Below are 121896 nucleotides of genomic sequence, written 5' to 3'. Positions count from 1 at the left end.
ATCCGGCAGCGTCTAGGCCTGGCCCTACTGTGACGGGATGGGCTCACAGTCCAAGGTGGTATGACAGGAGGAAGAGATGCAGGAGTGCTCCACAACTGATTTACCGACTGTGTATTATAGAGCGAACAGCAGGGCCATCGTTCGAGTAGCAACTTGTCTTCCAATATTAATCCAATTATCGACCCCCGTAATGGGGAGAAGGTCTCTGACCCAAGCCCATGCAGGAAAAAGTGCAGGGCCAAAGGAGGCTGCTGGTCTCCGTGTAAAGAAATGGACCAAGCTTTTCTGAGTTCTAGGGGAGAGAAAAGTCTCATGTGCCGCTTATGCGAGGAATGCCCATTATTCCTCGGGAGAGGGGGAGGGCTCCTCTCTAGAGTCATTCCGAGCTTTGAAAGGGCCCAAGAGCATTGTCCTGAGCCCGCACCACTAGTAGGTGCTTGATAGAGAACTGAACAAAAAGAAATCCATAAATCCTGCGAGAGGAAGGATGGTCTTATAAGTAAGGCCCTCGTCTGGGACTCGGGATACCTGGGTTAAATTCTCTGCTCTGTTACAGTGTCCTTGTGTGACCTTGGACAAGTCACTTTCTCTGAGCTTCATTTCCCATCTGCAGCATGTTGTTAATACTTCCCTACCTCAGAGGGCTGAGGCGAGAGAGAATCGTTAACTCTGCAAAGTGCTCACACACTGGGCTGGTGGAAACCAGCCAGCCAGCCAGAGGTAGTTTCAGGTTGAAGGCCAGAGCCAGCAGATCCTTAAAGATTATGTCTTTGCTACGTGAACATTCACCAGGAAAAGAGACAGCCAGATTAAAGTCTTCACAGCTGCCCTTTATCTAGCAACTGAAAGTTCCCAGGTAGCTTGACAGAGACTGAGGCGGAAAGGGCGGAGCACACACGTCTTACCACTTGTGGCAACGCACCCCACTCTGGCCATAAAGGCTTCTCTACGTCTCACAGATCTGACTGGAGCAGCCCACCTGCCATGCAAGATTATCCAAACCCTAGAACACTCCAGACCAAGAGGCCTTGGTAAAAGACCCTGCCTTTCTTTAGGGATGATTCAAGTTCATTTTCTGTCATTTAACTTCTTCTTCTCCAAAACCCACGATCAATATCCCGGCAGAGAAAGGGCTGTCACGGGGTATCAGTGTCATTTTTAGGATTGTTTCATGTTTCCAGATCGTGATTTTAATGGCCAGAAATCAAACAGGAAAGACTCTTCCTCCCTCCCCCCAGTGCCTTTTCTGGTTTATTTACTGCTGCTCATGATAAGATTTCCTGCAACCAAGTTCTCTTGGAAAAATCCCTAGTGTAAGTGACTGTTTGCACGTCAGAAGCTTTGGTTCTCAATTCTGACAGTGTCTCTTTGTATTTAGTGTTGCCTTGGTCCCTGTACAAGGATGCCAAAAAACATTCCTCAGTTATGATCTGTACTCATCTCACCCCATTTAGAGATGCTAGCAAGCTGTTCGGGGAAGCCCAGTCGGAGATGCATCCAGACACTTGGTGAACTCGACTATTACTGTTCTGTGCACACCAGGGTCCCCCTCACAGCTTCTGCTGGGTTCCCTCCTGCAAGGAAATCAGAGAGGTTGGGTTGCTTTAATCTGAAGTCTTTCCAGGTGCCATTAGCTGGTCCTATTGCTCTGTGAGAGATGCTCTAACCCAGCACTTATCAGACTCCAAGGTTGGCGTGTTCCAAAATGTCAGCCACTTGCTTTCACATAGGAGTTGCACCCAGCCCGCTTTTGCACGCAGGACCTTATGGCTTCCATTGCCTAGACCCAGGCTCTGCATTGGCTCCCGTAGGAGCTGAGTCCGGCTAAGGATGGGTCTGTAGCACTGAATGCAAATGAGGCAGAAATTAAAAATTAACAGCAGGCTCCCCACAGCCGCCACAATGGGGCTGGGGAAGCAGCTACTCCTCCCCTGCCCCCAATGTAATACCTTCCTGTAGGCGTGGGGCACGACACCGGGAACACTGATCTCGTGTGATGTGCCATATTCTGAACTGAATCAAAGTGTCCAGGGAGGAATGGGGCGGGGAGGTCTCGTGCCTCGGAAGGGGCGGTTGATGTCAGCATGCAGGCAGGGCTCTACCGGTGGCCACGCGGAGCTGGACTCTGGGGCTAAGATCACCCCCCATCTCGCGTGCGCGGCACCTCAACCAGCAAACCCTTATCCACACTGCAAGCAGGTCACGTCACTGCCGTGGGGGAGCACAGAGCTGGAGGCCGGGATAGCACTGGAGAGAGGCAGGGACAATCTGTTCCAGCAGAGCCCTTGTTTCCCCTCCAGTCGTCAGCAGCCAGAAAAGAGGCGGATTCAGTTCAGAGCTCCCCCAGCCCCCCCCGAGAAGACTCCCACGGCCGAGAGACAGGCGGTGCAGCTTGGAGCCGAGTGACATGACGCACGAAGCACCATGCAGACTGCTTGCAGCAAGACAGACTCTGCCTGTTAGCCTAGACTGACCAGGCCGCCCCATCTCCGGGTCACACCGCTTGGGCCTGTGGGTGGCTAAGGTAAGGATGTGTTCCCCATAGCCCTCTACACTGGGAGATGGGATACATACCTGCCCCTGGCATGGGGGCCTTGGGGAATGCTCTGACCTGAGGCAATTAACCCTCTTATCCGTCTAGCGAGGGCCTCATTGCTGGCAAAGTGCTCTGAGATCCCTGCTCTGCAAATGCAGATTTATTCTCCCTGGGGCAGGAGGTGGCTCTTGGCCTTTGGAAGCCAGGTTGTGATAACTCCAGCCTTCCTTCCGCACGGGCACGCAGGGGCCCAAAGGGATCTTCCAAAGCAGGCCCCGGCTGGTGGGACAGGGCGGGCAGGCCGCATGTTCTAGTCCCCTGCCTCGAGTGCGATTTAACCAGCTCCAATGCGACAGAGCCCCACCCCCCAACTCCATGGCCAGAGCAGGCTGCAGGGCAGCTGGGTGGGCCATGCTGTGCAGCAGACGCGGCCAACCTCTCGCCCTGGAAGAGATTCCGAAGAACAAGGGCTACGGTGCTGGGGGGGTGGGGGAAAGGGCATCGCAGCAGCCGCGGGGGCCCCCCGTCTCCCTTCTGCTCGAGTGTAAGAAGTTCCCTCACCTCCCAAATCACCACAAAGTGTCTCATCAATCATGTTCCCTCTAATTAACTTCCAATTTACCTCTTTAGTCAAGTCTGTTTACAATCGGAGACAAGAAAACACGACCCAGAGCGAGGTGCAATAAATCGGTCTCTCTCCCCGCACGCTTCGCCGCCTCTGTATTATAAATCAGCTCCAAGCTGTGCTGAGCCACTCTGGCTGGGGGGTGGGATGCCCCCACCAGCTGGTCTTACCAGATCTCCGTGCTCCTCGGCCTGTTCTCAACCCTCCGACCCGCTGCACAGTCGAAGGAACGTGGAAAGGGCTGGGCTGGCCCCCGGGCACCAGCGAGCGCTGCATTCTGAACGCCAAGCACGCGGCAGCGGCCAGAGGCCCCGGATTGCGGAGCACGAATCCACGTGCCCCGGGCTAGCAGAGGCCCAGCTGCTTAGGACAGGAGCCCAGTGGATTTAAGGGACGCTGTCCACAGGAGTGTGGCGTGAAGGAAGGGGAGCCGTGCCAATGATGCTGCTCCTATCTGTGCCAGGATGAGCACGGCAACAGGTGCTTCTAGCCCGGGGCCCAGCACAGACGGCACAGAAAAGCGAGAGGAGTAATTTCCTCCCCTGGAGCCAGCACCGTTAGCCTGGCCTGGAAGGGTGCAATGCACAGGGCTATGCAGCCGCTCTACATCCCTCAGCCCACTCGGGTCCAGGCGTCTCCGGGCTCTGTTCCCAGCTCTGCTGTGACCTTGGCCAAGTCCCAGCCTCTCCATGCCTCAGCTTCCTCGTGTGCCGGGGGGGTTATTCCTACCCGCATGGCAGGAACGTGGCAGGAGGTCGCTCGTTACTGAGCTGCTTCGACAGCTGGGCTGCTACCCTCTGTCCTGCAAGCAAGGGACTGCCCCTCGCACACCCCTCCCAGAACCTGCCTCTGTCCAGGCAGGTTTCGGCCCAGACACATACCCGAGTGTCCCCTTCGCTCCAGCGTGGTGGGCTCAGGCTCAGCTGCTCTACAAGGCAGGGTGGCTTCCCACGGATTTCTCATCACGGAAATAAAGGGACCCTGTCCCCACCGCCGGGGCTGAGAATCCGAGGAAATGGTTCTGGCTGCTGGAATTGGACAGGAAGCCGGGGGGGTCAGGAGAAAGGAGGGAACTGCTCTGATCCCAGTATCGTTAGCCATGCTAGGGGCGGGGAATTCCCTCGTGCAGGTGAAAAGGGGAAAGCACAAGGACCAACCGAGCACACTACAGGTGGAAACCCCCACCCTACCCCTCTCCTGCAGTCCTCCGCCCCCAACAACTTGTGACCAAGAGCCCCAGAGCTTCCTGCTTCAGGGGCCTTGGGTTATAAACTGGGTGTGGAACTAGGTAACCAAAAACCAGCAGGTTTGCACCAGTGGGAAGAGCAGAGCTTGGCTCAGCTCCCTTTATTTTTATGCTCCATTAGCCGCCTCTGGCGCTGCCTGGGTGGTGATCTGAATTAATAACATGGGGCAGAGGAGCAGGCATCTCCCTCCTTGCCCTGTGGTAAGAGGCTGCATGCATGCCACTCCACCCCACGCACCGCGGCTTAGAGGGGGCTCTGGCATGTTGCTGGAGGAAATTCTCTTGGCTAGTCTATCACGGCCACTAGAAGTTGAAAGAAGCAAGTGCCCAGGTGCTGCATGGGCAAATCCCGCGGGTGGAGAAGCTCAGCTTGCAGCAGGTCCCAAACTCAGACCACAATTTATTGCAGCCATTCCTCTCCCACTGCAGCTCCCTCGCCTAATGAAAATTTAGTGCAGGTGGGAAGATGACTTCCCAGCCCCACAAGACTCTATTTATTCACGAAGATATTTATGTGCCGGGTGGTTCTGCAGACACAAATGCCAGCTAGCTGAAGAGAGCCCAGAAATTAACTCAGCGGATACACACTGTTCTTTTGCATATCTCGAGAAAGGAGCAAGGATCCTGTGACTTTATCTTCAAGAGGAATGGTACCAGATTTAGGAACCTCCTATGGCCTCACTGGAGTCCCCAACATTTCAGACACCCGGGGACATTTGTGCAAGATGGCTTCTCTCCGGTTTCCACCTTCCCAGGGTTTACGTGGGCTTCGCCGAGGCAATATAGCAACAGTCCTCAGCGGAGGAGCGTCTTGTTGCAATAGAATCACTCCACTGTTTTAAGAAAGCTTGTACCAAGATAACGAGCTCTGTGCTAATACCTCAGTGACATCTGGACCACTCTTCTCATCTATCACAAGGAAGAGACACTCCGATTGCTGTGCGTGCAGATAAGCACTGGCATTTTAACTTTTTATAATCCCCGCAGACATTTCTTTCACTGGGAAAAAGAGTGAAAAATCCGCAGAATTTACTCCTTTCTTGAAGTCCAGATTGGCCTGTTTGTGCCTCTATTGACTTCTAAATCAGGCTGCTTCTGAATCTCCCTCTAAGCACAAGTCCCTGTGATGGTTTTACAGGTCAGATGAGGGTGCTCCGTGACAGCCCGTTGTCTTGGCTAGCAGATCAGCAGACAATGCAGAAAGAGCGCATTACAGCTCTGGAGGATTTAGGCTGGAATAAGTGGTGTGATAAGGCTCCGACCTGCCCCTTGGTCTGCGCCCTGATTCGCTATTCCAGCCAAACTAGTGCAAGAACTAGGGGCTGGGGGTGGAGGAGGAGGAGGAGGAAGGTGGAATTACACCTCCCCAGTTCTGGAGTTGGTTTGGCTCTGATGTAAGTCAGAGCAGCCTCAAGGCTGGTCTAATTTACTTTCTGCTGCAACCGTTGTCAAGAGGCTGTTGCAGCAGCTTGGAATGGACAGAGCCCCATGTGCTCCAGCCCCAGCTCCACACTCTCCCGCCCATGCACCCTGAGTGCAGGGTTGTGGCTTGGGGAGTGGGGGGCAGACTGCACGCCCTTTTGCTGCCTCTGCAGCACCTGGAGGGGAACCCCCTCCCCCAACACTCCCCTTACGCCCTGCGTCTCTCAAGAGCCTGGTTCTGCCATCTTAACAGCCCAGAACCAGGGTCTTAATCTCTAGCTGCCCCCACTTCCAAAGTGCCAGGTGCGCATCTGTGCCGAACCCTAGAGCGGTGAGAGCAGCTTCTGTACCTCAGCCAGCCACCAGGAGGCACACGAGGCAAAGCCTGAGCACTGACCTGCCAAGTCAGCTCCTCGGCACTCCCGGCTCTTCCCACCAACATTCACTCGAATACAAAAATGAATTCCCTTTGCCCATCCCCCCCTTCATAACATTCAGGGAATGCACGCCTGACTGTGGAGACAGCCCTGGGAGCAAAGGGAGAACACGCACCAGCGGGGGCTGTGAAAGCTCAAACACGAGTACTTGCACCAGACACCTGTTCTACGGGTGCCTTTAATCTAGTCAGGGGACAGAACCCGTATCATGTGGCCAAGCCACAGCAAACCCAGCTGGCTGCAGGAATTTGATCTTGAGCCATCCGCAGACTGAAAGGTAGCTGGCAAATAGCTAATCAAGTCAAGAGAACGTTTCACAAAGAGAAAGGCTGTTTAATAAAATGGTCACTGCCCGTGTTCTCCAACTGCCACGAACAGCAGCACCTCTGCAAACACGGCAGCCAATAACTGGCAGAGCAGATAGCCCTTTGGTGTTATCTCCCAGTCCTGGGTCTCCACACTTGATGGCCCAGCTAAGGCCGTGGGTCTGGAAAGAGTTAAAGGAAACAAAATATTCGTTAGCTGTAAACTAAGGCCACTCCACAGCAGTGAGATTGGAAAGCTGCCCTCATTCCTGCCACAGACATGGTGGACGAATCTTGCCCCTCTGGTAGGCAGCAGAGTTGAGAGGTGCGACTGCACAGAATGCTACCTAGCTTGCACCCACAATTAGTGTGATTCCAGGCACAACTTGGGTCACTGTGCACAGAAACAGCCAGTTCTGGTCATTTGTGCACACAGCTCTCTCTTGTGTGAAGGCAGCTGCAGTAACTGAGTGCAAGTTATGTGCACAATTGTATATCTAAACTAACAAACTGGCCTCTACTCAATGCTTCACGTTACTCTTTTCTACTCAGCATATTCAAAACCATGTCTCTCTTTCTCTCTCTCTTTTTTTTTTTAAAAAACACGTAGCTCTTAGTTTTCAGACAGATTCCTTTCATTACTACTATCCCACGCCCCGCTACTCCACCCCGCTCTTTTCCCATCCCCTACCCCGTTGTTTCTCTGGTGCAAAATGCAGCTTAATGAAGGACCAACATGGTTTCCAGCAGGTCATCTTCCAGTATTAAATCCCAAAGCAGGAATTCGCCGCAGACAGGGAAGAATTCCAGGGCACAGCACTGTCAGGAATTGAAGCCACCTCTGAAAGGAGAAGGTTAAAGTTCCTCTTTTCTACGGGGGTCGAGGAGGAGGGAGGAAAACAGGCAGAACAGATCATTTCTGCACCACAAATATGTTTTTGCAGCTTTGTGCAGCTGCTGCCACCCCGACTCCCATGCTGATCCCTAAGTAATGGCATTCAATACAGCCAGGCCAGTGGTGCCGCCTGGAGTCATGATTGAAGGAACCCTTTAAGCTTCCCTGACAAGACATTTTTCTGAGATAAAAAATGAATGCTGCCAGCATGCAAATCTCTCTAAATTAGGCCCGGCCCAGCTTACTGGAGTTCGGCTGTTGTGTGATGACCGTCATTAACTCTAGAAGCACAGAAAAGCCAGAATGCTCTCAGCAGGCTCCTGTCCCAGCTGGGTGCCACTGCTCAGAGAAACACTTGGGTTTGGCTGGCTGACATCTGGAATTACACTGCTAGTGAAGAAGGGCGAGCGAGAAAAGGGCTTTGGTCAGCTTCTTTGTAATCAGCAATTCACAGGCAACCAACCTGCCGTGACTCCCTGGAAAGGAACAGAGACCTGCACAGTGCGGCTAGGACAATATGCATCTGGGGTTCTCCTTTCCACCAGCATTGCACTCACGGATGTGAAGTCCCAGATCGATAGCTCAGGGGCCCGAGTCCCGTTTATTTACAGAACAGGGGGGACAGTAGGTTGAAACAGGAGGGTGAGTTGTGGAGGGGCACCGTTTACCCAACGCAGAGCAAGTGCACTCTCCTCTGTTCCCCTTGGTTTAACCCCTGGTACAACCCAGGCAGGGCCCTCTAAGCCTCCCTAGGAGAGGAGAATTCTGTCTCCATGGCCCAGCGAGTCCGGCAACAAGAGCACCCAATCAGGGCCACTTATGGAAGCTTTCGTCCCACAGAACTTGTCTGAGACCATCCCACAAGCTGCTGAAATGTGGTAACATTCCTGACCAGTGTTGCCCTGGACTGGATTTGACTCTGCAACCTGGAGGTGAGCGTCTCACTACCATTACCCAGGGCTAACCAGGCTTCCCCTCCACTCTGCCGTCAACCCCCTCAGGCTGTGCTCATGGGATTGCTTTTCAACACTATGCAGGAGAGAGGCCACAGGATGAAGCTGCACTAGTGTCTGCGATGCTCTCACACCCCTCTCCGAGGTTTCTTGGCAGAAAACATCAAACAAGAAATAAAAAAAATTAACTTTTAATGTCTCAGAAATCTCCATTAGAATGGGTTTAACCAAGAAGTCATTTCTGCTGGGTATCTGATGGTGGAAAGGCTCAGTGTGCTGGCTGTGTCCTTGTTATAAGACACAGATTTCAAATCCAGAGTCCTCAGAAATTCTCCAACAGCTCCAGAATCCGCTTCTGCTCGCTCTCCCGGAATTCCTGGTTCTTCCCATCCCCGATGTTCTCCGCATACTCTGCAGAAAAACAAAAACAAACCCTGAGCAAGATGCTGACATCAGTACCTGACAGGAGAGTTAGCCAAGGGACAGCGATGGACTCATTTTCCTGGTGATTAAAACTTTACATGTTAAACATCTACTGACTCCTCATTAAAAGATTTTTTTTGAAAGGATGGGGCACTAGAATAGGTGCTCCTGCTCTTCTCCCTCATTCCTTAGCACGATGGACATCAGCAGGGAGACCAGAACTTTAGCCCAGAGTACATCCCCCCGCCTCATCATCTGGAGAGGAGACAGTTTAGGAATTGTCCCCAAGCCGCATTCAAAGCCCTCCCATTAGATCTGGGTCAGAGCCAGAGGCAGTTCACCCTGCATCTTTACAAATTATTACAAAACAAAAGGCAGATTTGGGGCTGAAGACATGAGCATCTCAGGGAATCAGAAGCTGTCTGCCTAGGAAGATGTTTTCCAGCCTCTGGCTCCTCTCATGCATCCCCTTCTTCCCAAACAAACAGAACAGCTTGTATTCAGTGTCTGAATGGCAACGCTGCAGAAGAAAGTTTGCTTTAATATTTATGTGTTCAGCATTGCTGCACATTTCTGAGCTCCATCAAAGCCCTCATTATAAGAGCACTGAAAAGGCTGAGGACAGGGAGAAGCTAGTTGGTGTGGGAGCCTTCTCTCATGCACACTCCCTGTCTCCACAAACAAAGCAGAGAGCTCTTTGCCAAAGCCCCTGGGATAAATCCATTTAATATTTATACACTACTATAGTCTGTGCAACGGGAGATACCCAGTGCCACCACGGTTTGCTGCTAGTGGGTCCATCGACTGGCATCCTGGAGACAAGGAGGTGGCGGGAGCACCCAATGACAGAGGGCTCTTCTGCACAAAGCAGAGAACAGCCCCCCCCCCCCCCCGGTGGTTAACAGCTCAGATCCTGTTCCAGCTGCCCTGAGCTTGCACACTGAGCCGCAAGGAGCCATTAGTGTAATGGCTGATAGAGTGAGGCTCCGGGCTCCGGCAGCCCATGCCCTCTCTCTGCTGCGAGGCTCTCAATCACATCCCGGCCTGGCTCAGCAGAGGGGTGCATCTTGAGCAGTGACAGCACAGCCCATTCTTAACACTCCTCTCCTGGAGGAGACCAAGGCCAGGTGCTGAGCTGCGGAAAGCGGGGGGTTGCTTTCTCCAGGAGACAGTATCAACGGATGGCAGCGTGTAGCTCAGTATTCCCAAGTGCATTCCGCATACCGGCCCCATCCCCTCAGGGAAATAAGGGGAGGTGCAGGTTCTGCCCTGAGCAGGCCATTTTGCTGGGCTTTGTGCCTCTGAGACAGACACAGCAAGTGGCCTGGCCTTTGTTCACTAGCAGCCGAAGGGGAACTCTGCACCCCGTCTGAGTGCCAGGAGGGACTCCTCCCCGAGCGTACTGCCCGGTGGGGGAGCTGGGGGACAACACCAGGCTACTCAGATCCTCTCCCTTCAAGCAGGACCCTGTGGCCATTTTCTGCGGAGCGGGAGGCACTAGCAGAGCTGGACCGTAGCTCAGTTAGATATTAAGGGTTGGTTCAAGGAAAAAGCATCTACAGCACTTGCCTCCTGCGATGCAATTGCCGCAGGGGTCGCTGACTGCCACTGCCACCACCCCCCCGCCCCAAGCCAGTGAAATCTCCCCTGTGGGAACAAGTCCGAGATTTTCTGGGTTTTGCCCAAAGCTCGGCACTTTTTTCTTTTTTTCTCCTAAGCATTTAGCACTGTAAGAGGAAGCCTCACGACGCGCTGGGAAATTGTTTATGAGGTCACTAACAGCTGATGACATTAAGTGAAAAAAAGCAGATAAAAGAACCAGATTCAAGCTTTTTTTCTTTAATTACCCAATGAGAGTGGGTTTTAATGTATTTATTTAAATGGCGTGTGTGAACTCCCGCCTCACCAGCGCTTACACAGAGCTGTACGCACTGCCATTGCTGCGCAAACGCAAAGTGCCTAAGATTGGCTTTTGCTTCATTAGACAAAAGAAAATACAATGGTTACAGAACGGCCAGAATCAAGAGGGAAATATTTCCAGGTTTATAAGAGGATACTGGAAACAGCAGAGAACATACACTGAGGGAACATGGGCCAAATTTTGTGCAGTTATAAAGCATTTGCTTTTCTCTTTGGTTAAGCTTTGGTTTAACTTTTAATACACATTCCTCCCTCCCAGCTATCTTACTAGTGGGCCCATCACTAGCATCTAGGTGCTTTTGATGTCTCACTCACCAATCAGGACATTATTCTGAAACCATGATAGGCCCACGGGGGGGGGGCTGGGGCAATGGCATGACAAGGGGGCAGAGGCAGGACAGAATGGCCCCTCTAGGGATCAGCAATCACCAGTCCATGTTCCTCCCTGTAAGGGCAAGTGTCCCTTTTTATACAATTGTTCTTCCAGGGGAGATCAGCTTAAATAACCATGATTTAATACAGCACTTTTCATCAGTATGTCTCAAAGTGCTTTACAAAGGGTCATGAATTCCACTTTACACATGGGAAAACTGGGGCATGGGCAGGGCAGTGACTCAGCAAGGTCACCCAGCAGGCCAGTGGCAGAGGCATAAACACAACCCAGGCGTCCTGCGTCCCAGGCCAGTGCTCTATCTACTAGGCAAAACTTTCATTCCAAAAACTGCTCCCTCTCAGTCCACGTACTCCTGAAGACCGGAGGAGAATATGAATGCTCCAGCTCTAAGTGCGGCTCAATCTTCAGGAGAACAGGTTAGGGGACTGCCTGATCAGTCTGCAGAGATTCACGTATCCCTTGCCCACCCCTCCCACACCGAAAAACCACCGGAGGAAAAGAGGCCTACTGCTTCACTTGCATCATAAGCAATTTGCAGCAATCCCCAGAGACCCATCAGATGTCAGAGAAACATGGAGAATATGTAGGCCATAAAACCAAACTAAAAAGCAGGCACCTAATTAGTATGCATAAATAGAAAATAAAAATGGAACAAGAGAAACCCACGGAGTGGAGAGCAAGACTATGCAGGAAAGGGATGATCCCAGACTTCGCCCATCCCGAGAGTGAGCCAGACAGTGGGGGGGAAAAGGAGGGGGAGAGGCGAGAGAGGCGGGTGGGGGGCTTCAGCAAGGACTCAATCCACAGGGATGGTGCTGGAGTTACGCCACTTTGCAGTGCAGGATTCCTGCTCCCGCTGTGCCAAGGGCTAGAAATCCTCCCCCTCTCTGTCACTAGCCTCTCAAGGGGGACACGCAGGGCTAGTGTGTTGGACCCCCCGCAGACTAAACCCAGTACTCCAACTGGCAGGCAGCTTTCCCCAAGTTCATTCCTGCGGTAACTCCTGTTAAGTCAGTTGAGTGACACCAAGGATGAATTTGGCCCAAACACCAGCACGGAGTGCAGATTAGCCTCTGCTATTCCTACATGTGCGGCTTCTGCACCACGGCTGACAGCACCCCAGCAGCTACACAGCATCCAGGGAGGAGTCCCTAATCGCCTCAATCTTTTCCCCATTGCACCAGTGCACTGCTCACTCCCTCGCCCTCCCCTCTGCACGGTAGGGAGGGGTGTGGGTGCAGAAACAGCTGCTCTCTCTCTTCCTGTCCGCACCGATACTGTCGGGTAGAAGGGACAGGCCAGCAGCTGTTCTTTGCTCTGGACTCAGAGCCAGGAGAGCCCAGACCAATGCACAACTCACAGCCCCACACCACGTTTGAGACACTCCCCCTCCCCTCAGAGGGAACAGACTTATCCCCCAGCACCCACAGATACCAACCCAGCTCCTCAGGACCAGCCAGCCATGGCCACGCTGTACAATAAGGAATTGCACCCTGGGCTGTCAGGGAATTTACAGCTGTTTTAGCCAACTCTTAACAGTCCAGCCACCTGGAGTGGCAAGTCAGAGGAGGAAATTTATTGCGGGGGATCATCTCTGCAGCCTGCTACGTGTCTCTGCCCTCCTACTCCTCAATTCAGTTGACTATTTATGTTGGAGAAGAGACGGGATGGCCTGGAGCTGACACGGTAGAGCCCAAATAAGCATTGCCTTAATTTAATGCAAGCATTATAAATTGCAAACACTCTATTAAAGCTAGGACTGCAAACCACAACAGCTACATCTTAAAACTGGAGAGTGATATTTTAACGCCCTAACCCATATTCATCTTTCGCTAAGAGCAAGACCAACACGCCATGGACATGGATATGCTACAGATGGTGTGGGGCGGGGCAATGGGGACAAAAGATGAGACTCCACAACACTTCCAGGGACGCTTCCCAGGAGCTCTCAGATCTCGCATGTCAGAGGGTGCTGTAGAGTCTCACCTTTGATCACCAGGGCGCAGCACTGCACGTAGATGCTTCTTCTTTCTCCCCTCCACGTTACAGCCACCACCAACAGACCTGGCTGGGACGCACTGCAGAGCGAGGCGTAGCTCTCACAAGAACAACTTTCTTCCTCCCCAGTTCACAGGGCTGCCACTCTGTAGCCCTCAGCTGCTGCCACCAAAGGATGCAAACAGCTCATGAACTCAACTAGAACTTTGCTAAGTCTGAACAAGCTCTGTCTAGTCCCTTGTTCTCAGGGAGGATGGCCCTGGGCAAAGGCACATGACTGGGGTACTACAAACCAATGAGCAAGAGAAACTCACCCTTTATGATGTGCCGAACAATCTTGATGGAGCTGCCTCTCATGTTCAGAATCTGATGGACTCTCTGACGAATCTGGTAGGGAGAGAAGAGAGGACAAACAGATGTCATTCCCAGCACAGAGACCATGAATGTCTTATTTTCTTGGCAGGAGTGCAGAAATCCTGAGTGTACTAAACTCCCATCTACCTTCAGAAGCCCACTTCTCACAGTGCACAGCCAGGCAAGTTTTCAAAGACTCACCCAATGGGTTTGCAAAACATGTGCCCACCCCAGCCCACAAAGCTCTATATTTGTGTGCACCAAGGACCATGGCATATCACACGGCTTGAGACCCCAAGCCAGAATCAGCTACGGTGGGAATTCACAGGAGACCTAGGTGGTGCCTACATGAGACTTTTGGGAAATTGCACTACCTCCAATGGTAAGACAGGGCACCAACATTTCTACCTCTGGGACTGCAGGCCCTACTCACAGCTGGTCTAGACCATGTGGTGTTAACAGTGCTGGTGTTCTTGGCCCACTAGAGCAACTGTGATGGGAGATTTCTTAAAAAAAAAAAAAAAACGTCTAGTGAAGAGAAGTTCCTGTAGGGTTGAGGAGCAGTGGAGGGGATTCAGAGCCCTGTGTGTGTCATGGCTGGAAGCCCAGGTGAGCACGCCATCTTTCACCTGAAGCAGGCGGTGTCTTTACCTGGGGGACACTGGCATTGCAGATCTCTGCCATGATGTAACAGATGAGCTGTAGAACGAAGAGACCAGCATCTAGGCGACGGAGGTAGAATTCATCCTCCATGTCATCGTCTATTATCTCCCCCCGGCGCACCATATCCTAAAGGATGGCAAAAGGAGGAGTTATCAGATGGATCAAGAGAGCGCCCTACCCCCATATTGCTATGGTCCATGTAACAAAAGACTCAAAGTACCTGGCGTTTTTGTAATCTCACTATAGAAGGTTTATCTGCTTTGCCGTATATTCATAGCTTTCCCCCACTAGGAAATGGAGTCTCTGACAGAGCTCCTAGGATCTGATCGCTCTGCTTTCCCACTCCCCAAACTCTTGAACTCAGCCGTTGTGTCCACCATCCTTCTCCAAGCCAAGACATTTCCCCATAAAACAGACTGTGCAAAACTAGGAAAAAGTGGGAGGTGGGTTCTTTAAACAAAAATCGTCCCAATTCCACTTCATAGGATTTTGCACTTGCAAAAATTTGCCGATACATAAAGTATATTCAATGAAAGAGTATCAAAAATTGCAAGTTCTCATTTACTTCTCTTACAAAATTATACTTCTCTGGAAAATTTATTTAATTTCACTCAATTCCTTTCACTTCTGAGCAAACTTTCACCCTTTGTCTCTAAAATGTGCTCACCTGCAAATGAGCACTTTTTTCTTTTTCAGTAACAAGTTTATAAGAATTTCAAAGTCAGGCTGATTTCTGATTCCACAACAAAATGGGGGAAAAATCAATTGCAACTGTTTCCAGTTTTGATGTGAAAAATGTGCATAGTTCTTTCACAAAGTCACTTTTTAGTGAAGGGCTGCTACTAATCCTCAGCAGATCTATTGGAGCTCCGCATCCCGGCCACATGAACAAGACAGAACCAAGCCTAGAGGTCCTACCCAGTATGCAGATTCACCACCACCAAACTGTTGGCTATTCCAGCTTCATTCACTGGGAACATTCAGGCAGCAGATCATCCGCTGGTATGAACAATCATAGCTCCACTGGCTTTCGTGACAGCTGCACCTGCTGAAGTTCTGCCAGATAGTCCTGGGACAGGACAATGACCACGGGGGGGAGGAGAGGGGGTCGATGCAGAACAGCACAGTAAGGAATGCTATCCAAAGCACTCATTTCAGCATGAACAGGTCCTGTTCAGGACAGGAAGAGCGCCTGGCATAAGAGAAGAGTGGGGTTGGTTTTTTTGAAGGGGCCGGAGGAGGATCCTTTGGGAACCTCTCTCATCCCCTTTTACTCCTCCTACTCTGAAAGGTTTTACAGCACAGTGATTTCCTGTCCTATATGGAGGACCAGATAGAGCTTCCTCTCAAAGCCAGTCAGTGCCCCCTTCAGTCAATGGGGGTTACAGAGAGCAACTTGAGCACTGCTTCTCCCTCTCTTCCCCAAGGCTAAGCATCTGGACCTGTAAGCAGACCTCTGTGGGCCCAGAGCGTGTGTGCTGTGCAGACAATAGATTGCCAGGCCCAGGCAATAGCAATGTGTAGGGGAAGCTGCCAAAGGAAGCTCTCACTTTTCCTACACACAGGGTACGGATGTTAAAAGGAGGCAGCTGCCAGCATCTCGCTCATCTCCATGGAAAGTCATCACAATGCGTATACAGAACATTTTCTCCACAGCGCTGCCAAAGGATAACCCAGCAATAAACTCACACAGTCCCTACCTGGGGAAGGCCCACCAAACCCACCCCCATATGTTGGTACCCTCCATTTTCAGAGAGGCCAGCTGTAACTCATGTCATGTGTGACCTTTCACAATCTTCACAGTAGAGGTTTTTTTAAGAAAATAAAGGAAGCAGCCTGTCAGGCCCTGCTAGCTCTCTGCAGCTCATTTGATTTATTATGCAGTGGTCTGGCAGGTGGGCACAAACCAGCAGAGCAATATTTCCTCATTAGAGCCGTCACCAGCGAGTACACTCTACCTGCAATGCTCAGCAAGGAGAACGTCCTGTGTGTGTGCCGCAGACAAAGATGCACACAAGGTCACAAGTGCCACAAGCTGATTTCGGCTACCAACTTTTTCTGGCTTTCTGAGCCTACCTCTGCAATGCAATTATAGGCAGAGTCCCCTAGTCACCAAGAGGAGAATTAACTCTTCCCACCTCTGCAACAGACTCTCACATTACAAACTCCTGAGCATAACGTCTGCTGGAAACGTGCTGAGATAGGACACAGACAGTGCTCAGGAGGTGTCCCTCAGCAGATGCCTCATGCATAGCCCCTCTCTAACACATCTATCGGGAAGCAGAGTGTGTGTCCTGGTGAGATATTTAACACCAGGCCAGCATCAGTGAATCAAGCTACCAAGACCCCACAGAATCCTGTTAATGGGGGGAAGGGGGGCGGGCGCTAAGCTATCCATCTCACTCCTCCCCACTGCCCAAAATACTAACGGGATCCTAAGGTGTCTGTCCACAGGTTAAGTCCCTACCCTGCACTTAAGAGTCTTCCTTCAGGACCACCTCTACCCTAGCTCCTTTGTTGTCTCTGGGCCCAAAGAGAGACTCCCTCCACCTTCAGTTTCCAGCTGGAGCTAACTGTGCCCACCTGTCAGACTGGCAGAGGCCTGGTGTGTACTAACCGATATTGCCAACATCTCTGTCAGTTAAGAGTGTGGTTTAAAAAATATCACACTCCTGACGGAGATCTTTGTGCTAGACACGGTTATGATGGCAGTAATCGCTTATTTTGTTCAGGGAACAGGTATAAGCTACACCAGCAACAGAGCTCTTGCCAGGATAAACTGTGTCTCTAGGAGCAGGGTTTTCCATCAGAGCTCTGCTGGCAGACCCTTGCTAGCATAGACAAGAGCTTAATATTTACCCTGCATCTTAACACAGGGTTTCAGCATCTTAGTCTAGTGTGACTCGAAACCCAGCTCTGCTTTCCTACGCAGGGCCCTACAGTCTATTACCCTCTTAGTCTTCCTCTTCCAATAATCAAGGGCTCTTCTCAGAGACTGCTCTACACGCCTTAGACACAGAACTAGGACAACTCAACTAATGCCTCCAAAACGGGGAAGGACGACAAATCTCCTGACTTGGCCATATGTGGAATGAAATAAGTTAGTCCTCTCCGAAGGACTCAGTGTGTGAGACTCAGAACAGGCTTTAACATCGACTGGGTTATCGGCAACATAGGGATGCCCAAGGGGCAGAAAACCATGGACTCTAGCAGCCCCAGGTAACTTTAATACCCTCCAGCTCCCTGAAGAACGGGCACGGACACGGCCGTGCAGAGTTCAAAAGCGGGACGTTGCTGCCTGTGGAAAGGCTTCTGAACATTATGCAAGCACCGAGTTCCCTCCCTCTCAAGTTCAGGAAGCTGGCACTAGGACAGGCTTCCTGGCATCTTGCAAACACCTTCTGGAGAACTCGACGGATGCCACCAGGCCTCGCAGGCCGAGAGCTCGTGATGCATGGCAGCACGGCGGAGCGGGGTGTTGAAGCTCTATCTGCTGCATGCAAGTCGTCACTCACTGGCAATCCCGCAAAGGAAAAACAACTATCCTCGAGCCCAACTAAAACAAGCCTGATCGGGAGACGGACAGCAAGACCGCCTCGTGCAGTGACACGCCCATGCGGTAAGAGGCGCTCTGCGGCAGCCCCAGCAGGGGACGGAGAACTTTCCAGATTTAACACTACGCTCCTATGGCAGCCTTTATTCTTGAGTTCAGGGGAGAATCCCCAAACTGTCCTGGGGCAAACTCTTCTTCCTGTTTCCCCTCTACACTTGCCCACCACCCCACCGGCACAAAGGGCCCCAACAGCAGAACCAAAGTGAGTGCTCCTGTTTGAGGAGGGGGGCGGGAGGAGTGGCAGTTATAGTGGGTTACAGACCGTGCTAGGGGCCTGGCCACCCCGAAATACAGCTCTTCAGGAACTCATTGTGCCACAGGACGTAGGGTCTTTGTGGGTGGGGAAAGCTTGTGGCTACACCACCGTGCAGCATGCCCAGACATTTCCCCCTGTATAGCAAGGGACGCTGCAGCTCCAGGTTTACTCCACGCCTGTGGCTGGAGAGCAACTGTTGCCATTCAAATGCTTGGGATCCTAGAATCATAGAATATCAGGGCTGGAACGGACCTCAGGAGGTTCTATCCAAACCCCTGCTCAAAGCAGGAGATGCTCAGGGGGGACTCCTGACAGCCCGCTCACAGCTCCTATGAAACGTCCCAGGACGCCAACTGGCCACCTGAAGCATACATAGTCTGTTAGGGACGTGCTGGCCCTTTAAATGCTCTCAAAGTTCGGTCCACAGCAGCTCCTCCACCACCCCTGACGCCTATCGCCCTTGACAGCACTTAATTCTCACACTGAGCACAAAGTAATGGATAGGATTTCAGATTGCCAGGGCTGCAGCCAGGCATGGATTTGCAGGGGTTCGACATCCCAGCCTCTACACGGTCTCTTTGGGAATACCCCACCATTCACTAGGACCTCGGTGCAGCTTTTTACAGGGGCAAGCCACAGGGCAACACCATGTGGGCGTTCGGACGACAGCGCCTGTTTCTCACATGACTCTCCACAGCGTCCAAAGGAGTTCAGATTCCTCACAGAGATCTGGTCCTTTTAGGGAGCAAGGCAACCAGTGTCTGCAAGGAGACAGAACAGCCTTTACAAAAAAAGGCAGCATTTATTAGCCAGCTGGACTACAGCATAGGAGGGTCCAGGTTAGAATGGCACAGTCAAGTGTAACTCAGAGTACACGATAACAGAATCATCTCCCGCGCTCTCACGGAGCCTCCTGGGTTTCATCAGTCACTCTCTGACCCTCAATGTGCAGCAGCAGCAGACTCTGTCTGGTCACTCCTGGACTCTGTGTCTCCAGTTGCAGCTACGCTCTGTTCACACGGTCAGCTTCCTTGGCTCCCAGTCATTGAAAGCCACTGTGCAGTCACTAGAACGTCTGTTGTCACTCCAGGACACACTATTCACCTGTGCTAATTCCAGTCAGTTCTTGACAAGGTAACTGGCTCCAGCCCAGCCAGGCGTACATGATATCCACCTGTTTACCTGCCCCATCCCGGAGAGAAATTAACCCCTAACATTCGGTGGGTAGGGATACAAAGTGAGCACGCAGTCCCACATTGTTCATGAAGGTATTTCAAAAATTCCCCTATTCTCCGCATAGAGGCAACCTCATTATTTCTCTTATGTACATCACTAACAGGAAGACTTGCTCTGGGGAGCAGCATTCAGCTCTTTGCTGGATTATGCAGGCAGCAGCAAAGAAGATGGCTTGTCCCTTCCTTAGATATCACAGGCTCTGCAGCACAGACAGGGAGGCAAAATTGCTGGGTACCAGTAAATTAAGCAGATACAACTCATGAGACACATCGTAAGGAGATATGTACAGAACTAAGGTGCCATTTTTTATAGTCTTTTTTAACCACAGCCACCTTTAAATGTTAATCTGTTTCGCAGTACAACACCAAATAGCCACCTTTCCACTTTGTCTTTCTCTGAGCCGTCGAGTTGCTACCCTCCAAATGAGACTCAGATGCCATTTCTAATCTGCCACCAGTATTCACTGAGATGCCCCTTGCTGATGGGAGAAGACAGCAAGAAGATGGGCTCCTGTGAAACTAGAATGAGCTCCTCTCACACTAATGAGGGAGAACTGACAGGCTTAGAGTGTCACGTGAAGACTCAAAATCTAAAGAGGATGACGGATCTGCCACTACAATGTAGAGAGATCACATTTCTCTGCACAGCATGGCAAAGTGGGCTTAAGAGATGCTCCACACCCTTCTCCTCACATGTGTGTCAGTTCATCTCTCTCATCCGAGGACAGCCAGAACTGACGGTGCAGAGCAGTGTGGGAGAGAACCAGTTCAAACTGTCAGGAATGCCATCACACCATTCTGAAGGTCTGTCTACACTTAAACCGCTACAGTGCCTCAGTGTAGACACTAACCACACCAACAGGAGGGGTTCTCCCATCAGCATAGCTAACTCACCCTCCCAAGAGGCGGTAGCTAGGACGATGGAAGAATTCTTCCACTGGCCTAGCACTGTCCACACCAGGGGGTGCGGTAGGTCAGGCTCAGTACAGGTACGTCTTTCAGGGCTGTTTATTTTTCACGCCCCTGAGAGATGTAACAATGCTGAGGTAAGTTCCCAGGGTAAACCAGACCTGAGTAAGCCCTGACCAGCCTAAGAAAAGTGTAGTGCTAAAAGCCAGAACATTATACATCACTTCACGCACGGAGATGAAAACTGCTGTTAGGCCTTGGATCCTGCACTCATGTAGGCAGCTCATCCCCTCGTTCCCTTCACCCTGCTGTGTTGGGCAGGTTCACATGGGGAGAGGCAAAAGGCAAAGAAGAAGGATGTCTGCCGCACTCCTGAGGTGATTTCATGACTGAGGTACTTGGTATGTCCTGTGAGTCAGGTATCCACCAGCAACTCACTCACCATTAAATGCCTGATCCAGCCTAGGACAAAGAGACAAGCCTGTGGGATGGAGAGCAGAGTACATGCGTGTAGGATTGGCAGGAGGAGCCAGCAGAGAACTGGGGTGTAAATCAGTCACCAGGAGGATCAGGAATGACCAGGACCAAGTGTAAAGATTTGCAATTTGCTCTCAAATCACAGCAGCCCAATTGCACAGTGAAGTGGAACAATGTCCAAAGCAAAAGGAGAGCGGGGAAGACAGAAAATACTACAAAACACCAAAGACCTGGCATTCCATCCCTACATCCCAGTAGGACCTAGCTATGCTGCTGTGACCCACATGTACTAGAGGAGTCCTATAAGCCCTCTCTAAACTGAGATTTAAAGGTGAAAGGTTAAGCTGATGCACACGTTCTAAAGCCAAGTGTAGTCAAAGCAGTGTGTTCTTTAACACATACTAAGGTGGCCAAGTGAAAGCCTAGACTTCCCCTATGGTGCCACATCCCCACTAGAGTTTGAGAATGTGTTAGCTAAACACATCTTTTATCTTGGTTTGGACGGAATGATGTGGTTTCAAAAGATTGCAAAGAAACAGTGTTAAGGGCCCTGGTAAATTCACTCAGAGTCCAAAAGGTGCTTGAGGCCCATACAGTGTTACCAAAGGAGAGTGACTTGTTCCATGCAGCCTGTGTTCTTGAACAATATGCCAAAGATGCATTGAGACTGTGTTTTATGCATCCTGTCATCTCAGTGAAAACAGGTTTCAGAGTAACAGCCATGTTAGTCTGTATTCGCAAAAAGAAAAGGAGTACTTGAGGCACCTTAGAGACTAACCAATTTATTTGAGCATAAGCTTTCGTGAGCTATAGCTCACTTCATCGGATGCATACTGTGGAAACTGCAGAAGACATTATATAAACAGAGACCATGAAAACTCATTGTAAGGAGAGTGATCACTTTAGATAAGCTATTACCAGCAGGAGAGTGGGGTGGGAGGAGGTATTGTTTCATGGTCTCTGTGTATATAATGTCTTCTGCAGTTTCCACAGTATGCATCCGATGAAGTGAGCTGTAGCTCACGAAAGCTCATGCTCAAATAAATTGGTTAGTCTCTAAGGTGCCACAAGTACTCCTTTTCTTTCAGTGAAAACAGACACTCTGATCTCCCAGCTGCTCACACACACTTATTTGCCATCATGTTCCTTGAAATGCAGGATTGGGACTGACTCCTGGATGGGGTCATAGCTCCTACTGCAGGAAAAAGAGAAGGTCTACATCTAGGTCATGTCAAGGTGACAGCTGAGTTCTCAAAACTGCATACAGAAAGCAACTGCACTGTCTTTTGTGAAGTTTTCATTTCTGCCTACATGCCAAGTCGTGCTTGTGCATCTGTAAACTGAGCGGTCAATTTGCAATAGCTGAAAAGCTCACTGTTTGCTACAATGCCTAGCACCTCCATGGAATCAGTAAACATAAGGCTGCAACTACAGTAAGCTTTGGGAGCTAGAAATGGGAAGTGTGATGGGGCATTCAACAGGACTTGACCCAGCAATCCCAGTAGGGGAGTTTATAAAGCTCACTTTAGCCTCCTGGCTTGCTCCTGAAGAAGCTCACAATACAGACAGCAAAAGACCAAACAACTGTGTAAATGTAGCCAGATTCTGCAATCTGCATGCCCTCCAGTGAACATAGTTACACTGCTTACACTTTACATTAACCCCCCTCATTATCTCTGGCCCTCAATTCAATTCCATGCAATTCAAACTGAACTCAAATGCCAGACTAATACAAATCCCCATTTAAGCTATCAAAATCTGTGGGCACTTCTTTAGCTCTAGTTCAGTCCATCCCGTCCTTACAAGGGTGGAATGACTTAACTGTAGCACAATTAGCATGTAATGTGTAAGTCATTATAGTGCAAAGTATCTGGAGAGAACATTTTATTGAATAAACCTGCTGAGCATAATTTTCTGTGGAACTAAAAAAAAAATTAAACCACCTCTTGCCTTTTTCTTCCCCTTTCAAAGCTCGCTGTGGTTACTGCTGCCTATAATTATATCTCCTTCTAGATTGAGCTAAGAGCCCAGGGGGTTCCGCACCTTTTCCTACATAAGGGATTAAAGCGCTGGAGAGAGAACAAGATACTTCCCCCACAAGCCAAGGCTTCGATATTTTCTAGGCTTTATTTGCTAGAGACTCAGCTGAAAAGCACTAAGACGAACTGGTGTTGGAAAAGGAAGTTTGCGTGGACTGTACTCCCTGGCTTCACGTGGGTGTTGGGTGAATGTTGCCAACTCATCCCTGATCACTTCCAACCCCGCAGAAAGTGCATAGCTCCGCCATACTGATATGAAGCCAAGTCTCACACTGGGCCAAATTCAGCTCCACTAAGTCAGCCTCTCAAGCTCCCTGCATAATGTGGCTTTCATCCATCTACGGAAGGAGTAGATCGAAGTCTCATTTACCCCAGCCCAGGCGGTAGTGAACCTGCTGGGGGACCTGGACCTGTAGATCCAGATTCCCTGGGGACAGGGTCCTTCACTGTAGGAGATTAATCAGGAGCATGAGTGAAGCCCTGCCTAGGAAGTTACCGAGAAGGCAAAGCCCAAGAGGGCTAAGCCTTTTTAAGTATGGAATCCTAGCAAAACCTTAGGCAGCTCCCCTCAGGCCGATCACCTCGGTGAAGGCCTCGGGCACTATGTTGACCCTGAGTGGCAGAGCAAGTACTGAAGGGCCAAGCATCAATGTCAGATGTGATGATTGAGGTACAATAGGTACGTGCAGGTACGTGTCTGTGGGAATCAGTGTTAGGGGAGACTCTGTTCTCTTTGCCTACTTCTACTACAGTAAACTCCCTGAGACACTTCAGAGCCAAATGGGGCTTACAAAACAAAGCAAGCAAACACCTCCAAGCCTTTCCCAGTTCCCACTTCTGCAGATTTTAGTGTCCAATGCTCTTGTTTTTTTCTAGGCATCCAGAGGGGAGACAACTTATTTCTGGGAACCAGAAGGAGAGCAGAAACTTATTCCATAACTCCTGTGAATAACCACTAATGCGCACTGTGCCTGGGGTGACGGACTCACCTGCCTCCCTGGAAAGTGGGAGGGACACAAGAGGGCCATGAATTCAGAAACTGTCTGATGGGGGCATTTGCTGGCAGAACCATCTTGAAATGACCAGCTGAAGGAAGATGCATCTCTAACCTCTATCTACTGTCCCTCAGCACCTGGTCCAGAAGGGGAGGCAACTTTACACATAACTGGAAGTTTCCCATAGAGGGGTGGAGTCATAGTGCCCTTCTTGGGTTACTGCACGGCATGCCATAGTTTTTGCCAAAATCTACAGCCACCTTGAGCTGTCTTGTGAAGAAAAATGCTGGACAGGACTTTCTGGGAGGGGCTGCTGGGCTTCTGCTACTCAGTTATGAGCTTGGCAGCACAGAGAATGCACAGATTTAATATTACAGTAGCATCTACAGGTCCCAGCCAGGATTGGGACCCACTGTGCTGGGACCTGTAGGACACTCTTATTAATGTAAGAGATTCCATACAGCGTAAGGCCAAAAGGGACCATTTGATCATTTAGTCTGCATAATACAGGCCAATCAGTTTCACCCCGACACCCCTATGCTGAGCCCAATGACTTCAGTTAGACTAACGCATTGCAGTCCTCAAGATACTAAACTTATGTCCACAGGTAGAGAACAGGAGGGACCGAGGTGCTACCAAGGTCTGAGGTCCCTACAATGGCACGGAAATTGTTTAGGTGAGATGCCCACAGGAACCTAACAGGCAAACCACATTCACTGCTGCCAAGGAACCCAGTGTCGCAGCCAGCATGACCAGGGCAGGAGGGGAGAAGATTCCTTTCCCACCTCAAATCTGGTGACCAGTTTGACCTCAAGCAGGTGAGCAAGACACACAAGCCAGGCATCAAATAAAGGATTCTCTGTATACCTCAGAGAACTGGTCCACGCTGGCCTAGGCCGCATCTCCAACTTTGGCCAATCTTTGATGCTTCAGAAGAAAGTGAAAAAACCCCAGAATGCATTAAGGCAATCATGCATATGAGGGTGGATTCCGTCCTGACCCCGCAGTATGAGATTTGGTTACAGTCATGGTCTTAATGTAGAGTTGCGAGGCTTATGAGCATGTTCGGGACAATGCAGGCAATCCTGTTCTCCCTGTGGCCCACGAAGGACAGGGATAAACAGGAGGATTCAGAGAGTCTCAGAATCCCAGGCTGAAGGGACCACCATGACCATCCAGCCTGACCCCCTGCACACATACGCCATAAACTTTTCCTAGAAGCTTACAGTATAAAATGTTGGAAAGATCTCTCATCTCAGGGACCTGGCCACTGCCCAGAGGAGCTTACAATACAGCTTTCAGACCAATTATTTTAGCATTGTGAGTGCTGCAATTAGGACACCTCATAAGCCTCCACATGCTTCCACTGGGACCTGTCTCTACAAAGGAAAAGAGGAAATCTGAGCTGCTGAGAGCATGCAGAGGGTGCTAAAAATCTGTTAGGTACTTAGACCATCAGAACGGTCAGACCAAAGGCCCATCTAGCCCAGTGTCCTGTCTGCCGACAGTGGCCAGTGCCAGGTGCCCCAGAGGGAATGAACACAACAGGGAATCACCAAGTGAACCATCCCCCTTCTACGGCCCCCATCACCACAGGATCTGAGCAAGTCACAATCTTTAATGGATTGAGCTTCACAGCGCCCCTGGGAGGCAAGACAGAGCTATTCTCCCCATTATACAGAGGAGAACAGAGGCCCAGAGAGACTGAACCACTTGCCTGAGGGGACACACGATGTGTGTGGCAGAGCAGAAATTGGACCCTGGTCTCCCTCAGCCCAGACTAGTGCGCTAACCACTGGACCATCCCTCACCTGGTCACCTTTTGGCTCTGCTGCTGCCGCCTGCCAGCCTTGAAGAGGTGCAAACTAGTGCCCCCTGGAGGCAGAACACATACCTATTGCACAGGGATGATCTGCAGCATAACTTAATACCCATAAACGGCTTTGCCATGCTCAGATGGAAGGTGCTGCAGAAGATCAAAGGCCATGGGGGACATTTCTGCTCTCTCCCAAACATCCCTAGAGCTAGGGGAGGCAGGGTAAGAAGGAACTATTTATTCTAGCCGTTCCAAACTATGGGGAGCTGGCATTGGGGAGTGGTGAGAACACTGCGGGGAGGGTACAGTCTTTTGCTAACGGAGGATCTGAGCTGTAAGGGAGACCCCTTTTCCCATACCCCTAACACAGGTAAGTCAAGCAGCAGAGAGAGTTGGACACAGCACAAATGGAACAGATCGGTCACAAATGTGCTGAGCTGGGTGAATGCACAGGACTTCCTAATGCCACTCATCTCTACGTAGGAGAGGCCCAGACCTGGAACAGCAGGGAGTGGTGCAAACCTCAAAGGTGAAATATTTGTATCTTTAACAGGGTCAGTTCAGCCCCTCATCGTTACCATGTAAACGAAGTGTGTCCCGTGCAGTTTAGCTACAGGTGCTGGCTGCTCTCCATGGATGCTGAGGAACCCTGGTACTTTCTGTAAGGGAAAGGCCCCCACCCAAGTATCCTGGGCCCCAAGTTCCCCTCTCCCTTCATACCATGTGCTGACTGGCTGCTGCCCTCCAACTAAGGGCGAAAGGGATTCTGCAGGTGTAATATTCATGAAATGCTTTGAGATCCTTTTGGATAAAAGAGGCTCTATAAATAGCTAACAGAGCCAGTGGGGGGAGGGAGGAGGAAGAGGACTAAGCAGCAGCTGCCCACACTCTGCTAGGCACCAGACAGTACCCTTAGCTCTGCTCTTTGAGCTCTGAAACCCACCCACCAACACTGAAATGTACAGAATCAATCATTTCTTGCTGCGTTTGAACAGGAGCAATGGGAAGGGCGGGGAAGGAAGGGAAAACACTGTTTTGCTGCAGGCCTCTGTTCATTTGTGAAGCTGCAGCTGTCCATATGGAGCCTGAATGCTGGCAGCGGATGTGATTCAATTAATCACTCACCCCTGTGCCTTTCTGAGCAGCCATGAAGCTGCTGAGCTCGAATGCCCTCAGAATGTTTGCCAGTGCCCAGTGAACTGGCCTCGGCATTGAGGAGACAGATGTTTGTCAGAGACTGGTGGGGGGTTTGCAGCCTGTGTCATGCAGAGCCAGCTCATGTGCTGGGGAGAGCCACAGCCGTGATTACTCTCCGTCAGTGCTAATCAATTTCACACCCTCTTCAGTGCTGATACCGATAATCTTGTGGGAAGCGGGCCAAACTCACTAACAGCTCTGCAAGCTGCTTCCTGACTCCAACAGCTCATCCTCTCTTTCAGAAAAGTCTGTTTCAGCTTCAATTCCAAGAAAATACTACATGATACCAAAGCTCATGTCATTCAGAACGATCCACTGTAGGTATTTAGAGCAAACACCAGTCTTTGGCTACAGCCCCATCTAATCTGGATAGAGGCTCCCTCGCAGCTGATCAAGACTCTAAAGAGGCGGGATGGAGGCCTTGAATATTACCATGTCATTGTCACACTGCATTTCACTTACTCCCCCCATCTGCCAGCCCCATTAATGTTTCAGACTAGTAAAAGTGAATGCAAAGAGAATCATAGCTACTGCAGTCCTAGGCCCAGGAATCGCTGTACAGTGAACGTGTGTGTACACACATATTTATGCACACATAAATAAATAAATAAATCCAAATATGTTAATTCAAAATCCTTTACACCTAGACCCTGCGCATGGTGGAAGCACAGCCAAGCTAGTTACACTTGTGTTGAAATGCAGCGCTTGCTACCAGGTCCTGCTATCACAGCTTCTCTCACCAGTGAGGACAAGAATTTTCAGCAGACAACTCTGCGAGACAGCTGTGCTGCAGAGTAGCCAATCCAGCCCAGCAGGCTGTAGCATAATTTTACAATATGGTTCTAACCTTGTTTCTCGGACAAAAATACCGCTGCCCCCCCCCACTCAAAGTACTCGTGCTGGGGCGTTGCTAGCAGTAGCTGTGTGAGCACCGTGAGGATGCCTATCTGGAGAAGGCTAATGAGGCAGGACAGAGAAATGCTGTGTTACAGAGCTGGAAGCAAATGAAAAGCAATGGTGGACCCATAGTTGAGCAGGGAAAGGTGGCTGCCATTTGAACGGTGTGGTGACAGGCAGACAGTTAGAAGCTACAGGGGAACAGAGAGGAAGGGAGGCCAGGCACATTTTAGAGACAGGGTTAATCTAAAGCAGATATGGAACTTTTAAAAATATGGTAGAAACAAAAGAAAGTGACTCCAGGGCAGAGCTTTTGGTAAATGAAGACCTCCTCCCAAACACAGCACGCTGTGGAGAGGAGGCAGAGGAAACCATGGTGAGAGCGGTCTCAAAGCATAAGTCTCAGCACAGAAACGAAGGCTCAGTGCACAGCATTGGCTTGGCTGAGCCAGGAATTCGTTGCTATGTTAGTCCCAGAAACAACATGCCTTCTCCCAGCAGGCAAAACGCGCTGAGCTCTCTTTCATTACCTGCACAGTACAAGCCCTTGGAATTACACAGCTAGAGTCTGTGTGAGTGACACAAAGTAGCCCACGAGGCACAAGCACAGGTGCCTGTCCTTTGAGTGGTGAATTGTGTTGCCAGAGCTCGGGGATTCACTGTGGTCTGGCTGGAATTCACCAATTTGGCTGCTGAGCATCTATGGACAGGAACATCTGCTGCTTACACAGAGATTCAGGTCTTCCTTGCCCAACAGCAGCGTGCCAGTCAACCCCTGTGTATAACCTTGTCCCAAAGGATACCCGCCCCACCAGAAGAAACTCCTCTGCAGGCAAGCAGGCATTCAACTGTTTGCAAGGGTGGGTAGAAGGCAGCCAAGACAAAAACGTGCCATGTGCAGGACATTAAAAAAATACCTTCACGGCTGAGGGCTCAGAGTGGGAGGAAGAGGAGAAGTTAGAGACATGGGCTAGCAGCACAAGGAAGAGATACATACATGCTTTTCCCCTTCTATCTTCTTGTCAGCCACCTGCATTGCATCCAAATATTTAAAATGCAGTTCCATCAGCCTATCAACCTGTGAAGACAGGAGAGACACAGACCTAAGTGAGAGAAAGGCCCACTCCACTCAGTATTCAGCCCTTCCTACTTCATTGTTCATCCTCCCAGAAATCTCCCAAAGCAGCTTGCAGCTCTGCCACTCCCAGGAGAGACACGGGAATGAGTGAGAACGGGAAGGGGCCAATGCTGGACAGGTGAGTGCTTTGGATTGAAATGCCAGTGATCTCTACACCTTATCACAACGTGATCCAATCAGCTCCCACTAGAAGGTGGGCAACCAGGCCATGAGCTCAGCCCACTCTTCTGATCTGTCGTCCTCCAATTTTCCCAGCTCCCTAAATTCAGCTGCATAGATGGCAGGTATAATAGGCCCAGGGAAGGCTAAGCTGCGGAGTGCCAGGTTGTGGGTTTTTACTTATAATTATGAGATATGGAGGTTCCAGGGCAGCTGAGGAGACGGTATCTGCTATTCAGCTTCCCAAGTCCATCAGTAATCTCCCTGGACTCGAGAGAGATTACTGATGAACCCTGGGAAGCTGAGTAGCAGATATCGGCTGCTCAGCCACCCTGGAACCTGCATGGTGCATATAAAAAGCTCAGCGTTCTTCTGCTGGACAGCTGGGAGGTCTCGGGAAGGGAGGCATGCCGCCTTTCCCATTCTCCGGGTGGCTCAGGCCAGCCCGGGGCTCAGGTGTGCTGGCTGGTGTGGCTGGAGCTGTTTGGGCCAGCACGGCTGGGGCTGGACCGGGGCTCCTCTAACGGTGGAGGGGAGTGGGAGGGCTTGGGGTTCTGGGCAGCCCGGGGCTTCTCTGGCCGCAGGAGGGTGGGGGTGGAGGGCCTCAAGCGGAAGGCTGGGAGCTAGCCTCCCGAAAGGGAGGGTGTCCAACCACCACCCATGTGTGGCTGTCTGTCCAGCCAGGCTGTGACCACTCAGACCGCTGTTACACATTAGACGCTAAGGCTGCCCTCTCTCCGTTGTACTGGATTAAGCAATTAGACAAGGCCTTTCAATATGAGAGACTTTCTGGAGTTGCGAGAATCAGTTATGGGGACAGCATGTTAACAGCATGTTGAGGATTTATGGCTCTGTTCTGCACAGAGGGACCAAGATAATCTGTAAGGGTGTGGTGGGCTGTGCGCTGAGGCAGTACTGGGAATTCCTAGATGCTTGGTGGGTGGCTCTTGCTCACATGCTCAGACTCAGACCGATCGCCATTTTCAGAGTCAGAAGGAATCTTCCCCCAGATTAGACTGACAAGGACCGTGGTTGTGTTGGGTGTGGGTCACTGGCTGGGATCAGCTGGGTATATCTTGCTGGGCCTTGGGCATTCGTGCACCTTCCTATTCTCCCCCTGGGGCACACATCAGTTTAGTCTCCTGAGGCCTGGCATGCTTTAGTCTAATCCAGGTTGCTGGGATCAATATAGGGGAACTGGGTGGGTTTTAGTGGCTGTGGAGTGCAGGAAGTCAGACCAGATGACCTGATGTTCCCTTATGGCTGTAAATTCTGACTGAATTTACAATTCCCATTGGAAGAACTGGTTTGCAAAAGCTGCTTCTTTGCAGATGGCTACCCTGGCTACCTATCAGCTGGTGGTACTTCGGGGACAATTTCATGACCAAATGCCACTCCTGCTAAGAAGGATGAAGCACTCTATGGAAGGGGGGAGGGATACAAATGCAGAACCTGAGAGCACTATCCTATGTACTGGCCACCCGCTAGCACAAGTAACTCTGCTACTGGTAGGGTTTTTTTTCCCCCACCCCCCGGAGATACAGCAACTTAGACCCATTTTTCAGGCTGGCCCAAGGCCACTGAAACGCTGGCACCATGCCAGTTCTAACCATCTTCCCCTGCCCTGTGCTCCAACAGCGGGAGCACCGTTGGACATCCAGAGCACTAACCTTCTCACTGTCGTTCTCCGTGAATTTATTCAGCAGCCGCGTTCTCTGCTGCCCTCTCAGATTCCGCAGCAGGGAGGCCAGAATGGAACAGACGTGCTCTGGTGGTGAAGAGAGAGAGTTGCACACAGGTCAGGAATATCAAGTCATTTCCTCTCTGGAACAAGGTGTAAAAGAGGCACACCTTCAGTTCCAGCTGCAGGGGTTTCCTGTCCATCACATGGGTGATCTGGGATGTGGTTATAAAAGATGGGGAAGCTGTTGCAAGAAAGGGTCCCTAGGTGTCTCGTCTCTTCTCCCAGCTAGCTGAAAGCTGGAAAGGCCTCTAGGCTTTTATCAAATTTTTGTGTTACTTTGAACCTATTTTGGAATCTTCTTGCTGTTTGTTAATTGCAGCTCTGAAAAAAAGGGATGTTATAAAATAAAGTCCAAACCCAGTTCAGTTTAACTCTCCTGGGTGAGGTATCTCTCAGTGGTTTTCACTCTCCTTTTGGCACTTCCTATCCTAGCTAAGGGGACGGCTTTGCTGCTTCTTTCACGGCTAACGGCCATACTGGACCCAAACCAGGCTCCATTCAGAAGCTGGCACTGTCAGCTGAGTGACCCTTACGTTACCAAGCAGGGAGCAGTTGTTAGAACAGCATAGCTCAGAAGAGAAGCACGCCAGAATACAGCTCCTGCAGAGATTTAATTGGCATTAGCTAGAGCAAAACCTTCAAACAAACCTCTTATTTACAGAAAATCCTGTGTATGGAATACAAATTCAGCACAACACACAAGGAAATAATGAACAAATAAATCTGCTCTACAGCCTTCTAGATTCTACTTAGGGGTCAAAATTTTCACAGCCCAACCCTGGAACAGAATAAAATATTAACTGGGCAAGAACACAAGAGGCAACCCAAGTTCATGTTCAACCCCACTAAATTTCAGAGTCTGAAGGGCAACTGAACTAAGTGCCTCAAATTTGTACTGATTCTTTTCTTGTGTGTGGCAGGTCACAGCTTCAAGGTGTTCTCTTTATGAATAGCCATGCAGATGTCTGAAAGATGCTATTCTCCAAAGCCACAGGAAGAATAGGGTTTTCAGTGATGGGGGAGAGCATGGCAATTATCACATAATTTCTTTCATTCTTTACAAAATTTCCTTCAGAAGCTCTTTCCTGTCAAATGTTACAAAAGAATCTCCTCTCCAGATCCTTGCTAACAAGACATGGCAGCAGTCTCACTGCCAGGGCCTGATTCTGCAAAGCACTGGGCACCTTCCATGGGAATTCAGGTCACTCAGCATCTCACAGGAAGGGAAAGCTCTGTTCTAGGCCTCTTTGCTTCTAGGCTGTGTTGTGGCTCCCTAATGCTGGTCTTCAAGGCTTCCCAGGAGCTAAATTAAGTAGAAAAGAAAGACTCCCTGCTGGCCCTGGTTCCCTTAGAAGGAACACACATACGCAGACCCAACCTTGCTTGAGGCAGAATCTGGTCTCACACAGAGCCTGGTTTTCAGCCTGACCTTAATTGGGCTTCCCTCTTTGTGCCTACAGTTTACTTCCTGTGGGTATTTAACTACTCAGTATGTACCTGCCTGAAAGACAGGTTGTGCTTGCATATGTGCAGAGGGCTGGACTAGATGATCTGACAAGATAACTGGCTCTGTGGATGAGGGGAAAGCAGTGGACGTGTTGTTCCTTGACTTTAGCAAAGCTTTTGACACCGTCTCCCACAGTATTCTTGCCAGTCAGTTAAAGAAGTATGGGCTGGATGAATGGACGATAAGGTGGATAGAAAGCTGTCTAGATTGTCAGGCTCAACAGGTAGTGATCAATGGCTCCATGTCTAGTTGGCAGCCAGTATCAAGTGGAGTGCCCCAGGGGTCGGTCCTGGGGCCGGTTTTGTTCAATGTCTTCATAAATGATCTGGAGGATGGTGTGGACTGCACCCTCAGCAAGTTTGCAGATGACACTAAACTGGGAGGAGAGGTAGATACGCTGGAGGGTAGGGATGGGATACAGAGGGCCCTAGACAAATTAGAGGATTGGGCCAAAAGAAATCTGATGAGATTCAACAAGGACAAATGCAGAGTCCTGCACTTAGGATGGAAGAATCCCATGCACCGCTACAGACTAGGGACCAAATGGCTAGGCAGCAGTTCTGAAGAAAAAGACCGAAGGGTTACAGTGGACGAGAAGCTGGATATGAGTCAACAGTGTGCCCTTGTTGCCAAGAAGGCCAATGGCATTTTGGGCTGTATAAGTAGGGGCATTGCCAGCAGATCGAAGGACATGATTGTTCCCCTCTATTCGACATTGGTGAGGCCTCATCTGGAGTACTGTGTCCAGTTTTGGGCCCCACACTACAAAAAGGATGTGGAAAAATTGGAAAACGTCCAGCGGAGGGAAACAAAAATGATTAGGCGACTGGAACACCTGACTTATGAGGAGAGGCTGAGGGAACTGGGATTGTTTAGTCTGCGGAAAAGAAGAATGAGGGGAGATTTGATAGCTGCTTTCAATTACCTGAAAGGGGGTTCCAAAGAGAATGGATCTAGACTGTTCTCAGTGGTGGCAGATGACAGAACGAGGAGTAATAGTCTCAAGTTGCAGTGGGGGAGGTTTAGGTTGGATATTAGGAAAAACTTTTTTACTAGGAGGGTGGTGAAGCACTGGAATGCGTTACCTAGGCAGGTGGTGGAATCTCCTTCCTTAGAAGTTTTTAAGGTCAGGCTTGACAAAGCCCTGGCTGGGATGATTTAGTTGGGGATTGGTCCTGCTTTGAGCAGCGGGTTGGACTAGATCACCTCCTGAGGTCCCTTCCAACCCTGATATTCTATGATTCTAATATCTCTAGAGGTCCCTTCCAGTCCTACAATTCTGTGGTAGAACCTGTGTTTTTAAATGTATTCCAAACTAAATGTGAATTAAACATCTCCATTCCTTTCTAGCCAAGTTCAATTGTAACACTTTCCTCGGCTCCTCTGTCTTGCCCATCCTTCATTTCGCCCATTAACACATTGACAACGGCAGACTGCTGTGCTGACAGAGCCTGGATTCACATATATTTTGGGGCATAGAGGTGGGTGGAAGAGGAGACAGAGATTCATGGGAGGCTGTGAAAACAATAACAGTGGGGTACACCCTGCATCGACTTACTTGCCCTGCATCACCCTGCTAAAGGCATTGTCATTGCAGAGGGTGCAAAAAACCCATTGCAGAGTTTGTGCCAATGTCAAATATGGGGCAGTGCACCAAAGGGCAACATTTAAATAAGGGCAGATGAAACCAAGCACAAAGCCACAGAGCAAATGACAGCCTTCACCTGCTCTCCCTCACTGAATCATTTGTTATCGCTTCCTGCCTTCCAGTATGCATTAAGTACAGACTTCAGGTTTCACACATTTCAATGTATTCTAAACTAGAACTTCTCAATGATGTCTTTGCCTTAATCCTGCTGATTAAGATTGATGAGAAATAGTGGCAGTAAAAAATCTCCTCCGTTGCCTCACTGACGGGAGAGGGGTGTCAAGGTTTGTTATTTTCACAGAAGAAAATGCAATATACAGAGAAGAGGGATCGTCTTCTCATTGCCATCAAACCAGATTAACATGCATTTCCACAATTCTGCCTAGCCTGCAGCCAAGAGAAGCCTCACACAATTGCGCTGGTGTACAAAGAACAAACGACAATTATCTGTTTGCATGGCACTTTCAAATAAACTGACAGCTCATCTTTTCATTAAAAGGCTGCAGTCACCTAAGCAATCAGTGTGCCATGCCCCAATCTGGGGCCTGCCCCTTTGTACCACAGGTTATCTGCGTGCCACATAAGGCAACAAAACAATCACAAAACACTAGATACACACAGTTTCATTTGCTACTAATAAATGTAGCTTCCTCAGGAACAGATTTCTGCCGGAGGTGGTGTCAGTTTTTCACGCACCAAGGAGATGTGGAGAGCTGCTGGCAGGAAGAGCAGAGGAGATAACAGGTTTATCTGGTGGCCGGCACCGTTCAGCTGCTCTGTCATTTCGACAGGATAAAATGGAGGTGAAGGATGGCCATGGATAAAGCAGTGCAGCCTGTGTGAATGCAGGCTCACTGCAGAGGGGCCTTCAGGACAGCAGGAGGCAACTACACCACACACACTGTATCAAATGAGTTGTTCATGTAAAAAAAGGATTACAAAAAACCCCAAATGCCATTAAGCCCATATGTCCTTAAAATGAGGAGGAAGACGACGTTCAAAAAAGTTGTCAATGTCCTAGCAGCTTGTTCTGCTGGCTTGGAAGAAGGCCAGCGTTCCTAGGGTGCCAGAGTTCACCTGCGGTGTGTCTGAGAGGGGAGGTTATGAGTGGGGTTGCCAGTGCAGTAAGAAGCTGCTCCACTCCCTGTTGTACTGGAGTTGCCTGATCTTTTCTAATATGAGGACCCCTCGCCCTCCACTCCTGCTCCCATGTACCAGTCTCACTCTCTCCTGTGCATCACCTCCCTCTTTAAGATCTGTAGTCAGTAACTGAACACCGAGCCAATTTCTTCAGGAATACAGACCAGTTGGATTTGTCACTGATACGCCCTAGGGTCTGTCTATCTAGCTTCACAGATGGATAGGCCAGAAGGGACTAGTATGATCCTTTGTCCAACCTCCTCCATAGCCCAGGCCATAGGACTTCACCCAGTGATTTCTGCATCTGGCCCATTATTTCTGGATGAGCTAGAGTACTTCTTTTAGAGACACATCCAGTCTGGATTTAAAGACTGTAAATGACAGACTCCACCACATCCCTTCATAGCTGGTCAATGGTTAGTTCCCCTCACTGTTAAAAATGTGATTTCCAGTTTGAATGTTTCTACCTTCAACTTCCAGTAGCTGGATCTTGTTGCTTTTGTCTGCTAGATTTAAGAGCCCTCTGTTATCAGCCCTCTCTAATGAAGGGTACTTACACACAAGAACCAGGTCATCTGTTACCCTTCTTGCTGATAACCTAAATAAGCTGATCTCTTCAAGTCATAAGGGAGGTTTTCCAGATTTCCCATCAATTCTTGCAGTTCTTCTCTGAGCTTTCCTTTTTTTTACAGTAGGGACACCGTATTCCAATAGTCGTGTAACCAACGTCATATGCAACTGAATGTCACCCCCCTTTTCCTCCTCAATATTCCTCCACTTAAAAATCTACATTTTAGCCACAGCACCTCCCTGCAAACTCACATTCAGTTGGTTATGTCTGACAACCCATCAGACCTTTTCAGTCACTGAATTTATGGAGAACCGCAAGGACACTGAGTCATCTTAAGAATGCTTCAGTGTTTATTCTTTGGCTACACCACCTATCCTGTCCACTTTCTATAGCTTACTCTACAGACACATGGATGTGAAGTCCTTTTTTACGATACAATGCATGAACAAAAACTATGAGCCCAACCATACAAACACTTACTAGTGGGTGTAGTGCTTACTACTGGGAGCAGTCTCATTGACATTAATGGGCCTATTTTTAGTAGTGAACACTATGCCAGCACTGGCAGGATCTGGCCTTCTCTATTTAATCTCTCTTCCCAAATGATGGTACAATTATTCTCCAAGTCTAAAATGTTTCTGAGCCAAAAGGAGGAGTCTTCACTTGCTTGGCCTATTTCCGATGAAAATGTTCTATTGCGCCCTACTGCCCAGTTAATACCAGTACCTATGGGCAGCACCAGAACACAGCTAATTGAATTGCCACAGACCGTTCCTGGCTTATTTTAACCCGAATTTGACATGAAGCTTGGCTGAATCCATTACTTAATTAAATCAAGATGCCTGCAGGAACAACGAGCAGTACTAGCCAAGCACATCTACATTTCTGGGCACCACAGGGTACATTCACAGCTTTCCAGGAACCTGCAGCACTATATGTCACACCCATTGACATGTGTCTGTGTGTGAGAGAATGTTCTCACACTTGGTTCTTCCTTAAGAGATGATTAGAAACTGCTGCTGCTTTGAGTCCATCAATAGAGGACCCTGCAGCTGATCAGCTTTGTCCGCATCCTACATCTACCAGGCCATACTTCATCACTCCCTTGGTCACATATGGACCTCAGACTACACCTAAGGCAGCTCAATCAACTCCATGTATAATGGTCCTGTTATCTGGAAGCTTTGCAAAGTCTGAATGGAAAATGTTGGTCCGGGGGAGGGAAACAAGAAGGTTAGAGGCCAAAGCTGCTACCTACCCTGATGCCACACCCAGAACAATCACCTTGCAAGACAGGCCTAGATGCTTCTCTTTTGAAAAAGTGTCAAACCCAGACCCACAAAAGCCTTGTCTGCACCAGGGAAAAAAGGTGTGCTCTTACCATTACTAGCCAACCCACAATAAACAACAGGAGGTAAAATCAGAATGAAGATAAGGCCTGTTAGAAGGTTGAGGTAAATAGTAGGCTCACTTCTACTGTTTCCTTTGACCTGCTAACACATCAAAACTACCCACCTTTTTTCCTAGTGTGGATGCAACCGATTCCCAAGAGTCTGCAAAGACATGCATGAATGCAAGGCAGAGCTGGTCACCAAAAGCTTCTGCTTTGGACTCTCAGCTATCCTAGCAGATAACGTTGACTTCTCCAGTGTACTGGGCAAGATGTGATTAAACAGTCAAAGTCCTAACCAATGCTCTGACTTGCCTTTGTTTCTGAGCAACACACAAGGCCCATTAGTCTTCCTTTGTTCCAGGTAGGTCACATATGGAACACGGTTCCCCACTGCACCAGAGATTCTTTTCGGTCCAATATCACTTTAGAACCTCACAGACCTCCCTACTCCTCCCTAGACAGATGGACATGGAAGATTTAGGATGCAAGCAGTTCTTAAAATACCTAATTAGATCGATCTTGGCTTTGGAAGTGGTGTGTTGGAATACAGATTAATCTAGTCCACGGCTGGCACTGGCATCTGCAGCAGCAGGAGGTCCTGTCAAACCAAGCCATAACATTACACTCTCTGCCTTTATTATTATTTCCCCCCCTTTTTAAATTTCATTAGAATGGACATCTGGCTAGCAGGGCAGGGAGCTGACAGACAGCCGTGCACAGACACAATCCAGTGGAATGCTGATGCAGATTAAACCAGCATCATACCAAAGACAGAGAGCTGTACATTTTGGGGGTATCAAAGCATTGACAGTACCCACTTGGTGGAAGGGCGAGAAGAAAGGAAGGGGCAAGAACCCTCTTGGCACTAATTCTGATGAACCAGTGGAACAGGTTTAAGAGAGTTTTAGATCATTTAAAATCAAAATTAGAAAGATCTACAGGATATGCTCTATTCAGTCACCGGTTATTGGACTCAGTGCAAGAATCACTGGGTGGAATTCTAGGGTATATGTTACGCAGTCACAAGGAGTAAGACTACATGACAATAATGGTCCCGTCTAGTCTTAACATTTATTCATTTATGTTAATACTTTGCACTTTTATAGAGCCCTCCAGCCACTATTCTGAAAACGGTACAAAGATGAATTACCCCTTGGAATCCCAGGGTGGAGGAGGGCATCACTGTGATTTTACTGATGGGTGAAGTGAGGCCCAGAGAGCCAGCTGTCCAGGGCACATGAGAGCCTGTAGCAAGACAGGATTAGATCACCACATTAGGCAAAGTTCCCGTCACACACTTAGCAATGTTATTTTCCAGAACAATCTCTTTATTACAAGAACCTTAAACTAAGTTTTATTTTAAAACCCTAATTTAAAACATTAAAACTAAGACTCATTCACATAAGAGGATCCTGTTGTATTCTGAAAAGTTGGTGGTAAAATAATAAATTGGTGCAATAAATTGGTTTAAACAGATTGATTTCTTTAGTAGGCATTTGCTTTGGCAGACCACCGTGTGAAAAATATTTTCTGCTATCTCACAGATGATGTTCAGTTAGAAGAACTACCGGTAATCCTTATCAAGTCAGTTTTCTATTTGTATTTTACCCTTTCCATGCCCTGGGAATTTAGTCACATAGCAGATACTCATTTTAAAGGGTGTTGCTACATTTCAGGGCATGTTACCATGGATCAAGAGAGCATTTTTAGTAAAAGAGCTATTCCTCTTAAGGAAAACTGAAAAGCTGCGTCACTCTAATTCACTTCTTTTTATTATGGGGCAGACTGGCAAAATGCCCAAACTGCAGATACTTGGTAAATAGGAAAGCGGGTGAACTTCTTCCAAAGTTAGAAAATAAATTATTCTTAAATAAAACTGACATTTGGGGAAAGTGAAGGCAGTTGAATTTGGATGACTTGGTATGAACTTCCTCCTAGCTCATTACAATCTCTTGGTGTGCAAGGAAGAGATTGTTCTCTCTCAGGTTGGGCACACTAGCCAACAAGTGGGTCAAAAGATTTGCTTCCCTACAGGCGACCTGATGATCCACAGAGAGGAAGCCCTTGCCTCTCATACCTGAATTTGTTTCCTCCACTTTAACCCACTGAGTGCGTTCAGGAATTTTAAACCAGTAGATTGCTCCAAAAGCAACAGCCCAATAGCACAGTTTGAAGATCAGCATACAGGCCTCTCATCCATCTCTAGGGCATGCTAAGGTGTCCCATCAGACTCCTGGCTTTTTTGCCAGATGAATACGCTACTTTATTCAGCTTTCTGAAATGTAGGAGTGTTGCTTTTTTTTTAAAAATGTTAATGTTCTGCACTCACATACCCACATTTCAAAATCCAGTCCGTCGTCAACCTTCTTCACAGAATTACCAAACTCTGCCACATTCCATTTTATTCCTCAGCTCCCTTATACTCTTCAGGTATCAGACGTCACTGCATCTTCCTCTCGGTCTGTACACAGTGGTGGGGCAGTCAGTCCTCCTGTCACGACCCACCATCTGGAACAGAATTCCTGACCTTCCTTCACAATTTAAGTCTCACTTTAGCATCTTCCTCTCCTTGGTTTATGATTCATAGCCATCTTTCTAACAAAACAATCAAACCCTAATCTGAAATTCAGTTTGCTTCTGATCAATCAATTCCCCTCAACCCTGTCTACAGATGCTAGCTGTAGGGAATGTCATACTTACACGTATTACTTGCATTTAGCTGAATAGATTAACAGCCTGAGAAAGGCCATTACCAACCCACACTGTGTTGTGAATCATGCATGGTATTCAGTTATCTACCGGGATGCTCATCTGGATTACATGTCTACAGGAATCGTAATCCTTAATCAAGAGGATTATGGCAAATAGCTAATCCTAAAGAACAAACCCGAAGTGTCTAGTGGAATTAAACTTCTTTTCCTATAGAGCCCATTTCTCCTCCCTTTCCCTTCCTTGTGTCCTCAGTAATCTCAGACAATATATAGAAGGGCTTGGTTAACTAGGTCCAAGAACATCAAGACCTTATCTACTATAGGGGAAACTCTCAAAAACATTGCTTTTTAGATAACAAGCAGTGTGTTTAAGAAGCTGACAAGCACCAAACCAATATATTTCTATTTTTTGTGGCACTACAGCGAGTAGAGAGGACACCTCAAATAAAAAATTCTCCACTTCCAGATGCGTTCCATCTCCCTTCATACCTCAGATACTCATCTGGATCTGGATGCAAAAATCAGATCACATTAATACAGAAGTAGACAGGATTGCAGTGGCTTGCTTGCAATAATAAAATTCTAAGTGTTCGCTATGATCAAATATAGTCAGCATCTCTCCTTCACAGACTGAAGATGACTACATATACAATTGTCTTCAGTTTTAGCAAGACAGAAGAAATTTGTTTTCATTAAAGGCAGTTTTGTTTGTATGCAAAAATATCAAAGACAATGCAAACAGCAAGACTCTTGATAATGTAACATCACCACACAACATATTAACAAAATATCAAAATAACAACAACATGTAAAAAAATAATCGAAAAGATAACAAAATACTTAAAAATTCATTGCATGAAGACTAAAAGTTTTGCCTCAGAAAAGCCTAAACTCAACACTATTCTGGTACCAAGACACACACACATGTAATATGGTTCATAGGAGTAAGTTTTAAAGCAACCACAGGCCTTCGCCAAAACACAACATTAATGGTAGGCCTGCTGGATGAGGCAATAGCCCCCAAAGATCAGTTGGATTACATTGCAGGTGTGTTACAGTCAAAATTACATATGATTATGTCCCAGAAACCTCAGTTGTAAGATCCACCATATAAATCAGGAAAGCATATCCCATACCAGAATTTACTCTGGCAGAAAACTGGAGATTAGAACAAGAGTAAATCCAGTATAGTCAATTACACAATGTGGGTCAATCTTTGAAGTTTAAGTGATCCATCAGGACTGAAGTACAAGGGGTCTCTCATCATTAGGACCTATTTTTTTCCTTTTATCCCTTGTTATATAATGTATAAAAACCACACCTAACCCAAACTATGAATGAGACCCCTTACAATACAAATCACCCATTAGGCACCATATAATTTTCATTGGTATCAATACTATAGAAAATTAGAGACAAAAACGTAGTTATCCCAATCACCAGAGTTGGCACCTTCATGCTAGTTTTTAAAGAGATAAATACATTATATGAAATTGTTCCTATAAAATTTAATTTGGACTATAAAATTTTCTGTAATGAATGAAAACTAGCCAAGCTGCATTGACAAAATAATAAATACTCTAGTAAAAATTCCATACCCAAAAGAGTTTTTAGAGATGAGGATCAACACTATTTTACACATGAACTCCTAAGTGAAAAGCATATTACTAGTGTACCCATAAAAGTAAAGTGAACCTTCAATGAACATTGCGAAATATCCAGATACAATTCATGCAGAGTCCTCAGCCTGTGTGTCTTTCACACATCATAGGCAAAGCTTGCAATGTTCATTAACTCTGTGCTCCAAAGCCTGCATCAGAGAACCCTGAAGCACGAGACCAAGCCTTGAGGCAACATGCCAGGGTGTCAAAGCATCAGGACAAGGACATTGAGATGCCAGTGCCACAATTGTTATTTGTGTTACCATACCACCAAGGAGTGCTAGTCATGGACCAGGACCCCACTGTGCTAGGTGCTGTACAAATACAGAACCAAGACAGTCCCTGCTCCAGAGAGCTGACAATCTTAGCACAAGACAAGACAAGAGATGACAGGTGGAGACAGACAGACAGGGGAGCACAAGGGAACAATGTGACGACACTAATCAGTATGATGGGCAGTGGTCTCAGCAAACTAGAGGCCTAGCCACCACAGAAAAGGAGCGTTTTAAGGAACCACAGAACTAAAGTTCCCGCAGAGTCCCTGGGAGGCGGGAGCCTGGGGCATTATTGGCGCTGCTAGAGCAAGTGGTCACCACAATAAAAACAAAGGAAAAGAGGACCCAGGCCTAACTGGAAGGCCAGGAGGGAGCAGAAAAGAGCCCAGGAAGATGTGCCAAGTGGGAAGGCGACGTACACCTACACAGGTGCTGATCTCAGTCAAGGAGCAACAGACTGAAAGGGTCCAATGGCAAGAAAGTTACGCTTCATGGTGGCATGTGGCCATGGGAGGGAAGATGGCTTGGGCTCCTACTCACTACCACTGTCTTTTGGGACCTTCAGCACTTGGACAGTCCCACTCATCTCACGCCACAGAGCCGAGATACATCAAGGAGAACTCTGCACCCTGGGGTTTCTACTGTCCCAGGCAAAGAGAGAGAGACAAAGCTGAGGGGACAGAGGACAGATGATAGATGGGTCTGAGAAAAGAAGTGGATTCAGAAACCACTCAGTAACAAGGTTTCCAAACAGCAAGAAAAGCATCAAACACACATTTTAATCCTTGTTTAACCAAGTGCTTGTTAGCGAACGGCTTAACCCGTTCTTTAAATTAAATACCATTTACTCCTCCCACTGCTCATTGGTTAAGCTTCCACAGCAAGGCAGAAAAATCCCTTTTACAATTTCAGGCTCAGGAAAAACAAAATGGAGAGCAAACACATTCTCTGTGTAACGTGTTTCACCAGGCGGTTTATTTTAGACCCTCAGATGTGTGCTAGATCCCTTGCAATACAGATACAACAGAATCCCAGCCCCAAGAAGTTTCCAAACCCGCTTGAGACAAGATGCAATGGAGATGAAGGGTTAGAAATGTAGTAAGGATTGGCTGGATGTTAAAGGACTCTGCAAAAGCCAGTGCACAACACAACAGAGCAAGGCATTTCTCTCTTAAATAAATGTTTTAATTTGCTAATTTCTTGAGGACATCACAAAGGAAGTGGGTTTTACGGAAGAGAGGACAGTGGCTTTTGGACCAGCTCAGAAAGGAAACCTCATGGATCGCTCGGAATAAAGCCCAGAGACCTTGCGGGAGAGGTAGACAAATGAGGTACCTAGACTGTCACTGTTTGCAGATGGATGTGATAAGTGACCAGGATGGTTAAGTAGGGAAGGACAAAGTAACGCAGGGCCTTGAAAGGGAGGAAAGGAAGCTGGGACTGGAGGTAGCGGGGAAAGAGGGACCAGAGTGATATGGCACAATGGTAGGCTACAAAGAAGCTCTTTGTACAAAAGCAGTTCTGTCCGGGATGGGGGGCCCAGAGCATGTAGAGAGGTTAGCATGAGGTTGTAGGACAATCAGGATGGAAAGAGAGGAATGCTGGACAGAAGGAAAAAGGTCAGAGCTCAGAAATGCCATGGAGAAACATGCACTGAGCCTCATAAGTGTTGAAGCAGATCCTGCATCTGTCCTCAGGGCCCTCCTCCAAAAACCAGGAACTCTGTGTACAGGAGGAGTCTAAAACAAACCTACATCCAGGAGAAAAATAAATTAAGAGCTGTTTTTTACTCCATTTTACCCCCACTTGCAACCACAGCAGAGCTTGAGCCAAAACCCAACTGTAACGCTTGCCGTCCCAAACTGGATGTGGTGACTGCAACGTTCCTGACAATGTGCAGCTTTCACCCCCACATCTTCAGGGACTCACAAAATTACTACTAGCACAAATCTACAAACCCACCTTTCCATTCTATTGTCAACTACACTGCTAGGGCTCTGCCATAAGCTCCTGGCTCTTTTCTAATGGAAGAGCAGCTCCTATTCCTACTCTCCTGTTTGATCAGCTCCCACAGCAGAAACTTTCACCCCTGATAAAAACTCCATGATTGACATGTGCCAGCAAGCAAAAAGCCCTCAGAAATCAATACTTCTCAAAGCTGCCACTCCACTCCACTCCCCTCCCAGGTGGCACAAAGATTATGAGAACACCACTGAGAAAAACATACTGCAGTGCCCTGAGCACGCCCCATAACTGTCCACTCCCAATTGGACAAGCAGGGGGCACACAATGAGGCGGCATGGCTCGGGGATAACAGAGCATAGTGAGAATCAGTCAGGACACTAGGAGTGAGCACACTTCCCCCTAAGACTAGTGTGCGTGTGTGACATTATATACCTTGGGGAAGCGTACTGTAACCCCCATATTCCTCATTTTCATATAATCGTGATCTCACATATAAAGCATGCCTTCTAAAGTATCAGGGGAAAGGGTATGATCTGCTGAAAGTCATTTCTCTGTCCATATATGCGTATCATTAACGCATATGAAGTTATGAGAATTGTGTTGTATGGTGGTCACTAAAATATGCTGTAAATTCGGGAATCAGCCAGATATTAGCTCCTCAGAGTTAACAGCAAGGAAAGTAGCCAACGCCCGGGCAAAAACAATGAGGAGTCCGGTGGCACCTTAAAGACTAACATTGATTTAGGCATAAGCTTTTGTGGGTAAAAAACCCAGTTCTTCAGATGCATGGAGTGAAAATTACAGATACAGGCATAAATATACTGGCACATGAAGAGAAGGGAGTTACCTTAAAAGTGGAGAATCAGTGTTGACAAGGGCAATTCAGCCAGGGTGGATGTGGTCCACTCCCAATAATTGATGAGGTGGTGTCAATACCAAAGGAGGGAAATTGCTTTTGTAGTGAGCCAGCCACTCCCATTTCAAGCCCAAATTAATGGTGTTAAGTTTGCAAATGCCTGGACGGGGTGTCAAACAACCCATCAATAGCCACTGTCCAGCAAGGGAGCTACAATGCAATGACTCACCTGCATGAGGCCACATCAGGGGAATTGCTCAGCCTTGCTTGGAGAGACTCAACAATGCCCCCGGACATGCCTGGACTTGTGCTCCCCAAGCACATGGACAGAGGGTATAAAACAGACAGAGTGGACACACACTAGGTCCTTCTCCTGCCCCCACCTAGGCTGCAAACAACCAAGACACTGAGAAGAAGACAAGACTCCAACGCAGGAGATTGTTCTTTAAACCTGGGCCAAACCTGTATATTAAGGACTGCGATATCCAGTGGAGTGAGAAAAACTGCTTAATCTAGTTGCTGCCCAGTCTAATAGGATTGAGAGTTTAGACTGCGTGCTTATATTTTATTTTATTTTGGTAACCACTCTGACTTTTTGCCTATCACTTAATAACACTTAAAATCTACCTTTTATAGTCAATAAATTTGTTTATCTTTACCAGTGAGTTTGACTGAAGTATGTGGTAAATCTGCTCAGGTTTGACAAAGGCTGGTGTATGTCCACTTTCCATTGCTGAAGTGGTGAACCAATTAATAAATTTGCACCGCCCATCCTGAGCAGTACAAGACGGTATATTCCTGGGGTACCATGCTGGGAGCTGGGGGGGATTTGGCTCTGGTGCCTTTCTCTGTGTGATGCATGAGTGGCTCTGGGAGCATTCATGAAGCCAGCTGGGTGTGGGGCTCCGCATGCGGTTGTGCCGAGTGATCACAGCGCCTGGAGGGGTTTGCTGCTGGTCACTAGCAAGGCATTGTGAGAGACAACCCAGGCTGGAGACAGTTAAGGGGGCACAGCGGTCCCGCGGTCCCACCGTCCCAGCTGCACCCCGGGGATCCAATCACAGCGTGGACACCACAAGGTATTTCAGTATTCCCGTTCTATCAGTGGCTCACAGTGTCTATCCTCAAGCCGTATTTCCCCAAAGCACAGAACCACTATTGGGTTGCATTGCTGCTGGCGAAACATTTGGCAAGGCACAGGCACATGTACACACCAGGACAATGGCCCTGACAGGATCCAGGGGAACCCTGTTACACATCTCAATGAACTTAAATTGCTATAAACCCAATACCTCACCTGCCCAATGATGCAAAACATAGAAAATTGGACTTATGGAAATAGGATTTTTTAAAAAAATCTCTATAAAAATCATCTCTGGACTCTCATCTCTCTCTGTCCCTCATTTCTGCTGACCAATAATGATCTAGAATTATGTGAACAAGGAGCCCAGTACATGCCACTCCCCTTCCCCCAGAAGACAGAACTCTGCTTCACTTTAAAATATAAATAATAATTAATAACCTAGCCCTTTTGCAGGATTTGCAATACACTGGCTAATCCTCACAATACACCCATGAGGTAGGTAGACAGGCATTGTCTACAGACTGAAGAGGAAGAAACTGAGATGAAGGTTAAGTGACTTTCCCAAACGCACGAATCAAATCAGTGGCACAGCCAGCAGACCCAGGTCTCCCTACTCCAAATCGCACAGCTTAGCATAGTGATTAAGGTTCCTCCATAAAGGGAATGAGGGAATTGTTATTTCCTCCTGGGAATAAGATTCCAAAACAGCATCAAATCGATCATCTGAATGTCTCACCAGATCCCTCTCTCCAGTTTTATTATGCAAATCCAAGTAACAATGTAAAAGAGCATCTCTTCCTCACCACCACCTATGAAAAACAAGGACCACGTACATAAATAGCTAATGGAACCTGAATTGGCCAGCCTTCATATAAATCATACCTAGCCCTGGCACTGCTACGTTGGCCTGCAAGTAAGCATCCTCCCCACATCAGAGACAAGCAGCTAGGAAAGCAGCAGCCACACCAGGCCTGCATTTCTTGCTTTGTTTTATCATCTCCCTCTCCCAGTCCTGTTGTATTCAAGATGCAGAGCTCATCACAGCAGCTATTACAGCCCAAACATGCCTTCCAGGAGCTGTCTTGCCAAGCCATTGCCTTCATTAATATAATGTTATCAAATTTCTAATGTTGGTGCTCTAAAGCAAATGTACTGTTACAGCTCACTCCTGGCACATTTTTCAGGAGGAAAACAGCTGCTCGTTGAATCTGTCGCTTTTATTCCCTGCCATCCAGACTCCCTCTCGAACACAAACAAGTACAGACTCCCCCCTACCTGGCTGCTTTTCAGCATTGCTATTCTGACCATAGCAAAAACTCTACCCTGACTAGAGATGGCTGAAGTTAGTTCAGTGTGGGGTCTGAGCCAGAGGCAGGTAATGTAACACAGTCTTGGAGGTGTCATGGTATTCTCCAAATCAAATTGAAAGAATGTGAAGAGCAATTAGACAAAGACAAAAAAAACAACAGCAAAAAATTTGTAAATACATCAGAAACAGGAAACCTGCAAAACAACCAGTGGGGCCACTGGCTAATCGAAAGGCTGAAGGAGCACTCAAGGAAGACAAGCCCATTGTGGAGAAGCTAAATGAATTCTTTGCATTGGTCTTCACTGCAGAGGTTGTAAGGGAGATCCCCACCCCCGAGTGATTCTTTTTAGGTGACAAATCTCAGGAACTGTCCAAGCCTGAAGTGTCAGTAGAGGTGGTTTTGGAACAAATTGACAAATTAAACAGTAATAAGTCACAGGATCAGCTGGAATTCACTCAAGAGTTCTGAAGGAAATCAAATATGAAACTGCAGAACTATTAACTATGGTATGTAACTTATCACTGAAGGCCCCCAACCTGAAGCAAATACTCACCAGCAACCACACACCACACAACAGAAACACTAACCCAGGAACCTATCCTTGCAACAAAGCCTGTTGCCAACTCTGTCCACATATTTATTCAGGGGACACCATCATAGGGCCTAATCACATCAGCCACACTATCAGAGGCTCGTTCACCTGCACGTCTACCAATGTGATATATGCCATCATGTACCAGCAATGCCCCTCTGCCATGTACACTGGCCAAACCAGACAGTCTCTACATAAAAGAATAAATGGACACAAATCAGACGTCAAGAATTATAACATTCAAAAGCCAGTCGGAGAACACTTCAATCTCTTTGGTCACTCGATTACAGACCTAAAAGTGGCAATTCTTCAACAAAAAAAAAAACTTCAAAAACAGACTCCAGCGAGAGACTGCTGAATTGGAATTAATTTGCAAATTGGATACAATTAACTTAGGCTTGAATAAAGACTGGGAGTGGATGGGTCATTACACAAAGTAAAACTATTTCCCCATGTTTATTCCTCTCTCTCCTCCCCCCCCCCGTTTCAACTGCTGGAAATGGCCCACCTTGATCATCACTACAAAAGGTTTCTCTCTCCTCCCACCCACCCCCACCTCCGCTCTCCTGCTGGTAATAGCTCACCTTACCTGATCACTCTCATTACAGTGTGTATGGTAACACCCATTGTTTCATGTTCTCTGTGTATATAAATCTCCCCACTGTATTTTCCACTGAATGCATCCGATGAAGTGAGCTGTAGCTCACGAAAGCTTATGCTCAAATAAATTTGTTAGTCTCTAAGGTGCCACAAGTCCTTCTTTTCTTTTTACTCAAGAAACAGTTTTTGGAGTCAGTATAGGTAGCTCTCTGAAAACAGCTGCTCAATTTGCACCAGCAGACAAAAAAGCCAATAATGTTAGGAAGCATTAGGAAAAGGATAGATAGATGTAAGCAGTGTCAGGATGAGCTCCACCTTGACATCTGGTGGTGAGGTGTGGCAAGTTGTGGAAAAGAACTTCAGGGGCCAATCTCATTTGCATAGGCACACCCACCACGCCTAGAATGAGACCATAGCTGCCCAAATGGTCACTTTGGCTGCTGTGGGATCCCCAGTGTCTCTGTTATTGGGGCAGGAATAATAAATTGTTATTACCCTGATTATGGGAACTGTGCTTGGAACTGTACGTGGCCTTTTGTTATGATGGAGGGACTCGCCATCAACTAAGTAGCACTCGCTAGGCAAGGGTCATGGGTTCCAAAACTGTGTGAAGGGAGAGAGGCTGGGGACAAGTATTAATACTTGGGGGCATGGGCCCCTTGGTGAGGGCCTTACATGCTAATTGCACTTCCTCCTCTCTCCACTGTGGAATATCAGAGCTAATTTTGATTTCATTAGAAGTCTAGTTACAGGCTGCTGAGCTCACTTTGGGCTGACAGTGCACCAGCACTGGGGCTCCCCTACTACAAGCTGAATTCACCTAAGAGCTGAAATCACTGAGTGTTGTGTTAAGTAGTGGGGGAGCCTGAAGATATATTGTGGAGCAGTTTGCGGGACGGCTGGAGTGCCTTGCAGACCGGCTGGTGAAGCAGTTCGACGCGGAGCGGTTTGTGGATGGCAGGAGCTGCTTGTGGGCCGTGGAGCTGAGCGAAGGAGTCCGTGGGGCGGCTGGCGGAGCGGAGCGCCGCTATGGAGCGGTCAGCTTCAGATCATGTAAGGTGCCTCTTACCCCCGTCCCATTTCCACCCAGGTTGGGAGATAAAGCTCCGCAGATAAACTTTCGAACTCTGGGGCTGCCCTGACCAGAGACAGAGACTTTTGGGGCATTGGACTTTGGGTGATTTGGGGTTGCTGGACTCAAGAACCAAAGGGAAAAGGGCATGCCCCAATTTGCTTGGGGTGGGGTTTTTTTTGCTCATGGGTTGTGTTATGAATCCTGTTGGTGGTGTTTCCCCAACATAATGCCACATTGTTTCTCTCTGTTATTAAAAGGCTTTTGCTACACTCAGACTATGTGCTTGCGAGAGGGGAAGTATTGCCTCTTGGAGGCGCCCAGCGGGGGTGGTATATGTTTGTCCCAGGTCACTGGGTGGGGGCTCGAGCCGGTTTGCATTGTGTTATTGGAATGGATCCCCTAGATATTGAACCCGGCCCTTGTTGCTGCCAACTCTGACGGGCAGAAGGGTTACATAATAATACAGAAAATATCATAATGCCACTAGATAAATCCATAGCATGCCCACACCTTGAATACTGCATGCAGTTTTGGTTGCTCCATCTCAAAAAAGATGTATTAGAAATGGAACAGGTACAGAGAAGGGCAACGAAAAGGATTAGGGGTATGAAACAGGTTGCGTATGATGAGAGATTAAAGAGAGACTACTAAGGGGAGATATGCTAAAGGCCTATAAAATCATAAATGATATGGAGAAAGAAAGAGGGAAGGCTTATTTACCCCTTTGTGTATCACAAGAACTAGAGGTCACACAACTAAATTAATCAGCAGCAGGTTTAAAACCAAACAAAAGCAACTACTTCTTCATACAATGCAGTCAACCCGTGGAACTCATTGGCATAGAATGTTGTGAAGGCCAAAATTATAACCAGGTTCAAAAAAGAATTAGATAAGTTCATGGAAGATAGGTCCATCAATGACTATTAGCCAAGGTGCCTAAATCTCCAACTGCCAGAAGCTGGGACTGGACAACGGGATGGATCACTCAAAATAAGACAGTTACCTATTTAAGATCCACTCATACTCCTCACTGTTTTTTTCCAACCGTTTGAATTGCCCCCTGGAAAGTTCAGCTAGGAAATCTCTGGTACAAAGCCCAAGCATCACTGTCAGTATTTACAGTTCTCCTGCAAGACGCATTTCAACTATATACAGTATACAGAAAAAAATGATAACTGACAGCAGGAGGAGGACCAGACCCAGCTCAGGTTACAGGGTCCTGGAGTACTCTACTGAAGCATTCTGTAAAGCAGGGTCTCCCAGAGGAAAAAGGAAACAAAGAGAGGAACTTTAGCTGTTACTAGTTTATTTCTGCAATGCCTGATGTTCATTGAGTCACACTTCAGCGCTCAGAGCCCTGAAAACACTGCTTTTGAGGTGACATTTGTAGTTGCCTCATTACTCTTTTCAAAAGAGTTTTGCATCAAAGAGACAGATCTTCAAACAGCAGACACATGTACACATATACAATAACTTATTAACAGCCACACGGGAAATGGAGCCACTCTGAGCTGCTGGTACTGAAATAAGCAAAGCATCTGTGTGAACAGCTAACACGGCACCAATGTGAATGCACAGGCTGCTGTGTATGTTATGCTGCGCGGGAGCAACGAAAGGGTTGGTGTTCTATCCATAAACCCGCATGGGCTTTTCAAAAATTTACTTTCCCCTTCCACCTCATCCTGTAACAGGACAGACTCTGGCTGAGTCCTACCTTCGTGTTCCTTTTCAGTTGTTCCGACTTTTTTTATCTTCTTTGGAGACTTCATGAAGAGTGGGAAGATAGTCCTCAGACCCAGGATGTCTACAAACTTGTGACAGTTGTCTGTGCCCTCGGGTCCAATCATAGCATGGTCCAGTACCTTCAGAGCACTGCTGCGAGAGATCTTTTTTTCTCTGTGAAAAGACAGTATCTGTGTTCAGGATGGGAGTGATGCCTAGAGCTATGGAGTAAAGCTTCATTTATAGGTGTTGGAAGAGGCGGTGTGAAGAGGCAACATTAACATGGCAAAAACAAGTGAGAAGAGTCTTTGCACAAATTCCTCTAAGTGCCTTGTTTTGCGATAAGCAGAACCGTTAGCTCCCTGGATCTCTCCCTTTCAAATCAACAATGAAGGCAAAACAGGCTTCACGCTCTCTTCTGCTACAACAAGAGCAGTCTACCTCCATGCTGTCTTACAAGCGGCCACGCAAAGAGCATGGTGTTCCGTGTGCTGCACCAAGTACTGTTAACCGTAGGGACCAGGATTCCAACTGAGCGTGAGGTCAGCTGAGAGGACATGAGTAGACTAACCTCCGTTGGGTTCCTGTTGGACAACAGTCTATATCATGAAAGCAAGGAAGGGTTCCTGGTGATGTGAACAAAACCACCACTAAACCTGCCACATTCAGAGGCAAATTGAAAAGGCATCTCTTTGTGCAGGTTTTCCTAAACTAGTATGCTCGTTTTGACAGCCTCATTTGCAGGCCAGCCGACAGAGGGGGCAATTGCCATGGGGCCCTGGCAATTTAAAAGGGCCCAGGGGCCCCCGGCAGCACAGCAGCCCTAAGGCAGGCTTCCTGCCCGCCCTGGCTCCACACAACTCCTGGAAGTGGCCGGCACATCCCTGCAGCCCCTGGGGAGGAGGTGTCTTCACACACTGCCCCCACCCTGAGCTCTGCAGCTCCCATTGGCTGGGAACTGTGACCCATGGGAGCTGCGGGAGTAGTGCCTGTGGGCAGCGGCGTGTGGAGACCTTCTGGGCCACCCACCTAGGAGCCGCTGCCAGAGGGGTGTGCCAGTCTCTTTTGGGAGCCGCTCGAGGTAAACGCTGACCCCCGGACCCCCTCCTGCACCTCAAAACCCCCTGCCCCATCCTAGAATCTGCACCCCACACCCAAACTGCCTCCCACAGCCTGTACCCCAACCCCCTGCCCCAGCCTGGTGAAAGTGAGTGAGGGTGGGGGAGACCAAGCAATGGAGGGAGGGAGGATGGAGTGAGCAGGGGTGGGGCCTCGGAGAAGGGGTGGGACGGGGCATGGGCTCAGGGAAGGGCAGTGCAGGGGGCGGGGCAAGTGTCTTTGGATTTGCGCGATTAGACAGTTGACAACGCTACCAGGCGGGCATGGGGAGATAGATGTACCACAACTAAGGTACTGAAAAATAAACTGCCTTGCACAAATTGACCCAAAAAAATAACAGCACAGTTAAATATATTTTCTATGCAGAGTAACATTTAATAAGAGTCCAGGCCTCAAAGTGTTATGCTAGGCACCTTAAAATGTCCCCTCAAGGATATAAACAGGCCTCTCTCTTAGCAATGAAGGAGGCTTGAAAACGCTAACACATGCCACGCTCACCTGAAGTAGGAATCTAGCTCTCGCTATGATGAGATACTAAAGGCATGTTTAGGTGTCTGCATCTAGTATGTTCTGTTTACTCTAATAACCCTGTAAACACTTCGGAGCAGAGAGCACAGCTTGGGGAAAACTTCTGTTTCTTGGGGTCCCGCACACAGACCAAGTCAGCATTTAAATAATTAAAGAATAAACTTAAAGACGTTTCCCACACAACAGTGGCAGTGGAAGGAATAATGGTTACCATTCCATAAAGCGACTTTTTTGGCTAAAGCTGAATTAAGAGTCTTTACCACACATGCCAAGTTCCCAGTTTGGCCTTTCTATGACAACAGTTAACATCATCAATAGTGATGAACACACTAAATTTTTTCCTATTGGTGATGTCAAATGTAGCAGAGAAAACTCAGTCCCCTGAAATCATGTCTTGGAAGAAAGCAGATGGATTTTCAGCTATTTGGTTTTAATAGGAATTTGTAATTTTAACGTTTGCAATTCACATTGTAGGCAGGCACCTCAGAAGTAGTATTTTAAAATCTATGCATCTCACATCAGCAACATAATCGATCACAGCATATTTGGTGATACATTTTAAAAAACCTGTGAAACATGAACTGAGAAAGGAGCCATAGAAACATTCAGCTAGCAGACCAAGTGGATCAGATGAACACGTGCAAGAACAACACAACCTGAAGAACAAAAGAATCCATGCAGCCCTATCCAGCCCATGCTGCTGAACACTGAGGGGCTGGCAAGAATGCATACTCAGGGCCCAAGTCTGCATTCCTGTCATACCCCAAACTACAACAAAATCCGACAATGCAGGATCAAGCCCTTAACTGGTAAAATTCTCACTGCCTCTTAATAGACCCATACAAATGGCCAGAGCAGACCACTAGTCCATCTACTATATTATCCTCTCTCTGACAGCAGCCAGGATCAGATGCTTCAAAGAAAGGTGCAAGAAACCCCATAGTGGATAATTACAGAATAGTATGGCTACAGTGGAAGCTTTTTCCTAACCTCTGTGAATTAGTGGTTAGTCTCTAAGGTGCCACAAGTACTCCTTTTCTTTTTTCTGAAACGTGTGAATCAGTGGTTATCTTATGCCTGAAGCACAAAAGTATATAGCCCAACCAAAAAAAGTTACCCTGCCTAGTGTAACTGTGGATGTTTTCAATATCCAGTAAATGTCTTTTTTTTTAAAAATTCTGCTAAGACCTTGGCCTTACTCATGCTAGTTATGCATTAGATTAAAATATATATATATATATATACACACACACACACACACACATATAAATTGAGATTTGGGGGTTCAATCTTTTCCCGGTCCTATTTGTTACCTGCAGACCCTTCCCACTTCAAACTCTCCCTCGCATTCTGGGTCAAAGTAACAAAAAGCTAAAAAATAAAAGTCCTTTTTTTGGCTGAATAGTCTAAGAAATATTTTCAGAGGGAAGTAATTGCCTATTGATCAGCATTTAGGCAGGTTGCACAGAGCTATCTCTGGAATATTCATTGGATTTAAGTTCAGGCTTTTAGAGATCAATAGCTGTTTGACTGGACTGTCTAGGGTTGATTTTATTTGAAATATTTATTCTACTGGAGGGCAAGTAGTTTATCTTAGTCTCATCTGGGTTTATTGAAGTATCTTTTAGCTGAGCACTAATTCAAACACAAGCAGACGTGCAGCCCACCAAATAGAGGGTTATCTTAGTTTAACAGAAGGACTGTGAAGCACTATAATGCACATAGCACCCTGTGGTTTATTCCTCTGATGCTGTTGGATATAAGAGAAGTATCCTTTGTAATGTCTATTTCTTTAAAAGGATAGTTGCCAAGGTTTTCCGGACCCCCATTAGCATACATGTAAAGCCAATTATTATAAACCCTGTCTCTATACCTCATCCTGTCTCTTATAAGCAGGGTTTTCTGAAGTCATTCAGTCCATCCCATCCCAGCCATGCATCTCTCCCATTACATTACGCAGAGGTCAGAGTACATCTTGTGCAGAGAAGACCCCACAAGAGCTGTAGTGTTATTTTTAATGGCAGCACTTACTGTCAGAGTAACAATCAACCTCCTGTGCACACCACTTATGGACAAAGGCACTGTATGCATCTACCAGGGCCACTACATGTGCTTCACATTCTCCTTTCTAAAAGGTTTTCATGCTTCAAATTTGTATTTTCCCCATATACATCAAGACAAATAAATAATCGTGGTTTTTGTAAAGGAAAATCATGCATCACCAATCTACTAGAATTCTTTGAGGGGTTCAACAAGCATGTGGACAAGGGGGATCCAGTGAGTATGTTGTATACTAGTCACTTTGAGAATCATAGAACTGGAAGGGACCTCGAGAGGCCATCTAGTCCAGTCCCCTGCACTCAAGGCAGGACTAAGCATTATCTAGACCATTCCTGACAGGTGTTTGTCTAACCTGCTTTTAAAAATCTCGAATGATGGAGACTCCACAACCTTCCTTGGCAATTTATTCCAGGGTTTAACCACCCTGACAGTTAGGAATTTTTTCCAAATGTCCAACCTAAACCTTCCTTGCTGCAATTTAAGTCCATTGCTTCTTGTCCTATCCTCAGAGGTTAAGCAGCAGTATAGCATGCTCGATGGACTAACGGACAGACCCTGTGAGGCAAACGCTGGGTAAAATGTCTATGCTTAACAAAAAAAAAGATTCAGCAAGGAGTCTAATTCCGAGCTTTGAAGAGATCACTGGGCACAACAGGACTAGTAAACGTACGAGAATGTTAAGAGCCATGAAAGATGCACCTTGAAAGGACTATAGACAAGCTCTGTGGAGCTGTGCAATCACAGATGCATGTGTCTGGTTTTGGGCCTTGTACTGCTCACATTCCACTTGTTTATGCTGCCCAGTCAAAGACTGCTTTTGCACAGGTTAAGCAAAGCCACAGTGAATTTCTTCAGAATAGAAATGTCTGTCATTCAAGCAATGGAAATTTCTGTGCACCCTCTTTGCTGCATTTGTCTGTGTGTGCATGGCTGCACCTTCAGTTAATAACCAAGACAGATTCACTTTATTCTTGCTACACAACAGAGATCCCTCTCAACATGTCCCTTGAGAACACGGTGGTCGCTTCTCTTCCAAGCCCTAACAGGGTTTTACAGCAAAAGTAATCAGCCTCGTGTCAATGTTTTCAAGGAAGCTGACAACACAATTCTGGTTTTCTCCCTGTGTTGCCTTTTTAAGTAAACTGAACCTTTTTTTGCTCAAGGCAGCGCCTGAGATTCCACACTGCATAAAGTGCTTCCTGGCCAGCAGAAACCTGAACTGTGCTTGAAGACAGACTTTAATTGAATGTGACATTTCTAAACCTCCTGTGGTGGCCACCATCTTGCTGATAAATTATCTCATTCATGAGAGGCAGCCCACAACATAAACAAGGCTCCACGCTTGGGCACAAGGTGCATCCTCAAGAATTCTGTCTCCTCTAGGTCTCACCTTGTCTCTGACCTCTCTTCTGTTTCCACTGCCCACAATTTCGGTCACCCTCAATCCTCTGTTCTCCTGCTTCTTCCATAATTGCTTTATGCAAATCTGTTTATCCCCACCTCTGCAATATCAGCCATCTGCACTTCTCCTGAAGTGCTCATCCTCCTGATCTGACTAGTGCAACTCCCTTCTCAATGACCCCCCCGCCCCCCAGGCGCAGATCACAGACTTCAAGAGCAGAATGCTGCCACCCACCTTCCCACACGTACAAAGGGCGATGCCCACCGCAGGTCTATTTTTGAATACCACTGCTGGCTCCCCATTAATTCAAGCCTCAGTTCAACACTGCCCTCATTATTGAAACAGTTACCTTGTGTGCATTGACTATTTCTTGTTTGCTCCATCCTCTCATCAGCTACCCATCTTGCCACTGTCAGAACAAGAACTTCCTCTGCAGTTCCTGCCATATGGAATAGCGTTCCTGTATCACTCTGCTTTGATTCGCCACGTCTTTTATTTTTAACTTTAACTATATTAACCCTGTGGAACATTTTAGCAGCCAATTAGTTAAGCAGAATAAAGATGTATCATACAGAGGCCCAGTACATAAGGGCTGAAAACGAATTTCAGTTCTGCTTTAAGAAGAACATTTGCCCAGTTTTTGTTGAATGTGTCACTTAAAAATACATTATCTGAAGACACTCAACACTGACTATGGTTTGCTATTTAATGGGAGAGTAGATGAAGGCTATGTGCAGTCCCTAAGGGAAGTGAGAAAACAAGTTCACACAAGGTGCAAGTTTCCTTTGCTGGTAGATATATAGTCTTAAATCTCAGCATAAGTAACCCAGACCTGTTTTCATTCCTTTGTTGTCCATGGGAATCTCTTGGGTCACTTTATCTGCTAAACTAACCATTTAGCTGAAGGACACCACACTGTCTGGCAGCTCTGGATATATGATCTCGCTAATGGAGCAGTTACACCAGTGATACAGACCTGCTAACGTGCTTGGAAGCAGGAGACAAAGAACGTAACCTACTCCTAGGAAATAACCAGGAGTCAAGCCACAGAACATTCCAACCTAGCTCTCCTCTCTCACACACCAGGTGATGAAACATCTATTAGAACTTGGGAGTTGTTAGAACTTGTTAGAGCTGTTAGAACTTGGGGGAGTGTAAGGGGGAAGCTACATACACTTAACATTCCTTAAATTCTTCAAACTTTAGCTAAAAAACACCCCCTGAAAAAAAACAAAACAACAACAAAGGAATCAGCTGCAGGAGTAAAAAGAGAATGCAGTCAGAAGTCCAGCAACAGAGTGGGGGCACCCAGTTAACTGCACTCAATGCACTATGTATGATTACTTGCCCTATGGGCAGATGGCATACGTGTGCGTGCAGTGCAAGGAGCTCCTAGCCCTTAGAGACCGTGTTCATGCTTTGGAGACCAGGGAGGCTGAGCAGGAGGAGCTAAGGGAGATAGAGAGGTACACACATGAGACTTTCCGGGACACAGTAGAAATGTCCCACCCCCGGTCTGACAGCCTCTGTACTGTTGAGAAGGATGAAAGCCACAGGGAAGGAGAACATCCAACCGGAGCAGAGGGAAATGATCCAATAGTTGGGACCCTCCTTCCAGATGATGTTGTGGTATCCTCTCGCACTGAGGATACCACTCCGGGGGTAGGGAACTCCAGTTATTACGAAGAGACAGGTATTAGTAACGTGCAAGTCAATCATTAGAAACATAGATTGCTGGGCTTGCGATGACCAGGAGAACCACATGGTGACTAGCCTGCCTGGTGCAAAGGTTGTGGATCTCGAGACATCTAGATAGGCTTATGTGCAGTGCTGGGGAGGAGCCAGTGGTCGTGGTACATGTAAGTACCAATGACATATGCAAGGATAGGAGAGAGGCCCTGGAGGCCAAATTTAGGCTGCTAGGTAAGAGTCTGAAGTCCAGGATCTCCATGGTAGCATTCTCTGAAATGCTTCCAGTTCCATGCACAGGGCCAGTGACACAGGCAGAACTGCAGGGTCTCAACGCGTGGATGAAATGATGCTATAGGGAGGAGGGGTTTAGATTTATTAGGAACTGGAGAAACTTTTGGGATAGGGGGAGCCTATACAGGAAGGATGGGCTCCATCTAAACCAAAGTGGAACCAGATTGCTGGCACTAAAATTAAAAAGGTCATAGAGCAGTTTTTAAATTAATGGCTGGGGGAAAGCTGGCAGGTGCAGAGGGGACAGACACATCCCTCAGGAGAGGATTTACTAATGGAGATTCTCTATTTCCTAGTGAGGAGGAGAGGACGGAAGATAAAATACAGGTAGGATCTGATGAGAAACAGTCAAAAGAAAAAAAAAGTCACATTCAATTACATCATATAATGGCAGATAGCTAAAAAGTGATATGTTTTTAAAGGGCTTATATACAAATGTTAGAAGTCTAAACAATAAGATGGGTGAACTAGAGTGCCTCGTATTAAATGAGGCTATTGATATAATTGGCATCACAGAAACTTGATGGAATAAGGATAATCAATGGGACACAGTAATACCAGGGTACAAAATATATCAGAAGGACAGAACAGGTCGTGCTGGTGAGGGAGTGGCACTATGTGTGAAAGAGAGCATAGAATCAAACGAAATAAAAATCTTAAATGAACCAAACTGTACCACAGAATCTCTATGGATAATAACTCCATGCCCTAAGAAGAAGAATATAGTGGTAGGGATATATTACTGACCACCTGACCAGGATGGTGATAGTGATTGTGAAATGCTCAGGGAGATTACAGAGGCTATTAAAATAAAAAATTCAGTAATAATAATGGGGAATTTCAACTATCCCCATATTGACTGGGTACATATCACCTCAGGACGGGATGCAGAGATAAAGTCTCTTGACACCTTAAATGACTGCTTCTTGGAGCAGCTAGTCCTGGAACCGACAAGGGGAGAGGCAATTCTTGATTTAGTCCTAAGTGGAGCACAGGATCAAATCCAAGAGGTGAATATAGCTGGACCGCTTGGTAATAGGGACTATAATATAACTAAATGTAACATCCCCGTGGCAGGGAAAACACCACAGCAGCCCAACACTGCAGCATTTAATTTCAGAAAGGGGAACTAGACAAAAATGAGGAAGTTAGTTAAACAGAAATTAAAAGGTACAGTGCCAAAATTAAAATTCCTGCAAGCTGCATGGAAACTTTTTAAAGACACCACAATAGAGGTTCAACTTAAATGTACACCCCAAATTAAAAAACATAGTAAGAGAACCAAAAAAGAGCCACCATGGCTAAACAACGAAGTAAAAGAAGCACAAGAGGCAAAAAGGCATCCTTAAAAAGTAGAAGTTAAATCCTAGAGAGGAAAATAGAAAGGAGCATAAACTCTGGCAAATGAAGTGTAAAAATATAACTAAGAAGGCCAAAAGAGAATTTGATGGACAGCTAGCCAAAGACTCAAAAAGTAATAGCAAAAAATGTTTTAAGTACATCAGAAGCAGGAAGCTGCTAAACAACCAGTGGGGCCACTGGACGACTGAGATGCTAAAGAAGCACTCAAGGAAGATAAGGCCATTGCAGAGAAACAAAAATGAATTCTTTGCATCGGTCTTCACCCTTGAGGATGTGAGGGAGATTCCCAAACCTGAGCCATTCTTTTTAGGTGACAAATCTGAGGAACTGTCCCAGATTGAGGTGTCATTAGAAGAGGTTTTGGAACAAACTGATAAACTAAACAGTAATAAATCACCAGGACCAGATGGTATTCCCCCAAGAGTTCTGAAGGAACTCAAAGGTGAAACTGCAGAACTACTAACTGTCGTCTGTAACCTATCATTTAAATCAGCTTCTGTACCAAATTACTGGAGGATAGCTAATGTGACGACAATTTTTTAAAGGGCTCCAGAGGTGACCCCGGCAATTACAGGACAGTAAACGTGACTTCAGTACCGGGCAAACTGGTTGAAACTATAGTAAAGAACAAAATTGTCAGGCACATAGATGAACATAATTTGTTGGGGAAGAGTCAACATGGTTTTTGTAAAGAGAAATCATGCCTCACCAATCTACTAGAATTCTTTGTGGGGGTCAAAAAGCACGTGGACTAGGGGAATGCAGTGGATATAGTGAATTTAGATTTTTAGAAAGCCTTTGACAAGGTCCCTCACCAAAGGCTCTTAAGCAAAGTAAGCAGTCCTGGGATAAGAGGGAAGGTTATCTCATGGATTGGTAACTGGTTAAAAGATAGGAAACAAAGGGTAGGAATAAATGGTCAGTTTTCAGAATGGAGAGAGGTAAATAGTGGTGTCCCCCAGGGGTCTATACTGGGACCAGTCCTATTCAACATACTGGAATTATCTGGAAAAAGGAGTAAACAGTGAGGTGGCAAAATTTGCAGAAGATAATTAAGTCACAGGCAGACTGTAAAGAGCTACAAAAGGATCTCAGAACTGGGTGACTGGGCAACAAAATGGCAGATGAAATTCAACGTTTATGAATGTAAAGTAATGCACATTGGAAAACATAATCCCAACTATACATATAAAATGATGGGGTCTAACTTAGCTGTTGCCCCTCAAGAACGAGATCTTGGCGTCATTGTGGAGAGTTCTCTGAAAACATCCACTCAATGTGCAGTGGCAGTCAAAAAGGTGAACAGAACGTTGGGAATCATTAAGAAAGGGATAGATAATAAGACAGAAAAGATCATATTGCCTCCATGGTACGCCCACATCTTGAATACTGCATGCAGACGTGGTTGCCTCATCTCAAAAGAGATATTGGAATTGGAAAAGGTTCAGAAAAGGGCAACCAAAATGATTAGGGATATGGAACAGCTGCCATATGAGGAGAGATGAATAGGACTGGGACTTTTCAGCTTGGAAAAGAGACAACTAAGCAGGGATATGATAGAGGTCTATAAAATCATGACTTGTGTGGAGAAAGTAAATAAGGAAGTGTTATTTACTCCTTCTCATAACAGAAGAACTAGGGGCTACCAAATGAAATTAATAGGCAGCAGGTTTAAAACAAACAAAAGGAAGTATTTTTTCACACAATGCAGAGTTGCTCTGTGGAACTCTGTGCCAGAGGATTTTGTAAAGGCCAAGACTATAACAGGGTTCAAAAAAGAACTAGATAAGTTCATGGAGGATAGGTCTATCAATGGCTATTAGCCAGGATGGTGCAGGGATGGTGTCCCTACAGGGAATGGATCACTTGATATTACCAGTTCTGTTCCTTCCCTCTGGGGCACCTGGCATTGGCCATTGTTGAAAGACAGGATACTGGGCTAGATGGACCTTTGGTCTGACCCGGTGTGACCATTCTTATGTTCCCTTCATCTTAATAAAAAGCAGAGACTGGGGGACAAGTGTTAATTCTGTCACTATAAATAAAGACAAAACCGCAAGTGCTTCTCCATGATCCTTTCAAGGAACTGAATGAAGTGTACAATATTTCACCCTGTGTGGGGTTGCTATATTTCCTCAGTTTTAGCAGACAGTTATGTCCTTTTTGCCAGCTCCTTCCTCTCGTTAGTGAAGGTTTGAAGACAACGGACTGGAATGTTTAGTTCTTTATTGGCAGTGCTGACATGCAGTTTCTGCAGTTACCATGTTAGATCACACACAGTTCCTGCATTAGCAGCACTGTCTCACTGGTGAAAACTGCACAATTGTGAGATCTGTCAGCCTAGCTCATGGGAACTCCCAAGGATTAAGGATTACTGCGTAAATACTCACCGTCTGGTTAATTGGAGCCACAACACACATTTCCTCACTCTTCCTTGATGGCAGCCACAAAACCTCAGCAGAGGTGCTCTCAGTAATACTTCCCCACACCTCACAGAGGTAGGTTTCAACGCTTAATTAGTATGTACAGTGCTTTGCAATCCTTGGATGGAAGGTGATCTGGAAGGGCAGACTTATTATATCTTCTGCCACCCCCTTATCTGCGCAGGTGAATAGTCCTTCATCGTAGGAGTTGTGAGTGGTTACAAATGTCTGGGTCATCCAGATACTTTTTCTTTCCTTTCAGCTTCTTCTCCAAAATGGAGTCTTTTCCCTCTCCCAATACCTACCACCAACACTCACTCCCAGACAGGCTAGTTAAAATCCATTTTACACAAAGCCATCACCTATAGTGTATTTCCAGGGCACTTAGCACTAATATTATCCATTCTCCTTTGGTCTCCTTTACAGTCAGAGACTGTAAACAAATTGGTAGCTAGCTTTATGGGTTCTAAGTGTGCTAAGACACACTTGGGCTCAGCACCACAGCCTTGCAATTCCGAAGACCTAAGTTAAGTAGTCAAAGGATACACACATAGTTGTGTGTCGTAGATACGGGAGGTTTGTCCACAGCCCCAGATCCAAACAGTGATAAGCAGCAATACTCCGCATATCTGCTCAGGAGAGGTCCAGCAGTGGAAACTTCAGAATAGCAAGCAGGCACTAGGACCCCGATCCAGAGCATGAACAGCTTTAAGCAGGCGTGTAGTAAGTTCCATTGACTTCAAGTGCTTAAAGTGCTTGGCTGGATGAAGACCCTGGCCATGCTCAGATGTGTTCTGCTATTTTTGCACTGTCATGAACACTAAACTAACAAAAAAAAAAACTGGTTTCAGAGTAACAGCCGTGTTAGTCTGTATTCGCAAAAAGAAAAGGAGTACTTGTGGCACCTTAGAGACTAACCAATTTATTTGAGCATGAGCTTTCGTGAGCTGTAGCTCACGAAAGCTCATGCTCAAATAAATTGGTTAGTCTCTAAGGTGCCACAAGTACTCCTTTTCTTTTTTTTAAAAAAAAAACTAGGGCTGTAAATTGCAGTTAACTCACGCAATTAACTCAAAAAAATTAATCGCGGTTTACTCGCACTGTTAAACAATAGAATACGAATTGAAATTTGTTAAATATTTTGGATGTTTTTCTACATTTTTAAATATATTGATTTTAATTACAACACAGTATACAAAGTTGACAGCGCTAACTTTATATTATTTTATTACAAATATTTGCACTGTAAAAAATGATAAACAAGAAATAGTATTTTTCAATTCACCTCATACAAGTACTGTAGTGCACTCTCTTTGTTGTGAAAGTGCAACTTACAAATGTAGATTTTTTTGTGTTACATAACTGAACTCAAAAACAAACAATGTAAAACTTTAGAGTCTACAAGTCCACTCAGTCCTACTTGTTGTTCAACCACGCTAAGAGACAAAAGTCTTTTTACATTTACAGGAGATAATGCTGCCCACTTCTTATTTACAATGTCACCAGAAAGTGAGAACAGGCATTCGCATGGCACTTTTGTAGCTGGCATTTTGAGGTATTTATGTGCCAGATATGCTAAACATTCATATGACCCTTCATGCTTCGGCCACCATTCCAGAAGACATGCTTCTATGCTGATGATGCTTGTTAAAAAAATAATGCGTTAATTAAATTAGTGACTGAACTCCTTGGGGGAGAACTGTAGGTCTCCTGCTCTGTTTTACCCACATTCTGCCATATATTTCATGTTATAGCTGTCTCAGATGATGACCCAGCACATATTGTTCGTTTTAAGAACACTTTCACAGTAGATTTGACAAAACGCAAAGAAGGTACCCATGTGAGATTTCTAAAAATAGCTACAGCACTCAACTCAAGGTTTAAGAATCTGAAGTGCCTTCAAAAATCTGACAGGGACGAGGTGTGGAGCATGCTTCCAAAAGTCTTAAAAGAGCAATACTCTGATGTGGAAACTACAGAACCCAAACCACCAAAAAAGAAAATCAACCTTCTGCTGGTGGCATCTGACTCAGATGATGAACACGAACATGCGTCAGTCCACACTGCTTTGGATTGCTATCAAGCAGAACCCATCATCAGCATGGACGCATGTCCTCTGGAATGGCAGTAGAAACATCAAGGGACATACGAATCTTTAGCGCATCTGGCACGTAAATATCTTGCAAAGCCGGCTACAAAAGTGCCATGAGAACGCCTGTTCTCACTTTCAGGTGACGTAAACAAGAAGAGGACAGCATTATCTCCTGCAAATGTAAACAAACTTGTTTGTCTGAGTAATTGGCTGAACAAGAAGTAGGATTGAGTGGACTTGTAGGCTCTAAAGTTTTACATTGATTTGTTTTTAAATGCAGTTTGTTTTTTTACATGATTCTATGTTTGTAAGTTCAACTTTCATGATAAAGAGATTGCATTACAGTACTTATATTAGGTGAATTGAAAAATACTATTTCTTTCGGTTTTTAGTGAAAATATTTGTAAATCAAAAAGAAATATAAAGTGAGCACTGTACACTTTGTATTGTGTGTTGTAACTGAAATCAATATATTTGGAAATGTAGAAAACATCCAACAATATTTAAATAAATGGTATATTATTGTTTAATCGCACAATTAATCGCGATTAATTTTTTTAATTGCTTGACAGCCCTAAAAAACATACCAAAAAGGTGTTAAGAAACACGCATTAGAATTGAGAATCATAGAACATAGTTCACTCTTTCTGTGCTGTGGACGAGTATGTTCAAGTTCTTTTATATCCTTTAAGAGAGAAGTAATTATTTTAGAGTTAGTGAGAGGGTCGGACTCCCAGCCCATAGAAAGTTAAACAAAGCAAAGGTGGCAGCAATAAAAGCTCCCAATCGGTGCCCTTAACCTTGACCTGCAGGAACCACTTTTAGTGAACGGTGAGTAGTTCGCTCTCCAGGCCCAGCCAGTCACTGCTCCCTCTGAAATGTGCAACAAGGAGACAAATCGATGCCACGTGTGATGGTGGTTTGGGGATGTGAGCATCTATCTAGAAGGAATCAGACAGAACACCAGCTCCTGTTGCCAGGTCAAACAGCCAGACGACAATGATTTCTGATTGCTGTTGACCTGTACTGGATTTGAATAGTTCAAGGCTCTACCTCAAGGGCAATCCAGTCCCCGTTATCATTGACTAACATGTGCAGATCCAGAGCTCAAGATTTGATAAGTCCTACTTTTCCCCTTTCACCACTCTACCCTGCTCCACTTCGGATAAGGAGCCATATTTCCAAAACTGCAACTCCTTTCAGAGGCTGCAGCAACACCACAGATGTTGCTGGCAGTTTAATTGTGCTTTGTCCTTCATTGCTCTTTTATGGCCACTAAAAAAAGAAAAGTGTCAAGGGAAAAAATTTCCCCTTGTCATAGCTTTTCAGCTGGGATCCTGGTGAAGGGGATGGTAAACATCACAGTCCAAAAAAGGGAAAAAAAGCCATTAAAAATCCAAATGGTAATTCCCACCCATATGGCACAAGTACTCCATATATTTAGTTCTGCAAGACTAGCCTAGCCACTTAGTATTAGAAACAACCTAGAGGCAGGGGGAAGCTTCCTCCTTGTCGTTCGCTTTGGAGTTTTTCTTTAATTAGCCTTAAGAAAACACAGCATTCCTATCTGAACAATCCACGTTTCTGGTTATTTATTCAGTTCCCCACTGCTGCACATTATCCAGCCATACACTGCAGGAATACATCATTTCTCATTGCTAGCAGCCTCCACAGGCAGCTCACCGCACCAGGGGGAACTGGACAGACAGCCTCCTCAACATGCAATTGCAAGGGTTGGGCAGAGCCCAGGTCAAGTTGGAGGAGATACGCTTCACCAGCAAAGAGGTGGGGAGGAGGACTGGAGAGTTATGGTGTGACACAAAACGTACATGGATAGGAAATGCACATTTATATCCATTTCCCAAAAGCAGGTTTCAGAGTAACAGCCGTGTTAGTCTGTATTCGCAAAAAGAAAAGGAGTACTTGTGGCACCTTAGAGACTAACCAATTTATTTGAGCATGAGCTTTAGTTCACGAAAGCTCATGCTCAAATAAATTGGTTAGTCTCTAAGGTGCCACAAGTACTCCTTTTCTTTTTCCCAAAAGCAGTTTCACCTCAGTTTTCACAAAAAAAACACCTACCAACGTGGTCAATCAATGTTGCGAGGATAACATCTGGATACAAAGAAAAACACTCGTTCAGAGGCCCCCACAACCTGTAGTCTGTCTTTGTAGGAGTCCAAATTCTTAGTGGGTTAGTGGGCTGACCTATAGTGTCCTTTCACCTGGTTGTCTGTCCAGGACAGAATTATATTTGCATCTTCCAGCAGCTACTTTATCTCAATAATGCCTCACTAGGGGAAGTTTCACCAATAAATAAGTAAATAAATAAATAAAAATCACTTTTTGTGCACAAAATTCAGAACTGGGATTGTTACACAGACCTATCAGGGATGTGAGATGGATGGAGCATTATATCAGTGAGATATTCAGCTGCGAGAGAGGGACTGGATGGAGACACAAGCACAAAGTTAAGAATCTCTGGCTATATCAAAGGAGAGTATTGTGTTGGGACAAAGGGGTATCACCCAAAAAGGAATGTGTCCTCCAGACTAGTACCTGGATTAATTACAGGTGCATTTAGCAAAAAGCTGGCAGGGATACACCACCCAATTTGTTTCACTAGCAGTTGTACTTGTTGGCACCGCTGGACGTTTTTCCAACTCCTCTTGTGGCAGAGAGGTTGCCGGTGAATAGTAGTAGAGTGTGTGGTTTTTCTTTTTGGCTTTTTTAGGAAGAGGATTTATAGATCTGAGAAGATCCAAGTAAAACAGAAGGAAAAGAGAAGAGGCAGAACATGAGGACAGAGATGTCTGGACACACGTGCATGTGTTGTTGGGGTTAAGTATGAATGAGATCAAGAAGTCAGATACATGTACCTGAGCATGAGGTTCATCAGCTGTAGCCCCTCCCCTTTCAGGAAGCGATCACGATTGGAGCTCAGCATTAGACAGGAACAGAGAGAGTCAAACAGGTTCTCCATCATTTCCTGCTCCTCGGCCGTGCTTGGATTGTGTCGTTTAAACACCTGTATGCCAAAGGGGACAAAAAAATGTAAGCCCTTACTTGGTTGCATATGGACACTGACATCAAACGCAAATTAACATTTTGCAGGGCAAAACTTCAGAGTTTAACTTGTAAATTACAATTTTGCATAAGCCTGCAACTGTAATGGTAGCAACCACCCGCTCGGTGTATTACCCCTCATATCTCTGCTCCTTTCTCACCCCATGTGGCGTGGCTGACTGTTATTGCCACGTCCCAAATGGCTGCTAACAAATGGGATTAGATCGAAAGCACAACAGGAGGAAGTGCTGGAAAAACGGGAACAGGTTGGTTACCTGACCTACAGCGCAATGAGGTTACAGCTGATTACCAGAGGCATAACTACTGCTGACTGTGTACTCAGATGACCTCCTCTTTGTGCTCGTTTGTGTGTACTAAAGAAATCTATGATCACTTGAAATAGTCACCCTACCACCACCCCACTAGCACCCCTTGATAGTCACTTATGCCATTCCTGACCTCCTCCCAACCAATCTCTGCCCAACAATTCCACTTCGTTAGTTTTTCCTATGATTTTTTTCTTCTGCACCCCAAAGACAGGGCCTCCCCTGTTGTCACTAGTCTTTATGCCTTGTTTTTTGCTTAGTTTCTTCCTCAAACCTTCCCTGTATGCAAGCCTCACATGACTACAATACAGCTGAACAGTCCTGGATAGTGAACACCAGAAGCAGTTGCTGAGTGAAGCAAATATAAGCCTGCACAGCAGCACCCTAGACCTTACCCACGCATGTCACCATCACTTCAGCAAACAAGAAGTCATTAAGCATACAAACCTGAACAAACCCCCTTAAATGGTAAACAGGCAATGCAGTCTAGTGCACGGAGCAGAGGACGCCAGGAGCACCCGAGTTCTAATCCTCGCTTTACCTTCAAGTCTTTATGTGGCTTTAAGTAAACCATTAACTTCTCTCATGCCTCAGTACTCACATCTCTAAAATGGGGACAACCCCCACCTGTCTTAGAGGGTGAGCTCCCGGTGGAAGTTTCTAAAGTACTATGAAAGTGCTGAAGAGCGAGCATTATAATGCTACAGTGTATACAAGATGCCAAGACAGAGCAATACCTAGCATCTCCTCCACTCCGGTTACTCTTTTTGCTCACCACTCTTTTCAACCCCAATCAGTGAGTCTCTCAATGGCAGACCAGAAGCATATGAATTACTCACAGATAACTGCTGAAGCAGCACATCGATCCCATCCAGCTCCCCAAGCAATTCCCTGTTGTCTAGAGGAGAAAAAAAGAGAGGAAAAAATGAAGCTAACTGTCAGATTTTACAGCCGTCTAACACTGATACATCAGCAAACAAAATCAATACAGCTTGACAGAGTACAAAAGCTGCAGAGAGACAGAGAAAGCAAGGGGAAGCCAGAGGCAGAAGAGTGCTGTCATGATCTGAAACAAGCCTGGATCCTATCCTAACAGAATATCAATAGCAGGGCTGCATCTCACCATCATTATTCTGGAGCAGGATGGCCAGCACCTCACTGCAGTACAGCTTATTGGCATCAAAAGGCATCTTTGCCTGTTGGAAAAAACAAGGATAAGAAACCCATCAGGGGCATTGCTCTGGGTGTTTATTTTGATTTAGAGAATGTGCTAAGCAGATCACTCAACACATGAGCAACGATTAAAACTAAACACAAACAGCAATAATCTTACAATCTGACTCAGTGCCAAGAAAAAAAATTAATTCTTCTCATTGATTTAAAAAAAAAAAAAAAAAATCAGATCAACTCTGATCCTTTCCGATATCTTCAGAGGCAAAAGCTTGCGTAACCAAGTATGCCTAGCAAAGTCTACAAACCGCGAAGCTGAACATGGCCTGCCCCTGGTTGCTTATGGGGAGAAATGTGTTAGGATTTTCCATACCCACCTACAGAAATAAAGATTATACATAGGTATGTGTGCACGTATCCTCACCCCATTGTGAACAACGTACACCCACCTCACCAGAAACTGAATTAGGGTCAAATGAATCACAGTAAAGCTACCCAGTGGCAAACGCTGACCTCATACACCCTGACGAGGGCCTGAGATGCATCAAGCAGGGCAGCAGGCAAGACTCTTGCACTGCCATGGTCCAGACTGTATCGGGGCTCTGGGTCTCAATCCCACATCTTGCAGTAACACTCCAGTCACTCGGACATGATGAAAGCGAACAGACTAGAACTCTTTCTTGGAAGAAAGGCAAGACCCTTGGACTGGGATCATGAATCATGCTTAACTCCCCAGTTTTACCTACCAGGCAGTTTCATTTGAGGGAACAGTTACAGACTGGACAGTAGCAGTTCAGAAGCATTAATGTGGGTCAGTTCACCAAAGGCATTTACAAAACAGGCAGCCTCCTTTAGGGCTTTTACTTTCCACTGTCTGGCCATTAATCTTCCCTTGTACACAGAGAAAAAAGTAGTAACACAAAAAGGGTTAGGTTTAAAATAGTGTTTGCACCAGCCACTCTCTGCCTGCCACACACAGCTACCTGCAGCTTCACTAAGGGAGCAGTCACTACGCAAGGTGTCCTCTGGACCAATCAACTCAGTCTGTTGCCACATTAGAAAGAACAAGAGAGATTAATATCAAATGACACTAATGGAAAGTAGAATGCACCAAGGAGTTTCAATGTACTGTTTACACTAAGCCTTTTCCCCAGAAAGATCCCAAACCGCTCTACAGACTGCAGTTCTCAGTACCAATCTGCCAGCTCTGGAGATGGAGCATGGCAGCCATTCTGGGCCATCTGTAACAGTAACCAATGAAACCGGTGCATTCCAACTCCCTGTTGAGACAGGCACTGTGAAATAACAGTCTGTCTCTTACCCACACTCCTGGGTGAGACACACACTGTACACCAGCAACTCAATACAATTTTTATGAGCAAGTAAAACATAACTTCTCCCCTTGAGGGCGTTTTGATGGACAGAATGCAATTAACCAAGTTAGAATACAGTCAGGAAACCATAGCTCACACATCTTTACTCTTGTGAAAGAGCCAGGTCTCTTTAGTGACCTTTGGCCAGAGCCTTTGTTCTACGTCCCGTCCTGAGGATGGGACCTCCAGCAGCACAGAGCCCTTACCACATGTTGAGGCACTGGCTTAATACTCTTCTCCTGGAACCGGCACTATCTACTAACTCACCAAAGCCACTTCTTGGGAAAAACAAGATTCTGCTTGCAGGTGTTGACTAGACAAAGACTTCTTATGCTTATCCCAGCCCAAGATGTGGTCCTGGATCAGCACATCTGTTTGCATGCAAAGGGATAACGCATTTGGCTCAAAAGAAGCCTGAATGTGTTCAGGGAATAAATCAGCAACATGCTCTCGAGGACTGCGATGCAACTTAACAGACTGAGGGCTCACTCACTGACAACAAAAAAAGAGAACCAAACGCCCACACAAAGCAAGGAAGGTATTTCCCATCCAATGCTGAAGCAATGGGAGGGGGCAGGCGCGTGTCTGCGGGGGCAGAAACGTTCAAATCAGCCAAGTACTGCCAAAAGCAAAGGTCACTGAATAAAATTTCATTAGTGTGAACCTTCCCACAATGACAGCTGTAAGCAAGAATGAACACTGCCTGACCACATTGCACTCACACCCTGCAGAAATTAAAACAGGTCAGAATGAAGACAATGCCTGCCTTCAGCACCAGGCTTTCCAGGCTGTCAGCGTTCACGTTTGGCTGCACTAACCAGGGGAATCCAAGTGGTGATTATTTTGCTTTCCTAAGTTTCTAAGTCTTTCAGCTGTCAGAGTAATTACATAGTAGAGAGTAGGTCTGCATTTAGTACATACTTGCCTGGAATACAATTAGCTTTACTTTTTTTTGTTTTTAGCCAAACGAAACATAATTATGTTACCACCTGCAGTCAGAAATTATAGGTTACTGCTGCTAACAGCTACGTAAGGGACACAGAGGAACATCTGCGCACTTATGCAATTGGTGGAATATATTTTGTGGTTCAGTTACCTTTTGACTACTAAGGTGTTCTGTGCGGCGGGGCGGGGCAGGGCGGGGCGGGGGAGTTCTCCACTGCTGGAGGTGCTATCTTCTGAATGAGACAAAGGCAAGGGCTTGACCACTAGCATGCCCTCAGCGCATGAACAGGGCTGTTAGCTCACTGGCTGCAACAGCACCCCACAAGCCCCTTCTGAAGGGAGACTCACCTGCTATTTCATACGGGATGTTTGCATGCACTCTCCATTGTTTTCAATAGACTCTTCAAGGTTAACATCATCTCAGCATTTTCCTTGTGGGCATCCAAGCACTGAATCCTTCTGAAACTTACCCCAGCCCAAGGTGGGTCTTGGGCAAACACTCCTTTGCATGCAAAGGATTAAGTACTTGGCTCTTCCTTTGAGGTATTTATTTCCCCTTCCTACCCCCTACTGGTTTTTCTGCAGAAGCAGCTAACAAGACTGCCTTTTCTTTAATTGTCCACCAGCATTACCAGGAGGAACACGCATGACTCAGAAGACAAAAAGTGCTTGCTAGTGCGTAACAGCAGTGGAGAACGTTAACATGTGGTACCAGTGGTCTGGGTTTATTTCTTGGCAACAGTGTAATCAAAACAAAAAACAGATCCTTCTTATTCAGAGAACATTCCCCACCACATCCTAATAGTTACACAGAAGGGAGTTTGGAGCCTTAACAAGTTAAAATTACTAACATAGGCCCCGATCCCTGCAATTGCAGACATCAGGGTGGACTACTACACCCACGCAGAGTCCTGGTCGTATCAATGGGGCTTCTTGCAGGCACAAGGGTTGATCTACATGGGCTCCTCTTGCAGGATCAGGGCCATATTTACCAAACAGAACACATGAGAAAAACAAAAAAAGCAAAGTCTCAGAAAACACAAATTATTACAGAAACTCTACCAGCCTGAGACTCAAATTGGAACACTTCCCCACAGACTCCCTAAGCCCCATCCACAGGTGCTAGCATACAAAAGCATGTTCTTCCAATTTTTGGTGCTCCACAAAAAATTCAAGAGGCACATTTTCCAGCCTGGAAGAGGGAAGGCTTGAAATCTATTGCATTCACAGGTGTTGGGAGTGGAAGGGAAGGAGAAATGTAAGGAATTGTGAAATCTGCATTAAATGGGAGAGTCAATACTACTAGCCCTGGGCTTTTGGTATTTATGCCAGACATCACCTGAAATGCAGCAGATTCCAGGTCACTGGCTTGTTGCTTATTATTCTGATACCTCTTGAAGGATGAAAGGGGAATAAACTCACCTTCAGTCTCTTGAGCAACCATTGCATGAGGCCCTGCTGCGCAGCTTCCGTACACATCTCTGGCCGGAACTCTGCCATGTTCTCAACGATCGCTGACAAGAAAGACACAGATCGCAGCCTGAGCCCATTTTCTTTCCATTTGTGCTCCACTCCTCTCCCAAACAGAGGCACCTCCCCCATCTCCACACTGCTCTGTCAGTTTTAATGTCCTTCCAAGGGTTGCAGCTCTTGTTTCAAAGTTAGAGGTCTTATTTAAGCTACACTAGGTATAGGGCACTGTCTCCATTTTCTCATTTCCACGGTGATCCATCTTCAGACCATATGTTACCAGCTCCTGCAGGGGGAGCCTGAAGAAGCTGTGAACTACCTTTCCCTCATCCCTAGCCAGAGTTCCTGCACCATCCCATGTAGCAATTCCTGCTGGGAAAGGCTGAATTACAAAGATTAGTTCTCAGCAGTGATGTGAACAAAACAAAGATTCCTACTTCCAGCCTCACATTCCTCCAGCTTTCAGAAAGGATGCAGAGCCAGAGAAATGACATCTTTAAATGAGTACCAAAAGTCCCTGACAGCACAGCTTTGAATGTTCTGCAGGTCATTCGAACTGGCCACAGAAGTGTGTGTGTAAAAAAATGAAATGGAGCCCACCTAATGGATTACTCTAAAGAAACAGAATTTTTTCAGAGAACAGCCTCTCATTCACTTTAAGCACTGTGCTTTACAGAGAAACAATAACGAGCATTTAAAGTAAACATATACCTCAACTATTAACAAATTGTAGCCCCCAGAGACATATGTGGATGGTCACCAGGTACTAACACCCCCTGCTTTCATTTGCGTGAAGAGACAAAACAAAATATCTATTTATTTTCCTAATATGAACTTGACATGGAAGCCATTGCTGTCGTTGCCAACAGGATACTATGCAACTGTGAGAGGGGAAGGTGATGACAGAATGGAAGCATTCTGCAAGACAGTTGCCACATTGCGCAAAAGTTTGAGGGCCCATAAAGTAATGTTGTTACAGCAGTGGTTCTCCACCAGGGGATGTGTACCCTGGGGGTACTCAGAGGTCTTCCAGGGGGTACATCAACTCATCTACATATTTGCCTAGTTTTGCAACAGGCTACAGAAATAGAGACATGCACAGATACAAAATTTGTATCTGCATCTGATCTGTGAAACACAAACACGGTCAGTGGATATCCGCAGATTTGCAGGGCCCTACACATAAAAAGCACTAGCCAAGTCAGTACAAACTAAAATTTCATACAAATAATGACTTGTTTATACTGCTTTATATATCAGTGGTTTTCAAACTCCAAGTCGCAACCCCAGTACTGGACTGCGGAACGGAAGGCACTGGGATGCAGCGGCTCTGGTCAGCACCACCGACTGCGCCATCAGAAGTCCCATCGGCGGTGCTGCCCGGCTAAGGCAGGCTAGTGCCCACCTGTTCTGACACCACGCTGCGCCCCGGAACAGCCAGCAGCAGGTCCGGCTTCTCGGTGGGGCAGCCATGAGGCTCCGTGCGCTGTCCCCGCTCCGAGCACCGGCTCTACACTTCCAATGAGAGCTGGGGGGGCAGTGCCGGTGGGCAAGAGCCGCACAGAGCCACTTGTGTGCCTAGGACCTAGACCTGCTCCTGGCCACTTCCGGGGCACAGCGTGGTCCAAGGACAGGCAGGAAGCCTGCCTTAGCATCTCCGCTGTGCCGCTGACTGGGAGCCGCCCAAGGTAAGCCCACACCCCAATCCCCTGCCCCAGCCCTGAGCCCCCCCCAAACCCAGAGCCCCTTCCTGCACCCCAAACCTCTCATCCCCAGCCCCACCCCAGAGCCTGCACCCCCAACCCTGAGCCCCCTCCCACACCCTGAACCCCTCATTCCCGGCCTCACCCCGCAGCCCTCACCCCAACCCTCTGCCCCAGCCCTGAGCCCCTCCTGCACCCCACACCCCTCATCCCCAGCTCCATTGGGTCGCAGGCATCATTCTTCTTCAACTGGGTCACCAGGAAAAACGTCTGAAAACCACTGCTACACACTATACACTGAAATGTAAGTACAATATTTATATTCCAATTGATTTATTTTAGAATTACGTGGTAAAAATGAGAAAGTCATTTTTCAGTAGTAGTGTGGCTATGACACTTTTGTATTTTTATGTCTGATTTTGTAAGCAAGTAGTTTTTAAGTTTTTAAGGGGATACATAAGACAAATCAGCCTCCTGAAAGGATACTGTAGCCTGGAACGGCTGAGAGCCACTGTGTTATAGGATACGTATCCTGGGCTCTAGATCAGGGGTTCTCAGGACAATTTTTTTGGTGGCCTAAGAGTGTGGCCACCAACTTTCACTGGTGGCCACTCTGAAAATTTTTCCAAACCTGAGCCCCGCTGCCCTGGGTTGAAGCCCAGAGCCAAAGCCCAGGGCCTGAAGCCTGCTGATCACACACACTGGCCCCATGTGTTTGCGGGGGTGCTGTCCGGATCCTCCGGGAGGCTGCTGATCCCCTGTTGGCGGTGCCAGCAAACACCAAGGCAGCCAGGAGCAACAGTTGGGCGCTGCAGGGAGGGGTCGCTGCTTTGCCTCTCCCCTTCCCCCATCTCCACCCAGGAGGCTGTTGTGGCTGCAGAAAAATCCCCTGGTGGCCACATTTGAGAACCACTGCTCTAGATGGTAACAAATTAATGGCACATTTATTCCTAAGAAACACAGCTGTGATAAATGAAGAAACTCTTTTGGCAGACTACAGAAAAATACATTTAATACATTAAGAGGAGGCGGCCTCTTAAAATAATACAGCTTCCTGTAATGAAGTTATCTGTTGAACAGATTTATGCTTTATTACTAGCAAGCTAAATGAAAGCAGTATTACAAGAAATTAATGCAAGGCCTTTTCTGCCCACTGTGGTAGTTCACAATGGGGACAGACTACATACGCCCGCCCCTCTGTTGACTGTGTCAAAAAGCAATACTGTACTGTAACATCCCCTTACCAAGAGTGTTATGGACTCCGTCAGCCTCCTCTTTTACACCTTCATCTAGGCGCTCTAAATTCTGGACCAGCAAGGCCACAACCTGGCCATCAACCTAAGTCATTGAGGCCACATGGAGAAAAGAGGATTGGCAGGGAGAAGGGAGAGTGGGGTGGAGAGGGGAAAGAAAGGGAAGAAAAAAAAAAAAGCAATAAGCACAACAGAAGCACTCCAGAAAGCATGCCTCTGATCAGGAGACATGAACAATCTTGCTCTGAAATCTCAGAGCCAGCAAAGGATTCAAAAAGTAAATTCACCACTTCGTTTTTCTTAGACAATTTTTGTGTCAGATAAAACAGAAAAACATCTGGAGGAAAAATATGAACCTTGTCAGAGTCTGTTATTCCCCAGATCACCCTGATTGATTTATAATCTCCCTGAATTTCCAAGTGCTAGACACTAAAAATCAACTGGGTATCAGCTGCCGGACAGCTATAAAAGCAGCTCCCCTGGTTTCAATTGCTTGTTGCTGGTTTATCTGCATTTTTTTCTTGGCTGCCAGAAAGCAGCTGAAACAACGCCTGTGAAGGCAGCATCAAAATGTAAGGGCTCAGCAGTCACACAGAGGGAAGTCTTCGTTCTAGGGGCAGAAACACAGGTTTTTAAAAAAGGATGGTTTTGGCTTCCATTATGCGTGACATCACGTAGTCACCCTGGCCAAAGCCAACTGTAAATGATTAAATTGAATCTGACTTCCATGGCAGTTTAGGAGAAGCCTTGGATGGCATTCATTTGGGCACTGCCTTGACTAGGGTTGAAAGGTATGAGGTAAGATCACGTTAGCCAGCTCAATCCAACGCCTGCTAAAGCTCAGTCACAACAAGGTGAGTTGTACTTTTGCGCATGCTGAGCTGGCTGAGTTAAAGCCTAGGCTCTGTGCAACGTACAGGAAGATACTCCCTGCCCCAGAGAGCTTACACACTTCAACACGTCTGTACATTTCGGAGTGCAACACCCCTATTAAGTACCTCCACTCTACATTCATTGAGATGAAATGGCATGCTCCAGGCCACACAGCAAGTCAACAACAAAAATGGGAATCCAGATTCTGAAGTTTGTGGATCCCAGCCCCAACCAAGATCAACCCACTAAACAAACAGCATTACTTTAGTCCTGCTACTAGCTAAAGTCTAATGTGACAATCCTCAGTTTTAAATAGGAGAGTGGAAAATGCAAGCACAGTGTCATAGAATATCAGGGTTGGAAGGGACCTCAGGAGGTTCTAGTCCAACCCCCTGCTCAAAGCAGGACCAATCCCCAACTAAATCATCCCTGCCAGGGCTTTGTCAAGCCTGACCTTAAAAACCTGTAAGGAAGGAGATTCCACCATCTCCCTAGATAACCCATTCCAGTGCTTCAACACCCTCCTAGTGAAAAAGTTTTTCCTAATATCCAACCTAAACCTCCCCCACTGCAACTTGAGACAATTACTCCTCATTCTGTCATCTGCCACCACTGAGAACAGTCTAGATCCATCCTCTCTGGAACCCCCTTTCAGGTAGTTGAAAGCAGCTATCAAATCCCCCCTCATTCTTCTCTTCCACAGACTAAACAATCCCAGTTCCCTCAGCCTCTCATAAGTCATGTGTTCCAGTCCCCTAATCATTTTTGTTGCCTTCCGCTGGACTCTTTCCAATTTTTCCACATCCTTCTTGTAGGTTGGGGCCCAGAACTGGACACAGTACTCCAGATGAGGCCTCATCAATGTCGAATAGAGGGGAACAATCATGTCCTTCGATCTGCTGGCAATGCCCCTACTTATACAGCCCAAAACGCCACTGGCCTTCTTGGCAACAAGGGCACACTGCTGACTCATATCCAGCTTCTCATCCACTGTAACCCCTGGGTCCTTTTCTGCAGAACTGCTGCCGAGCCATTCGGTCCCTAGTCTATAGCGGTGCATGGGATTCTTCCGTCCTAAGTGCAGGACTATGCATTTGTCCTTGCTGAACCTCAACAGATTACTTTTGGCCCAATCCTCTAATTTGCCTAGGTCCCTCTGTATCCTATCCCTACCCTCCAGTGTATCTACCACTCCTCCAAGTTTAGTGTCGTCTGCAAACTTGCTGAGGGTGCAATCCATGCCATCCTCCAGATCGTTAATGAAGATATTGAACAAAACCGGCCCCAGGACCGACTCATTTGATAACTGAGGTTTTCTAGATGCTCAGTGAGTGCAGGAACAGCAGGGTTTAGCTTGCTGTAGTAGATAATGCAACAATCTCTACACAGGCCTCCCAAAGCTATGCCCACATCCTTAAAATAAAGGAGCCATCTAGAAGCAGTTATATCGTGTTTTCTCATGACATGGCTGACCCGTTTCTTTCGAAGTGAACAATCAAACCTCTCTATAGTGAGCTGGTGACAAGAAACACACAGGAAGAGCTTGTTCGATGTACTGCTTTCAGTGCATTTTATAGAAAGGACCCTCCCTATCAGCTCCCCTTTTCCATTTCATTCATCCAGCAACCCTTCTATGAAGGGACTGTAACTAAAAACAGCCCAAAGGCCAGCCAGAGGAACTCAACTCAGGGCCACCGTAATTAACCTTTGGACAGCAACATTACAGCAACTAGGCAAGAGGGATTGTAGGAGAAAGAATACAGCAGTCTTCTCACCCTGCTCCTCTAAGAAACCATAATCCCCTATCCCCTTAATCTTGGCATAATTGTTAGAGTCCAAGCCAGAGTCCAGGTGTTTCACAAACACAGCAATTTATTTGGAGAAACTGCCTGAAAGGAGAATGGACTTCCATCTCTTGCATACAGTTACAACTACTTCTACTGACATCCCTTCCCTGCAATGTACTTCTGCTCAAATTGGCAGCTTTTACCTTCTACTACAATGCTGTAAAAAAGGATATCCTGCCCAAACACCAAGAAAAAAGGCTATCCCACCAACACAGCAGATGAGAGGCACTCGGTACTGTTAATTAAACCGAAAGTTCCTTCATGAAGGAAAGTAAGATGTCATGCGGTTGTTTAATCTCTATGGAATAAGGGATAGTTAAACTCTCTTCCACCCTTAGAATAAGTATGTGGCAGGATGAGTTTGTCTGCTTATACAAGAAGAATTTTGAGCATTTTCTTTGCTTGTGTAACAAGAACAACGTCAGATCCACCTTGGTAGGATCCTGCCTTTGTTACTAGGCTTGAAGCAGACAATATTGGGTGAACAGCTACGGGCTGCATTATGAAGGTCAGACTAGATGATCAAAATGGCCCTTCTGGTCTTTAAAAAAAAGTAATAAAAATCTATGAACCAACTTCAGACCTCAATTTTCCCAGTATAAGCAGATCAGAGTGTTTGTATCAAGTTCCTATTGTATCAAGTTCCTATTGAATTCAATATGACTCTGCTGCTGTCACAGAAATAACCTCATTCTCCTGCTATAACACTACAGGAAGCACAGTAAGATACGACACAAAGAAACCTGCTGTCCGCAAACAAAAATTAAAAACAACCTCTTCCTTCCAGATGCAGAGGAAGGACTTGCCCCAAGAATTTATTCATACCAGAAAAGAAACCCATCCTGACTGTACTCACAGTATCTCAAGCCAGTCAAAAGAAAATGGATTCATCAAACAGACTAGGATCACCAAAGTGCAGCCCCGCCCTGAGAGCCACAGGCTAAGTTCCCTCTAAGCTGCACGGCCACGGAGGGCCACGCAGGTGGGGAGAGGCAGCTCTCCCCTGGCCCCAGTCCCAGAGCTGGCGCAGCCAGGGAAAGGCACCTGTCCCCCAGCCCTGGTCCCGGAGCTACCGCAGCCGGGGAGAGGTGCCTCTCCCTCAGCCCCAGGCTGCTGTGGTGAGAGAGGGCTTGGGGGAGGGAGGGAGTCCTCTCTTCCCACCGCAGCCCCAGGGTAGCCTGCACCCCAAACCCTTCATCCCCAGCCCTTCCCTAGAGCCTGCACCCCCAGCCGGAACCCTCCCCCTCACCTCAACTCCGAACCCCTCGGCCCCACCCCCCGCCACACATCACCTCCATATTGGTGCACATAACAAAATTAATTCTGCACATGGATGTAAAAAATTAGAGGGAACATTGACTCCATGGGTATGAAAAGAATCTAAAGACACATCCTTCCCCTCTATAAAGTGGCCACTGATCAGCCTAATCTGGAGCTACTGAAATTGCAACTTACTAGAGCATCAATGAGGACTTCAGCTCCCTCTTCGCTCTCATGGAGTGTATCTATGTCCGTCAGTTCTTGAAGCAGATCCACCACGGCTATGGACACATGTGGGAGATGTTAAGGATAACCCAAGTCATAATCAAGACCTCATTTATTTTCATAATAGGCCCAACGTGACTGTGTTTGCTCACCAACTGCCGAGACTGGAATAGCAATGAGCGTGTGCAGAGCAGAGCAGAGGAAGACCAAGCATAAGTTCAGGCACTGCTTTAGCAGCCCTTGTTTTCATAAGCACTAAAACTGATTTTAGTAACTGGGAGTAATACTGCAACAAGATCATCTATTTGTTGTATTTGGCAGTTTCACTGTTCCCAGTGCCATTTGCTTTTTGTCATTTTTAAAACAATTAAATATTCTAGAGCTGGTACAACTGGTTACCGGCCATTTTACATTGTAGCAATCGTTAAGATTCTAGTTAGGAGCACAGAAAAATGTAGCAATTTGATTTGTGTGCATTATCCTCCCAAGGATACCATAGCTAACTTGACATAGCATGCACCCCACAAACAAGGCCGTAATATGACCATGGAGTGATAACTTTCTTCTGCCTGGTTCAATTAGGAGAGCATACTTCTATAACCATGCACCCCACAGGAACTGCGAAGATCCTGCCTGCCCAATTTTCATTCATTAACACTGGGCTGCGTAACACATGGTTCTTTTGACTCCCATGCAGTTCTTTAGTACAGCCAGATGTAGTCCCTCTCATTAGACCCACTTTCCTATTCTCTCAGACACACTGATCAATCCTGCCAAATTCCCACTGGGACAGAACAAGAAATCCAGTTGTCAAGATGTCCTACACAACAAAATCCTGAAGGATCTCTTTAAAATTCACAGGCTAATAGACAAGTCATCCAATTCTTCCATTTGTGTAAGAATGGAAATGTATTTTTATGTACTTCGTTATTTAATAAGGTTATAGTCCTGACTTCACCAGACCCAGGAAATTCTGTAACACGACTGCCATTTCATTCCCACCTCAAACTGCTACGTCCAGGCCCTGCAGAATCCTCGGGTCAGTATGGGACCGTACTCACTTCACACGCGGCAGCACTCATCTAGGGGTGTGAGTTTGGCACCGGCAGGTATACCTGCACCAGCTTTAGTCTAGCTAGCACGGGCAACAATAGTACTGCAGAAGGTGTGGAATGGACCTCAGCTCGAGCGAAGTGCCCAGGTGCAAGCCCAAGAGGGAGCCTCGGTATGCACTTTAGCTGCTAGCCCTTGCTGAAGCCCATCCTGCCACGTCTACACTACTATTCAGAGTAGCAGCCATGTTAGTCTGTATCCGCAGAAAGAACAGGAGGACTTGTGGCACCTTAGAGACTAACCCATTTATTTGAGCATAAGCTTTCGTGAGCTACAGCTCACTTCAATGGAATGCATCCGATGAAGCGAGCTGTAGCTTACCAAAGCTTATGCTCAAATAAATGGGTTAGTCTCTAAGGTGCCACAAGACCTCCTTTTCTTTTTATACTACTATTTTTACCCATGCTAGCGAAACTGAGGCTAGCTTAAGTATCACCTACCTGTACTACAATTGCACCTTCACTTGTAAAGTAGACCTACCCGTAGTGAGGCGAGACTAGTTCCTCTCCATGCAGTTTTAGGGGTAGGTTTTAGGATCCTTGGCTTTCCATTTATACTTGCAATTGCAGACAGAAATCAAGTAGAAGTGCAACTACTTACACTTGGGCCCACAATTAGTTTTGCTGATATAAAAACACAGGTCCAAGTTACGCTTGCAAAACATCAAAGTCAGGCCTCTTCTCACCTGAACATATAAGTAAAGTTTTGAAGTGTTTAAGTGACTTAGGAGCCCAAGACCCATTAAAAGCCAGTGACCAGTTCCTAGGTCACTTTTGAAAGGGTGACCCATACATTTACCACTAAAGACAACACCAAATTGCTAGTGCTAAAGAAACTAAAATCCTCTAGCCACGTACGAAATGCACCATGGGCAGGATGGTTTCCCCCAAGCTACCTGTGACTGTGCTGCAGTCTCTCCAGTGGTCAGGACAGTGGAGTTTCTATGGCATTTCCAGCCATGGAATCTCTACCGAGCCTGCCAACAAGGATGCCAGTTGTGCAGGTGAGTTCAGGACTACTAGAAGGAAAAGGCTTCTCTGGCTCTCCTGACTTTTGCTAATTTAAGTCACAGCCTAGTCGTCATCTTTCGCTCACATCTTTTGCACTAACTCAGTTGAACAGCTGCCTAAACAGATCACCTGGGATTTGTCCCCTCACCTCTCCCTGCATTAGCCCCTCCAAGGCACTAATCTAAATGAAGTGTGAAGAACTCGTCCTTTGGTGTTCCCTTTGGGGAAACTGTTTTAAAACCTTATCCTGTTTAGTTGTAGTAAAGCCACCAGCAGACTTGAATGAAAAGCCATTTCCTGTATGTCTAGGAGCTTCAGTTCAATCGTTTTTGCATTTTTTGCTTGAGCAGTAACCTAGCATACAGAGAGGTGTTACTGCAGCTTACAGTCTGCGTCCAACACATCTGAAAAGATTTCTACAAATCTGTAACGAGAAATATGTTTTCTCCCAGGTTTACAGCTCGCAGGCAAAATTTCTGCTCCCAAACTAATTGGCAAACGAGTTTTGACTCCTTTTTAAAAAAAAAAAAAAAAAAAAAGGAGAGGAAGCGAGCAGTGAAGACTGACAAGCCCTGAACAAAACTGATCCCGAGACGCATCTTTTTATGGCTAAAAGGACAAAAATAGCTCTGTTCCCATACGCTCCCGCTCCTAAGGTCACCAAGAACCAGCCCTCTGATCCCAGTCAAAATCCCCACAGTTTATGTTTTCCCTGAGAATGACAAATTCAAGATAACCTTTCGGTGCTGTGCACACTGTACACAAAAAGCCTGAGGTCTCTGGTGAAAGTATAAAATATTAAACCATGATGTCCATGGCACTGGTTATGCGTGGTCGGCATTTCCAGCTGTACAACAGTAAATTGTTAACCACCTCATACTTGAGAATAATTTCTATTACAGATCACAGAGAAGACATGCAGCAGTGTTGGCTGTTTTGCAGAGATCAGCATTCTACCAGACCAAGGTTACGTTAAGGTGCAAGTTAAAATAGTCAACCCTGTAAATAGTGCTCTCTGATGAAAACTGCAATGCAATGAGATTTTAAAAATGTTTTTATAATATAATCACTGTATCTATTTTCAAAGATTGTATCACTATTTCTTTAAAATATAGTGTCTTAAATGCAAGAACAAAACTGCTAAAAGAGAAAACTGACATCCTTAAATCGAACAATAATAAATATTTAGCATTTTTACAGCACTTTTAACCTGGAAATCTCAAAGGGCCTAAGAAACGTGTCAGGCATGATCATCGGCTTTTTCACAAATGGAAAAAAGGAGGGGGAGAGATTTTAAGTGATTTGCCCAAAGTCACCAAGCGAGCCACTGGAAGAAACCCCTGTTCTCATCTCCCAATCCAGTGCTCTATCCCTGGACCACACTGCCTCATTAGTTCACGAACGCTGGTTCAAACACACTTCATGCAGCCTCCCTCTGGAATGGAGGAGGTGGAAGCCATGACATGATTTTTCAGGTTAGGTTAAACTAGCCATTTTAGTCTTTGCCTCTCACACAGATCACTGGTAAGCCAAGCAACTTGTGTCACTCTGCTCCTAAATGGAAGGTCAGGTGTCCTGGCAACAAAAGGCATTAGCACAGTTAGGGTGCTTCTGTTCGGGACAAGCAAACCACTGGTACACAGCAGACATGGGTCAAAACTGAGGTTCTCTGGTCAAACCTTTGGGGAGCAAGGACTGGAATAAACAGCATGAACAGATGCATGCTAGCATTCAGGTGCCATATCCTCAGCAGCGTTTGTAAAGGAAAGTGCGCTGCATGCTTGTCTGTGGTTAGCCCTCCACTTTACACGAGTGCCCAAGCAGAACCTTTAAAAATGAAACTAAGGCTAATTACTCAAATGAGATAACGGGTACATTAACAGTTCGGCGGGGAAAATAAAGACACTGAAATGTTCAGGAGACAGAGTAGCTGAGTAAAGAAGGGTTTCAGGTGAACAAAAGAGGATGGAAATTTAAAGCGGTGGGAGGGAAGAGAAAAAATATCTAGCAGTCTGTGTGAAAATGGAGCACAAGAGATTGTAGAGGTGCCTGCAGAAAGAACATTTCTCCTGAGAGTAAGGCTAACAATGAAAGGATATCTGTATTATCGTGTCCAAGCAGCCCTAGGAGAGACTGTACAGCGTTCAGCTCCACCAGCAGGTGGTAAAGATCAGGCATGGTTGCAACCACATGCATTTCCTGAATGATGTCATTTAAATCCAGCTCAGACTCCATGAACCTGTGGACAGAGGCAGGGCAAAATTGGTCAGTGAGAACACAAGTGCATCAGCTATCCTCACAGCAGAACGCAGGCCTTCCCCACACTGAGAACAAAGCAGCCACACAATCCACCAACCAAGGCTCATTCGTCCAGGCATCACAGTGCCAAATATTTCCAATCCATTCAGCAAGGGCACCAATTCGGGGGGATGGGAGCCCCCCTCTGAGTTTCGCACAGGAGGAGTGCAAGCTCCCAGGTGGAACTCCTAACTACAGCACAGCATTCCTGTGAAATGTAAAGTTTCAGAGTAGCAGCCGTGTTAGTCTGTTACACTACAAAAGGTTCCCCCCTCCCCCGGCTCTCCTGCTGGAATAGCTCACCTTAAGTGATCACTCTCCTTACGGTGTGAATGTTAACGCCCATTGTTTCATGTTCTCTATGTATATAAATCTCCCCACTGTATTTTCCACTGAATGCATCTGATGAAGTGGGTTTTAGCCCACAAAAGCTTATGCTTAAATAAATTTGTTAGTCTCTAAGGTGCCACAAGCACTCCTTTTCTTTTGTGAAATGTAAGTTCTGCAGAGGAGAGGTGTCCCTGGGGCAGGGAGTAAGGATTTTGTTTACAAACAGAGGCAGGGTGATTAAGATAAGAAAGGGCTGGTGATTAAATGAAGGGTATGGAAGCTTAGCTTCTAAAAGAGGAATCCCTCAGTGGTTGGGGACAGGGGGTGTTTTAGAGGAGGTGGATTCACAAAAAATACAGCAAAGTACTGTGCGTAGGTTACATTCAGAAAAGGGGGAGATTTGGGGACAGAGGTGGAAAGAAGGGGTCAGACCCAGGGCAGGGCTAACAGTGTATAGAGAAGTGCCCAGGCTACCTGTGGTACTTATGTAGCCTCATCACCACAGGTTTCAGAGTAACAGAGTAACTGTATCTGTATCTGGAGCACCCACAGGGAAAAATTGGTGGGTGCTCTGCACCCACTGGCAGCTCCCCTCCCCGCCGCCCCTGCCACAGCTCACCTCTGCCTCCTCCACGAGCACGCTGCGTGCCCACTTTTCCCCCTCCCTCCCAGCGCTTGCTGCCGTGAAACAGCTGTATTGCGCGGCAAGTGCTGGAGGGGAGCGGGAGGAGGAGGAGGAATGCGGCGTGCTCAGGGGAGGAGGCCAGGGCGGGGATTTGGGGAGGGGTCCAATAGGGGGAGGGAGGGGGCGGAATTGGGGCATGGACTTGGGAGAAGGGTTTGGAATGGGGGCTCAAGCTCCCACCGGCGCCATGAGAAGTTGGCGCCTGTGTCTGAGGCTTCCCCTCACAATGTCTAACCTATTTCTCCTCCCAGCCCCTCGGTGAGGTAGAGCAGTGCTGTTATCCCCATTGCACAGATGGGGCACTGAGGCGCACCCAGACTAAAGGCTAGAGTTTCATAGGTATTTAGGCAGCTAGTGAGATTTTCAAATGCACTTACAAGGTTTGGTGCTTTGTAAACCCCACTAGATACCTAGCTGCATCTTTGGGTGCCTAAAAGCCTTTGAAATTCTGCCACCGGCCTGGGGTCAGACAGGAAGTCCATGGGGTGCGGGGGGGAGTAGAATCCAGGTCTCTCAGGGCTAGCTTCCTATCCAACAGAACAGCCTCTCTCTCTGCTGCATGCTACAAAAAAAAGACAGATAGATGGGAGCAAATCCAAGATGGCCAGTTCTCAGAGACTCCAGCAAAAGGTCCCAGGATTGATGCCAGGGTTGACAGCATGAAAAACAGCACAGAGATCCGGAAAGCTGGAGAATGAGAGTCAGATGAGAGGAGATGACTTAACTCCCCAGGGGTGGCAGGTTGGGCCCGAGGCTAGGCTGTACAGCAATGGCTACTGAGCAATTTTACATTTTAACTGAAAACCATTTTGTTCAGTCATTTTTTGTTCTGAGTTTGAGAAAAGGAAGGAATGAGAAAGTGTCATAAGTATCCGACATGTTTATGCCTCAATTTCTTTGGGTTTCAATTGTACCCAGGCCAATTCCAGAACAGAAACTAAATCCACAGAGTCCATAAGCCGACAATTATTGTCATGATTTGTATTATTCACTGAGCACCATCTGTGTGCTCAGCACTGTTCAGAATATGCTAGACAACGTAATCCCTGAGCCAATGTATCTAAAATGTGTAGCCCTGGATAAGATGGCTCAGATATTTAAGGATGAAGTGTATAGTTATTGACCATACTATGATGTTTATATCTGTGAGTGGAGGCACTGATGGCAACAGAAGTTTTACTTGATTAAGGACTAGAAGATTTGACCCTCCAACTTTCTTTCGAAAGGAATAGCCAGCTGCCCAGAGCTCCTGAGCCTGTTTATTTTCCTTCTCTGCCTGCCGTGGCCCTGATAGATCTCAAACATCCCAGTTTTTTTCCCCCCTCGACTTTAAAATATAGATTTTTCTTGGTGTTTAGTTCTAAATATCCTCCTGTGAGACCTGCAACTCAGTCGCTGGAATGTAGTGTTTCAGAGCCTTCTGGAAAGTCACGAGCCTTCAAACAGAAGGGAAAGCAGTGTTGCCAACTCATGATTTTTGTCATGAGTCTCATGATAATTGTGTTCCTTAAAGCCCCAGCTCCTGGAAGCAAGTGATATGTTATGATTTCAGCCGTCATTCTTAAAGAAAAATTAAGTTTCTAGTCCTCGTGGCTGTGGAGAAAGCTTCAAATTGTGACCCCAGGGCACCCTACAGGCTCAAAAAGCAGAAGGCAAATAAAAAGAAGCCTAAATCTGTTATTTTTACATAATCTCATGATTTTAAAACCTATCTCATGATTATTGAACATTTGGGGTTGGCAACACTGTGACAGTGACTTGAAAGTGTCAGTTTCATTCCTGTTTAAGATTCATTTCTAACCTATTATTTGTAGTGAAGTAACACCTCTAGAGCCCCAGGCAGGTGCAGTATAAACTCATGGGGGCTTGCCCTAGTCAGATGTTTCCAAAGTTAAATGATCTATTCCGTGCTTGGTGAACTGCAAAAAAAAGTGATGAATACAACAATAGAAAGTCATCTAGATTTTTCTACAGTTGTTTCTAAGAGTTAGTAACAAAGAATATACACTAAAATTTTAAACCTAACCAGTTCCTTAAGTGACTTGACACAAGATGTGAGAATGTTAGTATTAGAGCCGAGTGGGTCTAATATTTATTAAATCCTCTTTTTTTTACATAGGAATTAGATACAGTGCTCTTATTAGCTAATTTCTAAGTTATTATCTTCAAAAAAAACAAACCCTAGTTTTCAGGTGCCTAAGTAGCCCTTGGAATCACGGTTAAAGCTGGCCCGCAACGAAAATCTGAAATGGCGCCCCTGCCATTCTGCTCACATCATCACAAAGTCAGTCACTGGATTCAGAACTCATTGCGAACAGTTTGTCCCTCATTTTGTCATATCACTGCACATGGGCCCCAAAAGCATTTTATGATGTGGCATTCCTGCCCTCTCTAATTTATGTATTTCAGTTTAAAAGAGTAAGTGTGCAGGCTAGTTCCTGCATAGAGAATTCTTCTCCTGACTCATCTTAATGTTAAAAGTGTGTGGGTTATATTAGCTCCAGTAAGGGTACAAGAGCACTTGGGTGCCCGTCTGAAACAGGGAGAATAGGGGCAGGGGCAGAGACCTAGCTCCAGCCAAGCTTCAGAGAAAACAGGTTGAAAGTTTACTTTAATTTATTTAAGTTAAATAAAGGCAATCCCCAGAAAAGGGGTAAATTTGAATCAGACCCAGCATCCCTGTACTGGAGTGAGGAAAGGGGTGGAGATGTCACTTGCTTACACTGAACTTCTCTCCTATTGCTTCAGATTCAGAAAGAAGGGTTTTGTAAACTGGCCTTGCTGAGTCTTTTCTTCTCACTTTAAGCAAGCTCTGACCTTCAGAAGGGATTGTCTTGGGGTATTGGACAGAGACTCCAAGATGTGTGACTCACCAGTCGGGAGAAAGGGTCAAGCTAGAGGGCAACAACATAGCACCAAGTACCAACACTGCCTGTTAAAACTATAACTCAGACTTGCAAAAGGGACATAGATTCAGCCTGACATGTCACAGAATATTGCTTTAGCTTCACATTATCAGAACTCCCTCCCCCCTTAATGTGGCAGAGCACATATCAGCAGGGCCTGGCAAAGCTCAGGGCTGCTAGAAAAGCAGCAAAAACTAATGAGTAGTGACTGCAGCCGAAAACACACAAAGATTTCAATCCAAGAGCCTTGGACTAACTGGGGGAGAGAGCTCCCTGTGTTCAAACAACTGCAATTCTGAGAACAAATACTTCACAGGAAGAGTCAGATTATCAACAGATTTGAACCACTCATTTTGCTCAGTGTAGAGGATTCTGAAAGTTCCCCTGATGTAAAGCAGGATTCCCGCCAAATACAAACTGTGAGCTGCACTTGGTAGCTTGGAAAAGACGAGACTAAGGGTAAGTCTACACTACCCGTAGCGATCGATATATCAGGGGTCGATTTATCGTGTCTAGTCTAGACGTGATAAATCGATCCCCGAGCGCTCTACCATCGATTCCGGAACTCCAGCGCCGCGAGAGGCACAAGTGGAGTTGATGGGGGAGCAGCGGCAGTCGACTCACTGCCATGAAGATGCCGCGGTAAGTCGATTTAGGTACGTCGACTTCAGCTATGCTATTCTCGTAGCTGAAGTTGCGTACCTTACATCGACCACCCCACTAGTGTAGACCAGAACTAAGGGGGGATATGATAAAGGTCTATAAAATCATGAGTGGTGTGGAGAAAGTGAATAAGGAAAAGTTATTTACTTGTTTCCACAATATAAAAACTAGGGGCCATCAAATGAAATTAATGGGTAGCAGATTTAAAACAAATAAAAGGAAAGTTATTCTTCACTCAGCGCACAGTCAACCTGTGGAACTCCTTGCCTGAGGAGGTTGTGAAGGCTAGGACTATAACAGGGTTTAAAAGAAAACTGGATAAATTCATGGAGGTTAAGTCCTGGCTAATAGCCATTAATGGATGGGCAAGGAATGGTGGTCCCTAGCCTCTGTTTGTCAGAGGGTGGAGATGGATGGCAGGAGAGAGATCACTAGTTCATTATCTGTTAGGTTCACTCCCTCTGGGGCACCTGGCATTGGCCACTGTCAGTAGACAGGATACTGGGCTGGATGGACCTTTGGTCTGACCCAGTCTGGCTGTCCTTATGTTTTTATGTTCTTATGTAGTACAGTTATATGATTTGGCTGTGCTGAGTGTATCAAAAATTATGAAGAAAAATGGATCCATTTGGAAGGAGACACCCTTACATTCACGGTCATCCCTTCACCTTCTGAAGCCCTCGGCACCTACCTTTATTAGGTAAACAGAGCCCTCTTTAGATTTTGGAGCTGTGAAGGGGCGGGGGGCAAGGTTAGAAGCCATGAAAAGGAAGGAGCATCATAGTGTGGAGAAACTGAGGGGAAAAGTACTAACAATGAGGCGAGATCAGGGAACAAAAGAGGGGACAACAAAGAAAGGCCAAATCCAAAAAGAAAAAGAAAAAATGCTTTGAAGAGAAAGTTTTAAAGGGATAGCAGAAATGGGTGAAGAATTATAGGGTAGGAGCCTGAAAATACTGAGAGACACATGACATCAGTATAAACAGGAAAGTGAAGAAGAAGCAGAAGTGAGAGAGAGAAACAAATGAAACAGTACGTTTTACAGCAAGTCTGTGTGAGAGCATTCTGTAAAACTCCAATAATGGCAGTCTGGATTTTCTAGCCAAAGTCCATCTGACTTTCCAGGCAACAGACAACAAGACTGTCTGCTCCTAGGGGAGCAGCTGGGCACTTTTGAAAACTAGGACATTTATTTGGGTGCCTAAAAAAGACCTTGCAAGCCTTACTTTAAGCCCCATTTTTTAAAATTTTTGCCCAAAAATAGAATACAAACTAGACTTTTTAAATGGCAGGTTTTAACAATCTAAGGTATTATTAGTAACACAGCAAGGAATTTAATATATTTTTAAATAAAATTCAACCTGTCCTCCTCTCTTTCACAACATAGCCACTACCAGCACGAGTCTCAGCAATGCCAATTTTTAAATTAAAAATGTTATTTTCAAATACAATTTACAGGTCATACCTGGCAATAATTGTCTTTAATCACATGATCTTTCACGCAACTGAACCTGAATCTGCATCTGTGACTAAGAGAGTAACTTTGGGCTCAAGCAAGGAGGGAAGGCTCATAGTGGGTGAGGCAGAGGGACTGCATGTGACCTTACTTTTCTGGATTATCTGGGAACTTGATCCGCAGCTCTTGGTTTTTGTAAGACCTCTTCTCAAAAGTAAGAATCATCTTCTTCACCGAACTTTCATCCAGAGGCTCATCCTAGCCAAACAAAACAAATATCGCTTAGCTCTCAGAGATGGACGCAACACCAACCTGGCAATAAGTAAGAGTAACCAACAAGCTGAGCCAGTCCTGGATACACCTGTGATATAACAAACAGTAACCAGGAGCAAATGGCAATCAGAGAAGGAAGCTCACCAAAAGTCTCACTGCAGAAGGCTGACATAGCCCTAGTGTGAGCCACATTTAAAGTTTAAACAAGTCCAGTTAACAAAATGTTTCCAGGAGACCCAAAGAGATTGTCTGCATAAACAAGTGCATCTATGCAGTAAATAAAAAAAGCTATTTAATGGCACTGACATGAACTAAGCTACCAAACAGGGGTCTTAGATTCTAAAGACAGGTTTCAGAGTAGCAGCCGTGTTAGTCTGTATTCACAAAAAGAAAAGCTCACGAAAGCTTATGCTCAGTATGCATCCGATGAAGTGAGCTGTAGCTCACGAAAGCTTATGCTCAAATAAATTGGTTAGTCTCTAAGGTGCCACAAGTCCTCCTTTTCTTTCTGCGAATACAGACTAACACGGCTGTTACTCTGAAACCTGTCAAATAAATTGGTTAGTCTCTAAGGTGCCACAAGTCCTCCTTTGCTTTTTAGATTCTAAAGGGTTTTTTAAATTCTAGCACCGTGGGCTACTGGAAAAAACAGAATCCTCGGATGATATTCTTGTTGCTAGAGACTGGGAACTTGCACACTACATGATTCCCAAGATTCTAGCTAATCAACAGGGCTTTTGCTTGATCCATTCATCCTCCAACTCAAACGCTAAGGAAATCCCGCATTACCTGTCTCAACCATCAACCACAGCAGCAGTGGCAGCAGCTCAACATCAGAAAGTAGAGGGAGGTTTTGGAGAGGAACGTTAGAGATGCTGCACACAGAGGACAATGATATTTTTACAAACCCACGATTCCACCGTGGCGAATGTCACATGTTTTTCATCAAACACGACATAGACAGCAGGAAGTAACTCTCTCCTGGATTTATAGCAATCCGTTTGTTACAGAAGGGCCAATCCTGCACTGGATCTCTGTCTCCAAGACTTGAAATCATTTACCCTTGATAGCTGTGCGACAGAGATGGCAATTTCCTCCAATATCCCTGAAAGACCTTATTGTATTAAGTTTACGTATTATTGCGGGCTGGGATTGCATGTAACCTCTATAGGGGGAGACATAAGAACTGGGAGTATGGACTTTTGGGACAATAAGGGTTAAGTGGATTTCCAAGGAAATCCCTAGGGAGAGGTTAATGCAAATTCCCCAAATTCGGTTATGCAAAAACCCAGCCTTTTGAAGCTACTGAATATCTGTTACAGAAGTCCAAGATCAAAGGCCCAAGCTATATAAAGAAAGAACTGAACTGCTCAGCCTTTGTTCTGGTTCTGGATCTAAGGCAGGTGAATTTCTAACTATGGGGGAAACCCAGCTATGGGTTTGGAAGAACTAAAACCTACTGGAGCCCTAGGATGGAGTTGGAGTAATCTCTGGTAAGCTTTTTGGCCTGTCCGTAAGAATTTATATTGCTTTTTACCTGTTTTCTCAGTAATGTTTTTACCTTAAGATTAAACATGCAGTGTGACAACTTATACCTGTGAGCAATACACTGGTCATTGCCTTCAGAGAGAAGGCACAGTGCAGGCGCCAGCCATCAAGCAGACTGGCTTGCCAAGGATATCACAGTGTAATACTGGGAACTGTGCAGCATTAAAACCCCATATCAAAAGGGAATGAGACACAGGTCTCCGCCCAGGTGAAGTGACAACTAGGAAGTGCCCCTGGTGACCACAGAGGGGGGGAAAAACAGGTGCAGTTGCCCTGAAACTGTGCCAAGCTGCTACCCTAATCCTGTGCCCCCCTTCTCCTTACAGAAGAACGTTTGCTTCTTTACTGCTGCTACAGAGCTAGCAAGAGAGGGAGGGTGGGTGAAGCTATGAGGCTGAGAGTACCTATGAAGCTAATGGATTTAGAAAATTAATAAGAACCAGAAGCTACTTCCTGTCACAAATTTTAGAAGTAGACTCAAGTACTTTACACCTAAAACAGAGATTTTATATTTTGAAAGTTTTTTCCAAGCCTTCTTAGGATCTTTTGTTCATTATTTTAGAAGCCGCCTTTAAAAATTATTAAAAAGAAAAGGAGGACTTGTGGCACCTTAGAGACTAACAAATTTATTTGAGCATACGCTTTCATGAGCTACAGCTCACTTCATCGGATGCATTCAGTGGGGAGATTTATATACACAGAGAACATAAAACAATGGGTGTTATCATACACACTAACGAGAGGGATCAGGTAAGGTGAGCTATTATCAGCAGGAGAGTGGGGGAGGAAGGGAAACCTTTTGTAGTGATAATCAAGGTGGGCCACTTCCAGCAGTTGACAAACGTCCGGGGAGGAGGGGAATAAACATGGGGAATAGTTTTACTTTGTGTAATGATCCATCCACTCCCAGCCTTGAGTGGATGGGTCATTACACAAAGTAAAACTATTTCCCCATGTTTTTCTCCTCCCCTTCCCCCTCCCTCCACGCTGTTGATCAGACATTCTTGTCAACTGGTGGAAATGGCCCACCTTGATTATCACTACAAAAGGTGTCATCATCCCCTCCCCAACGCCCCTGCTGGTAATAGCTCACCTTATCTGATCACTCTCCTTACAGTGTGTATGGTAACTCCCATTTTTTCATGTTCTGTGTGTATATAAATCTCCCCACTGTATTTTTCCACTGAATGCATCCAATGAAGTGAGCTGTAGCTCACGAAAGCTTATGCTCAAATAAATTTGTTTGTCTCTAAGGTGCCACAAGTCCTCCTTTTCTTTTTGCGGATACAGACTAACACGGCTGCTACTCTGAAACCTTAAAAATTATTGTATTCCTTGAAGGGTTAGAAATTGAAACAATAGTCTTGTGATGTTTTGAGCCCCAGGAATGAAAATGACCAGTTAGTTTAATCATCCAAGCAGAGTGAAATGTAAATCTTAGGTAAATAATTGTGTCATTCATTTCCATATTTTCCATTGTTAAAATGGTTAAGAAAACACTCTCCTTTTTCCTCCAAATATTTGTACTGCACAGAGTACAATGACAGATACAATTAGAACTACCAACAGGGTTTATGGTATTGACAGTGTCCTTCTTAAAGAGGGCCCAGACAACCTTAAAGCACCCTTATTTTTCTCATTAGACATATGTGGTGGAAAAGGCTCTGATTTGAGGAGGTGACTACATCTCAGGCAGCCCCATCCCCACAGAACACCGGAGATTTACCTCCTCTTCTTCCTCTTCTCCCTCCTTATCAACCATCTGAAGAAGTTTTTTTTTCTCATCATCAGTTTCTTCCAGTAGAGCAGCTTCCTCTTCTCGGTGGCGACTGCGCTCCCGTGCACTGGCTTGTTTCCGCCGTGCTTTGATATCCTCATCTTCATCATCACGGGGCCTTTTTGTCCCTCTGTTGGGCTGAGGTAAGAGAAAGAAGAGGAAATAAAGTGAGTGAGTCAAGCACTTTTGTGTCCCTTTATCTCAGAGCCCTAGAGACAAAGCTTATTTATTTTAAGCACAGCTAATTAGATTTTTAGATTTGCTTACAATACTTTTACCAACTTTGAAAACTGAAATAGAGATTGTGTGATGTTTAATGTCATATAAATATAAGAATAGTACCAGCAAGAGTTGTGTCAACCTTCTTCCCTATGTTGGCTCATGAACATCAATCAGGACATCACATCCTTATCATGCAAAACCCCTGGAACTTCAAACCCAAGCAGGGTTTGGTGGCCCAGCTGACTAGGCAATGGTTTTGTGAAGTGGATACATTTTCACTCGGGAACCAAGGACTTGTATCACTTGTGAGCCAACTCTCAGATGACCCAGAGTCTAGAGGTGAATTCACTGAATTTCCAATACTGCACCCTCGTCCTCTGACTCACCTAGGTGAAGACCCAATTCTGAATTATTTTCCGTACCCAAAATCCACCTTGGGTTGGATGCCCAATTAATGCAGAATCAGGCTCATCATTTGCACATCCAGGGCAGTGTTGGGCCTGTAGGCGGCAGTTCAGCAGAGGCAGGACATGAAAGTTTGGGAACTACATGTGCATAGTACTTGTGGCACCTTAGAGACTAACCAATTTATTTGAGCATGAGCTTTCGTGAGCTACAGCTCACTTCATCGGATGCATTCTCAAATAAATTTGTTAGTCTCTAAGGTGCCACAAGTACTCTTTTTCTTTTTGCGAATACAGACTAACACGGCTGTTACTCTGAAACATGTGCATAGTACGTTTGCTTGCAACTGTGTGTTATTTTCACCCACGGTTCCCACTCACCAGGCAAAATTAAAGGGAACCCAGAGAAGGAAAAAAGGGGATAGTTCTACTTCTTCTTAGGGTGGACAGAGAAAGCGTGTAAGGGGTTGGGTTTGGGATTTTAGAAAAAAAAATCAACTTCCCCCCTTTAAGAGATAGGAATGTTAAGTCCTGTCTCCTCTGCTTTTTGCTGGAGGGCAAGGGAGATGGAATGAGAACTCTCAGCCCTATACTGCAAGGACAGCAGCTGATTCTTTCACAGAAATCTTTTCTGCCAACTGTTTAACAGGTGTCTGTGTAAACTAGGTATTAATTTAAAAAAAAAAAAAAAAAAAAAACCTAAAAATTCCTCCCCTCTGCCAGCTGCTCAGGTTTTGGTTCCATGATATTTGTGATATAATAACTCCACCAGTCTATCTTTCACCCATAGTTTTCCACCTAACTTTCTATTGTACAAAGCAGATCTCTTTTCTGAAAAATCCTCTTTGGCCTTCTTAAGATATCAAAAAACACAACTCTCTCCTTTGCTGGTCCTTTATCTACAATCTCAAGATCACCGCCCACTTCCACAAAGGTAGCAGCTGTTTCGCTGCAATCAAGACTCTTCCTGACTTTGAGGACAGAGAATTTTAAAATAAATAAATAAATAAATAAAAATACATCAGCTTTGGAGAAGAAAAAGTGGAAGTGTCACTCTCTTGCCAGGTCCCATAAGAGCACAGGCTTCCAAGTGGGAATTTGCAGCTCCACAGCATGCTGGGAACTTTAGCCCCCAGGAGGCACTAATTCTTTCAGGCTCATACGCCAAGACCTGCTGTGATTTTAATTAAAATGAGTATACTGTTGCAGACCAGCTATGACACGGTCTCAGTGCAAAATCTCAGAGCATTTCATTTATTTTCAGAGATTCCACATAGTTTAAGGGGCCATCACATCATTTAGTCTGATCTCTTGTATATTACAGGCCATTCCATTTCACCCTGATACCCTGTATTGAGCCCAATGACTTTAGTTAGCCTAAGCATTTCAATCCACAGGAGAGGAAACTATTGTGTCCACTGGCAGAGAACAAAAGAGACCAAGGTGCCACCAATGGTCGCAGCCCAATGGCAGGGAATTGTTTAGCTGAGATACCCACAGGATCCTAGCACATTCACTGCTGCAGATGAAGGCACAAAAAACCTTAAAACAAACCAACATCCCAGCCAATGTGATCTGGTTGGAAGGGTGGGGGACGTTCCCCATCCCAAATCTAGCAACCAGTTTGACTCTGAACATGTAAACAAGACACACCAGCCAGATACCAAAGAAAGAGGATTCTCTGTACCATCTCAGAACACTGGCCACGCCATCCAGTTTCTCCAACTGTGGCTAATCTTTGATGCCTCAGGAGGAAGGCAAAAACCCAGAATGCATCTGGCCAATTGTGTATCTGGGGAGGGAGTAGGTGAGGGGATCCTTCCTGACCCCTGCAGGTGAGTGGGAAGAGATGAAGCATGAGATTTGAGTATAGTGACTGTCCTAACGTAGAGCTGCAAATGTTATGAACGTATTAAGAGATAATGCATGCAATCCTGTCCTCTCCAAGGGCCCAGAAGGACAGAGATAAACAGGGGAATTCGTAGGCTCCAAGGCCAGAAGGGACCTCCATAACCATCAAGCCCAACCACCCCACACACGCACAGAGGCCATAGAATTTCTCCCAGGAGCTGGATTAAAACATACCTTTTAGAAAGGTAACAAATTTCACCGTCAAGGCTCCAAGCAATGGTGAGTCCACCACCTCTCCAATAAGCTGCTCCAATATTTAGTTTCCCTCACTAATACTTTTTTTAATTAAATGAAAGACAGGCAACTGAAAACTTGGCTGTCCACATTATGCAAAAGAGACTGGAAGTTGTGACCATGTGCAAAGTGCAAATGGAACAGCGGGCTCAACGTAGTTTTTTAATGGACATAAAAGTAGCATAGTTAGGGGCACTGTGCTGTTGAAGATGCCATCTTTGGGAGAAGACTTACAATTAAGGTCCTATGCGCATATAATCATGAGAAATGGCTTGGCACTTCTGGTAAGAATAGGAGAGCTAAGCCCTGGTCTCCTGCCAGATTCATTCAAACTTGGTTAACTATATTCTGTCTGCCTAAATATTCCCTGCTGTTTCAACTGGTAGACAGTAGCATTTGTCTTGTGCAATTCTACTGCACACTTTTAAGCAGCTGCTGAGGTCCACTCCAGAAATGGCTGTATTTCAGTGCCTGGTGCAGTAATGTATACATACACTGTAAAGCACTTCAGGATCCTCTGGACTGAAAAATGCTCTTTATTTCTAAGGGCATGGCTACACGGGAAAATTCAAAGCGCTGTTGCGGGAACGCTTCCACGGCAGCGCTTTGAAGTGCGAGTGTGGTCGTCCACAAGCTCCTGGTAAATCCACCACCACGAGGGGATTAGCTCCCAGAGCTTGGAGCCTGTCTACACCAGCGCTTTAAAGCACTCAGACTTGCTGCGCTCGGGGGGGGGGGGGGGGGGGGAGGGGAATGGGGGGGGCAGGGGAATGGGGGGGGCAGCAAGTTTCAGCACTATAAAATGTAAGTGTAGACAAGCCCTAAAAAGTGTGCTCCTTACATGCCTTCTGGGCACATTAACAACTTAGAACACCCCACAGATCAATTTTGAAATGATGTATTGTTTGCAGCAGCCAGTAATTTAAACACCCCCCTACCAATTAGCAACACTTTTGTCAAAAACAAAAATAAAAATGCTCTTCCAGCTAACACCCTCTCGGGGAAAAGCACTGGTAAACACATATGCCTTCCATGTTGCCCTGAATGGCAGACCATGCTCCTGTTTCACAAACAGCGATTTCCAGAGACAAGGATGTTCTACTGACTCCAGACTCCTGCTGCCCAAAGTTCAAACCTAAAAACTATCAGGAGAAACAGCTCAGGTCATCCCACACGTTCCTCTAAAATGATTTCCACTGGAAACATGGAACTGACTTAGTGCTACAAAAGCCATGAAAGAGTTAAAGAAAAATCAAGCATTTTCCTTGAATGTTCCTTGTGTATCCAGACGCTTTCCAACCTAGACTCCAAGTTCTCATTTCTCTCTCCCTCTTATTTTTTAAATTAAAAAGCAATGAGACCGTAGCTGTAATGAAGGGCAAATGGTCTGTCGGATGCAAGCTAATGTACCATAGTAAAAGGCTACATCACCAGAACGAATTCTAAATTAAAACTGCACCATGAAACCAACTCCAGTTCCTCTGAGCAAGCAATCTAGATCATCGGCATTTACATGCTGTTTCAACCTCAATTATATTATCTTTTTTTTTTTTTTTTGGGGGGGGGGGGTCTTCTCTAATATGGAGTAACAGAGTCATTATGACAAATTATGAAAATGCCTGGAGTGTAATTATTAATGCTACCAACACATTTGCAATAGAATATAATTGAATTTTCAGACAAACTTTGTTAAGCAGGAGTTAAGGTTTAGCGGATCATAAAAAATAAAGGAAAGAAAACTTTACAAGAACTTTGCACTTATCAAACAAGCATAATGAATACCCCAATAAAATCACGGTTAACGTAAAATGTCTGGATTTCTGTTCATTTAAAAGTATAAAGAAAGAGTTAAGGTACCCAAACAACCTTAACTCTGCCCCCATAGCACACACTCAACATCATCTCAAAGGTTTCAGAGTAGCAGCCGTGTTAGTCTGTATTCGCAAAAAGAAAAGGAGGACTAGTGACACCTTAGAGACAAGCCAATTTATTTGAGCATAAGCTGTCGTGAGCTACAACTCACTTCATCGGATGCATTCAGCGGAAAATACAGTGAGGAGATTTATATACACACAGAACATGAAAAAATGGGTGTTATCATACACACTGTAAGGAGAAAGAAAAGGAGTACTTGTGGCACCTCAGACTAACCAATTTACAATTTCATGAAGTTGATAGATTTCCACTCCATATGGCTAAATGCAGGGCCTTGCACAATGACAGGTTTCAGAGTAACAGCCGTGTTAGTACAGAGGGGCATTGCTGGCACACGATGGCATAGATCACATTGGTGGACGTGCAGGTGAGCGAGCCTCTGATCGTGTGGCTGATGTGATTAGGCCCTGTGATGGTGTCCCCTGAATGGATATGTGGACACCAGTCCTTGCCTACAGACAGCCCCCCAACCTGAAGCAAATACTCACCAACCACACACCACACAACAGAAACACTAACCCAGGAACCTATCCTTGCAACAAAGCCTGTTGCCAACTCTGTCCACATATCTATTCAGGGGACACCATCACAGGGCCTAATCACATCAGCCACACTAACAGAGGCTCGTTAACCTGCTCATCCACCAATGTGATATATGCCATCATATGCCAGCAATGCCCCTCTGCCATGTACATTGGTCAAACTGGACAGTCTCTACGTAAAAGAATAAATGGACACAAATCAGACGTCAAGAATTATAACATTCATAAACCCGTCGGAGAACACTTCGATCTCTCTGGTCACTCGATTACAGACCTAAAGGTCGCAATATTACAACAAAAAGACTTCAAAAACAGACTCCAACGAGAGACTGCTGAATTGGAATTAATTTGCAAACTGGATACAATTAACTTAGGCTTGAATAGAGACTGGGAGTGGATGGGTCATTACACAAAGTAAAACTATTTCCTTGTTTATTCCTCCCCCCCACTGTTCCTCAGACATTCTCGTCAACTGCTGGAAATGGTCCACCTTGATTATCACTACAAAAGGTTCCCCACCCCCACTCTCCTGCTAGTAATAGCTCATCTTAAGTGATCACTCTCCTTACAGTGTGTATGATAACACCCATTTTTTCATGTTCTCTATGTATATAAATCTCCTCACTGTATCTTCCACTGAATGCATCCAATGAAGTGAGCTGTAGCTCACGACAGCTTATGCTCAAATAAATTGGTTAGTCTCTAAGGTGCTACTAGTCCTCCTTATCATCTCAAAGGTTTTCTCAAAACTATGTGGCTTTTTAAAAACACTTGTAAATGCTTACGGCAGACTGTGTGGGGAGGCAGCGTAACACTTCACACCAGTCTTATATAACACAGGGTAGTGAGCCTTGGGTGTGCCAGCAAGTCTGTAAATAACGAACATTTTGAAGAGCCTACAACATTTCCATATGCCCAGTTCCAGCTGTGCTCATTTTCATAGTTCTACCCTCTGTCGTCAACTACTCAAGAAACATCTTCTAAGGGCTTGGCTACACTTGCGAGTTATATCGCATTAAAGCAGCCCCGGGCACCCTAACCCACGACCCGTCTACACTGGCAAGGCACTTAGAGCACCTGGACTCTGCAGCTGGAGCACTCCTGGTAATCCACCTCCACGAGAAGCATAACTCTCGGTGGGTCTCAGCTGAAACGCCCCAGAGTCCGTGTGAACGAGGTGTTGCATTACTGCACTCTGATGGGCCTCTGGAAACATCCCATAATCCCCTTAAATCAAGTGGCCACTCTTGTCATTGTTTTGAACTGGGCTGTAAGAATGTGGATATGCCGTTTCAAAGCTCTGTTTCTGACAATCAGCATGCTTATCTGCTCCGGGACAAAGCAATCATTAGTGTGGAATCTTGCTTGAGAGGCGGGGGGGAGGGGGGTCTGCTGCTGCCTGAACTTACAAGACAGCATGCTGACATGCTCTCAACCCCCCAGAAACCCACTCTCTGTCCCCAGACATACACACAACACACTCCCTGTCACACTCCACCCCATCCATTTGAAAAGCATGTTGTAGCCACTTGCATGCTGGGATAGCTACAACAATGCACTGCTCTTTGTGGCCATTGCAAGAGCTGCTAATGTGGCCACGCCAGCACACTTGAATCTGACAGTGTGGACACACTGCAGCGCTTTCCCTACTGCACTCTCCGAGGGCTGGTTTAACTTACAGCGCTCTACATCTACAAGTGTAGTCATGCCCTAATTCTAACCCAGGGAACTACAGGAGAACTTAAGTATGCAACAATATGGAAATGATTTACTGTTTATATTGCTGTAGTGCCTTGAGGCCTCAATCAAGTCAAAGCCCCATTGCGCTAGGCACTGTACAAACATGCAGTAAATGACATTTCCTGCCCCAGAGAGCTAACAATCTAAAATTAAGTTGACAAGGTGGGTCAGGTAATATCTTTAATTGGACCAACTTCTGTTGGTGAGAGAGACATGCTTTTGAGCTTACACAGAGCTCTTCTTCAGCTCTGGGAAACGTACTCAGAGAGTCATAGCTAAATACAGGGCCGAACAGACTGTTTAGTATAAGAAGTTAATACATATTTCAAGGGGCAGATACCTGTATGGATACAAATGTATGATTTTTAAATTTAAAAAAACAAAAAAAAACCCAGATTTTTGTATTTAAAATCAGATTTTGTAAATACATTTTTCTTTTTAAAATAAAACACTAACCCAGAAACCAATCCCTGCAACAAACCCCAGTGCCAACTCTATCCACATATCTATTCAAGGGACACCATCATAGGACCTAACCACATCAGCCACATCATGAAGGGCTCATTCACCTGCACATCTACCAATGTGATATATGCCATCATGTGCCAGCAATGCCCCTCTGCCATGTACATTGGCCAAACCAGACAGTCTCTAAGCAAAAGAATAAATGGACACAAATCAGACATCAAGAATTGTAACATTCAAAAACTAGTAGGAGAGCACTTCAATCTCCCTGGACACTCAATAACAGACTTAAAAGTGGCCATTCTTCAACAAAAAAACTTCAAAAACAGACTTCAATGAGAAACTGCAGAACTGGAATTAATTTGCAAACCTGACACCATCAAACTAGGCCTGAATAAAGACTGGGAGTGGCTGGGTCACTACAAAAAATAATTTTCCCTCTGTTGATACGCACACCTTCTGTCAACTGTTGGGAATGAGCCACATCCACCCGAACTGAATTGGCCTCGTTAGCACTGACCCCCCACTTGGTAAGGCAACTCCCATCTTTTCACATGCTGTATATTTATACTTGCCTACTGAATTTTTCACTCCATGCATCTGATGAAGTGGGTTATAGCCCACGAAAGCTTACGCCCAAATAAATTTGTTAATCTCTAAGGTGCCACAAGGACTCCTCGTTGTTTTTCTGATCCAGACTAACATGGCTACCCCTCTGAAACCTAACAAAATGGTGTATCCCACAGAAATCTGGGAACACGTTTTGAGCCCTGGCTGCTTCCTCAACAAATCAAGAAGATTTAAAGAACACTGGCTAACTCACTTAGTTCAAGAATACAAAGATACCTACTTTGCATGATGCAGAGGCAGAGTAACTTTGTTACTACGGAGTCCAGAAATCATTTATTAAAGACATTTGAAAGGAATCGTCTTAAGGGACAGAGCTCCCTTTGCGAGCAAATCTCAGCCACTTGCTATCAGCTCGAAAGAGCCATCAAGAAAAGCTATCCATTAGTTGTCAATTTAGAATGACTTCTGAAAGCGAGCCCCAAAACTCCAGCCATCTCTTTCCAACAACCTCTTAATCCTGTTTGTAACACCTGTGTTAAACCAGCCTGCTGTCAATCTCACTTCTCATGGCCACAACTCAAAACAGATGAGCAATTTTAGGTAATGTGAGAGCTAAACATTAAAAAAAAAAAAAAAAAAAAAAACCTAAACAACCAAGTATAAGAAAAATTCACAAACACTTTGCTGGCTGGTGTGACTCACAGCTCTGGGGAATACATAGGGAAGGGAACTTGTGCACTTCAGCCACATGGATGTAGTTTAAGTCTTAATTCTCCTTTAACTCCTTTCCTCTCCCCTTTCCTGCACTAGGTGCACAAGTCTTAAAAGACAGCTTGCTACCACTTAAGGGGCACAAAAAGGAAAAAGTTGTGAAGTCACAAAAATCTGATGAAGTGAGCTGTAGCTCACGAAAGCTCATGCTCAAATAAATTGGTTAGTCTCTAAGGTGCCACAAGTACTCCTTTTCTTTTTTTAAAAATCTGAAGATTTTTTCCCCACCGCAGATTGACACTGGCTAGTAAGAGCAGGAAATAACTTAAGGTGATGACCCCTGGTAAATATTTGCATGGAAGGGGGATAAAAATTGATCATACGACATCCAGTAAGTCCTGCAGTTGTCTGCCTTTGTTTCATGTTGGGGAGTGATGTAGAGATGAATGAAGATATGCCAGTTACTGAAAGACTATACCACAAACAGCTGCCAAAAACTAGACACTGCAATCTTGCTGTAAGAGACCCATCTCTACAATCAAGATCAAGTTAATAACCAAGGCACATGCATCCGATGAAGTGAGCTGTAGCTCACGAAAGCTTATGCTCCAATAAATCGGTTAGTCTCTAAGGTGCCACAAGTCCTCCTTTCCTTTTTGCGGCTACAGACTAACATGGCTGCTACTCTGAAACCTGTGTACAGACAATGGCAGAACAGGCACTGGCAAGAACAGGTTTAAAGGAACTTCTAGCATTGCTAAGACCCATCCACATGGTCAGCTGCACACTTCCCAATACTTTCCCATCTTGCATGTTATCAAAGCCTGAAAGGAGAGCAACACCCTTTGTGCTCAGCAGAGCAACCTGAAAGTTCCCAAAGAGTCACCTCGAGCAAGGTGAAATCTGAACTGTATCCCAAAATAACTCTGAATTCAAATATGTTATTCTGAACCTCCTGCGGACTCTCTCATCAAACGTTGGGTCATTCAGCATAAGACCAGAAGCCAGTGGTCAGTTCAATCCTTGGCCTCTCTTCTGAGGGTAGGTCTGTTGCAATTAGACACTCATGGCTGGCCATTGCCAGCTGACTCAGGCTAAGGGGCTATTCAATTGCAGTGTCGACGTTTGGGCTCAGACTGGAGGCCAGGTTCTGGGATCCTACAAGGTGGGAAGGTCCCAGAGATCGGTCTGCAGCCCAAGCCCACACATCTGCACCACAATTAAACAGCCATTTAGCCTGAGCTTGATTTAGCTTGCACGGCCACACATGGATTTTTAATTGCAGTATAGATATACCTTGAGACTGCAAAAAGGAAGCCTGTTACAGTGGTTTTTGAGAGAGATAGATACAATCGCTAGACATGCATATGAGAACCAGCAACTCACTTCACATACGCAAGCAAGTCGTAAGACAGGATGGGAAGTGATGCTTATTTTAATTTTGTATTGTTTTGCTCTGGTTTGTTTCTCCTGGGCCTTTTACAAGCTTTCCAGTCTACAGGAGGGGAGGGAGACTGCCCATGGAAAGGCAGAGTTCAGGGTCATATTTCAAGTTCATTCTCTTAGCTTCAGGGCATTCGCTCCTGATGAACTGGTCAACAATGAACCTTCCAAGCATTCCAAACAGCCTACAACGGCTGGTGCTGTGGACTATTACTTTAACCAGAAGGAATGACCAGAGTTGAAGTTACTGGGAACAGCTTATCAGTTGCAGAAGATGCACTGGGGTAATAAGGTTGTAAATATTCACCAAGTCCACTGCTTCTCAAGCTGCACTAATTGTCTTCAGCCTCACATGCATTCATTACACAGCAAATGAATGGTAAGTTATCTGGACACTGTCATGCACCTTCACTAATAGAGACAGATCCCACTATGAGCAAAGCTTAGCAAATTTAACAAGAGCTACCGTTTAAGAACATAACCCCAGCCAGTGCAGCCCAGCGTTACTCCACTGATTCCTGCTTTCACTACTTCCTTTAGTTTCACAAATGCAGTCTATCTAAAATCAAAGCAGTTTGTAATTTCTACATGCAGCAGTGAAATCTGCATCTGAGCAGGATTAAAGACATCTCCCCTTCTCCCCTCCAGAGACAATGGAGAGAGATGCCTGGAAACAACTGGAGCTGGCTCTGCCCCCTTAATTGCCTCTGTAATTGGAAACCAGGCACAGAGGGCATGGGCACAGCATTGCTGGGCAAAACAGCAGCAATATTTAATCATTGGTTTAGACCATCTGCAACTGGTTTGCAGCAGCGCACGGAGTTTATGGATTCCTGAGCTCTGGATAAGCAGCCAGGTGCTGGAGTCAGTTTAATTGTATTCTCTGCTGCGAGAGATTCCTTTTCCCATTTTGACCAGCACTTGGTGCAGAATTAAAGGCATAGAGCCTGAAATCATCCCTGCCAAATTTGGCACTGAGGGAGCACAGCTTCTTGATTAAGTAGGGACACATTAACTGTTCAGAGAGGAGAAATCTGAAACAATATAAGGAAAGGAATTATTATGGTTTGTGATGGGGAAAGCAGAGAAGAGCAAGGGACTGTGCAGAATGGCCACAATAGAACAGGATTTTAATTATGTGGCTTTTTATTTGTCAGGTGGAGAAAAAGTGTAGCTACCCCCCAATAATCATCTACTAGGAGGCACCTCTGGAGCAGGATTATCCAACATTATCAAGATGGTTTATCCCACTAAATCTATTTCCTTTGCTTGCAGGGGTGAGAATCGGTGGACTTTGATCCTTTCCAGGTTCTGTTTCTATCAGAACAGAAGAACAGCCATACTGGGTCAGACCAAAGGTCCATCTAGCCCAGTATCCTGTCTTCCTACAGTGGCCAATGCCAGGTGCCCCAGAGGGAATGAACAGAACAGGAAATCATCAAATGATACATTCTTTGTCACCCATTCCCAGCTTCTGGCAAACAGAAGCTAGGGACACCATCTCTGCCCATCCTGGCTAATAGCCATTGATGGACCTATTCTCCATGAATTTATCTAGTTCTTTTTTGAACTCTGTTATAGTCCTGGCCTTCACAACATCCTCTGGCAAGGAGTTCCACCGGTCGACTATGCGTTGTGTGAAAAAATACTTCCTTTTGTTTGTTTTAAACTTGCTACCTATTAATTTCATTTGGTGACCCCTAGTTCTTGTGTTATGAGAAGGAGTAAACAACACTTCCTTATTTATTTTCTCTACACCCGTCATTATTTTAATAGACCTCAATCATATCCCCCCTTAGTCGTCTCTTTTCCAAGCTGAAAAGTCCCAGTCTCATTAATCTCTCCTCATATGGCAGCCGTTTCATACCCCAAATCATTTTTGTTGCCCTTTTCTGAACCTTTTCCAAGTCAATATCACATCAGCACGCAGTATTCAAGATGTGGGCGTACCACGGATTTATATAGAGGCAATATGATATTTTCTGTATTATCTATCCCGGTCTTAATGATTCGCAACATTCTGTTCGCTTTTTTGACGGCCGCTGCACATTGAGTGGATGTTTTCAGAGAACTATCCACAATGACTCCAAGATCTCTTTCTTGAGTGGTAACAGTTAATTTAGACCCCATCATTTGATATGTATAGTTGGGATGATGTTTTCCAATGTGCATTATTTTGCATTTATCAACATTGAATTTCATCTGCCATTTTGTTGCCCAGTCACCCAGTTTTGAGAGATCCTTTTGTAGCTCTTCGCAGTCTGTCTGGGACTTAACTGTCTTGAGTAGTTTTGTAACATCTGGGAATTTTGCCACCTCACTGTTTACCCCTTTTTCCAGATCATTTATGAACATGTTGAATAGGACTAGTCCCAGAACAGACCCCTGGGGGATACCACTATTTACCTCTCTCCATTCTGAGAGCTGACCATTCATTCCTACCCTTTGTTTCCTATTTTTTAACCAGTTACCAATCCATGAGAGGACCTTCCCTCTTATCCCATGACAGTTTACTTTGCTTAAGAGCGTTTGATGAGGGACCTTGTCAAAGGCTTTCTGAAAATCTAAATACAAGATATCCACTGGATCCCCGTTGTCCACATGCTTGTTGACCCCCTCTAAGAATTCTATGTTTCAGCTACCAGTCCAATAATGGAAGCATCCCTCCCTTAACCCCCAACCCAGTTTTGGCTGAAAGCTGCAGGATATAATAATTTTTATTTATTTTTTTTTTAAAGTATCCACAAGTAGAGAACAGGTTGAGTGACAAGACTAGCAGCCAAATCCATGAGAACTGTGAGGAAGAGAGGATTTCTTCATCCACTGCCTCCCAACAGTACAGTTATGTTGTCATTCAAAAATTATCCATAGCCCTGTAGAAGAAAAATCATTTCCCTGGGAAATAGGAATTCAAAAGGTTTAGAGAAATCAGAGAGGATATCAAATATTCCCAAGTAGATGTAAGCAAGCCCTCCCCTCCAGAGTAGAAAAGAATCAAACAGGGACCTATCTTTCATTTTCAAACAAGAAAAATGTGAGGAATAAATCATCCTTTCCAGAACAGCTGTTGAAACAAGCAAACTGAATGAAATACAACCCAACTTTGTATTTTATAACGTCTTACATACTTACAAATTTCACCACAAAATACTTGGAATAAATAACAGAGCCTGAGAAAACTAAGAAAGTAGAAACCAGTGAGAAATGAATGGTTTCAGAGTAGCAGCCGTGTTAGTCTGTATTCGCAAAAAGAAAAGGAGTACTTGTGGCACCTTAGAGACTAACCAATTTATTTGAGCATAAGCTTTCGTGAACTACAGCTCAGAGCCTCCTGTTAAATTGGTTAGTCTCTAAGATGCCACAAGTACTCCTTTTCTTTTTGAGAAATGAATGTTTTCACTTAGGATTGGAAATTGGATGGAAAGTTGGTAAAGTGGAGAGACACAAGAACAGCAAAGGGAAAGGATCTCATAACAGCAGCAGCAAGACTAGTACTGGTAGTCAGCACAGACAGATGGCTGGATGGATAGGAAGGGGACTGGAAACAGGCAAGATCAGAGACACTGGAAGAGCAAGTCCACAAAGAGTTTTAGAAAGGAAGGATGTGCTGAACTTGATCTGGAAAAAACCAGACCCCCATGGAGCTGTCAGAGGATGAGGTCGCATTTTGTTGAATACGCGAGAAGGTAAGCAGCACTCTGCACTTTCTGGAGTTTGGAGAGCTGGGAGATTTGGATGCCAGAGCGAGGTGAAGGCAGAGGAAGAATTAGCACAGGCAGGATCCCTTCCACATCATTCGAGAACAACTCACTCATTTGAAAAGGAAAACACAGAAACTACCTAAAGTCAATGGAAGTTTTTCCTCTGCGCCTCAAAGTAACAGTACTTCAGAAATTTAAACACACCCTCACTCATGGGTGGCCAACCTGGGGCTCCGGAGCCACACGTGGCTCTTCAGAGGTTAATAGGCGGCTCCTTGCATAGGTGCTGACTCCAGGACTGGAGCTACAGATGCCAACTTTCACACGTGCTGTGGAGTGCTCACTGCTCAACACCCTGCTCTGGCCCAGGTCCTGCCCCCACTCCACCCCTTCCCGCAAGCCTGCCATACCCTCGCTCCTCCCCTCCCCCCCCACCCCCGAGCCTCCTGTGCACTGCAAAACAGCTGATTGCGGCGGGCGGGAGGCATGGGGAGGCACTGATTGGCAGGGCTGCTGGTGGGCGGGAAGCGCTGGGGGCTGGATGGGGGGAGCGGATGAGGGGCTGCTGACATATTACTGGTTTCAGAGTAGCAGCCATGTTAGTCTGTATTCTCAAAAAGAAAAGGAGTACTTGTGGCACCTTAGAGACTAACCAATTTATTTGAGCATAAGCTTTCGTGAGCTACAGCTCTGATGAAGTGAGCTATAGCTCACGAAAGCTTATGCTCAAATAAATTGGTTAGTCTCTAAGGTGCCACAAGTCCTCCTGTTCTTTTGACATGTTACTGTGGCTCTTTAGCAATGTTCACTGGTAAATTCTGGCTCCTTCTCAGGCTGGCCACCCCTGCCCTAACTAATGGGCTGCCTGTGTCACAGCCAGATAAATAGAGCATATTCACAAGTGCTCCCTCCCCTAGAGGTCAGAAAAAATCCCACTTCCAGAAAGTTCTAAGGACTGCAGAAATAATCCACCTGAACATCTCTTAAATTGGAGTTTTATACTTACATATATGTTGGCGAATACATTAAAGTGTCTTTTGGTTTCATACTGTACTGAACTATTAGGCAAGGAACTAGTTTGTTCAAGAATGAAACTCCAAGTCCTTAGTAGCACGTGTGTGGAAATGCCTGAAGGGGGATCACTAGAAATCACCATACACGGTCTCATTCAGTTGCTCACAGCACAGTATTCTGGGCTCACTGCGGTCAGAGGAAATAAGTGATTTGCTACATCTGACTAGAAAAAGTTCAAACATTCTCTGATAAGGCTATCCTGGTTGTAGGCCAACCAGAGAACAAACTTCGAGAAATAACACACACTACTCAAGAGGAGGGAAACTGGATTTAAAAGGATCTGGATAAAATACACTCAAAAGCGACTTGTGCAATGTAATGGCGAACAGTAATGAAGACAGGGCTGGGAAATCAGCATAGGCTCTATTCAGGAAAAGGACTTAGCACAACTGTGGACAATAACTTAAAGCCACATTTTCAACAGTTAAGAAAGCAAGAACAATTGGAGATATCAACAGAGTACAAATGTGTTGCAGTGGTCACCCAACCAACTGGGTAAAGCTTGAGGCACCAGATTTCAGGAATTAGAAGACACCCACAAGAAAGCAGCATGGGATGTCAGGGACCACAGACACAATATTAGGAAATGTTTCAGAGTAACAGCCGTGTTAGTCTGTATTCGCAAAAAGAAAAGGAGTACTTGTGGCACTTTAGAGACTAACCGATTTATTTGAGCATGAGCTTTCGTGAGCTACAGCTCACTTCATTGGATGCATACCGTGGATGTTAGGGGGCTTATTCCTTCACCCACTTACTTCCCTGGTCCTTCTCGCATGAACAGAGAGCAACAATACCCAAAGTCCAAAGGTGCAAACAATTTGATGTTTATTGGGGTGAACTTCCAGCAAGCATGATTCCAGTTTCCTTCCTTAGTATCCTCCTTCCCAGCTCTGACACCACAGAGCCTTACACCTGTGTCCCTGTTCCCATTCCTACCCTTAGCCAAACATGATTCCAACTTCCTTACTCCCATTCCCTGTTTCCATGGTATGCATCCGATGAAGTGAGCTGTAGCTCATGAAAGCTCATGCTCAAATAAATTGGTTAGTCTCTAAAGTGCCACAAGTACTCCTTTTCTTTTTGCGAATATTAGGAAATTTTCTTCATATTTGTTGGAAGAGAGATTAGACATCTCCAACACATCCACTTCTAAAGTTGAGGGCTATGAGAAGGTAGATGAACACTATTCAAGAGGATAATATAGTAGACTAAGAACCAAAAGGTCACAAAATATACATAGGAAAAGACCTGATGCCAAGTGTACGAGGGAAGTTTTATTACTAAGAATTGTCAGTAGGATTATCAGATTAAGTCTTTTAAAAACAAATATTTCCTGTGTCACAAACTGCACAACAGCATATTAGAAATGAAGGATTTTAGAAATCTAATGTTCTTTTCACCATTAATGTTGACATTTACTTTTTGCATTTCATTCATCTGGAATAACAAAAATTGACTTGTCAGTTTCACTTTCCTGCTACAATATTTGAGGAGCAAACACTACAGAAAAAAAATAAAATTTAGATAGATTGTGTTTAATCACAATCTTCAAGAAAGTGTGAAGACATTGCCATTGATCTTGTAAGTTTTCTGCCTAAAGTGACCTAGCAGTGTCCCCTTACTGTGTGGAACAGACCAAAGGCACAGAAAGACACTGCCCTGTGGGGGGACACAAACAAACATTAGACAGTTAAGAGAAAAGCATGCAGGACCTAGGGCAATGACATACAGGTGGAAAGATCTACATATGTCCCGTGGTCTCCTTTCATCCCAAGGCATTAGAAACTCTCTATATGGGAGGTGGGGGGGATGGAGAAAGGTCAATTTGTGGATCCAAGAACTTCACTACTTTGCCACGACGAATGGGAACGTCTCTTAAGGACCGACTACCGGCCCTCCCTGGACAGCCAGCAAGGTAAGTTGCAATTTAAGACAAATTGGTGGTGCAGATGTTTACATTGCTTTCTGCTGAAAACACAGATAATTGTCCTGGGCGGACGGACCCAAAGCACACACCACAGACTAACACGGCTGCTACTCTGCACCCTGGAAGGGTCCACAACGAACGGAGGGGTTTCGTAACGAGGGCTCATTTCCAGCAGCTTCACCTCGCAGCTCTTCATAAGGGCAGCCTCCGGCCGAAGGCACAGGCACGTGGTAGCCGGGCTGTTGAGGAAGGGCAGGCCGGGGTGACCCCAAATCCGGGGTCGGGACGCCGGCGTGAGCGATGCCCACTCCCCTCGGCCAGCGGGCCACTCCCACACACCCGCAATGCCGCCTCCCGGAGTCGGGGTCCCTGCGACTGAGTCTCCCCCAGCCCCACCCCATGGCACACGGGGAGACCCGGGCCTAGCCGGGGGGGGGGGATCTCGGGTTCCCCAGCGGCTGGGGAAGTCCCACTCCCCCCCCAGCCCCGCCCCGCCCCCATGGCACACGGGGAGACCCGGGCCTAGCCGGGGGGGGGGATCTCGGGTTCCCCAGCGGCTGGGGAAGTCCCACTTCCCCCCCAGCCCCGCCCCCATGGCACACGGGGAGACCCGGGCCTAGCCGGGGGGGGGAATCTCGGGTTCCCCAGCGGCTGGGGAAGTCTCCCCCCCAGCACGGGCCCCGACCCCGAGCAGGCTGCGGGCAGAGCCCCTCCCCCGCACACAGGGGTGACACCCCCGCTCAGGCTCCGGCACCGGCAGTGGGGGGCAGCGCCAGGGAGTGCCCCACCTGCCCCCCCCAACCAGCACGGCCCCGCCCCAGTGCCCCACCTGCCCCCCCCAACCAGCACGGCCCCTGCCCCTGTGAGACCGGACCGGCCCCACCCCCCGGCCGCCCCTCACCTGGTAGCTGAGCAGCTCACCCACGTCCATAACCCCCGCACAGCGGCACCCGGCAACGGTCGCAAAACCGGAGGGATGGACAACACGCTGCCGTAAAGCGCGGTGCAAGAAAGAAAAGCGGCTTCCCCTCGGAGCAAGCAGGAGCCACGCTGCCGTAAAGCGCGACGGAGGGGGCGTGCCACACTGCTGTGAATCCTGCTGGAGCGCGAGTTACGTGCCCTCAAACGCGCGCAGTCGAGGGGCGGGGCCGTGCTGGGCAGAGGGGGGCGGGGCTGAGGGGCGGGGCCCTGCTGGGTAGGCGGGGCCGAGGGCGGGGCCCTGCTAGGCAGAGCGGGGCAGGTGGGGCACTGGGGCGGGGCCGTGCTGGGCAGAGGGGGGCAGGTGGGGCACTGGGGCGGGGCCGTGCTGGGCAGTTGGGGGGCAGGTGGGGCACTGGGGCGGGGCCATGCTGGTTGCAGGGGGCAGGTGGGGCACTGGGGCGGGGCCGTGCTGGGCAGAGGGGGGCAGATGGGGCACTGGGGCAGGGCCATGCTGGGCAGGTGGGGCACTGGGGCGGGGCTGTGCTGGTTCAGGGGAGCAGGTGGGGCACTGGGTTAGGGCCGTGCTGGGCAGAGGGGGGCAGATGGGGCACTGGGGCGGGGCCATGCTGGTTGCAGGGGGCAGGTGGGGCACTGGGGCGGGGCCGTGCTGGGCAGAGGGGGGCAGATGGGGCACTGGGGCAGGGCCATGCTGGGCAGGTGGGGTACTGGGGCGGGGCTGTGCTGGTTCAGGGGAGCAGGTGGGGCACTGGGTTAGGGCCATGCTGGGCAGAGGGGGGCAGATGGGGCACTGGGGCAGGGCCATGCTGGGCAGGTGGGGCACTGGGGCGGGGCTGTGCTGGTTCAGGGGAGCAGGTGGGGCACTGGGTTAGGGCCGTGCTGGGCAGAGGGGGGCAGATGGGGCACTGGGGCGGGGCCATGCTGGTTGCAGGGGGCAGGTGGGGCACTGGGGCGGGGCCGTGCTGGGCAGAGGGGGGCAGATGGGGCACTGGGGCAGGGCCATGCTGGGCAGAGGGGGGCAGATGGGGCACTGGGGCAGGGCCATGCTGGGCAGGTGGGGCACTGGGGTGGGGCTGTGCTGGTTCAGGGGAGCAGGTGGGTCACTGGGTTAGGGCCGTGCTGGGCAGAGGGGGGCAGATGGGGCACTGGGGCGGGGCCATGCTGGTTGCAGGGGGCAGGTGGGGCACTGGGGCGGGGCCGTGCTGGGCAGAGGGGGGCAGATGGGGCACTGGGGCAGGGCCATGCTGGGCAGGTGGGGCACTGGGGTGGGGCTGTGCTGGTTCAGGGGAGCAGGTGGGGCACTGGGTTAGGGCCGTGCTGGGCAGAGGGGGGCAGATGGGGCACTGGGGCGGGGCCATGCTGGTTGCAGGGGGCAGGTGGGGCACTGGGGCGGGGCCGTGCTGGGCAGAGGGGGGCAGATGGGGCACTGGGGCAGGGCCATGCTGGGCAGGTGGGGTACTGGGGCGGGGCTGTGCTGGTTCAGGGGAGCAGGTGGGGCACTGGGTTAGGGCCATGCTGGGCAGAGGGGGGCAGATGGGGCACTAGGGCAGGGCTATGCTGGGCAGGTGGGGCACTGGGGCGGGGCTGTGCTGGTTCAGGGGAGCAGGTGGGGCACTGGGTTAGGGCCGTGCTGGGCAGAGGGGGGCAGATGGGGCACTGGGGCAGGGCCATGCTGGTTGCAGGGGGCAGGTGAGGCACTGGGGTGGGGCTGTGCTGGGCTGGGCTGTGTTAGCAGCGTTCTGCTGGCTGCCCTGTCTGAGTGGGGGCGCTAGCTAGCCCTTTGCACCCCTCCCCACAACGTGTGCTAATAATTAATTTCTGGCCCAGCTTCCACCTGGCGCCCACTCAGCTTCCACATTGCCCTGCGCGTTTTCTTCTGAGCGCGGGCAGCAAGGCGCAGCCCCTGTTAGACAGTGGGGGCAGAGCCAGGGCGCAGGCCCAGGGGAGATTCTCACAGGGATTTCGGTGCTGCAGCGCCTTGCAGCCACTCACAGCCCCAAAGTAGGTGCCCAGGCTCCCCCGGTAGGTGTGAGAAGAGGTGAGCACCTAAGAAAGGGATTCATGGAAACCAGCAAACTGAATGGGGAGCTGCCAAAGCCAGCCCGGGTGAAATGCAGGGCCAAGGCACCAGGCCTAGGGCCCATGTTTTCAGGGGTATATGGCACCATTGATCCTGGCATTGGGTACCTGAGTGATGGGCTGGAAGGGGGCACCTCTCTCTTCTTCAGATTCCCAGCTGTAAACCCTCTCCTGGAGTCAGCCCCTTCCTACGCAGGCAGCCAATAGTCAATGGTCAGGGAACTCCCCAAGGAATCTGGGAGACCTGTTCTGCCTGATTTGGTGGCAGGCCTTGAACTCAAGCCTCTTATGGGATGTTTTCGCTGCAATTAGACACCTGTGGGTGGCCCGTGCCAGCTGGCTCCCTCGTAGACCTTCTGGCCTGGGCTCCAGCCTGAGCTCTGGTACCCTCCCGTCTCGCAGGGTCCTGGCTAGCGCCTCAGCTTGAACACAAGCCTGCACACGTCCACTGCATAAAACAGCCCCGTAACCTTAGTCAGTTGGCATGGGCCAGCCACAGGATTTAAATCCAGTGTAGACAGACCCTTGCAGCCCTGGGGAGTGCCCTGAGCACCAGGCCATTGGGTCTCTCTCAGGATTGCCTGTTGAATCTGGTCCATTTTGTGTAAAGAATTAAACATTCATTGAGAGAGAAGCGGGGTGGGGGGGTGAGAGATGAACACTCTATAGTCCAGTGATCAGGGTTTTCACAGGGGAGACTCAGGCTCAAGTCCCTGCTCCAGTGAATATTAAGCTATTTATACAACACTTCAGCAGGAGAGCTTGAGTAAGCCCGACCCCAGTCTTGCCAGTAGTCTGGTGATCAGGACCCTCAGCTGAAATGGGGAAGAACCAGGACTGATTCCCCACCGTGCCTCAGTTAGAGCAGGAATTGAACTCCCTCCTCCCAAGAGAATGTCCCGACTGGCTTACCCCCGCTGCTCTTTGCACAGGTTAGGCATACGCTGAGCAACGCTATCAGATCAGACAAGATAGATGGAGGAATGCCCAGCGTGAGTGAGAATCCAGTCAGGGTTTAGGCCTGAGCTAGGGTGCCGAGCATCTCGGTGATCTCAGGACTTAGGTGACTTTGCAAGTGCTCAGCAAGGGAATTAGGTGGCAGCCAAGTGGTGGTTTTGGGAAGATCACTGGTGTCCAGTGTTGGATTTAGGCAGCTAAATCCTTTTGTGAATCCACCCCTGATTGTCAGAAGTGCTGCGTATCCCCCACCCCACCTGAATTCAAAAAGGGTGGTGGAGATGTAGCACTGGCAACAATCAGGCCTTCGCAAACTTGCCTGATGGTACCCAGCAAGTCTGGGGCAAGGCTACCATTCTAGTACAGAAAACAGATCAACATCTGCATGGAGGAGATGTGTCAAATCACACTGGTTACCGAGGACATGACAGATAGTCAGTTTTGCTTTTCAGCCGAATACGAAGCAATGACTAGCAGCATTTGTTGACTTTTAAACAAAGGAATGATGAAGACAGAGAGCCAAACTGTCCAAAATCTTATCCAATATATTTTAGCTGTTCTTTAAAAATCAGCTTTGAGGTAAAAAATCTTTTGTAGCATAACGATAGCAGCTATTTCAGTTATCTCAGTTATCTCAGCAGGTGTCTACTCGAAGGACAGTCATGAAATTAAAAATGTAGAACATTTTCCAAGAAAGAAGCCCCTAGCATCCCCTGTTGTTTCAATAAAGTCTAGAAGATAGTCACGACAAAATTAACTCAACAAATCTGCACTCTAAAGAAGAGACAAGTAAAGGATAATTATTGGATCCTCTGCTTTCCTTTATTGAGTATTCAGATAATTCTCCAGCTGTGAAGGGAAAACACAGTCATTCTATGAGTATTGACATATATTTGTGAGCATGATATAGTTATTGGAAAGCTTGACAAGCAATGCTAATAAATAAGACATAAGCAGTTGCAAAATAAGGAAAGTACAGAAAGAGGTAAGAGCTGACCCACAGCATACAGACAGGAGCATAAACCTGGCATACATACGAACCTCAGACAACATTCACTTTTGTATTCAAAGTGACATGAAGTTTTGTTGCTCTAATTTCCCTCGTCTCCCCTTTTGTTCCTGTTGAATGATATTATCTGCCTAAAATTATGTTTTTCCTTTCACTGTGTGATACCACCTTGGGCATATACTTCACCCAAAGATCTCACAGTGGTTTACACACAGAGATTACCTTACAGAGGGGCTGTGAGATTTAATTAGGTAAGTATTGACCCATATCCTGCAAAGACTTACACACTTGGACATCAAGGGGAAATGTGAAGTCCAGCACATGGGTAAATCTTTGCAGACTCAGAGCCTTACGATGTCCAGCTTACAGGTGGGGAAAGTGAGGCAGAGAGAGGTTATTACTAATTCATAAACTGCAAGTGACAGCTTTACTAATAGTTTGCATTTAGATAGAGCTTGCCAGCTCCCAAGTACTTTACAGACACTAACTATTTCATCCTTGCAGAAAGCCCTGCAAGAAAGGTGGGTAAGTAGCATCATTCTGATTTTACAGATTGGGAAACTGAGGAGGGAAAGGGAGGCCACAGCAGGAGTCAGTCTCAGAGATTGGATTAGGACCCAGGTTTTCTTGGGGCCCAAACCCCACCTCTTTGTCGACCCTCTGTCTCTGAGAGTTTCTGCTTGTCTCCCATCAGCTTTTCAAAATAACCAGGGGCCTTCCTTCCTTTTGCTTTTATTGTCTTGCCATGGGTTCCCTAATACTAAGGGCTCTGAAGTGCGCTGGGAAGAATGGAAAGGCAGAGGGTGAAACCATGAAGCACAGGACAATGCAACTGTCTTCAGCGACTAGAGCCTCTCTTGGACATGTCCCCATCTCACACTCTGCCTGGCCTCACAAGGCTCCAAAACCACCTTATTGCTGTCTGCAAAACTGAATTCTGTCCAAGCTGCTGCAGGGCAGGATTCAATCATGCAGTGGTTTTATCCAATAAAGGGAGCTGGAGCATGGGGACAAAATAGCAAATGAAAAACAAACACAGAAACAAAACTGAGTAAAAAGAAAACGCCAGGGGACTGTAGGGCTGGAGGAAAGCAATGTGCCCTTGGTCCTGGTTCTGAACTGGACCCTGGTCTGGATACCAGGAGAGAGCGGCCAAATGCACTGAGAAGGAGAAGCATTTTTCATGCAGGAGGGAAGGAGTGTTGATTCATAGGCTCATGACTGAGAGTTTCCAAAGGAGCACAACCATGGACCAATCCATCCCTGGTACAAATCCCCTAAAGACAATGGGGTTACTCCAGAAATTATATTGGCCCCACTTGTGTAACAAGTAGGTCAGCTGCTGGAAGAAAGGCAGTGTGTCTAGCAGTTAGACCAGAGGACTAGGAGCCAGGAGACCTGGGTTCTATTCCTACTTCTCACTGGTTTGCTGTGTGGCCTTGGGCATGTCACCTAACCACTCTGAGCCTCAGATTTCCTCATCTGTAAAATGGAGATAATGCTATGTACCCACCTGTATGGAAGCACTTTGAAATCCTCAGCTGAAAGGCATGGTAGAAAGGCCAAGTACAATTCAACTAAAGGCTTGGGGGAGCGGGGCCTCTGCTGTCTACCCCTGAAAACCCAGCGAGTCAGGAACTCCCTGCATAGCCTAAAACAATGTCTCTCAGTGGGGGATGTATGTGGGGTTTGCTTGCAGAGAGAAGCTACTTCCCCGACAAAGGGAAAGGCTAGGGCTGTCCAGGGACTCAGCATTCATACCCCTCCCGCCCTGGCGCCGACCTCAGTGACTTAGGCCCTGACCCTGCATGTGGCTGCCCACATCCAGAGCTCTGTGCCTATGCAGAGCAGCTTGCAGGATGGGGGCCTTGATTCATCACCAGCAGCTAAACAGCTGAGCCAGGGGGACACAAACAGGCCAAGAACCAGAGCCAGAGAGATGAAAAGCAGCTCCTGCCATTCAGGTACCAAGGTCTCACCTGGGGAAGGCATGAAAGGCCCTACGATTAGTTCTCTTGGAGATGAGGGCCTCAACAGCAGCAGCGTAAACCAGACAGAGTTTGCGACCCGGCGCATGCCAAGCTCTGAGCTCCTCGGCCATAGAAAGGCCCTGCCTGCTGGTCCAGCGCCAGCCCGTCTCTGACCAGAGAGCAGTAACAGGGTCGAAAGGTGCCAGACTTTCTGCAAAGCAGACACACACCCTGCCGGGGACTAGGCTGAGACCACCCCTCGCTTGCTTTCCTTGTGCCAGTTTACAGGCAGGTCTGCAGAGATGAAGACTCGAGGGGTGACACGGTGGCCCCTACGGAAGTCAGTGGGAGTTTTGCCATGACTTCAATGGGGCTGGGACTGCACCCAAGGTGTTTAGATTCACTGAGCACAACCCTTGCTCTCCTAGAGTGTCTGGTGAGACAGATCCAGCTCGTGGAGAGACCTCTCCCTAGCAGCGTTCTGTAAGCTCCCCAGCAGCATAGAAAAGCAACACCTGGACCTGCTCCTTGCACAAGTCACTTGGCTCTGCCTGGGTGAAGGGAGAAGAAGCTGTGCCTCTTTTTGTGGTGGTGCCTTAAGGCTAAGCCCAGCACAAAAGCAAGTAAGGAAGAATTTAACCAGGAGACCAGGCAGCCTTTCTCCCTGCCACCCACCACCAGCCTCTGACAGGGCTTATTCGTTCCTCATCGTACCTTCTTGTTGCAATATGCATATTCCTGTACATGTGTACTCGAGCAGGAATAATGACCCTTGAGAAGGCTGCAGATTGCAGCCTTTGTGGCAGGCAGGGGACAGTGAGCCTTGTGGGGCAAGAGGGGATCCACAATATGCAATGGTGGCTGTTCCGCCTAGTCCACCAGCGAATGTCACTTATTTATGTTAGGACATCCTACAGCTACCAAGGAAACACACGGAAAGGTGCTGGCGACTTGCACTACCCTCCTGAAATCTCCCCCCCCCGCCATGGCTCTTCCCAGAAACTCATTTTTCACCTGCAGAGTAGCTCAGCAAGTGAACGAAGCCGAGCTGGGACGCGCATTCAGCCCCGGCTTTTGGTCGTCCATCACCCAGCCGACAAGAGCTTGCTTCCCGCAGATAAAGTTATGACAAGCATCTCCAGCCCATTCTCTCAGGGGCTGCATCCACGTTTCCATCATCTCAGACATTATAAGCAATCAGCTGAGCAGGGCCTCTGACAACACATCAGGCGCGTCAACGCTGCTGCTCGGGGAGGCAGGCGTGAAGGGGGAAGGCTTCATCACGGTGCCCATAAACACAGACCAGACCATTCAGCGTCATGGCTGCAGGTGTGGCACCTTTCCCAGCTTGCCAAAACCGTGGTTGGCTTTTGCAGTGCTCTGCCTTTAAACGTCTGGTCCAAAAGACCCCCCTGCAGACACTTCTCTCTCCTCACTCCAGCACTATAGGAGACAGGCTGAGGACTGAATGAGACCTCGCAGGGTCCTAGAGCCTGGACTGCAGCCAGAGCCCGAAGGTCCACACTGCAATGAAACAGCCCAGCGAGCCCGAGTCAGCTGGCACAGGCCAGCCCCGGGGGCCTAATTGCAGTGTAGACACACCCTTTGTTCTGTTTTTTGGCACTAACCTTTTATTGAATAAGGTTCTTTGTGAATCACAGAGTTCTCGTTGCGTCCTCAAGCAGCGCTGGGGCAGTGCGGGCTCCCCCCCGGAGGCAGGGCAGAAATGCAGCTTCTGGAACAGATACACAGGACTGATTCTCCCTGCCCCGCCCCTCACGTCGTCATTCACCCTGGGCTAAGTGAGTGTAATATGCCACCAAGTCCAAACGGTTCAGAACAAAGCTGCACCACTGGGCTGCCTGCACGCTGCTGTCAATCAGCGCTCAGATACCTCTGAGGCTGTCTTTCACCTCCCCACGTTCAGATGTCGCTTCCCCCTCCCCCCGCTCTAGGGACATGGTCATTCCTCTAGTAGCAGAAGACGATCGGTCAGCTCATGCAGCGATACCTTGGCCACTGAGTCCTAGCAGGGCTTACACTGGACGACAGCGGCAGGGATGCTGGGGAGGGCCTTGGGCTGGGAGTCCGGAGACCTGACTTCTATTCCTGGCTCTGCCACTGACTTTCTGTGTGGCCTTGGGAAAGTCACTTCCCCTCTCTGGGCCTCTGTCTCCCCTCCCACCTCCTGTCTGCTTAGATTGTGAGCTCCTCAGGGCAGGGCCTGGCTCTCACTAAGTGCGTATGCAGCACCTGGCACAGTGCGCTCCCTAGTCTCAGCTGGGGCCTCTAGCTGCTGCCATAACACCACCAGTGAGTAACAGCAGTAACAGAGACAGGCCTGAAAACCCAGGCGAGCCTTGGCATTGCACAACACCCAAGGAGACACCGTGCAGCCATTAAACTGCCAGCAGGAAGTTTTCCATGTAAATTGTTCCACCAGGACACAAGAAAGAGCTGTTGAAAGTGAGGCGTGTTTGACTGAGGTTTTCTATTCCTTTTTATATTTAAATTATTTATCATTTCCTCTCCCTCTTCTGAGTTCTTGCTTTCATTTCGGTTGTAGGCAGCATCTCTCAGACACGTGTGTGCGTTAGGACAGCGGCAGATACAGCTGTTGTATACGGGCAGAGGAAGTGCTGTCAGTGATTAGACCTACATGGGAGCAGAGGGTCAAAGGACTGGACTTGTGTTGGTACCAGCCTCTGAGCTATCCAGTGCCTCTCGTCCCTGCTGTTCCTAATCCCCCCTTCCCCTCGCAATGCTCAGCAGCTGCTTTTTTGCAATGGAAAGAGGGAGAAAAAAGGGAAATGAACATTAAGGGACAGCAGAGTCCAGGGTGTGAGAGAGACACAGTAAACACCAGTCCCCAAGCAGCTGTCAGCACAGAGTAGGCGTGGGGCAGGGAGGCGGGGGTGCTTTCTAAGCCATCCCCTTCCACTGGGAGGAATGTGCCCGGAGAAGGAGATTCAGCCATGTCTGAGCCAGACTGTGAAGATTACAAGAGGAGGCAGCTGGATCCATTATTAATGAGAATGAGCCAGAGAGAGGGAGGGGGATGGAAACAGGACAGGAGAACGCAGGCATTTCCCAGCCAGTCATATCTCTAGATGAGAGAGGAAATTGTGTGGGTTAGAGGTTCAGAGGCAGCCCCGTTCCTGGGTGGCAGGATCAGACACATGCCAGCTAATGCCTGGGCTCCTGACTCCCAGGGTAGCCTCACCCCTTTCAGGGCCAAAGGCTGGTTGCTGCAGCACAGCTAGGGAGGTAACCACCACTCCACTTCCTTCCCTGCAGCAGCCCCTGAGGCCACAGACTGCGCGGGCGGATCCTGCTCGGGGCTGTCCCGTGTGACACGGAGAAGGTGGCAGCTCAGAGATGGCCCCTGCCTTGGAACAATTTCTTAAAAGGAAAAAACAAACAAACCGCTCTCATGATGATTCCCCATCAGTGCAACTGAAGCGCCACTAAAAAACCAACAGTTTTTCTATTCAGCCCTGCTGCAACGTGAGGAGGTGCACGACACCTCTGGCAGGGGGTGAGGGGGGCGCCCCGGGGGAAGCTACAATAAGACGAGCGCACAGAGGAGGAGAATCCCTTTTTAATTTTATTCCTAGTTCACTTTTCAATCCAGATGCCTCAAGATCTAATTCCGAATAAATAATTGTACTGAGTAACCCAGGTCCCCCGGTGATTAACTAAACACACTGAGGCTCACTGAAATTGAATTAGTGGTGTGCACTCAGCCGTTATTACCCTCCCCACATCATGAATATTAATGAGGGGTTATTAAGAAATGTAAATGATGCCTCAGGGGGTTGGGAGTAAAGGGGGGATTGCTGGGAGTTGTGGGTTGATATGACAAACCATTAGGAAAACAGCCTGATTGAAGCCACTTTTGAATTATGTCAGATCTTGCTCTTTCCCGGGTGCAGTAATGTTTCCGGATGCGTTCGCTTTTATTAAAATGAGAAAAAGGGAACAAGTTATAATTGGAATGTAAAATTAGCATTTGCAAAGCAGTAAATCTGCAGCAACTAAGAAATGTTTTGCTGGAGTGTGGCGGGGGGGCGGGGGACGCACAGCATGGGGGAGTGTCTCTCTCCTGCTAGGTCTGTGTCTGCCTCAGAAGAGCTCTCAGTTTTCCCGACCAAGCAAAAGCAACATAAACAATTTTTCTGGAGTGAGAAGTGCTGCACAGTGGAGAAAAATCAAGTTTCCAGCGAGATGTTCTCTGTGCACACCCACAGCACCCCCCCCACCCCCCGATCCCACCCTGCTGCACCCTCTTCCACAGAGAATCTCAACCCACCCTGCAAACAGGAGTCAATCAAGCCTCCCAACAGCCTCTCCCAGAGGGAGGTACCAGCATCAGTGTCCCTGTCTTGGAGAGGAGCAAGCAGGCTGAGAAGCTAAGTGGTTTGCCTGCCTCTAGCCAGGCAGGAATAGGACACAGGAACTCTGCCTCCCCAGTCCCATTTCGACCCCTGCACCACACTAACTTGCCCTTTCACTGAAGGGCACTTTTAGGCCAAAATGTTTGAAAGTGGCCACTGATTTTGCCCATTTGCTGGAGCCCAGTGCAAGCTGCTTTGGAGTTCTCCAACTGGGCACCCAAAATTCGAAGTTACGTAGGCCACAGCCAAAATGCTCCATTCTGCTGCGCCCGCCCTGAGCTGTCCCTCCTCCCAGGACCCCTGAGAGCAGTCAACAGGGAAGGCTGGCCTGACTCCCTTGTCACTCCCATCAGCCTGACTCCCTCAGCCA

At 46.9% G+C, this 121896-nt stretch overlaps 1 protein-coding gene across 1 annotated transcript; it reads right to left on the bottom strand.

Annotated features, from left to right (window-relative positions):
• Window positions 1-8594: 8594 nt before the first annotated feature.
• CTNNBL1 (catenin beta like 1) lies at window positions 8595-111215 on the bottom strand. Its single transcript, XM_077832089.1, has 16 exons — window positions 111077-111215; window positions 93246-93434; window positions 89850-89956; window positions 83460-83599; window positions 79208-79305; window positions 75024-75117; window positions 72029-72120; window positions 68242-68314; window positions 67958-68016; window positions 66606-66754; window positions 50749-50930; window positions 30573-30670; window positions 28603-28683; window positions 14160-14297; window positions 13469-13541; window positions 8595-8830 (listed from the first exon to the last, which is right to left on the bottom strand). The coding sequence occupies exons 1-16, from the start codon at window positions 111104-111106 to the stop codon at window positions 8742-8744; spliced, it is 1692 nt and encodes a 563-aa protein (XP_077688215.1). The 5' UTR covers window positions 111107-111215; the 3' UTR covers window positions 8595-8741.
• Window positions 111216-121896: the final 10681 nt, after the last annotated feature.

The sequence above is a fragment of the Eretmochelys imbricata genome, chromosome 13 (genome assembly GCF_965152235.1).
Source record: "Eretmochelys imbricata isolate rEreImb1 chromosome 13, rEreImb1.hap1, whole genome shotgun sequence".
NCBI lineage: Eukaryota > Metazoa > Chordata > Testudines > Cheloniidae > Eretmochelys > Eretmochelys imbricata.
Note: the sequence above shows the minus strand (reverse complement) of the source record. Positions and strands in the feature narration are given on the sequence as shown.

Excerpts from the sequence above, each read along its gene's own strand:
- CTNNBL1 (XM_077832089.1), bottom strand. The coding sequence starts at position 111,106 with ATGGACGTGGGTGAGCTGCTCAGCTACCAG. Across the intron at positions 72,121-75,023 it reads CGGAGTCCATAACACTCTTG|CGATCGTTGAGAACATGGCA; the intron begins GTAAGGGGATGT and ends CTTTCTTGTCAG. Across the intron at positions 68,017-68,241 it reads CCTGCTCCAGAATAATGATG|ACAACAGGGAATTGCTTGGG; the intron begins GTGAGATGCAGC and ends TTTCTCCTCTAG.